The sequence below is a fragment of the Xiphophorus couchianus genome, chromosome 21 (genome assembly GCF_001444195.1).
Source record: "Xiphophorus couchianus chromosome 21, X_couchianus-1.0, whole genome shotgun sequence".
NCBI classification, from domain to species: domain Eukaryota; kingdom Metazoa; phylum Chordata; class Actinopteri; order Cyprinodontiformes; family Poeciliidae; genus Xiphophorus; species Xiphophorus couchianus.
Window position 1 is genome coordinate 23,460,388 of NC_040248.1, and position 142,018 is coordinate 23,602,405.

Consider the following 142,018-nt stretch of genomic DNA (forward strand, 5'->3'; position numbering starts at 1 on the left):
GTTGCAGCTCCGCCCCTTTCTGTTGGCGGCTTTGGGGCTCAGGTTGTCGATGTTATCGAAGGTCTCTGACAGCTGCTGGGCGTCCAGCTCCTCAAACAGCGCTTTCTGTTTGCGGGCGTGGAGCGATGGTGCGCCGGCGCCGGGCGACACCACACTGGCGTCCTTGTAGCGTGCAGGGCGGTTGGCCATTAGGTTGCGCAAGGCGGCGGCGCTGCCCATGGCGATCATCTTGTGGCGGGAATGGATGAGATTGCGCAGCATGCCCACGGCCCCCAGCTCCCACAGCGTCTCCTGGTCGCGGGCATCCCGCGCCGATAGGTTCCACAGCGTGCCGCAGGCGTTGGACACGATGGTCAGGCTGTGCGACTTCAGGTGCTGCAGCAGAGTCGGCAGGCAGCCGTGCTCCCGCAGGATCTGCCTGGAAGACGAGACACAGGGATTCAGCACGCCTCCTGCCACAGTGCCCCGCCTCCTCAGGAGCACCGGGGTTACCTGTGCGCCTCATTGGTGGCGATGAGGCTGGAGACGTTGCGCAGGATCCCTCCGCCGCTCTCGATGATGGCGAGAGTGTTGGTGTGGCTGCGGTGCGTGAGCGTTCCCACCAGGAAGGCCAGAGCGCCGTCCACCGCGCAGATGTCCGCCTTGTTCTCCGTGCAGTGGGCCGACAGGTTCCAGAGCGCGCTCAGTACGGACTTCAGCGTCGACTCCTGCAACACCAGGAAGAGTGATGAGAAGAGGCAGACGGAGCATGCTCAGTAGAGCTCTGGGATCAGGTGAGCATCTGTTTGTACCTTCTGCACTTCAAGAGCACAGCCCATCAGCGCTCGCACGCTGCCGACCTCACGCAACGTCTTCTTGCTGTTGACATCAGCGCGCCACGACAGGTTCCTCAGGACACTGGCTATCACCTGGAACAGCAAGATACTGTCTATCTCTCGGAGCAGCGGGCCCTATCTACCTCCTGGAGCAGCTGAACGTACCTGCTGCAGGTCTTCGCTCTCGGACTTGAGCTGGGCCACCATGGCTCTCATGCAGCCCTTCATGGAGCACAGCGTGGCCTGATAGGAAACGGCAGCACATCATTGGCTGCTCAGGGACAATAAAGGCGGTTCTATTGTGTTCTACGGAGGACCCTGCTGTCACCTTATTGGCCACATCTCCGAAGGTGAGGTTGGTGAGCGCCATGCCAGCGTATCGCCTCAAGGTGACGCTGTAGTGGTCGCTGCTCAGCCCAAACATCTCACAGTCCACCTGCAGCAGCTCCGCCACCGCCTGGAGACCTCCTGCAGGGACACAGAACCGGGTCAGAACCAATTCAGAACCGGGTTTGAACCCGGTCAGAACCAGGTTAGAACCCACCCAGCTCATTCATGGCATGGCGGTGCTCCTCGTCGAAGGACAGCTTCATGAGAACGCAGACGGCTGGGCAGATCTGATGCTCTACAGGAGACGGCACTGCAAAGACATCACACATCAGGACACGACTATGCTACGCAGCCCTATGCTACGCAGCCCTATGCTACGCAGCCCTATGCTACACTGAGCTTTGCTACGCAGCGCTATGCTACGCAGCACTATGCTACACTGAGCTTTGCTACGCAGCGCTATGCTACGCAGCACTATGCTACACTGAGCTTTGCTACACAGCGCTATGCGGTGAGATGCTACGCTACGATATGCTGCAGTGCTCTATGCCAGCGGTGGGCCATCCTGGTCCTCGAGGTCTCTTGTCCTGCAAATCTTAGATGTCTCTCAGGTTCAACACGCTTCAATCAAATAGCTGAATAATTTCCTAGGAACACTCAGGTTCTCCAGAGTCCTTCTACTGACCTCATTATTTGACTCAGGTGTGCTGAAGTAGAGATGTATCTAAAAGTTGCAGGAGATTGGCCCTCCAGGCCTGGAGTTGCCCACCCCTGCTCTATGCACATGACCAGCTGCCTCGCTGTGCTGCACTATGCTACACGGTGCGGCACCTGGTCATGTCACCGGACTCACTGGGGTTGTCCTCCTGGTCGACGCCCCTCTCGTGGCTCTCCTGCCAGCTCCAGCACGCCTCGCAGTAATGGCGGACCTGCTCCAGCAAGTGCAGAACCCGGATCTCGCGTCGCCCTCGCTTGTCGTCTGGCTGGCTGTGGACGATGTTGTGCAGAGCGGCAGACGCCCGCGCTCGTGCCTCCTTGCTTCCGCGAGAGTTACCTAGGCGACCAAACAGGCGTGAACACCGACGGCAGAGTCTGCACAAGGTCGGAGGCTGTGGGTTGCGGTGGTTACCTAGCAACAGGGAGTCCTTGTCGTTGCCGTGCAGCAGCTGGATGAGCAGCGGCAGGCAGCCAGACTGGCGCATGGCGATGCAGGAGTCCTGCGAGCTGGACATGGCCAGCAGCGTGCGCGACATGTCGTCCTTGTCGTGAGTCCCCAGCATGGACAGCAGGCTGTACACCATCTCCACCTGCAGGGGGCGACACAGAGCCTAGTCTCGCTCGGCTCTTCACACACCTGTGCCGTGCACACACATACACTCACCTTTGTTCCAAGGTGGCTGGTGATTCGTCGAGGCACTGAGTAGCTCGTCTCATTAGCAGACTCCTGGTCCAATCGGCTGCTGGAGCTCTGGAAGAGGAAACCAGGAAGTAAACATGGTGGAGGAACAAACAATTAACCAATCAGAGGTTACTAATGTGGTAGTAACCTCTGAATTGCATTCTCACCTGAGCTACAGCCAATCCACCACCATCCCCTGCACTCTGAGCGCCCTCCACCTGCAGAGAGGCCATGTTGGTCAGCTAACAGGTGACTGCTACACAGTTGAGCAAGCAACAGGTGAGCTTACCTGCAGTCGGGTGCCCAGCTTCACGATGTCTTTCTCTATCTGCTGAATACGAGACACACGAGCCTGAAAACACACACACACACACACACACACACACACACACACACACGCACACACACACACACACACACACACACAGAGAGAGCTCATGAGATGAGTCTGAACCAACACTGTCCCACGTCGTCCAGCTGACCTCCAGGTGACCTGTCCTACCTGAGCTCTCCTCTCCATCTCCTGACAGGACCCCAGCTGCTCCTCCATGGCTGAGCGGATCTGGCGAGCCTCGAACTCCAGCTGACGGCGACTCATGTCTGTCTGCAGCGTGAACTGGTACGGACAGACACTCATCACTACTACATCTCCCTGCATGCTCTGTGCTCATCACTACTACATCTCCCTGCATGCTCTGTGCTCATCACTACTACATCTCCCTGCATGCACTGGGTCTGCTTACGTTCTCGGTGAGCGGCAGGCTGTCGATCCTCTTGGTGAGGTTCTGGAGCTGAGCGTAGTACCAGTCCTTCTCTTTCTCCTCCTTCTCCAGCTCAGCCAATAGGAGGGACCTGAGGAGAGCCAGCAGCCAATCACAGGAGAGTCAGAGTACATTACCCTCGGTACCTGACCCAGAACCCACTGTACCTGACCAAGAACCCTCGGTACCTGACCCAGTACCCTCTGTACCTGACCAAGAACCCTCGGTACCTGACCCAGAACCCTTTGTGCTGACCCAGAACCCACTGTACCTGACCAAGAACCCTCGGTACCTGACCCAGAACCCTTTGTGCTGACCCAGAACTCTCGGTACTGACCCACCACCCTCGGGTTCGGTACTAACCGTTGCTGGTCAGGCCATAGCTCTGGTTTCTGTGGGTCCGTTTGCTTCTGCTTTGCCTCAGGTTCTGATCAGACGGGCTCAGTGACCGACTCTGTCCATCCGGATTAAATACTCTGTTCTTAGGCGCCGCCATATTTGTTCTGTTTCTACTTGTGTAGGTTTAACCCTCTCCACCTCAGTTTTCTTCTCTGTCCTGTCCTCGGTCTCACCCGGCTGGACTTCTCCGCCCGTTTCTCCGCCTCAGTTTTCGGTTCTTCGTCTCCTCGTCTTGCCCGCTGTGTGTTTTCCTAGTTAACTGCTTGTTACAAAGATTAGCGGTTGGTTGGAGAAGGTTAGAACGTATTACCTGGTACGGCTAAACACGCGCTGCCATTGGTTGTTGTTTTTTTTGCCACTACCGTATTGACTGTAAAAGTGCCGCCTCTAAAACAGAAAGCTCTCAACAAGGTTCTAACTGTTTTTTTCATTATCTAATATCTAGAAGAATTGGTTTGATTCAGGGTTACAATTCAGTTCATCTGATAACAGGAGCCTTCTGTAAAGAGAGTAGTGTGTAGTAGTCAGTAGTAGTGTGTAGTAGTGTGAAGTAGTCAGTACTTCTCCTTCTCCAGCTCCTCCAGGCAGCGGTCGTGGCCTTCTCTCCCCGCAGTCGGAGCTCCTCTCCTGGGGAAGGCGGCCGGGTTCGGCCCCTGGGCCCCGGGCCCCCCAGATCCCCCGGAGGCTCGCGCCATCGTTCCAGAGGAAGAGGAGGCAGAGCTGGAGGACGACGAAGGAGGTGGAGGAGCCCTGGTTCTGGTCCTGAAGCCGGCCGGGTCCAAACTCATCTCTGAGGGAAGAACCCGGTGAGGGAGCTGTCGGGACCAGAACCAGGCCCGCAGCGGCCCGACCCAGTTCTCCTCACCTTTCAGTCGCTCTATGAGCTCCAGCTGGGAGCCGGACGCCTCCCCGGACTCTTCTTCTATGGTGCCCTGCAGCTGCTTCAGCACTTCCTGTTGGACACAAAGAGCAGCGTTCCTTGACTGGCTGGGAATCCCAGACAGGAAGTGACAGGAAGTGGGGCCGAGGCAGGAGGCGGGGCTAACCACAATCAGCCAGCAGCGCTCAGACAGAACCATCACACACACTGGGATAATAACACACACCCTAACACAGCAGCAAACAGGAAGTCAGAGTTCCCATAGACAGGAAGGACGAAACAACAAGGAGCCAGAGACTAGAACCACAGAGAGATGAACCGGGTCGACCCAGACCAGGTCAGAACCAGGAACCAGACCCAGAGGAACACAGCAAGGAAAAGAAAAGACACAGACAGAGCGCTCACTCTGGCTGATTTTTCTATCCCTTCCAAAGAGCCACACACAAAGAGACATCCCACTCTAAACAAAAAGCTCTTTCTAACAGCGCAGCGCGTGATTGGCCGAAAACAGCTCAGGACTATCCTGGGGTAAGAGAGAGAGAGGGCGAGAGAGAGAGAGAGAGAGACAGAGACCCCCCCCGCCCCCTCCTACCTTCATGTTGGACGCCTCCGTCTCCAGCTTGGTCAGGTGGTTGGAGTTGTCCTGCAGCTCCTGTCTCAGGTTGGAGTTCTCCATCTTCAGCACCTCCACCTGCCTCAGCAGCTGGTCATAGGACGCCGCCGCCATGATGGACGCTCCGCCTCAGACCTAAGCCGCACAGGTCAAAGGTCAACCCACAGCTGTTAGACATTAGTTCAACATCTTCACTTGGAAAAAACTGGCTTTTATTTTGAAGGATTTGCTAACTAGAACCGGTTACCGCGGTAACAAGAGGTTACCGCGGTAACGAGGTAGTTCATGTGTCCTCTGAATGATGCTCTGCAGCGGATCTGGTTCTGGGTCATAACCAGAACCTGCAGCAGAACCGGGTCTCTACAGAAAGTTCTGGATAGTTCTGATTCCTACACACTGACATCAGAACCAGAACCTATCACCGGATCAATACTGATGATGTCACGGCTCTGATCAATAGGAACTGATTCTCCACCCCCCCAGCAGGCGGCCATTTTCCTCCCTCCATCATCTAAACCCCCCCGCCCCGTTTCCATCAGGGAGCATCAATGAATGAATGAATGAATGAATTAGAGCTGCAGACAGACCCCCCCCTCCCTCCCACATCCCCTGGAGAACAATGAACCCCCCAGCAGATGGAGGGATGGAGGACGGAGGATAAAGAAAGAGAAAATGGCAGCTCACCCCATCGCTGTCGCCTCCATCAGCCTCCGTCTCCGACTGGAGCGGGTCAGCTGATCGGCCGGCAGCCAATCAGGAGCCAGCCTGACAGAGGCAGAGAGGGAGGGGGAGCACAGCACCCCCCTCCTCCCAGAATGCTCTGCTGCAGCACTGCAGGCTTGACTGACCGGGTTACACACACAGGACCAGAACCAGCTGAACCAGAACCAGTCCAGAACCTGAACCACTAGAACCAGAACCAGCTGACATCATGTCCAGTGACCTTTGACTAGGCCTGTCACGATAAACGATAAATCAATTAATCGATTAATCGTACGATAAATTAAAACGATGGACGTCATTTCAATTATCGGCATTATCGTCTCTTCCAGCCTTTTTCTCTTTCTGTTGATGACACTGAATGAAAAAAGGTTCAACTCCGGTTCTCTCCACTGACCTCTGACCTCATTTCCTTAATGTAAAGCCCAGCGCAGACGACACGATCTTAGAGCTGTCGGCCGATTGTCGGCCCATTTTCAAAACCTGACAGACCAAACATTAGCCGACAGAAATCCTTGGTCTAACGGTTCCATCGGGTTCGGTCCTGCCGTGTGGTGTCCAACAATGGGCACAAAATAATGGCTACAAGTTCAGTGAACTAATTTTAAAACCAGGCATTAATCAATGCTTTACTACAATCTACCTGCAATGCATGTGGCTAGTGTCAGTGTAAAGTCCTGACTGAATGAAAATCATTAGAACCTGTTTACGTCACGTTAACGAAGAACAGCTGAAAAGTTACCGGGTTTATCAACTGCAGTAGCAATTTAGCTCCAACTCCTCCTCTTGTCATTTCTATATTCTTTGCATGTTGAATAAACATTAATGTTGTTTCCACATATCATCTGGGTTGCCCCGTTTCAGCTGTTTGGGATTCCCTGAAGTAATTTCCCCTCAGAAAGCATAGAGGGAATCCAGGCTTTCTGATTGGCTACCTGTCACATTCAACAGGTGTCTTTAAAGATCCCAGTCGGGGAAAAACCTGATTTAGATCAGAGCAGCAACGACGATCTACCGTAACACACCACACAATCTTAGAAAGACCAACGTTTTAAGATTGTTATAAGGGGAAAAATAGGAGCAAAAAATCATGTAGTGTGAACTATTGCATCAGGTAGTCGATGTGCCCATCTTCTCTATTTAAATCTAATTATTACTGAAGGGCAACATAATATACAGACTTCATAATCTGCACTCTTTTGGTTGAATGCAGTATTTATTTACACTTTGGCTTCATGTTGGTTAGTTTTTATCAAGTACATTTTTTGTTAATGGAGACTGAGAATCCATTTTATTTTTGGTTGTTTTGTTTATTTTGTTTATCAGCTCCAGTGTTAAATATTCTTTTGAAAATAAAGTGTATCTATCTTTGGCAGGAAATCGCATCATTATTATGTCATTTCCATTACATCAGTGTAAAAAGGTCTTCAGACAATATTATCGTTTATCGCAATAATTTTTGAGACAATTAATCGCTCAGCAAAATTTGCCATCGTGACAGGCCTACCTCTGACCTCCAGCCAGTGGGCTTCTTCGTGGGCTGTCCAGTAGGCCGAGCAGATCGGTTCTGATGGGCGACCCGGTAGCAGACCTCCATTAGATTATACAGATTATTAATTAGGTTATTAAATCCTCTCAGCGTTTCCATCAGGAACACAGTTCTGACTTTAATCTCTTCATTTCTATAGAACACAATGATGGCTGATCAACCCAACAGAACCGGAACAGAACCAACCCATGTCCTGATTCAAAACAATCAAGCCCTAATCAGGCCTGTCATGATAACAAATCTTGCTGAGCAATTAATTTTCTCAAAAATTATTGCAATAAATCTTAATATTGTTTGAAGACGTTTTTAAACTGATGTAATGTAATGACATAATAATGCAAGCATCCTGAAAAATAGCTCTACTTTATTTTGAAAAGAACACTAAGCACTGGAACTGGTAAACAAAATAAACTAATCAACCAAAAACCAAAATAAAATGGACTCTCAGTCTCCATTAACAAAAAAAACCTCATGAATTAAAACTAAACAACATAAAACCAAATGGAAATAAAAACTACATTCAACAAAAAGAGGGCAGATTATGAAGTTTGTAAACTATATTGCCTTTCAATAATCATTAGATTTAGACAGAGATATCCGACTACCTGATGCTTTATTCAATCTCAGGAAGTGAGGAAGGGAGGGTCAGCGGAGAGAACCAGTGTCAGCAAAGGCAGGAAGAAACGATAAAGCCGATAAATTAAAAAATGGGGTTGATCATTTTAATTTTTCATGTGATTAATTGATTTGTTAATGGACCTTACCAAGCTCTGCCCACAACCGACCCACGTGACCGCAAGTCTCACAAACACAGCCTGGTTGTTTCTATGTAAACATGACTGATTAGTGAATCATTTCTAGCGGATTTTCACAATATATCAGCTGCTAAATGGACAGAGGAACTAACAAGTTCATGTCATCAACTGGGAGGAGGTTACTGGTTTCTCAGTCACAAGCTGGTTGCAAACCTGAGGCCAGCAGGTGTCAGTCAGTTATGGTAGATCTGAACTTTGACCTCAATATGAGAAGCTACAGTCTGATAGGAGGAACCAAAGAGCTCTGTAAAGGTAAAGGCAAATCTTTTGTTGTTTTAACAAACAAATGGCTTCTACCGCGGTAATTATGTGAAATTAAATTAATTATATCCCGACTTCAGAAGATTTGCCTTTACCTTTACACCTTTTACCTTTACATGAACTTGTTAGTTCCTCTGTCCATTTAGTAGCTGATATATTGTGAAAATCTGCTAGAAATGACGCACTAATCAGTCATGTTTACATAGAAACAACCAGGCTGTGTTTGTGAGACTTGCGGTCACGTGGGTCGGTTGTGGGCGGAGCTTGGTAAGGTCCATCGCCACAGGCCTAACCTGGAACAGACGGCCGCTAAGGACCCAATCAGAACAAAGTTCTGCCCTGAGCTGGGCGGGGCTACTGAGAGGAGGGCGGAGTTAGCATAGTCCAATGAAAACCTCCCAATGGTCGGCCATGTTGCAAATGACAAATATGTCATGCAAAACTGCACCGAATTATTTTCCTGCTGATTTCGATGTAAATGTTTTTCCATGGTAACAGCGTTTCTTAGCATATTGAATATTTATTTTTAAATTGCCATGTTTTTGCTCAGGTCCCTCTTGAAAATGAGATCTAGATCTCAACGGGGTTAAATAAAGGAATATGAAATCAGACTAAACTGTCCTCAGACGGTCCATTCAATGGTCCCGGGTTCGATTCCCAACCGCTTCCTGTCCAACTACTACATAATAAAAGCCTCCACATCCACCGGAAGCACCGTGCTGCAGATTCACGTTACTAATGGGTCACATGACTACTGAGCAGGCAGCTGATTGGCTGATGGCTCATCCCTAGAGGCAACATCAGCTGTACTACGGCAGTACTACAGCAGCTACACAGCAGTACTATAGCAGCTAGGTAACAGTACTACAGCAGTACTATAGCCGTACTACAGAAGTACTACAGCAGTGAAATACATAACAGTACTAGACAAGTACTATATATAACAGTGCTACAACAGTACTACAGCCGTATCTCAACAATTAAATATATAAGAGTTCTAAAGCAGTACTACAGCAGTCCTCTGATACTACACTGCAGCAGTACTACAGTAGTACTACAGCAGTACTACTGTGTAGCTTTAGCTCCTGCTAACACCGCATCGACTCATTCCAGGTTTTTCCCGGAACCAGCGCTCAAAAATCCGCCTCCTCTACTTGCAGGAAACTCCGGATCCTGTCAGCAGGTCCTGGTGGACCGGGACCTGTCCCGGACCGTCCTCGCTTCGGTCCAAACGCCGGTCCGGAACCAAAACAAGAGGCCAGCTAGCAGCTAGGCTAACAGCTCCTACCTTCTCGGTGATCGGGGCTTCAGGCGGCGGACAGACTCAACCAGCCGGGGAACGGGCCGTCAGAGCCGGTTCGGGGAGTTCATGAATCCGGTTCGGACGGGATAAACGGGGTTCAACAAAGTCCCGAAAAATTCTACCGAACCCGCCTGGTTGAGGAGCCGCAGCGGCTGCTGTGCTCCGCCATCTTGTTTCTGTGTGTGAGGGGACGGGGGGGGGGGGGGGGGGGGGGGGGGTTACTATAGCAGTGAGGACCGGCTGCGTCCTGCCGGTCCGCACTGCTGCCGTAGGACCTGTGCGTGTTGCTGACCTTTCTGTGATAAAATGGACCTGGTTCCGACCGGTAGCAGAATCGAACCAGCGTTGCTGTGTGGTGGGATTCATATTCTGAGCAGATTATAATCTGCAGGAACAGAACTACATCCGGCCTCCTTCCCCACACAGACTCAGGTACTCCTCCAGAAATAAACCCTGTTCATTAATAAATGTGACCTCTGACCTCTTGCTGATGATGGCGACAGCTCTTGGGTTCTTCCCAGGATGACATGACCTCTGACCCTGCACCACCTTCTGCTCTCAGGTTCCTTCTACTGCTGTCATTTAGAAATCAGTAGTGGTTCCAACTTATTAAGTAGATACTTTCTGGTTCCTTCCAGAACTTTTTGTTATAATCTTGCTGCGGTTTGGACCAGAACCGGGCCAGCTGCTTGTGCCCTATATGACTCTAGTCTCTGTCAACTTGTTTTGTGTGGAAAAGCATTTTACTCTTAAAGTGAAACCTCATGTCTGAATGAGAGTAAAGGTGAAATAAATAAAATCTGGAGCTTTATTGATAAATTAATATAATAATATGGAGTGAAAATAGTCTCAAAATACCTGTGTGTGTGTAATTCTGGATTTATAATCCATAAGTAACTTTGGATGGTTGTATCTGTGAAACATGATTTGTTAACCCTAAAAAAAATTGTGCGTAACTCAGTTTACTTGTAAATATGTGGTAAAATGCACAAATATAAAAAATTACGAATACAAAATAAAAGTACACACACACACATTTACAATTTCTACAAATGTCACATTTTGTAGATATTTACAAATTCAAATCTCCTACGCCTCAGATTTGTGCATAAGTGGTGCGTTTAAATGCTGGTGGAAAGCTGGGACATCTGATTTTTGCTGGGAGTTTGTTGGAAGCTGAAATAAGTCTCAAAAATCCCCGTGCATCGAAACCGGATCTGTGTGTATCTGGAGACTCGTGCTACTTATTTAATATTTGGGCGCAGGAGAAGGTTTGAATTCCTATTGATCAGATTTGTGAGGTTGAATCTGTGTGTACAAATGTTATATTTGTAGAAATTGTAATTGGTGTGTGCCATTTTAATTTGTATTCGTCATTTCTTCATATCTGTATATATGACAAGTAAACTGAGTTATTTTCTTTTTGCGGTTTACTAATCATGTTTCACAGATGCAACCATCCAAAGTTACACACAAAGATGCTTATGGATTACAAATCCAGTATTACACACGCACAGGTATTTTGAGTCTATTTTCCAGTTACCGAAATGAATGAATAGATGTATTTATGAACCCACTAGCCGTAATTTTTGGGTTTAGTAACATTTCCAGAACCTTTGCGTGTTGGATCAGAACCAGGGACGGGCTGGATCCACCTCAGGAGTTCCGGTAGGAAACCGAAAAGACGAATTCAGTCGTCTGATGCATGAAGTCGCTAAAATGATTTTCATTCGAACAGGAAGATGGGACTTTTACTGTGAAGGGGCTGGCAGGAAATGAGCAGCTTCTTCTCTGCTGAACATTAAAGATGGCGGCGGACGGTTTGCGGTGTTTCCTGCCGTAGCCGCGTTAGGATAGCTCGGTTGTGACGTCATGAACGGCTCGGTACCGGATGCCTCGTGTGAACCGGACCTTCGTGTTTGTGCTGCTGCTCGCCAGCAGCTGCGCGTTCCTGCTGTTCCAGCTCTACTACTACCGGAACTACGTCAGCAAGGTGAGGGGCGGGACTCCCCGCTCAGGTAAGATGTTTCTTGTTAAAGAGAGTCCAGGTTCGGCCTGAAGTGGGTCACTTGATGCAGAACAGCTGGTTCCGGTCCAGTCACGGTCCGATGCTGATCCTGGAAGATTCCGGAGTTCCAGCTGACGGGCCAGTGGTTCCGGTCCAGGTCCTCTGCCTCACCCCCTCTTCTGTTTCAGGAATTTGGACCGATCAGAACAGTACTGTTGGTTCCTGCTGGTGCTGCATGGTAGAGGTGGAGGCATGAACTCCTCCTGTACTCGCTGGCCCACAGGGGGCGCTGTTGGCTGTGGAATAGTGTTTCCATTCATTATGACACAATCGTTGCTAAGCTAGCTGTAGCTGTAAACAGTTGTTTACATGCAGTACCTCGCAAACCACTAGGGGGGGCCGTGGACAAAAGGCAGGTTGAGAACCGACCTGGAAATCCGACCCAAAAGGTACCAGCAGAACCGAAAGGACAGGCTTAGGATGCCTGGGATGGCCTAGTCAAAGCCCAGATCATTTTAATGGAATGCTTTAATTTAACAAGTGAACAACCCAAAGTTCTGACCCGGTGACAGGACTGAACATGGACCCAAACGGGTTGGCAGCAGGAAGTCCTAGCTCTAACTGAGTCAGTCCTGGTTCTGGACTGGTTCTGGTGCAGAACCAGCCGTGGAGCACTGTGAGTGAAGTTCTGGACCCTCAGACGGGTTCGGTTCAGTCAGACTTGAACTGATCATCAACTGGACCCAGACTAATGGTTCTGTGTGTTCTGCAGGAACCGGGCCTCCACCTGCTGGACTCCGCAGGTCATGTGACATCCAGCCAGGTCCAATGGGTGAGTCAGAACTGGCGTCGACCCGGTCCAGCTCCGCCTCAGCCTGACCCGGTTCCTCTGTCTACAGCAGAACCTGAAGAAGTTCTTGGCGCTGGCCCAGTTCTTCCGGCTGCCGCTGTTCCTGGCCGACAGCGCCGCGCTCGCTCTGCTTTCCCAGGATGCTTTGCGGCAGCGGGACCGGGTGAGGCGCGAGCCGCATTGCAGCTTCCTGTGCACCGGCCGGCCAATCACGTCCTTCGCTCTGCCGGCCAGCCAATGGCAGCTCAGCGTGAGTGTGCCGCCTTCAGGGTTCCGGCTTCCTGCTGGAGAACGCGGCTTCCTGTTAACGCCTCCGTCTCTGTGCAGCCTGGCTTCCTATTGGCTGCTGAGCAGAAGGGCTTCCAGCTGCTGGAGGTGAGAGGTCGCGACCCCCGATTGGCCAGCCTGGACACCCTGTCAGGAGAAGAGATCCCGCTGCACTTCCTGTTCCGTCTCCACGGTTACATCATACATGTGGGTCCAGGTGTTGCCGGTTCTGGTTCTGGCAGGTGTCGGTCTGCTGCAGTATCTGTCCTTGTCTGCAGGTGGTGCTGCTGTACGAGCGCAGCGGGGGCTACCTGTGGCACGGCGTCCTGCGTCTCAAGGCCGCCGCCGACCCGACCTTTGCCCCCTTTAGGCTGCTGGACTACGGGCGCCATGCCGGGGCCTACGATAGGTCAGCGCCTCCTGGTGGGGGTCATGTTACTGTGACGTCATCTGGATGTGACATCACGTCTGTGTCGCCCCCTGCAGGCCGGAGCTGCTGCTGACTGTCGTGGACGGCCTGGACGTTCGCGTCCCACGCAACATTTCCCGCTTCCTGGTGCAGCAGCAGGAGGCCCGGTTCCTGGAGTGCCGTTACCATGACGCCCGCAGCTTCCTGCAGGTGGGTTTGTCTGAGGTGAGCCAGGTGCGGAGTCATGTGATCTCTCTCTCTCTCTCTCTCTCCATGTGCAGCTCTACCCAGACGACTCGTCCACGGCGGCGGTGGAGTTCCGGAGGAAAGCGAAGGCGCTGCTGAGGCTAGCGGCGCAGACCCTGGACCGGCTGGACGTCCCGTTCTGGATCAGCAGCGGCACCTGTCTAGGTAACTTTGGTTCCCGCCTCCACTAGAACCACTGGGCTGGCCCGTCACCTTTCCTCTGGCTCTGCCGCCCCCTGCAGGGTGGTTCCGGCAGTGCGGCGTCATCTCCTACAGTCGGGACGTCGACATCGGGATCTTCATCTCTGACTTCCGGCCCCAAATCACGGCGGCGTTCCGAAATGTCGGAATGTCGCTCAAACACCAGTTCGGAAAGGTCCTGGTTCTGTTCTCAGTCGGACCCGGTCGGTTGGATTTAGACTGAAGCGTGGTCTGCTTTTATTTTGAAGGGCAGGTGGAGGACAGTCTGGAGCTGTCCTTCCTGGGCGAGGACGTCAAACTGGACATTTTCTTCTTCTACAGAGACGGAGACGTCGTGTGGAACGGAGGAACGCAGGCGAAGAGCGGCAGGAAGTTCAAGTAAGAGTTCTACTTCCTGTTTGTCTCCATGTCCATCTAACACACAGGTGTCAAACTCCAGACCTGGAGGTCCTGCAGCTTTTAGATGAGCCTCTGCTGCAGCACCTGGACAGAATAACGAGGTCGTTAAGGTTCTGGAGAACTGATCTACACCACGAGGTCATGAAGCCGTTTCATTCCAGGGTTTTGTACCTGTGGCTCATCTAAAACCTGCAGGTCAGCGACTGGAGGACTGGAGTTTGACACCCTGATCTAACAGAACCAGAACCACCTGGTCCAAGATCTCAGATCAGAACAGGTTTGTCTGTAATGTATGTGAAGGTTTAACTACAGCTACCTTAAAATCCTGTGGTTCCGATCCGCTGGTTCTGATCCATAGATTAATCATGTCAGCAGGAGTTCATATTCCTGAAGGCGCCCCCTGGTGGCACAGCTCTCTGCCGTCCGCCATCTTCTTCTCTGGTCTTGTTTGTCTGAATGTGAATAATATTTCTTCTTCTTCTCCAGGTACATCTTCCCTTCATTCTCCCTGTGCTGGGCGGAGCTCCTAGAGGTCAAAGTTCGTGTTCCATGTGAAACGCTGGACTACGTGATGGCGAACTACGGCACCACCTGGAACGTCCCTGTGAAGAGCTGGGACTGGAAGTCGTCGCCTAGCAACGTGATAGAAAATGGGGTGTGGCCTGTAGCGGAGTGGGCGAGGCTTATCCAGGTGTACTGAGCAGCTGCTACTTTTTTACATCCTGTCTGTCAAACAGGTTTAATAAAACTCTGTTGGGGAATCAGCGCCTCCTGCTGCTCATCATTATTATCACAGTCAGGTTCCACCAATCAGGGACCGGCTCCAGCTCTGACCTCATCGGACCTCCTTTCACTCTGAGGTGGGTTGGGCCCAGTTCTCAGAACCTTATGTGTTCCTTTTCCAGATCCCAACGAGTTCAATCAGAAAAGTTCTGGACCTTCAACAGAACCCTTTGATTCTGCCACACTACAAGGGTGGGACTTCCTGAGCAAAGAGGTTCTGGTACCAGTAAGGTACCAGAACCTCTCCTGTGCGAAAGAAACAATTTTAGTTCTGAACCAGGACTCAGAACCTGACTGAGGAAAAAACCTGCAGATCCAGAACCAGGCCCGTTTCATAGAGTGGTGCCGGTTCTGTTATCCAGAAACTGAACAGATTAAAGAACTCCAGAACCATCTGAGGAGCCTGCATGACCCAGTGTGTAGTAACAGAACCAGACAGATACTCAGAACCAGAACTTTATTTTCTGTAGAATCACGTTCTCACAGCAGAACCGGAAGTGTTGTTTCTGTAGGACTTTGGTTCCGGCTGACAGTTCCAGAACCGGAACCCTGTACTAATGTCACCTCTGACGTCACTCCGCCACATCACGCGGCTTTTCCTTGTGGACCACGTGACCTTTGCTGATCAGGTCCGGGATTTCCACGGCCAGCCAAGGCGCGAGCCCGAGCGCCATGAGGTGCGCGAGCCCGAAGCGCGGCACGTTGCGCGCCCACAGCGGGGCGAAGTGTTCGGTCAGGCAGATCTTCCCGCCTCGGAACATCTTGGCGGTCTTCCCGTCCAGCTCCGGAACCGCTACTTCCGGCGCTGTTTCCGGGTACGTCACGGGGATGTCGAACTCCACGCGAAACTCGTAGCGCAGTAGCTCGTGTACGAACCAGCAGGTCCCGGTCCAGCGCGTGCCGTCCGGGTTGGACTCCAGCCGGAACCAGTCGTTGTCGGCGGCCTTGTTCTGTTCTACGAACCGGATCAGAGCCTGGTACTCCTCCTTCAGCCGCTGCGGCCACAGCGCGCGCTCCCGCGGGCCCGCGTGCGTCTTCAGGAGCGGGATCTGCGACACGGCTCTGCGCGTGGCTTCGTCCGCCATGGTGCCACGGTTCGGTTCGGTCCTGCTCCGGCTTGTTTGTGTCGGCTCTACTTCACCCTGACGTGGACCTGCGGCTCCAGAGAAACCGGAAGCTGCTGTAACCTTCGGAGCCCTTTCCGGTCCCTTCAAAGCAAAAGCCCCGGCTGGTTCTGTATGATGCTGACCGGATCAGAACCTCAGAGCTGCGAACCAAGCCGTGATGACGTCACTGACACGTTCAAATGGTGAACATAAAGAACCTGCAGCAGGATCTGGGTTTCGAACCGAACAGAACCTGCTGGGTCCAGTTTTAACCTAACGGAACCGCTTAAATCCAAGTTGTAATTCTGAAATGGTTCTGTTTGAAAGGAGCAGAACCGACCAAGCATCCAGTTCCAGTAGGGTCGTTCAGAAACACAACCTCCTCCTTAGACAAAAAGTTTTCTAAATGGGCTGAACAGGGGCTTACATTTCTTCATCAGTTGATTGACAGGAACAATCTTATGTCATTTGAAGAGTTATGTAGGAATTTCCATCTCCAGAAAAATGATTTCTTTAGATATTTACAGTTGCGCTCTTTTTTTGTCAGGGACTGGGAAAGAGTACTAAATCCCACACCAATAGAAAACCTCCTAATCCATTACCAGAAAGAGGGAGGAGATAAAAAATTGATAACAAAGTTATATAGTGTATTTCTGTCAATTAACCTTAACGAACCACTTGGACAAAACAAAGATGGGAGGCAGAGAGGCCAGAATAATTTCTGACGAAACATGGGAGGAAGTTTGGACTGAGGCACATGGAGTCACAAACTCAAATACGTGGCGGGAATATAAATGGAAAATTATTAGCAGATATTTCAGGACCCCAGATGTAGTTTCCAAGATGGATCCTAAAGTACCAAGCTTGTGTTGGAGAAACTGTGGCTCAGCGGTCACCAATCATACACACATTTTTTGGTCATGCCCCAAACTTCAAAACTTTTGGGATGAGGTGTACAGGGCTATAAACCAATGACTTATGGGTTCAAAAAGTAAGCAAATTGTATAAAATGGAACAGATGACCTACCATTAAGACTTCAAAAAACCACTTTTAGTCTGCGCTGGGGGCCAGCAGAAGCTCTGTTGATGTAAATAAGCCTAACAAGTTTGTCTCTTGGCATGTGGTGTTTAGCTATCCTGCCCAAAATGTATCTTTATTTTAATGTTGTATGGTGAGGAGTCTACAAATGTGATGCTGAGGTTGTAAGATATCATGCCGAGATGTTTATTTTATGGAAAACTTCATATTGTCAACACTTGTGTTATGTACCATTGATGTATTATTGCTCTGAAAAAATAATAAAAATGTAAGTTCTAAAAAAAAGAAAAAACAAACAACCTCCGACCCAGGCTGGGCTCTACCTTTCAGAACCACTGTGGTTCTGGACCTCTGACCCGGTCCAGCTTTTCTATTGGCTTGCGAAGTCCAAAATTATTCATACTCCCAGAAGCTTTAGATGGTTTCATGTTTCTTCTGACCAGCAATAATAAAGAACCGGGTCCAAACTGCCGGTTCTGATTCATCTTGAGATTGAGTCACATACCCCTGACTCCAGCAGGTCTGGGTACTGAACCAGGTCCAAAAGAACTCAGGTCACCAGGTCAAAGTGCTTTCTGGTTTGAGACTTTCATTTGGACCCACTTCAAGGTTCTGAGTTCCCACTGAATGTGGGTCGGATGTTCTGATTCTGCCGGGTCTACAGTTCTGGACTGACGTTCGCTGTGGTGGTTCTGATCCGGATCATCCACATCATTTAACAGAAAGGAGTCTCAGGCTCCGCCCCCTCTGAGCCTCCAATCAGCAGGACAACCAATCAGACAGCAGCAAACCAAACAGGAAGTGACAAAACAGGCAGGTTTCATGTGGAACATTAAAAAACGTTTAATATGAAGGATCAAAAAGGAAGCATCCAACCTTTCACAATAAAATCACTATTGTTTGTGTCATGTGACCCTGGGAAGGCCCCGCCCTCCTGTTGGCGCCCAGCCTACAGCTGACAGAGCATTCTGGGAAATGAAGTCACCATAAAAAAGTTTTTACGGACTTTCAAATTAAAAGTTTGACCAAAGAAACTTTATTGAAGAAACAGACGTGAACACTGATGATGTCATCCTGCAGCTATTTATACATAATTTGAAAATGAAGGGGAAGTCAGACTGTCAAAATAAGAGCGCTCAGTTCCGTGTGATCACCTGCGGTACCGCCCCCTCTCCTTGTCCCTCTCTCTCTCCCTGTCCCTCGCCCGCTCTCGCTCGCGGTCGCGGCGCGGCCCGCCGCGCTCTCGCTCTCGCTGCCTCTCGCGCTCTCGCCGGCTGCTCACCACCGCCTGTGTGCGCCGCAGGAAGTCGTCCACTCGCATGTCGTAGTCGTGCTGCAAGACAGGAAACAGGAAGTCAGACCCAGAAGGTTTCCGATCACTTTAGAACCGGATCAGGACTCACCGGGCTGGACGCGAAGGCGCGGTGCTGCGGCAAGCGCTGCTTGTCTCTGAAGCGAGGGGGCGGAGCCTCGTGCGGCGGCAGGGAGGGGTGGTGGTGGTGGAAGGCCTGGTGGGGGGGCGGCGGCGGGTGGCTGTGGTGGTAGTAGGGCGGGTGGTGGGGGGGCTGCTGCTCCACGCCGGGGTACGCCGCCTGTCCACACAAACAGGAAGGGTCAGCAGGTTGGAGGAGGGGCTTAGCACCGGTTCCCTCAGCGGGTGGGCTCATGGGAACCAGCAACCATTCAGAACGCTCTAGCTTAACTCCTCTCTGAATGGTCGAATCTAAACCAGTAAAACTTTGGATCAGAACAGAGAACGGCCCTGGCCCCGCCTCCAGGTGCACCGGCCAGGTGAGGTAACTCAGTAAGCTAGCATGCCTGATCCAATCAGAACCAAGAACCATACCAGAGTCTGCCAGGGAGCCGGGGGCCCCACGTTGTGGTGGTAGTCCCTCATGTAGTCGTAGGACTGAAACAGGTGAACACAGGTAGACGTCACACAGGCGAGTGTACCGACATCGCGCCGCAGAGGCCACGCCCCCAGACTCACCCCGTTCAGGAAGACGTCTCGCCTGACGCTGGAGAATCTCCTACAAGAAGAAACATCATGTCTTACTTTCTACCTGAAACTGAGGCCCCGCCCACTGCCAGGTGAGTCTCACCTGTCCACCGGCTGGCTCCGTAGGTCCGGGATGAACCCTGGTGATGAGTAACAGTTAATGACAGGTAAACGTTACCCCGCAAAGCCAACAGGTGAAGAGGCTGAGCTATTTAGTTAGCAAGCTAAACAAGCATGCTAGCAGGCATGTGAACAGGTGATCTGCACCTGGCCGCTGGTTGAAGTCGGGCGGGCCGTCGGCTCGCGGTCGCTTCCTGCCGTGAAGGTCATACTCTTCAGGTCGACGCCTACGTGAACAAGTCCACAATTAAGACACACACACGCGGACAAAACCACACACACACACACTCAGCCTCACACACATCGAGGCAGGTACAGTATTCCCTGAGCGTCGTCTGCAGGCGCCTGACCAGAGAGGCGGGGTCAGAGCAGCCAGGTGCTGCTGCTGTCGTCACGGTGATGAACCCTGGTACGTTACCTGCTGCCGCTCTGATCCTGTCACCATGGCGACAGTTACCTGGTCCACAGACCTGCGCTCAGGTTAGCGTCCTCCCAGCGGCGGTCCTGCGGGTCGGGTCGGTTCTGACCCTGGCTCTAGTCACACTCTCACTCACACAGGAAGGAAACAGAAGAAGCCTCTGGAGGGCGACATACCGCTGCTGGAGCCGTTAGGGAAAACTAACAAACAGTTCCTCATCACGTCCATTACAGACCCTCTTATTTTGAAAGGGTGATGGTGATGATGATGGTGCAGTCCTGTTAATCAACACCAAAAGCCCCGCCCCTTAGAGCCCAAGCCCCGCCCCCTCCATACCTACAGTCCTGAACACAAGCAACCAATCGGGGCGTTCCGGTGTCCGTCGGCTCCTCCCACCGGCGCCAGATCAGTCCATCAGCCCCCCTGGCCCCTACAGTCTGCCCCAGCAGGGGGACGAGGGGGGGACAACACTGTCCTTCAGGTGGGGGGGGGCCCTGCTGTCAGTCCAAAAGTCCTTTGTTTCTGTGATTTACCTCACAGAAAGCCAGGAAGCCCCGCCCCCAGCCACGCCCACCTGCTCAAAGCCAGAAACAGTTCCACCCCCCACCCCCATCAGTCCATCGTCCTTTTATTCTGAAAGGTCAGCCACAGTCCGACTACCCGCCAAACAACTTCCTGCAAAGACAAAATTTCATCATGAGAGAAATTCCATCTTGCGTCGCTCTGCCGCCGCCATCATCAGCAGGCGGCGCTCCAATCACACATCAACTCCTCAATCTGGTGACCTCATCACGCCGCCGGGGAACTACTTCCTGCCTGACTCAAAGCTTCAACCAGAACGGCGCAACAACAGAGCGGCGCCGTGTCCGTGGTCCGGCAGCAGATGGCGCCACGATGCGGCGGCAGAACAGGAAGCGGGGGGAGGAGCTCGGTGATTGGCTAACCTTCCCGGCTCGCGCTGCGGCGGGCGGCCACGCGGCCGCAGCTCTGACGGCGTCTGGCCCTTCTGACGCACGCGCCGCGCCACGTGGTGCACGTCCACGCTCTCGTCCAATGGGAACAGGGCGCACAGCTGGGCGCCCACCTTCGGCTGGATCTCCTGTAACAGAGCGCACGGTTGGAGAGGAACCGGGACCAGAGCCGGGACCAGAACCGGGACCAGAGCCGGGACCGGGACGGGCTCACCTGGCCGTCCCGTCCGATCTTCACAGGTTTGTTGTCGTTCCAGGGGTTGAACAGGTGAGCCGTCTTGATGAAGGGCAGCTCCCTCCTGCAACACAGGGCTGTCAGAACCAGGTCCGACCAGAACCGGGTCGTCCAGATTCCGGAAGCAGCTGACCTGCAGAGCCAGTCGATCTTGAAGACTCCGCCCAGCATCTTGGCGTTCATCCCAGCAGGGAGAACCCAGTGGATCGGAGAACCGTCATGATGCGACTCTGACGACAGGCGAGCGAAACCTGCAGGAAACAGGAAGTCAGAGACATGGAAATAGGAAGTCATAGCGATGAGGAGGAATCAGGAAACAGATGAAGGTACCTTGGAACTTGCCGCTCTCCCTGACGGAGAAGACGAGGATGACGCTGCGCGCCGACTGGAAGGCGGCGTTCAGTTTCTTCTCATTGACCGGCAGCGTGGACCAGACGCCCTGAAGGCAAGACGCGGTCGCCATGGAGACAGAGCACAGTAATCAACATTAGTGCATGTCGGCGCCGGCGCCGAAGGCAGAGGAAGCCGTGGACCGACCTTGGCCTTGGCCAGGGAAACGTTCTCGTGGTTGTTGCTCTTGATGAGGAAGAAGCGGGCTTCCCGCAGGATGTAGCGTAGCTTGCTGGTGGGATCTGCAACGACAGAGGCGTGTTCAGTCAGCGGGCCAGGTTGGTACCGCCGGGTCGGGAAGGTTCTTACTCTCCATTCCTTTCCGAACAGCTCGAACCGACGACGACAGCTTCTCTCGCTTCTTCTCCGACCCTTTCAGAATAAAAACACAGCACTGATTTCAGAATAAAAGCACAGCACAGATTTCAACGGCGGGGTGAATGGCGGTTGTTGCCATGGTTACCTGAAGCTTCGGAGGCGGATCCTGAGCGTCCCGACTCTCCATCCGAGAAACTGACGGAGGAGGCGGAGCGAGAGTCGCCGGCCTCGCTGCGCGTGTCGTAGTCGTTGCCGTCGCCATGGCGCTCATCGTATTCATCCTCCTCCTCATCTTCATCCTCCTTCTCTCCCTCTTCTTCCTCCTCTTCCTCCTCCATGCCCTCTTCCCCCTCCTCCTCCTGATTATCTTCCTCCTCTTCCTCCTCCTCATCGTCGCCATGCGAGGCGGCGGGGGAGGAGCTTCCCGACGCCGGCTCTGAGCTGTACTCTGCCTCCTCGTCTGATTGGTTGTCTTCGCCGTGAGGGGAGGGGCTCACTCGCCTCTCGTCGCGCCGCAGCTTCTAAACACAAACAGGAAGTGAGCGGTGGCGTGAGTGTCAGGCGGCCCGCTCAGGGCGAGGGGCGTTACCCGGCTCAGAGCCTCCACGCCACGCTGCGGCTCCCGGCGCCGGCCGTCCTCCGCGCCGCGGCTCCGCGGGCCCTCTCGGGCTGGGCGCCGCCCCTTTCGCTCCTCGTAGTACTCGTGATGGTAGGCGGCGGTGTGGCGGCGCGGACTGGACGCCTTCTTGGAGCTCAGCGCCCGTTTCCCAGAAGACCTGGAGGGGGCGTGGCCTGACGAGGGGCGGAGCCTCTTCACATCCTGGCTTTCCGATCGCTCGCGCTTCCTCTTCACTCCTGAGAGGGAGAGGACAGGCTGATGACGTCATAGCCGCTGCTGTGACATCATTGCTTACAGTGGCTGAACCGATCCCAGAACCAGAACACAGTCCAGGCTCTGAGGGAGACGGTTCCGTACCTTTCTTGTCGCTGACTTCACGCTCTGTCTCCGGATTGTAGAGCTCGTCATCCTGATCCGGCGCTTCGGTCAGAAGATCCTCCAGAACGTTCAGTTCCCCGTCTGAAACAGAACCGAGTTGCTGAGGACGTCCAAGAAACGCAGAGGGACAGAGACGGGGGGACAGCGGCCCCTACAGGACATTCTGGGTCAGTTTTTTTCCCCTGGTGGCGGTTCTGGTAGGGGACTGGAACCAACCAGAGGCCAGCTCACGTGTGTGTACAGATGCGTTAGCTGCTATTGCTAACAGCCACTCGGCTTTACCTGACAGTGCGTTGCTGAGTAAAGGTAGAGAGAAACAAGCGGTGCTAAGGTTGGTTCCTACCTCAGAATGAAATGTTTCTGGTTTTAAACTGTTTGCAGTTCAGCCTGAAACTTTTCAGGATTTTATTTATAACTGAACATTTTCGAAATGGAATCAAAAACCTTAAACCAAAGAATGACTTTTCATCATATTATTATATTCTAATTTGATTTTACTGTTGAATCAAATGACTTTCAGTCCATTCATCCAACTCATTGCTCTGGTTTGGGGGATATATTTGGATTAGTTATTTTGAAGTGAACTTGATGAATATTATCTGATCATTGATCTGGAATTATGATCCTAAATAAAACTGGCAGCGTCCAAAATGAAGCCTGACTGGAATCTTTTTGCCTTGAAAAACCAAATTAAAACTACAAAAATAATCAACCACTGCTTGGGCTGCCACCTTATCGTGGTGGAGGGGTTTGAGGGCCCCAATGATCCTAGGAGCTATGCTGTCTGGGGCTTCATGCCCCTGGTAGGGTCATCCAAAGCGGACAGGTCTTAGGCGAGGAATCAGACAAAGCGCAGCCCGAAGTCCCCAATGATGAGTAAAAACATTGGACTTGGCGTTCCCTCGCCCGGACGAGGGTCACCGGGGCCCCACTCTGGAGCCAGGCCTGGAGGGGGGGTACGATGGCGAGCGTCTGGTGGCCCGGTCGGGCTCAGCCTGAAAAGGAAACATGGGTCCCCCACCTATGAGAGGCCAAAGGGGTCGGGTGCAGTGTGTGATTGGTGGCGGCCGAGGGAGGGGGCCCTGGTGGTCCGATCCTCGGCTGCAGAAGCTGGCTATTGGGACGTGGAGTGTCACCTCTCTGGTGGGGAAGGAGCCGGAGCTAGTGTGTGAGGTTGAGAGGTTCCGGCTAGAAATAGTCGGTCTCACCTCGACGCATGGCTCTGGTTCTGGAACCAGTCTCCTTGAGAGGGGCTGGACATACTTCCACTCTGGAGCTGCCCAAGGTGAGAGGCGTCAGGCAGGAGTGGACATACTTGTTGCTCCCATCTTGGCGCCTGTACGTTGGGGTTTACCCCAGTGAAAGAGAAGGTAGCCTCCCTCCGCCTACGGGTGGGGGGACGGGTTCTGACTGTCATTTGTGCTTACGGGCCGAAGCACAAATGAACCGATCCCAGATCGGGACCGGTTCAGCATATTCACCCTTTTTGTAGTCCTTAGAGGGGGTACTGGAGAGTGCCCCTCCTGGGGACTCCCTTGTTCTGCTGGGGGACTTCAACGCTCATGTGGGCAATGACAGTGAGACCTGGAGGGGCATGGTTAGGAGGAACGGCCCCCCGATCTGAACTCGAGCGGTGTTCTGTTGCTGGACTTCTGTGCTCGCCATGGATTGTCCATAACGAACACCATGTTCAGACATAAGGGTGTTCATATGTGCACTTGGCACCAGGACACCCTAGGCCGCAGTTCGATGATCGACTTTGTCATTGGATCTGCGGCCGTATGTCTTGGACACTCGGGTGAAGAGAGGTGCGGAGCTGTCCACTGACCACTACCTGGTGGTGAGTTGGCTCCGGTGGTGGGGGAGGAAGCCGGTCAGACCTGGCAGGCCCAAACGTGTGGTGAGGGTCTGCTGGGAACGTCTGGCAGAAGCTTTAACTCCCATCTCCGGCAAAACTTCGAACACGTTACAGGGGAGGTGGGGGACATGAAGTCTGAGTGGACCATGCTTCGTGCCTCCATTGTCGAGGCGGCCGATCAGAGCTGTGGCCACAAGGTTGCATGTCGCGGCAGCCACCCTCGAACCCGTTGGTGGACACTTTCGGTGAGGGATGCCGTCAGGCTGAAGAAGGAGTCCTATCAGGCCTTTTTGGCCTGTGGGACTCCGGAAGCAGCTGATGGGTACTGGCAGGCGAAGCAGCATGCAGCCCAGGTGGTTACTGAGGCAAAAACTCGGGCATGGGAGGAGTTTGGAGAGGCCATGGAGAAAGACTTCCGTACGGCTTCGAGGCGATTCTGGTCCACCATCCGGCGTCTCGAGGGGGGGAAGCAGTACGGCACCAACACTGTTTATAGTGGGGATGGTGTGCTGCTGACCTCTACTCGGGACGTTGTGGGCCGGTGGGCAGAATACTTCAGAGACCTCCTCAATCCCACCAACATGTCTTCCACTGAGGAAGCTGAGCCTGGGGACTCTGGGTTGGGCTCTCCAATCTCTGGGGACAAGGTCGCCGAGGTGGTTAAAAAGCTCCTCGGTGGCAAGGCCCCGGGGGTGGATGAGATCCGCCCGGAGTTCCTTAAGGCTCTGGATGTTGTAGGGTTGTGTTGGCTGACGCAACTCTGCAATATTGCATGGACATAGGGGGCAGTTCCCCTGGATTGGCAGACTGGGGTGGTGGTCCCCCTGTTCAAAAAGGGGGACCGGAGGGTGTGCTCCAATTATAGAGGGGTCACACTCTTAAGCCTCCCTGGCAAGGTCTATTCAGGGGTCCTGGAGAGGAGGGTCAGTCGGATAGTCGAACCTCAGATTCAGGAAGAGCAGGGTGGTTCTGGATCTGGTCGTGGAACACTGCCCCAAGTGGAGGAATTCAAGTATCTCAGGATCTTGTTCACGAATGAGGGAAGAAGGGAGCAGGAGATCAACAGGCGGATTGGCGCAGCGTCTGCCGTTAAGCGGGCGCTGTACCGGTCCGTCGTGGTGAAAAGAGAGCTGAGCCAAAAAGCGAAGCTCTCAATTTACCGGTCGATCTACGTTCCCACCCTCATCTATGATCATGAGCTTTGGGTCATGACCGAAAGAACGACATCGCGGATACAAGCGGCTGAAATGGGTTTTCTATTTGGGTGGCTGGGCTCTCCCTTAGAGATAGGGTGAGAAGCTCAGTCAGCCGGGAGGGACTCAGAGTAGAGCCGCTGCTCCTTCACATCGAGAGGAGCCAGTTGAGGGGCATCTGGTCAGGATGCCTCCCTGGTGAGGTGTTCTGTGCACGACCCACCGGGAGGAGGCCCCGGGGAAGACTCGGACCCGCTGGAGGGACTATGTCTCTCAGGTGGCCTGGGAACGCCTTGGGATTCCCCTGGAGGATCTGGAACAAGAGGCTGGGGAGGGAAGTCTGGGCCTCCCTTCTGAAACTGCTAGCCCCGCGACCCGACTCCAGATAGGTGGAAAAAGATAGATGGATGGATAGATGGATTGAAAATAATCAGATTAAAGACAGAAAAACTATTTTTAGTGAACCGGACCTCACTCGAAGCCTTTCTGAGGGACGGTGAAGACACGTCCAGACAGGGACATGTCTCCAGCAATATTTCCTAAACCTTTTTTCCTTCATGTTCCTGCATCTATACGGACTTTTCAAAATAAAATGTAAATGACGAGTCCTCTCAGTGACTGGCGGGTTGGACACCACGTTGAGTCAGGAATATCAGAGGTCTGGAAAATCACACAATCAAGCAAAGAATCTGGATAACGGACACATCGCTGTTCTGCTAACCGACACCGCTACAACGGCAACATAAGGCCCTCGTTTCACAGCCAGCAAAATGGTTTCATTAAAAATATATGAAGATCGTTGGTTAACTTAGACTTAGACTGACTTTATTATCATTTTGCATGCACAGGGTGTCAGGACAATATTTTGAGGTTCTAATGTTATGAGGTTACTCCAGAATAAAAATATAAATATAAAATATAAAGTGCAGGAATGACAGTAAATAGAAGTTATTTAGCTCTGTACATGTGTAAGGTATGAAGTAGAGACCAGATTTTAAGTGCAGTCCAGTTAAGAGTTCAGCAGTCTGATGGCAAGTGGGAAAAAGCTGTTTCGGAACCTGGTGGACCTGCACCGGATGCTGCGGAACCTCTTTCCAGAGGGCAGCAGGGAGAACAGTCCATGGTGGGGGTGTGAGGGGTCACTGATGATGTTTCGGCCTCGGGACACGCAGCGCTGGGATGAAATGTCCTGAATGGAGGGAAGGGGGGCCCCGATGATCCTCTCAGCTGTCCGCACCACTCTCCTCACGTTCTTCCAGTCGGAGGCGCTGCAGCCTCCACACCACACAGAGAGGCAGCTGGTCAGAATGCTCTCTATGGTGCTTCTGTAGAACGTCTTGAGGATGGGCGGGGGCAGGGGCAGGGAGGAACCTGCGCTGCACTTCGGTGTGTTTCGGTTCAGTTAGCACCAAAATACATCGACTTTCTGACAAATCATCAGTGGAGCAGGTGCTTAACTTAGCGAACCAATCACAGCGGCCGTTGAGGTGATCGCTTATTAATGATCAAAACATGAAAATTCAAAAACAGAAAACTAACGGACTGAATGTTCTGGGGTTTTGTGCACTTTTTGCCTGAAATGTTTATGTTCCTGATGTAATCTGTGCTCTGTGTGCTCATGCAGCTGTTGCCATGGCAGCAGGTCTGCATGTGATGTTAGCATGTAATGCTGGTTAAAACAGAGAAACCAGACTGTTGATAGATCTGTATCCAGAGAAAATACAGACTTTACACATCCAAACATCTCAGCTTTAATTTAAGTCACATTAAATAGAAATTGGATCATAAATATGGGGCCATTTTTGGCTTCCTGCTCATCCTGCACTGAACCGTCTGGACACGACTCCATGCACAGTAAAGGCTCCTGCAGGTTTATGTCACTAGCTGCAGCGGCTAACCGGCCAATATAGTAACATATGATCCCTCTGCTCCACAACAGCCCCCAAAAATCCCACTGAACATCTTTTCATGTGACCTGCAGAATCACAGCTGAGGCAGAAAAACATATGAAGATGAATTAAAACCTGTCTTATTGTATAATTTTACTGTAAAGAAATATGTTTGCTATATTAAAGACGCATCATATCTCAACCACACCAATAAAAATACAAAGTTTCACTGACAAGGATTCATTTGGCTTCAGTTATTCTGCTTTTAATACCATTTTGATTTTTATGGAATCTATTGTTTCTGAGCATTTCATAAGATCGGGTGATAAAAGGAAACTGTATTATTGTGATAATTCTTCACAGAAAATATTACTGAATTTTTTAACTATTTTCAACTGTAGGCAACCACTGAGCAAATATAGGCCATAAAATAAAATATGACTGAAAAATTCATTTTTTAGTAATTTCATCACTAACAGACATTATATGGATTCATTAGACGACTGATGTTTTAACATATTTATATCTTTCAGTATGTTTAATGCCTGATAAAAAGTTATTTTCAAAAAGTATTAATGTGAAAGCCTCACCAGGACGTATATCCTAACTTATTGAATGGCATTCATATTTAAATTTTGGCCTTAGAAAAATGAAGAGGCCTTCCAGCAGCTGCATAGCGCCCCCTGTCTTCCCCACCACCTTCCTGCACAGCCTTGTTCAAAGTCCTGCTGCTCAGAAGCTTTGCCGCGTTTATGAAAGTTCATTTCTGTTGTTCTTTAGTTTGTCCAGCAGATGAACTATAATTAATTAAAAACTGACCCACAACGTTCAGCAAAGAGCGAATGAACAATCAGCAGATTATAATCCGATTACAGCGGAGCCTACTGGCTGATATTGAGGAAAGTATAGATCACCACCGATTTGATCACTGATTCTTTTAGAGTCGGTCCTGCATGTTTTATTCTCTCCCTGGTTTTAGTAACAACTTTTCCAGCATGTCAGTGTTCTTCTTAATGAGCCATCATTGGATGCAGCAGCGTTAAACCAGGGAGAGACTGAAACATGCAGGATGCCGGTGTTATGCTGAGAACATGCCTGCCGAGTAGGCCTGTCGCGATAAACGATAAATCGATTAATCGTACGATAAATTAAAACTATCAACCTCATTTTAATTATCGGCATTATCGTCTCTTCCGGCCTTTTTCTCTTTCTGTTGATGACACTGAATGAAAAAAGGTTCAACTCCGGTTCTCTCCACTGACCTCTGACCTCATTTCCTTAATGTAAAGCCCAGCGCAGACGACACGATCTTAGAGCTGTCGGCCGATTGTCGGCCCATTTTCAAAACCTGACAGACCAAACATTAGCCGACAGAAATCCTTGGTCTAACGGTTCGATCGGGTTCGTTCCTGCCCTGTGGTGTCCAACAATGGGCACAAAATAATGGCTACAAGTTCAGTGAACTAATTTTAAAACCAGGCATTAATCAATGCTTTACTACAATCTACCTGCAATGCATGTGGCTAGTGTCAGCGTAAAGTCCTGACTGAATGAAAATCATTAGAACCTATTTACGTCACGTTAACGAAGAACAGCTGAAAAGTTACCGGGTTTATAAACTGCGGTAGCAATTTAGCTCCAATTCCTCCTCTTGTCATTTCTATATTCTTTGCATGTTGAATAAACATTAATGTTGTTTCCACGTATCATCTCCAAAGTCCGCTGGACTTCTGGTTGCGCTGTGTCAGCTGTTTGGGATTCCTAGGCCTGTCACGATAGCAAATTTTGCTGAGCGATTAATTGTCTCAAAAAATTATTGCGATAAACGATAATATTGTCTGAAGACCTTTTTACACTGATGTAATGGAAATGACATAATAATGATGCGATTTCCTGCCAAAGATAGATACACTTTATTTTCAAAAGAATATTTAACACTGGAGCTGATAAACAAAATAAACAAAACAACCAAAAATAAAATGGATTCTCAGTCTCCATTAACAATAAATATACTTGAATAAAAACTAAACAACATAAAGCCAAAGTGGAAATAAATACTGCATTCAACCAAAAGAGTGCAGATTATGAAGTCTGTATATTATGTTGCCCTTCAGTAATAATTAGATTTAAATAGAGAAGATGGGCACATCGACTACCTGATGCAATAGTTCACACTACAGGATTTTTTGCTCCTATTTTTCCCCTTATAACAATCTTAAAACGTTGGTCTTTCTAAGATTGTGTGGTGTGTTACGGTAGATCGTCGTTGCTGCTCTGATCTAAATCAGGTTTTTCCCCCGACTGGGATCTTAACGCAGCCTGTTGAGTGTGACAGGTAACCAATCAGAAAGCCAGGATTCTCCTCCATGTTCTCTGATGGGAAATTACGGAGGGGAATCCCAAACAGCTGACACGGCGCAACCGGAAGTCCAGCGGACATTGGAGATGATGTGTGGAAACAACATTAATGTTTATTCAACATGCAAAGAATATAGAAATGACAAGAGGAGGAGTTGGAGCTAAATTGCTACCGCAGTTGATAAACCCGGTAACTTTTCAGCTGTTCTTCGTTAACGTGACGTAAACAGGTTCTAATGATTTTCATTCAGTCAGGACTTTACGCTGACACTAGCCACATGCATTGCAGGTAGATTGTAGTAAAGCATTGATTAATGCCTGGTTTTAAAATTAGTTCACTGAACTTGTAGCCATTATTTTGTGCCCATTGTTGGACACCACACGGCAGGACCGAACCCGATCGAACCGTTATACCAAGGATTTCTGTCGGCTAATGTGTGGTCTGTCAGGTTTTGAAAATGGGCCGACAATCGGCCGACAGCTCTAAGATCGTGTCGTCTGCGCTGGGCTTTACATTAAGGAAATGAGGTCAGAGGTCAGTGGAGAGAACCGGAGTTGAGCCTTTTTTCATTCAGTGTCATCAACAGAAAGAGAAAAAGGCTGGAAGAGACGATAATGCCGATAATTGAAATGACGTCCATCGTTTTAATTTATCGTACGATTAATCGATTTATCGTTTATCGTGACAGGCCTAGGGATTCCCTTCCGTAATTTCCCCTCAGAAAACACGAAGGAGAATCCGCGCTTTCTGATTGGCTGCCTGTCACATTCAACAGGCTGAGTTAAGATCCCAGTGGGGAAAACCCCTGATTTAGATCAGAACGGCAACGACGATCTACCGTAACACACCACACAATCTTAGAAAGACCAACATTTTAAGGTTGTCTTAATTGGAAAAGTAGCAGCAAAATATCATGTAGTGTGAATTATTGCATCATGTAGTCGATGTGCCCATCTTCTCTATTTAAATCTAATTATTACTGAAGGCAGTAGCGGCTGGTGCTAAAAAAACTGAGGGGGGCGCACACAAACAAACAAATGAAAAACAAACAAAACAAATCTTAAAAAATAGCACTATTTGAACATGAATTTTGCCCTCCTTTCCTTCTGCCCTGCAAATTTCTCAATTACATTCTTGTTAAAGTCAGTCATCTCTGTGACTAGTCTTTTCTCCATTGACAACATGGCCAATGCATTCAGCCTGTCCTGAGTCATTGAGTTTCTCAGAAAAGTCTTGATTCTTTTCAGAGTTGAAAAGCACCTTTCAGCTATGCTAAGTTTCCCCCAAAAACTTAGCTTCATTGCATTGTCTAGGTGGCTGCGGCTGTTTTCGTGCCGTTTGCATTTTTCTGAAAGATGTTTTAAGTCTCTTACCCCAGTTGTTGTCCACATTTCCTCCGTGCCAGAACTTTGAAATAGCAAACACGGAAAGCAGTAAAATGCATTGCTTAATGCAAACGTGAATCGACCTAACGAACTGCAGCTGCGCTAATGAGTCGAATCGGGGATTGTCCAATCACACAATGTTTTAAAAACAATTAGCCAGTACTGACGCTCTACCAGTAATGACACAACAAAATGGGTGTGTCCGGGACGCAGAGCGCTGCGCCCTGTGGAAAACCTTAAACAACCAATTAAAAGTCAGCCTCAGATCACCTGCTTGCCAAAGGTTGATGCGCCTACATACACACTCATTAGGACGGCGCCCTGCACATGGGAAGTGTGCACAATGTGAGCAATTAGAATTATGTATTTACTATTTTAATAAATTCTAACATGTCTATTGGACACACAGTATGAATAAATACATTTCTAAGTATTTTGCAGTTCAGAATAGAAATCATTTATTATCTAAACAATTTAAAGGGGGCGGCGCCCAAGCGCCCCCTACTGGCCAGCCGCCACTGACTGAAGGGCAACATAATATACAGACTTCATAATCTGCACTCTTTTGGTTGAATGCAGTATTTATTTACACTTTGGCTTTATGTTGTTTAGTTTTTATCAAGTACATTTTTTGTTAATGAGAATCCATTTTATTTTTGTTTTTGTTTGTTTTGTTTATTTTGTTTATCAGCTCCAGTGTTAAATATTCTTTTGAAAATAAAGTGTATCTATCTTTGGCAGGAAATCACATCATTATTACGTCATTTCCATTAAATCAGTGTTAAAATGTCTTCAGACAATATTATCGTTTATCGCAATAATTTTTGAGACAATTAATCGCTCAGCAAAATTTGCTATCGTGACAGGCCTACTGCCGAGAATTGCATGCCTTGTCGCGGGAGCGCGCATCGCTCTAAACTCTCCATATTGATGAGAAAACGGACTGAAATCTGACCGAACAGGAAACTTTTGAAGATATTCGTAACATTATCACGTTTCTTAACCATGGAAGCCATAAAACGGTGGGTTTTATTTCGCAGATTAATTATCTAAAAAAAAATATGTCTACATAATCACATTTGTTCCCATAACTGCTGGTATAAGTTTTATATCAATAGGATAATATTTGAGGAAAATAGGGAGGGCACGCAGATATCGGCAGGAACAAAATCCATATTGCCAAAAAATGCATCCCCTGCTAACATGGAGACATAAAGAGTTAAGAATGAAATAACTTTTTCTACATAATCACATTTGTTCCCTTAACTACTGATATTAGTTTTATATCAATAGGATAATATTTGGGGAAAATAGAGGGGGCATGCATATTTTGGCAGGCTAATAATAGGCTTTGCCGTAAAATGCATCCCCTGCTAAAATGGAGAAATAAAGAGTTAAGAGGGATTTTACCTTTTCTACGTAATGACACTTGTTCTCTGAGCTACTTCTGTAAGTTTCATATCAGCAGGACAATAGACAGGGGATACAAATATTGGCAGGCTCAGAAATTAAAATCATCCCCCCTACATTAATAGACTAGACAGTAAAGGATGACATAAAATATTCTACATAATGGGATTCTGTTTTGTAATGCTTTAAGCTATTATGGTGTTAAAAGAAAAATCGGGGAATTTCAAACCATCTGCGGAGAACATTTTCATCAGACACTGAAAAACGTTTGACTCATGTGTCTCAATAAAGCTGTAAAAACCGTATTTATTTCAATTAATCTGCAAAATAAAACCCACCGTTTTATGGCTTCCATGGTTAAGAAACGTGATAATGTTACGAATATCTTCAAAAGTTTCCTGTTCGGTCATATTTCAGTCCGTTTTCTCACCAATATGGAGAGTTTAGAGCGATGCGCGCTCCCGCGACAGGGGATGCAATTCTCGGCAGGCAGCTTGCTATGTTAGCTACATAACACCGGCCCTCAGGGGCCCAGTTTGGGCTCCACTGGCTTAGACACGTTCAGAATCTGTAAATAACTCAAAATACCCAACTAGACGTGTTCATGGCTTTGAGGTGGCCAGTCACATTTACCAATCAGCACCACTCTTCTCATTAGGATGAACAAAGAAAAAATAGTTGTTTTCACGTTTATATTAGCTTCTAATATAAAAACATTAGAAGCTAATGTTTTTATTTCAAGTTGCATTATATATTAAGTTGTGTTATCGCGGGGCAATTTCAGGTTAGGTTGTCCGTGAGTGTTTGCCAAGTGATCCTCAGCCTGAAGAAGTTAGATAAACACTACTTAGAGAGAGAATCACTTCTAGAAACGGATCATTTTCTACAGATGCACTGAAGCAGTCAGGAACAAAGACGCCGCCGTGTTGCTAATGCTAATAGCGTCCATTAGCTGCTAGCACCGTTAGCTCCGCTGCTGGTCAGTGATTCTCCTGTGTGCACCGACAGGTATACATATCAGGTAGATATAGTGTGAATTTCGCGGGTGTTTGGTCAATATTGATAAATAAATACGTCACCGTGATGCTAACGCTAACAGCTAATGGCCTACCTTTGTCCTCGCGCCGGTCGGCCGCCATGACGCGCTCAGTGACGTTCTCCTGTCTCAAGGGCAGAAAACTGAGATGGACTGACTGGTTTTACTGGAAATAACACAAACCCCCTAAAAACCACCAAGAAGACCAGTTAGACCATCTGGAGGAGTCAAATAGCCAACTGCGTCTGCGGCTGGCGCTGCTGCTTCTTGTTATGGAGATAATGGCGTAAAGAACGACATGGCGAATTACCGCCACCTACAGGTGAGGAGGATCAGGACAAGCAAGTCTTACAAACAAAACTTTCTTCCAGTGGTTCTTAACCTGGGTTCGGTCGAACCCCAGGGGTTCCATAAGTCGGCCTCAGGGGTTCGGCGGAGGTAAACACACACCTGTGTAAAGTCGTGATGACCCGCCCCGCTTGGCCATCACTGGCTGCAGAGGATCATGTTACTTTGCTCGGCCAATCAGGGCTGCGGGGCATTTAGTGCGCGCAGTATCAGCGGCTGTCGTAGTTGTACGTCGCGTGGTTTCTTTCTTAATATTTTAATCCATACTAAATATGTAGAGCAAAAAAAGAAGAAAGCGAACAGACTTTGCTCTGAAGATGCACCTGCCAAGGTGAAGCCACGCCTCTCTGAAGCCACGCCTCTCTGAAGCCACGCCTCTCTGAACTGGTCTCCCAAAAACAGCAGCAGGAGTCTCACTGATTTGCAGGTATGTCATTTGTGCAAAACTTTATTCTGGCCCCAAAAAAGTATTTTGTGGATTCAAAATGACAAAAAACAAATTAAATTTAAAATAAAAAAAAATTAAGTTATTAAAAAAATTTGTCTTGGACACTCGGGTGAAGAGAGGTGCGGAGCTGTCCACTGACCACTACCTGGTGGTGAGTTGGCTCCGGTGGCGGGGGCGAAAGCCGGTCAGACCTGGCAGGCCCAAACGTGTTGTGAGGGTCTGCTGGGAACGTCTGGCGGAATCCCCTGTGAGACGGAGGTTTAACTCCCATCTCCGGCAAAACTTCGAACACGTCCCGGGGGAGGTGGGGGACATGGAGTCTGAGTGGACCGTGTTCCGTGCCTCCATTGTCGAGGCGGCCGATCGGAGCTGTGGCCGCAAGGTTGTCGGTGCCTGTCGCGGCGGCAACCCTCGAACCCGTTGGTAGACACCTTCGGTGAGGGATGCCGTCAGGCTGAAGAAGGAGTCCTATCGGGCCTTTTTGGCCTGTGGGACTCCGGAAGCAGCTGATGGGTACCGGCGGGCGAAGCGGCATGCGGCTCGGGCGGTTGCTGAGGCAAAAACTCGGGCGTGGGAGGAGTTTGGAGAGGCCATGGAGAAAGACTTCCGCACGGCTTCGAGGCGATTCTGGTCCGCCATCCGGCGTCTCAGGGGGGGGAAGCGGTGCAGCACAAACACTGTTTATAGTGGGGATGGTGTGCTGCTGACCTCTACTCGGGACGTTGTGGGTCGGTGGGCAGAGTACTTCGAAGACCTCCTCAATCCCACCAACATGCCTTCCACTGAGGAAGCGGAGCCTGGGGACTCTGGGTTGGGCTCTCCAATCTCTGGGGACAAGGTCGCCGAGGTGGTTAAAAAGCTCCTCGGTGGCAAGGCCCCGGGGGTGGATGAGATCCGCCCGGAGTTCCTTAAGGCTCTGGATGTTGTAGGGTTGTGTTGGTTGACGCGACTCTGCAATATCGCATGGACATCGGGGGCAGTTCCCCTGGATTGGCAGACTGGGGTGGTGGTCCCCCTGTTCAAAAAGGGGGACCGGAGGGTGTGCTCCAATTATAGAGGGGTCACACTCTTAAGCCTCCCTGGCAAGGTCTATTCAGGGGTCCTGGAGAGGAGGGTCCGTCGGATAGTCGAACCTCGGATTCAGGAAGAGCAGTGTGGTTTTCGTCCTGGTCGTGGAACACTGGACCAGCTCTACACCCTCGGCAGGGTCCTGGAGGGTGCATGGGAGTTCGCCCAACCAGTCTACATGTGTTTTGTGGACTTGGAGAAGGCGTTCGACCGTGTCCCTCGGGGAGCCCTGTGGGGGGTTCTCCGGGAGTATGGGGTACCGGGCCCTTTGATACGGGCTGTCAGGTCCCTGTATGACCGGTGTCAGAGTCTGGTCCGCGTTGCCGGCAGTAAGTCGGGCTCGTTTCCGGTGGGAGTTGGACTCCGCCAGGGCTGCCCTTTGTCACCGATTCTGTTCATCACTTTCATGGACAGAATTTCTAGACCAGCCAAGGTGTTGAGGGGATCCGATTTGGTGGCCTTAGGATCTCATCTCTGCTTTTCGCAGACGATGTGGTCCTTTTGGCTTCATCGGATCGTGATCTGCAGCTCTCGCTGGAGCGGTTCGCAGCCGAGTGTGAAGCGGCCGGGATGGGGATCAGTGCCTCCAAATCCGAGGCCATGGTCTTGAGCCGGAAAAGGGTAGAGTGCCTTCTCCGGGTCAGGGGGGGTGTCCTGCCCCAAGTGGAGGAGTTTAAGTATCTCGGGATCTTGTTCACGAATGGGGGAAGAAGGGAGCGGGAGATCGACAGGCGGATTGGCGCAGCGTCTGCTGTCAAGCGGGCGCTGTACCGGTCCGTCGTGGTGAAGAGAGAGCTGAGCCAAAAAACGAAGCTCTCGATTTACCGGTCGATCTATGTTCCCACCCTCATCTATGGTCATGAGCTTTGGGTCATGACCGAAAGAACGAGATCGCGGATACAAGCGGCCGAAATGGGTTTTCTCCGTAGGGTGGCTGGGCTCTCCCTTAGAGAGAGAAGCTCAGTCATCCGGGAGGGACTCAGAGTAGAGCCGCTGCTCCTTCACATCGAGAGGAGCCAGTTGAGGTGGCTTGGGCATCTGGTCAGGATGCCTCCTGGACGCCTCCCTGGTGAGGTGTTCCGGGCACGTCCCCCCGGGAGGAGGCCCCGGGGAAGACCCAGGACACGCTGGAGGGACTATGTCTCTCGGCTGGCCTGGGAACGCCTCGGGATTCCCCCGGAGGAGCTGGAAGAAGTGGCTGGGGAGAGGGAAGTCTGGGCCTCCCTTCTGAAGCTGCTACCCCCGCGACCCGACCTCGGATAAGCGGAGGAAGATGGATGGATGGATGGAAAAAATTTTAATTCTTTGAAAAAATCCAAATTTATTTTTAATTAGTTAAATAGTAAAAAAATATTTTGGGGCTGAAATTCTTTTATGGGGCCAAAATATTTTTGGGGGGCCAGAATAAAGTAACACTGTAACTTGCTGTGAGTTCATGGTTTTGTTCTTTGAGCAAAGTGACGTTCATGCACAGCTCATTTTGTGCACCAGCAAAAAAACATATACTGTACCTATGTCTTGAATTTGGAAAAAAAAAAAGTATTTATCACTAAAGAAGGGTTCGGTGAATGCGCATATGAAACTGGTGGGTTCGGTACCACAAAAAAGGTTAAGAACCACTGCTTTATTCTCTTTATCAGCCCAGTTACTAATTAAACATGTCTTTACATATCAAATAAGTATCCTTTAATATTCAGAATCTATGTTATAACTGGCTCGTGTTTTAGCATCCACCTTTTAGCTTTTCTGATCCGCTCCCTTTAATTAATGTCACATCTCCACCAGTTGTGCTAATTCAGTGGTTCCCAAAGATTTTCTTCTAGGCCCCCTATGGATTACAAGAAAACCCCCCCAAAGAAGAAAAAAAAATTCAACTGGGCACACAGTTGATTTTTGTGTGCCCAAAAAGCCTTCGAATAAATACTGATTAGGAATATATTCTTTCTCTGGTTCTTTGGGTTTTTGAAACAGTTTTTCTTCACTCCTTGTTAAAGAAAAAAATCCACAACACTGTCTTTTTCCCAGTGGGTGACTGGAGTTTAAACTGAGTGGGGGGGCAGGGCTCGGACATGCAGGATTAAATAAAACTTTATATTTGATAGGTAAACATCCAGCAGGTAGCTAAGAGTTTGGGCATGGAGACAAGAGAACATGTAATAATTAATTGTGAAAAATATAGAGTAATCAGAGAACAATTCAAACAACAAATTAGGAAATATCATGTGGAGACAGTGACAACATGACACTGTCTCCATAGTGTCCTGACAAGATAAATAAAGCTGTTATTAAATTTTTAAACAAAACAGGATTATACTTTAGATTAAAGAAAGGAAAATACTCTGTTCCATACTCCAGCACAGTAGATGGCGATAAAGAATCTTAATCTGCCATTGAAAAAACACAAAGAACAAGAAGAAGGCCTTGCTTGATGTGTATTTTTTTATTTTATTTTATTTTTATTAAAGAACAAAGTACAGCAAGTATACAGAGAACAGCATACCACATAAACAGTAGTAACAGCAGCCAGGGGTTACTACATAAATTAAACTTAGATAATATTTTAAACGTTTTTTGAATGAGAGTAACTGAAAGTAGTTCAGTGGGTTTAAAAATCATAAAGCAAGGAACTTTTCTATCCAATTTACATACTGAATAAAAAACCTCCTCTCCTTGGGCCAGGGGCGCTGCCAGGAATCTTGGGCCCCAGGAAAAAATTTAAATTGGGCCCCTCAACGCAGCTGCTGTTACATTTTCTTGAGTTTATCTGACTCATCAAAAGAGTCACAATTTTAAAGTCTTGCTTTCTTTGGTCCAGTACTGATAACTAACACAATATTTACTGCTCATGAATTTTACATCCAACAGTCCACATACAGTTAGCAGTAGGTTGCTTAAATGTTTTCTATTAGTTTTAGATACTGACATGTTTCTCCCCACCAGCAACAGTTAGAGGCAACATGTAAAATATACATGAAGCATCCAGACTTCTAAAAAATGCTGTTGTTGCATTTTATTCAAGCTGCAGTTTATAACTTTAATAAAAAATATGTTTTCTCCATATTTGTTAAAACTGTCATCATGTCAGATAATCTGTGAAAACAATCAATCTCCTCCACCTGATCTACTATTACTGGTTAAAGTAATGCAACGTTCTGACCAAAACAGCCAATCAGAACCAGGAGGAGGGTCTTAGCGCTGTCAATCATCCTCATTCACTCGCTGCTAAATATGCTAATGGTGGAAAAACAACTTACCGGAAAAATGTTTATCTGCTGTCAGTGGTAGCTATGCTAACTAGACTAAGCATTCACAATAGGCTATGCTAGCTGCAGCATAGGGATGAGCAGCAACACATGAGATTGTGATTGACAGCGCTAAAACTCTCCTGACTCTGATTGGTTGTTTCCAGAGAGAACTGGGAGAAAGCAGAGGAAATAGATTTTTCACAGATTATCTCTCATACCGTACTGTCACAACATAATGACAGTTTTAACAAATATGTAAAAAAAAAAAAAGTTTTATAAAAGTGACATAGTGCAGCTTTAATTTGACTAGGAGAGGAGAGAGGACGGGTCAGGAGGTCAGAGCTGCTGCTGACAGAGACAAGTTCAATGTATGTATATGTTGGTAATTTCTTTCCTTAATTCATTAAATGTTAGTGAAATGGAGGCCAACAGTCTGTAGCTAAGCTAACTATGCTAAATGGTTGATAATCTCACAGTCTACCCACCTCTCTGGGGAAAAGTGGGTGACAAATTAACACTTTTACCTTTTTCTCTCTCTGTCTCTCTAATTTTTGAAAACCTGATTTTATTATTTTTCTTAGCAGCATAATAACAGCCACAGTCGTTCTTGTTTCTTGTTTTCCATTGTTTGCTGCTGAACATCGTCACCTCAAGCCTCCAAGCAGGAAGGAACCATTTCCTGCAGATCCGGGGGTTTCAGGGCAAATGTGTGATTTTTGGTCTGGGAGGGGGAACATTTCATTATTATTGTTAAAAACTATTTTAGAAAACACAATATAGTTAATTTTGTAATTGACAGGGCCCAATTTTGTTTTTAATTTCTATGAACAAAAAGACATTTTTTACACAGTTACACATTTGAGGGTCAAAATTGCTTGAATTTGGTTTTACAAGAAAAAAAACGCACATAGAAAAAAAATCAAAACCAAAAAATACAAAGAGTGCAAGTTTCAGAGAGGCATCGTATAAAAAAATAGAAGAAAGAAAAATCTGAATATATAAATTTTATGACCTAGGACAGCACATCTTCCTTATGCATACAGTGCCATCTAACAAGTACCAGAAAAATGTTTTTGGTCCTGTATGAGTGTGTTTTTAAAGGAGAGCCCCCTGGTGGTCAGGGGCCCTTGTCTTAACTCTCCCCCCCTTTACGGTGCCCCTGCCTTGGGCTGCCAGCGTGTCCCAGTGATCCTAGGAGCCTTTGGTATGGCCACCCAAGGCAGACAGGTATTAGGTGAGGAACCAGACAAAGTGCAGCCTGAAGATCCCTTATGACGAGCAATACCAGTGGATCTAGTGTGTTCCCTGTGTAGGAGATCCAGAGCCGTGCTCATGGATTCTTTGAAAACAAAGTATTGCTAAGGAAGTGGATGCCATGTGGTGACAATGCTATTGGGGAGCCAGTTTATCAGGTTGTGGTGCCTTTGAAATGGCCTGACTTGGTTTTTGCAGGTATCCCATGATGAGTCCAGACACATGGGAGTTAGGAAAACCTACAACTGCACTTTGAGAAATTTCTTTTGGCTGCAGCTGAAAAAAGATGTTGCTTCTTATATTAAAACCTGTCACACCTGTCAGGTGACTGGTAAACCCAATCGAATCATAAACCGACCACCACTGTATCCTATGCTAACTATTGGTAAACCGTTTGAGCATTTAATGATTGATTGTATGGGTCCTCTTCCCCCTTCACGTTCAGGTGCATTTGGTCATACTGTGCGTGGTCCGTTAACAGTTTTGCGAGTTGAGTGGAAGGATGCTGAACCACCACACAATCTGTTGCATTATGTTAATGGGTTTAAGCAGAGACTCTTTACTGCTACACAGTTGGCAAAAGAGAAACTATCATCTGCACAGGAAAAAATTATGTTTGTATGATAAGAAAGCTGAACATGTTTTTCTTTCAGGTGACCAAGTACTGGCCTTATTTCTTGTTGTGACCTCACCATTTCAAGCCAAGTTTTCTGGCCCACACACAGTTTTGAAATGGCTGTCAGACCAAAACTATCTCACTGCGACTCCAGAGAGAGGGAAGAAACAGCAAACAGTTCATGCCAACCTCTTAAAACCTTACCGTGTTTGTGCTGACACTGTATTGGTGGATGAAATTCACCCTGTGTGCATTGGTGTTACAACTGACTTTCGCTGTGGCAGCTAAAGGAGGAGCAGCTCATCCTGCTCTCTCTCATCCTTACTGATAACTTTGCCTGAGTTATTTTTAAAGTGACAGTTTTATAGTTATATTTACATTTTCGACATCATAACTGGATTACTATAAACCTAAGGACAGGGGGATTTTCTTACTTTTATTTTTACCTTACTTTTCTTCATCTCCAAGTTGAACCAGGACAAAATGCCTCTGGCCGACCCCAAGGACATTAGCAGTATTATACACCGACTTCAGTCTATAGAAAGTGAGATCAAACTGCTGGAGGTGAACTTTGAGATCAACACTAACTGTGGAAATCAGACAACTCTTCCTCAAATCAACGGAGAGGTTGTACGCCTCGCATCAAGCAGCCCACCCTGGAACGCTCTGGGTGCCAAGCCGAAGCAAAAGTCTCACACCGCAGATCCGATGAGGCGACTGACAGGGAGAACCCCTCACCTGGACGAATCAGCGTGGCCGGCTCTGAGCCGAAACCCACCTTCAACCTCAACACCTGCTCCACCAAAGAAAAACAAACAAGCAGCTGCAACCAAAACGGTTCCACCGACCGCGCTCCCAAGGACAGAGCGACCAGCCCGGGCCTCAAAACATTCTGACTCTGTGGGAATCCCACTGAAAAACAGATTTTCTGTACTCCAGCCTGAGCCTCTGAGTGAAACCTCACTTTCAAACACCAACAATGAGGCAAGACCAACACATCCACCCCCTAAAGACAAAACAGCTACCAGGAAAACGAAAGGTATGCTAAAAGTGCTTATTGTTGGAGATGAGGCAGTAAATGGAATCAGTCACGTTTGCAATCCCAAGAAAACGAGAGTGATTTCTTTTCCTGGTGACACTGTATCTGATTTAACACAAAAAGTTATCTCTCTAACCGCTGATCAGCCAGATATTGAGTCTTTAGTTGTGCATGTTGGAGCCAACGATGTGGCAAAGCAGAAATCTGAGATTCTGAAAAAGGACTTTAATATTCTTCTGAACACTATGGGAAAGTTAAAAATGAAGTTATTTCTCAGTGGTCCAATTCCATCACCTGAATGGGGAGACGATAAACACTCCAGGCTGGACATGATAAACAAATGGCTGATTAAAAGCTGCTCTGCCAGCTCAGTGACCTTCATCCATAACCTCTGGATCTATTGGCAGAGCTTTCACCTCTTTGGAAGAAGCGGACGCAATCTTAATAAACATGGGATAAAGCTACTCACTGCAAATCTTTTTCATTTTATCAACAAGGACAGCAATGTGGGGCGTGCCGTGGTGGCGTAGTGGTTAGCGCGACCCATATTTGGAGGCCTTGAGTCCTCGACGCGGCCGTCGCGGGTTCTACTCCCGGACCCGACGATATTTGCCGCATGTCATCCCTCATCTCCTTCCCAGTTTCCTGTCAGCCTACTATCATATAAGGGACACTAGAGCCCACAAAAAGACCCCCTGCAGGGGTAAAAAAGAAACAAAAAAAAAAAACAAGGACAGCAACGTGATCATCGCTTCAAAAGAACAGGCTCAAGGATTTCTGACTAGGAACGAACCGTCGGCTTATCAGGAACAAACAGTTTCAAAAGCAGCTGATACATCGACTAGAGACGGAGCGACTGGTTCCCTTCCTTCTTCTCCCCTCCCTCTCTGCTCACCCACTCATTCACAGGATTCACAAGATACACATGGAGAAATGTCTTCTGGACCGGAGTTTCTTAAATTTACAGATGGAATGAATCAACAGGTTTTACTTGGGACGTCTCTCCTTAGCGCTCACGTAGCAGACCTCACTTCATTTAAGCCACCTGACTCTACCGTCCCAGAGGATCCATCACTCTGCGTTTCTGAGGTCTGAGGCCGGAGTCCAGACTTTATCTTTACACCCTTCTTGCTCCAGAATGTGTCTGGCCCCTCGGCACTGCAGAACAGGACATTACCTGTCCGGATCACTACAAGAAAATTTACAAGAAACAGAAACATAAAATACAGCTGTTTTAATTCAAACCTCAGACTGAAGAACTCTTGGCCTCCAAGTCACTTAAACTCTTTTAAATCCCAGATCTCTCTGTGCTAAAGCTCTATTAATTAATGATTTCATCACTGAGCATAATATCCATGTTATGTTTCTGACAGAAACATGGTTGAATGATAATAATGAACTGATCGTACTAATTGAATCTGCGCCTCCTAACTACAATTTCTTCAGTGAGAATAGAAAACATAAAAAAGTTGGAGGCGTGGCTTCAATATTTAAGAATATCATAAATTGTAGTAAAATCTCTTTGGGTCACTTCACCTCTTTTGAGTATCTTGGAATTGAGGTTAAAGGTCACAAACGAACTTTGACAGTAACTCTATACAAAACTCCAACTTTTGTGGAAAATTTCTTTACTGACTTGAATGAACTTCTATCTCTTATATGTATTGATTATGATTGTTTATTAATTGTTGGTGATTTCAACATTCATGTTGACAACCCCCAAGACAGAGGGGCAAAAAAGCTTGCTTGTCATGATGGGTTAAAGGTTTCTAGCCCACATGCAGAACACAAGACAGGAGAGTAAGAATCAGTTTAAATGATTTATTTAGGTACACAATTATCAGAGTGTGGGAAGGTGGTCTGGTCCAGGGAATCAACTGTAACGGGCAGCAGTGGTTCATTGGTGGTGGCTGGATCTGAATCTTGGAGGGTTACTGAGTATGTCCAGGGTCTCGGTCTCTTAGTGGGTCCAGGAACAACGGAGGAGTGCGGCGGAGAACGGACAGGTAGGCTCGGGTGCAACGGAGACACAGCGGAGTGGTTCGACCGCCAGCCGTGGGGTCCAGGAGATACTTGCAAAACAACGGAGAGGTGAGTCTGGGAACTCGGGCAACCAGTGGGTATCTTCCACGGCGTCACGAGGGAGGTTCTGAAACCAGGAAAGCTGCCAGGCTCTGGTCCACGGGTCCAGAGTGTCAAAGGGATCTCCTGAAGGCAACAGAGGAACACAAAGAGAATCACTAGAAGGCTCAAGGCAACGAGGAACACAGAGACAGGGCTCAAGGGGGCTCAGAGGTACCGTGACTGGCAAACACTCAGGCGACGCTGGACTGGCGATCAACTCCTTAAGTATGCTCCGCTGATGAGGGTAATAGATGACAGCTGTGGCTGATGACACCACCGCACTCCAACCGGAACCTGTCGCCATCTGGTGGTAAGAGGTGGACAGGAAAACCCCACCAAGAGAACCAGAGAACTCCGGAACATAACAGTATCCCCCCTCAACGGTCGCCACCTGGCGGCCTAGAAGAGCTGGACGGCAACGAGGAGCGATAGTCGGAGATGAGGGAACGATCTAAGATGAACGACCCAGGGATCCAGGAACGCTCCTCCGGACCGTAGCCCTCCCAATCGACGAGGTACTGCCAGCCGCGACCTCGCCGACGGGAGTCCACGATCCGGCGGACGGTGTAGGCAGGATGACCATCAATGTCACGGGGGGGTGGAGGAGGTTCGGCCGGAGGGCAGAGCGTACTGGTCTGGACGGGCTTAATCTGAGACACGTGAAAGGTGGGATGGACGCGGAGGGAGGCGGGCAGACGGAGACGAACAGCAGATGGACTGATTACAGCTTCGATGGGGAACGGACCAATATAGCGGGGAGAGAGTTTCTTGGAAATGGATTTGAGGGGGATGTCGCGTGAAGAGAGCCATACCTGTTGACCAGGGGTGTATAATAGTGCGGACCTCCGCTTACGGTCAGCCTGACGCTTATTACGTTCTGCTGTTTGGTTGAGGTTATGGATGATGGTGTTCCAAATCTTATGGCAATGGCGAATGTGGTGACGGACGGACGTGACGGAAATATCCTCTTCCTCTGAGGGTAGCAGAGGGGGTTGATAACCAATGGATGCTTCAAACGGGGACATACCGGTAGCTGCTGAAACGTGGCTTTTGTGAGCGTACTCCACCCAAGGAAGGAATCGGAACCAGTCGGAGGGGTTGGTGGAGGTGAAGCAGCGGAGGGTGGTTTCAAGGTCCTGATTGAGCCGTTCAGTTTGACCGTTGGTCTGGGGATGAAAACCGGACGTGAGAGAAACAGATGCATTGAGAGTAGAACAGAAACTTTTCCAAACCTGGGAAATGAACTGGGGACCTCGGTCTGAAAGGATCTCTCGTGGGATGCCATGGAGCTGGAAAACGTGCTTGACCAGGAGTTTTGCGGTTTGGAAAGCTGTGGGTAATTTACGGAGGGGAACGAAATGGCAGGCCTTGGAGAAACGGTCGACGATGGAGAGGATGGTGGTCATGCCCTTGGAAGGAGGTAAGCCGGTAACAAAATCTACGGCTATGTGGGACCATGGTCGTTTGGGAACGGGGAGAGGTTGCAGGAAACCAGACGGAGGTTGATGAGATGTTTTATTTCTGGAGCAGGTGGTGCAGGCTTGGACGTATTCACTGACATCTTTATGAACAGATGGCCACCAAAACTTGCGGTTGACTAGTGCGATTGTGCGGCTGATTCCGGGATGTGCTGAGAACTTGGAGGCATGGATCCAGCGAAGAAAACGGGCTCGGACTGAGACGGGGACGAAGAGCTTCTTGGGTGGACAGGAGGCGGGTGTTGGTTCAGCTATCTGAGCTTGTTTAATGATGTCTTCGATCTCCCAGGTAACGGTGGCGACTGTACAGCTGGGGGGAAGAATGGTGGCCGGAATCTTCTCGGAATCATCGGGTGAGTAAAGGCGGGAAAGTGCGTCAGGCTTAACGTTGCGAGACCCTGGACGATATGAGACGGAGAGGTTGAACCGGGAGAAGAACAGTGACCAGCGTGATTGACGTGGGTTGAGCCTCCGGGCAGACTGAATGTAGGACAAGTTCTTATGATTGGTCCAGACCAGAACTGGGTGCTCTGCTCCCTCCAGCCAATGTCTCCATTCCTCCAAGGCCAACTTAATGGCCAACAGCTCTCGGTCTCCCACATCATAGTTCCTCTCTGGAGGGGATAATCTGCGTGAATAGAAGGCACAAGGGTGAGTCTTATTGTCACGAGAGGAGATCTGGGATAAAACTGCACCGACTCCGGTGTCTGAGGCGTCAACTTCAACGATGAACTGTTTCGATGGATCTGGCTGAACAAGGATGGGTGCGTTGGCGAAGAGGGCCTTGAGGCGTGAGAACGCCACTTCTGCCTCCGGAGTCCAACTAAACGAGATCTTAGACGAGGTTAGAGCAGTTAGCGGTAAAGCTGTCTGACTATAGTTCCTGATAAAGCGGCGGTAAAAATTAGCAAAACCAAGGAAACGCTGGAGCTGTTTGCGGGTTTCAGGTGTAGGCCATTCCAGGACTGCTCGGATCTTTTCCTCGGTTGGCTGCACCTGCACGTCCCCTAATATGAACCCCAGGAAAGAAACTGACGACTTGTGGAACTCACATTTTTCAGCCTTGACGAATAGTTTGTTCTCGAGTAACCTTTGCAGGACCATGCGGACGTGGCGTTTGTGTTCCTCTAATGTCTGTGAATAAATGAGAATGTCATCCAGGTATACAAACACAAAGATGTTCAAAAAATCTCTCAAGACGTCATTAACCAGGGCTTGGAAGAAGGCGGGTGCATTAGATAAACCAAAGGGCATAACGCAGTACTCGAAATGGCCAATAGGGGTCTTAAACGCAGTCTTCCACTCATCGCCTTGCCGTATACGCAGAAGATGATAGGCGTTTCTTAAGTCGAGTTTGGAGAAAACTGTAGCGCCCTGCACAGGTTCGAAGGCCGATGATAATAATGGCAGGGGGTATTTATTTTTAATTGTGATATTGTTTAACCCTCTATAGTCTATGCAGGGTCTCAGGGAACCATCTTTCTTCCCCACAAAGAAAAACCCAGCTCCCAAGGGAGATGATGATGGGCGGATTATACCGGCTGCCACGGATTCCTTAATATATTTTTCCATAGTTTCTCTTTCGGGACGTGATATATTATATAGGCGGCTGGTGGGCAATGGAGCACCAGGCAGGAGGTCTATCGAACAGTCATAAGGACGGTGAGGAGGGAGAGAAAGAGCCTTGGACTTACTGAACACTGGGGCGAGATCGTGGTATTCGGCGGGGATAGCGGAGAGATCAGCTGGATCCGCCTCCTGTGGCTCTGCCGGTGACGGACCTGGGGGAACGGCTGAGCGGAGACAAGATGAATGGCACGAGATGGACCAGGATTCAATGTTTCTTTCGGACCAGTTTATTTGTGGATTGTGAAGTTGTAACCAATGAAAACCTAAAATTATGGGGGAGCTAGCTGACGGAAAAACAAAAAATGAAATAAACTCACTGTGGTTACCAGAAATGATGAGGTGGAGAGGCTTGGTTTTATGTGTGATTTGTGGCAGCGTCTTCCCATCAAGGGCGGTGACTCGCAGCGGAATGGGTAGTCGTTCAGTCTCTAATTCCATTTGTTTAACCAAGGATTCATGGATCAGGTTCTGCTCGCAACCCGAGTCGACAAGGGCGGAAAAAGGATAAGACTGGGTTTGAACCATGATAGTAGCGGGCAACAGTAAGCGAGGAGAGTCTATTTTATGGGGATGGTCCGCCAACCTCCTCGCCTCTACTGGCGGACCGGGAGGTTTAAACGGACCGGGCATTTGGCGAGGAAATGACCTGGAGAACCACAATAAATACACAGGCGGGCAGAGATGCGCCGCTGGCGTTCCTCCGGTGTCAGGCGAGTTCGTCCCACTTGCATGGGTTCTGACTCCTGCGAAACTCGTGGTGGAGAAAACGCCGAAGCGGGAGCGGAGCCACCGAGGTGTTTAAACGGTTGGCTCCTACGACCCCGATCTATAGTGCGGGACCGGATCCTGTGATCAAGTCGGATGGTCTGGCTAATTAGTTCTTCTAGTGTCCTTGGTTCTTCACAAGTAGCCAACTCATCCTTAATATTATCATTTAGCGCGTTATAAAAAGCGCTCTTAAGTGCGGCTGGGTTCCAGCCCGTAGCTGCAGCCTTAATGCGGAAATCGACGGAGAAATCCGCCACAGTTCTACGTCCCTGTTTAATATTCCATAGCTCTCTGGAATTAAACGACTTGTCAGCGTCTTGACTAAACACTTGTCTGAACTCCTTTATGAACACATCGAAAGAACAACCATAGTTTGCAGGATCCGGGAAACGAGCTTCGGCCCATAATAAAGCTCGGCCCGACAGCAAGGACAGGACGTATGCGATCTTGGAACTATCGTGAAAAAAACTTCTCGGGGAGTGATTGAAGGTGATTGAGCATTGCAGGAGAAAACCATTGCATTTGCTCAGCTCACCTGTGAATCGTTCGGGCATGGGTGGACGGACTTCCGAAAACGTGGGTTGGATCACTGGAACGGGATCAGGAGCTGGAGCGGGATCTGGATCTGGAGGAGAAGTCTGAGGGGTGGAACCTCGAAGATAGCGGGTTAATTCAGACAACTGTTGGTTTGTTTCGGTTTGGATTCTGCTTAGCTCTCTTAAGGCATGTTCATGGGTTTGTAATAATGATTGTTGTTCTGATAATGCTCTCCGGATTGCATCTGCTGGGCTGATTTGTTGGCCTGAGTGTTCTGTCATGATGGGTTAAAGGTTTCTAGCCCACATGCAGAACACAAGACAGGAGAGTAAGAATCAGTTTAAATGATTTATTTAGGTACACAATTATCAGAGTGTGGGAAGGTGGTCTGGTCCAGGGAATCAACTGTAACGGGCAGCAGTGGTTCATTGGTGGTGGCTGGATCTGAATCTTGGAGGGTTACTGAGTATGTCCAGGGTCTCGGTCTCTTAGTGGGTCCAGGAACAACGGAGGAGTGCGGCGGAGAACGGACATAGGCTCGGGTGCAACGGAGACACAGCGGAGTGGTTCGACCGCCAGCCGTGGGATCCAGGAGATACTTGCAAAACAACGGAGAGGTGAGTCTGGGAACTCGGGCAACCAGTGGGTATCTTCCACGGCGTCACGAGGGAGGTTCTGAAACCAGGAAAGCTGCCAGGCTCTGGTCCACGGGTCCAGAGTGTCAAAGGGATCTCCTGAAGGCAACAGAGGAGCACAAAGAGAATCACTGGAAGGCTCAAGGCAACGAGGAACACAGAGACAGGGCTCAAGGGGGCTCAGAGGTACCGTGACTGGCAAACACTCAGGCGACGCTGGACTGGCGGTCAACTCCTTAAGTATGCTCCGCTGATGAGGGTAATAGATGACAGCTGTGGCTGATGACACCACCGCACTCCAACCGGAACCTGTCGCCATCTGGTGGTAAGAGGTGGACAGGAAAACCCCACCAAGAGAACCAGAGAACCCCGGAACATAACATCGCTAATATTTTAGAGACTTTTGGTCAAACACAACATGTCAAACAAGCAACACACACTCAAGGACACACACTGGACCTGGTTATCGGTAAGGGTGTGAATATTTCCAATGTCTCTGTAACTGATGTCGCCTGTTGCATCACTTCCTGTTATCTTTGAAAGTTCTTTATCTTTTAACCCACTTGGACAAACAGCAACCATCACAAAACGTTCTCTCACTGAAAACGCAGCAGAAACTTTTAATCAAATCTACTCTTCTTCCTCACCCTTAAGCTGTAATGATGTAGATAAGTTGGTAAATGATTTTCAGTCTAAAGTCTCAGATATTATTGATTCCATTAAAATGAAGGTTGTGTCTGGTAAAAAGAAATCTCCATGGAGAAATACACAAACAGTTAGATCTGCAAGACAACTCTGCCGTAGAGCAAAACGAAAATGGCGTAAAACTCAACTCCACGTTCATTGTGACATCTATAAAGAAAGTCTACGTAACTATCATTTAACACTAAAACATGCAAGAGAGGCTTTCTTTGCAGATGTCATAAACAAAAACATTAACAATGCTCCAGCTTTATTTACAACAGTTGACAGAATCACAAACCCTCCTGTGATGTTACCGCCTGAATTCCAATGTTTTGCCGCCTGCAACCAGTTTTCCAGCTTCTTTTCAGAGAAAATTCATAAAATCAGAGGATTAATCTGAACATCCACTATAAAGTCAGTACCAATGCTGAGCCCAAACAAAACAAATACAGGAAAAATGACCCAAATTCAACTACTTAATTATAAAACCCTACAGGAAATTATAAGTCAATAAGCTCCAGTTCCTGCTGCCTGGATGTCCTAGATCTATAACTCTAGAACATTTCTTTAAGAAAGTCCTGCCTGTTATTGCTGCTGATCTGATCCAGATAGTAACTCATCGCTCTCATCAGGCGTTTTCCCCCAGGCTTTGAAAACAGCAGTAATCAAACCACTTATAAAAAAGAACAATCTGGACAAATCACTAATGCAGAATTACAGGCCGACCTCTGACCTCTGACCTCCCATTCATCAGCAAAGTTATTGAAAAAGCTGTTTAAACAATTAACTAGCTTCCTAACTATAACCAACCTCTTTGACTCCTTCCAGTCTGGTTTTCATGCTCACCACAGCACAGAGACTGGCCTAGTCAAAGTGTTCAATGACATCCATATAAATACGGACTGTGCCAGAACCACAGTGCTGGTTCTGTCGGACCTCAGTGTTGACCATGACATATTACTGAATCGACTGGAGAGGTGGGTCGGACTCTCTGGTCCAGTGCTTAACTGGTTTGAATCCTACATAAAGAACAGGGATTTCTTTGTTTCAATTGGAAACTTTTCATCAAAGAGGTCAAAGGTCACATGTGGGGTACCCCAAGGTTCAATCCTAGGACCCCTTTTATTCAATATTTATATGCTCCCACTAGCTCAGGTTATAACAGGAAATAATATTAGCTACCATAACTATGCAGATGACACACAGCTCTACATTACGATGTCACCAGGTGACCTTTGACCCCATCCAATCACTGAACAGATGCTTAGAGCAGATAAATGTGTGGATGTGCCAAAACTTTCTCCAGCTGAACAGAAACAAAACTGAAGTTATTATTTTTGGACCTAAAGAGGAACAATCTAGAGTTATAGATCTAGAGTTATAGATCTATAGCTATAGATCTACAGTTATACATCTAGAGCTACAGATCTAGAGTTATAGATCTAGAGTTATAGATCTAGAGCTATAGATCTAGAGATATAGATATAGAGTTATAGATCTAGAGTCATAGATCTAGAGTTATAGATCTAGAGTTATAGATCTAGAGTCAATGCACAGCTTCAGTTATTACAACTAAAACCAGCGATCAGCCCGAAACCTGGGAGTAGTGATGGACTCTGACCTGAACCTCCAGAGCCACATAAAGACAGTTACAAAGTCGGCCTTCTATCACCTGAAGAACATTTCCAGGATTAAAGGACTAATGTCTCAGCCAGATCTAGAGAAACTCATCCATGCCTTCATCTTCAGTCGTATTGATTATTGCAACAGCGTCTTCACAGGTCTGTCCAACAAATCAATCAAACAGCTGCAGCTGATCCAGATGCTGCTGCTGGCGTTCTGACTAAAACCAGGAAGATAGAGCACATAACACCAGTTTTAAAGTCCCTCCACTGGCTCCCTGTAGCTCAAAGAATAGACTTTAAAATACTGTTGTTAGTTTATAAATCACTGAACAGCTTAGCACCACAATACATTAAAGATCTGCTGTTATTGTATCAACCTTCCAGACCTCTCAGGTTCTGGTTCTGGTTCTGCTCTGCATCCCCAGAACCAGAACCAAACGAGGAGAAGCAGCTTTCAGCATCTATGCACCACAAATTTGAAACAAACTTCCAGAAAACTGTAAAACAGCTGAAACACTGACTTCTTTTAAATCTCGACTAAAAACCCACCTGTTTAGGATTGTATTTGAAATGTAATCAATTACAAATTTATTGATGGAACTTGACTTAATGCTTTGTTTTGATTATTGATTCTATATTGAAATTGCACAAACATCCGTGAGGGACGACGGAGTCCCAGCTCAGTGAAAGAGGTGAACAGAACCTGGTGCCAGAAGCCATTAAAATGCTGTTTACATTGTTTTAAACTGTGTGATTGTGACTGGGAATAAAAATAGCAACATGTATGTTGTTCCATATAACACAGTAGGAGTGTAACAGGTAAACCTTTATGGATGCAAACTCCACTAAAACCCACCTGTTAAGAGCGGAAATACTCTTTATAGAGTTGTTTTTCGCCAAGGAAATCTGGCGCCATAGAAGGTCGATTTGACCTGGCTCCCGGTTCCCTTTGCATGCGAAGCCGAAGTGAAACGGCAAGAATGTTTGGGAAACGATCTGTTTGGATAGATACGAATAATAATTGGCTTGGTTTGCACCTTTGAAATGGAGCAGATGTTGGAGTTTAATAGGTCTAAACATTCCCAAAGAAACTCCAATACACACTCATTTGAAAGCTGATAGAGTTCGTGCTTAAGGACACACGTCAAACATGGCAGTAATGCTATTGGTCAAAACTCACCAACTTACACCAATGAAAATGAGATTCTATAAAACTGACTGACTCTAAGAATACAGTGAGATTTTGGGGAGAATTTTGAGAATTGACTTTATACTGTAAGCTGATCTGTGGAACAGTGTAATAAATCTCCACCCGCCGTGGCCTGCAGTTGAAGAACTCGTCTCTGAGTATTATTTCTCATCTATAAATATAATTAAGACCTTTCCTGATCCAACAAAATGTAATCTATTACAAATTTATTGATGTAACTTGACTTAATGTCGTGTTTTGATTATTGATTCTATGTTTCATTGTGTTTCTGTGTTTGATATGATGTAAAGCTCTTTGAAATGCCTTGCTGCTGAAATGTGCTATACAAATAAAATTTGATTTTTGATGTGATTTGGTTTGGTGAAACAGTGACCTCTGCTGGAGGTGAATGGAATGGCGATGGGTTGCCTGCTCCAGATTCAGCCATGCTAACTGGTCGACTAAAGAATTCGGAAGTACTGAAAAACCTGGACACTGTGCTGAGTTATTTACCTGAGACTCAATGCTTTGAGTTGAATCAGTTGATAAAATCTCACTCTGATTTATCCTGCACACACCTGATCGAACATGATAATGAGGCTTTTGAAGACATGAAGAAGATGCTATGCAATTCTCCTGTCTTGATGGCTCCTGATATGAATAAGCCTTTTAAGCTCCATGTTGATGGTGCAGGAGGAGTCCTTTTGCAAATGGATGACTTTTCAATTGAAAGACCTACAGTATGTTAATACACAGGTTGCCCAGGGTTCTGGTGGGACCCTGTCTTGAAGAGGGGGGGTGTTGCGGCCCAAGGCCTTTCCTCTGGCTCTCTAACATCCCTGTTTTAGAGATCCTAATTGGTGCTGATTGAAAATTGAGGCAGCTGGCCAGTGTCTCTAGAATGACATCAGGTCCAGCATAAGATGCAATATTCTTCCTCATTAGCCCAGCCCATTCTTTCTGTTTCTCTGACACTCTCTCCCTTTTCTCCCTCTCCTCTCCAACCAGTTATGATTTTTGTTAAATAAATCCCATTTTAAGTTGTCCCATACATTGCTTCCCTTTCATTTTTTATGGTTCTAGAGCCAGACCATAACACTTCAAATCTAGAGTTGCCCATGTTGAGAGGTGCTGGGCAGGAGTGGGCATACTTATTGCCCCCAATCTCGGTGCCTGAACGAGAGGGTAGCCTCCTTCCGCCTACGAGTGGGGGGACAGGTTCTGACTGATTGTGCTTATGCGCCGAACAATAGTTCAGATTACCCAACCTTTTGGGAACGGCCCCCCCAATCTGAACTCGAGCGGTGTTCTGTTGTTGGACTTATGTGCTCACAATGGATTGTCCATAACGAACACCATGTTCAAGCATAAGGGTGTCTGTATGTGCACTTGGCACCAGGACACCCTAGATCGGCGGTTTTCAAAGTGTGAGGCGCGCCTCCCCTAGGGGGCGCCAGAGCACTTTAGGGGAGGCGCTGTGCGAGGGAAAAAATAAACCGGAATGCAACAGTAATGTTGCCAATGTGTTGCCATGTTGCCAATTTAGTTAAGATCATAAATAAAATGAGTTACACATGATTCAGGACCGTGATAGAAAAAGAAAGGGTGCGCATAGCGTGCGTAATAGTTTTTTCCTTTGTATGCCTCCGCTCTTTCATACAGCAGCTCTTTTAGCTCCAAATAAATTGTTTAGATGAGCCACAAAAAGAGCTCCACCATTTTGCAACTGTTTAGGTTTTTGATTTATTTTTTAATTTCAAGGAAATGTGCAACATTTACAGATGTGTTCCAGAGATCTGATCAAAATGTTTTTGTTAAGATGTGAAAACACTGTTGGTATCTCAAACATTAAACTCAGAATCTCAGATGTAACATTTGTTGGAGAAAACGGTTGAAAAATGAGTTTGGGGTTCTTATCATTAGAAAAATGAAAAAAGGGCGTATTTGCTATACAAAGGCCCTGATAAAATAATTAAAATGGGAGGAAATGTTTTAAAATGTTCATGTGTTAAATTTCATTCAGATAAAGTGTCATTTTAAAAGATGAGATGGTTCTAAAATAAAAGCAATTAGTTTTGTAGTGGCATTTGTTTGTGTGTGTGTTGATTATGGGGGGGGGGGGGGGGGGCAGCAGGCATTGTGCTCCTTGGAGGGGGGCTCACCCTTTCATACTTTGAAAACCCCTGGTCTAGATCACAGTTTGATGATCGACTTTGTCGTCGTTTCATCGGATCTGCGGCCGTATGTCTTGGACAATCGGGTGAAGAGAGGTGCGGAGCTGTCCACTGACCACTACCTGGTGGTGAGTTGGCTCCGGTGGTGGGGTAGGAAGCCGGTCAGACCTGGCAGGTCCAAACATGTTGTGAGGGTCTGCTGGGAACGTCTGGCAGAATCCCCTGTGAGACGGAGCTTTAACTCCCATCTCCGGCAAAACTTCGAACACGTCCCGGGGGAGGTGGGGGACATGGAGTCTGAGTGGACCGTGTTCAGTTCCTCCATTGTGGAGGCGGCTGACCGGATCCGTGGTCTGTGGGACTCCGGAAGCAGCTGATGGGCACCGGCAGCAGGGGCGCAACTACATATTTTCTGAGGTGTATGCGAACATGTCATCGGCGCCAACACCCCCCCTTGCCCCAACGACATAAACTTGTACAACTCATTTTTAATTAAAGTATCAATAATAATAAATGTACATATATGTGAATAAATTGCTGCCTACAGGGCAATTAAAAAACAATGAAACAAAAAACTGCAATATTGCATCATTTAATATATTTGAGCCAAAGAGCCTCGTCTGTTATCCTGTCTAGAACCTCCTGTGTCTGCAGGTCTGAGGCTCTTTGTTAGCATGTTTTCTATCATTCTTATAGCTTGATGGGAAACCTGGTCCAAACTGGCAACCCACATTAATAAAATGGTGAAATAATATTGACCACAAAACACTGAATTATAAAAGATATCAACATTTTTCTACACAATCCTAACAAACGTTTTTAATGTTCTCTTCACAATATTTATTGATTTACTATTAATCTATTTGTATGATTTGTTCTATAAATTACAATCTATATTATTTTTTGGTCTCAGGAAATGACTGAGGGATGAAGAGACTGATGTTCTGGTTCTTTAGGTTCTGACGGGTCTGCGGTTCCTCTCCTGATCCATTCTGTCTGATATCAAACAACCCACTGAATATCGATACACACTTTTATTGCTCCTATTAAACTTCACTGTGATTGTTTAGCCTGTTTCTTCCCACCACCGTCTGTGTTTTTGCCAGAGGTTTTACTTTAAGGACGGCAGGTGGATGAGATTCGTCCTGGGTTTCTTAAGGCTCTGGATGTTGTAGGGTTGTGTTGCTAACATGACTCTGCAGTATTGCATGGACATCAGGGGCAGTTCCCCTGGATTGGCAGACCGGGGTGGTGGTCCCCTGTTCAAAAAAGGGGACCGTAGGGTGTGCTCCACTAGAGAGGAGTTACACTCTTAAGCTCCCTGCTTTTTGCAGACGATGTGGTCCTTCTGGCTTCATCAGGTCGTGATCTGCAGCTCTCACTGGAGCGGTTAGCAGCCGAGTGTGAAGCGGCCGGGATGGGGATCAGTGCCTCCAAATCCATGGCCATCATGGTCTTGAGCTGGAAAAGGGTAGAGTGCCTTCTCTGGGTCAGGGGGGGGTCCTGCCCCAAGTGGAGGAGTTCAAGTATCTCGGGATCTTGTTCACGAATGAGGGAAGAAGGGAGCAGGAGATCAACAGGCGGATTGGCGCAGCGTCTGCCGTGAAGCGGCGCTGTACCGGTCCGTCGTGGTGAAGAGAGAGCTGAGCCAAAAAGCGAAGCTCTCGATTTACCGGTCGATCTACGTTCCCACCCTCATCTATGGTCATGAGCTTTGGGTCATGATCGAAAGAACGAGATCACGACCAAAATGGGTTTTCTATGTAGGGTGTCTGGTCTCTCTCTTAGAGTTAGGGTGAGGAGCTATCTATCCAACGATAGATCTAGGTAGGTAAATACTTTTATTTGCGCATATCAGAAATCTTTGGTTGCAATTCTGAAACTTTTGAGAAAACAACACTGGGTTTCCTACCTGGCCATCTGGACATTTGCTGGTCTCTTCATCCTGATGTTTTGGTCCTCTCTAGGTGGAGGAATCCCTAATTTTCAGCAATGCCTACAAGGCTGTCCTGCTTCAGCTGCACTCTGCTGGTCATACTGGAACAGGGAATTAGGAGAACACCAATTTTTAATTTCATAACATAACACATATTACATATAATTCAATATAAAACTAAATACAAGACACATACACACCAATTAACACCAAAGAAAAGACATAAATTATGTGAATATTCTCCTTCAGACTGTAATCTGCCAGCTTGGTTTTTCCTTTTGCATCTGGAAGAAAATATATATTTAAGAGTTACATTATCTCCCCTCATCCACAGTACTGATTATATGCTTGGTAAATAAATAACCTGTATGCAGTCACTTGATGTGTTGTTCAGATTAACGTGGACCTAATGACACAATGGTGCCACGGTCCGGTGTGTTTTCCCACTTCAGCTTCAATGCTAGTTAAAACACACACCAAGGCATAACAGCTTTTAACACGTTTCCTCCAGATACAGTTGGTAGTTTGCAACGCTTAATGCAACTCTACAAAGGTGCGCTGATTAAGGGTAATAATTTAAAAAATATTTTTTTAAGCAAAACATTTTGATCACAATTTTATTATTATTATTATTATTTTTTAGTTGAGATTAATTTTTCTTCATTTAATAATTGTGAAACGAATTTACCTCCATACGTTTAAGGCACTTTATAAGGTAGGAAATTAAAATGAAGACTCAATAATACCAACAAACAACTCATATGTAGAATAAAAATGAATTTATATTTAAAGTTAAATATGACCAAGACATTTAACATTTTTTTCTTCTCAATTTTCCAGGGCTAGCAGAGAAAGCCCTGCTGACAGCCCACCGCTGTGCAAAGCTCACAAACGTTTCTGGTGCAATACCAATCCGCGCCAGAAGATGGCAGTAGTGGCACATAAGAGAGACGCCTTAAGCAGAAGAAGCTCATTGTGAGCCTTAACTGATGAAGTCAATGAAGTCAAGTCTAAAGTCATTAAATTTGGGACTGCAGATTTAAACTGTAACGGTTCCCTCCATGGTTCTGACCCGTTCAGAGCAGCCATTCTTATCGAAACGTAGTCTTTTCGTTAGACCCTGCAAAGAGATCAAGTGTAAATCTTTCCCAGCATCCTGCTCTGACCTCTGACCTCTGTGCTGTGGTTGCAGACGGCAGCGATCCTGTGCAGCCTGACACGGTAAAGTAAAGGAGCCAAAGCAGCAAGTGAAGGCGGCGTTCCTGAATGACGGCAGCTCTCCTGTTTGCAGGTGGGACGGGACGTCCTGCTGGTGGCGCTCTTCCTCACTGGGAACCTGTCCTTCCTCATCGCCCTGCTGGCTGGAATAGGACAGGCGGTGCATTCCTAGCATCTGGGTCTGCTCAGCTCTCACTCTCAGGGCTCCTTCTGTTCATCACGTTCAGCGGTGATGCAGAGATTATAGTCCGTTCTGATCCAGCTGAGGATAAGTTACATGTTTGTTCTAAAGCGGAGAAACTTCAGCGCATTAAAGTCTGAGTTAGAACCAGCTGTTTGTTTATGCAGCCAAATATCCCAAAATAAAGAAAAACAACCCAAAATCACGTTTGGTTCACTTTCCACGTCAAACAAATCCTCGATTCTGATGTTTTTAAGACCATCGACTAGTCGTGGTTCTGATCCAGGTTCTGGTTCTGATCCAGGTTCCTCTAGAACCTCTTGAGGCGATGGAGCAACAATTCATCATAAATGAAGAACATTCCAGGGAATTTCATCCGACAGTGTCTTCAGTCAGAAGCTCCCTTGAGACGCTGAAACACAGACCTCTACTTTCATTTTGCTCTGGGATCAATAATGATAGATAACAGAACTGATTGATCAGGTTTCAAAATCTTTATTAGAAAAAACAAAAAACGTCACTGGTGATGTCACTGATGACGTCACTGGTGATGTCACTCTGACAGCCAGAGTTTGAAGGTTCGGTCGTAGGAGCAGGTGGCGATCAGCTTGCCATCAGGTGACACGTCCACGCCCATCACCTGGAAACACACAACCAATCAGGACGCAGAGCTCAGATGGCTCAATCAAAGCCCGGGGCGGTCCTACCTTCCCCTCATGTCCTGCTAGCGTCTTCAGGGGCATCCAGCCTGGGTGGCTCCAAATCTTCGCCGTGTTGTCGTAAGCTCCGGTCAACAGGAAGTGACCGTCAGTGGCTGCAGAGGAAGTGAGGTTAAAAACACAGGAAGTGATGTCTGAGACACAGGAAGTGAGCTCAAACTGAAGAGACTGAAGAGCTTTAGTTTTTTTTACGTTGGAATCGGACGGCAGACAGCAGGTTCTGGTGGGCGGGGACTGTGTACAGGCACTTCCTGTTGCGCAGCTCCCACACCTTACAGGTGTTGTCTCCACTTCCTGTGGCCAGGTGATGGCTGCAGGAACAACCAGGAAAAGATGATCAACTGACTGATCGCTACTCTGATTGGCTGGATTTCTGCCAACTGTCGTGTGATTGGCTGACCCGTTAGGACTGAAGTGAACGCTGTAGATCTCCTTCAGGTGTCCCTCCAGGAAAACCACGCAGCGCCCCGTCCTCAGGTCCCACACCCTGCCGAAGGCATCGAGCCCTCTGATTGGACGAGAAACAGGCAGAACTAATGGCTGACAGAGAAGCTGATCAATAATCAGACTTATTGACGATCACAGAGGAACTTCATAAACTGAAAATGGCGTCAGAACAGAAATCTAATTAGAGAGAGAGGAACGTCACAGTACTACAGAGTACTACACAGTACCACACAGTACCACACAGTACCACAGAGTGCTACACAGTACCACACAGTACCACACAGTACCACAGAGTACTACACAGTACCACAGAGTGCCACACAGTACCACACAGTACCACAGAGTGCTACACAGTACCACAGAGTACCACAGAGTACTACACAGTACCACAGAGTACTACACAGTACCACACAGTACCACACAGTACCACAGAGTACTACACAGTACCACACAGTACCACAGAGTACTACACAGTACCACAGAGTACCACACAGTACCACACAGTACCACAGAGTACTACACAGTACCACAGAGTACCACACAGTACCACACAGTACCACAGAGTACTACACAGTACCACACAGTACCACAGAGTACCACAGAGTACTACACAGTACCACAAAGTACTACACAGTACCACAGAGTGCCACAGAGTACCACACAGTACCACAGAGTACTACACAGTACTACACAGTACCACAGAGTACTACACAGTACCACAGAGTACCACACAGTACCACACAGTACCACAGAGTACCACACAGTACTACACAGTACCACAGAGTACTACACAGTACCACACAGTACCACACAGTACCACAGAGTACTACACAGTACTACACAGTACCACAGAGTACCACACAGTACCACACAGTACCACAGAGTGCTACACAGTACCACACAGTACTACACAGTACCACACAGTACTACACAGTACCACACAGTACTACACAGTACCACAGAGTACTACACAGAGTTCCACAGAGTACCACACAGTACCACACAGTATCACACAGTACCACACAGTACCACACAGTACCACACAGTACCACAGAGTACCACACAGTACCACACAGTACCACAGAGTGCTACACAGTACCACACAGTACCACAGAGTGCTACACAGTACCACAGAGTGCTACACAGTACCACAGAGTACCACAGAGTACTACACAGTACCACACAGTACCACAGAGTGCCACACAGTACCACAGAGTACCACAGAGTACTACACAGTACCACAGAGTGCTACACAGTACCACAGAGTACCACACAGTACCACAGAGTACCACAGAGTACTACACAGTACCACACAGTACCACACAGTACCACAGAGTACTACACAGTACTACACAGTACCACAGAGTACTACACAGTACCACAGAGTACCACACAGTACCACACAGTACCACAGAGTACCACACAGTACTACACAGTACCACAGAGTACTACACAGTACCACACAGTACCACACAGTACCACAGAGTACTACACAGTACTACACAGTACCACACAGTACCACACAGTACCACACAGTACTACACAGTACCACACAGTACTACACAGTACCACACAGTACCACACAGTACTACACAGTACCACACAGTACCACAGAGTACCACACAGTACTACACAGTACCACAGAGTACTACACAGTACCACACAGTACCACACAGTACCACAGAGTACCACACAGTACCACACAGTACCACAGAGTGCTACACAGTACCACAGAGTACCACACAGTACCACAGAGTACCACAGAGTACTACACAGTACCACACAGTACCACAGAGTACTACACAGTACCACAGAGTGCCACACAGTACCACACAGTACCACAGAGTACTACACAGTACCACACAGTACAACACAGTACCACACAGTACCACAGAGTACTACACAGTACCACACAGTACCACAGAGTACTACACAGTACCACAGAGTACCACACAGTACCACACAGTACCACAGAGTACTACACAGTACTACACAGTACCACAGAGTACTACACAGTACCACAGAGTACCACAGAGTACCACACAGTACCACACAGTACCACAGAGTACTACACAGTACCACAGAGTACTACACAGTACCACACAGTACCACAGAGTGCTACACAGTACCACAGAGTGCTACACAGTACCACAGAGTACCACAGAGTACTACACAGTACCACACAGTACCACACAGTACCACAGAGTACTACACAGTACCACAGAGTACCACAGAGTACCACACAGTACCACAGAGTGCCACACAGTACCACACAGTACTACACAGTACCACACAGTACCACACAGTACTACACAGTACCACACAGTACCACACAGTACTACACAGTACCACACAGTACCACAGAGTGCTACACAGTACCACACAGTACTACACAGTACCACACAGTACCACACAGTACCACACAGTACCACAGAGTACCACACAGTACCACACAGTACCACAGAGTGCCACACAGTACCACACAGTACTACACAGTACCACACAGTACCACACAGTACTACACAGTACCACACAGTACCACAGAGTGCTACACAGTACTACACAGTACCACAGAGTACCACACAGTACCACAGAGTACTACACAGTACCACACAGTACTACACAGTACCACAGAGTACCACACAGTACCACACAGTACCACAGAGTGCTACACAGTACCACAGAGTGCTACACAGTACCACACAGTACTACACAGTACCACACAGTACCACACAGTACTACACAGTACCACACAGTACCACACAGTACTACACAGTACCACACAGTACCACAGAGTACCACACAGTACTACACAGTACTACACAGTACCACACAGTACCACAGAGTGCTACACAGTACTACACAGTACCACAGAGTACCACACAGTACCACAGAGTACTACACAGTACCACACAGTACCACACAGTACCACACAGTACTACACAGTACTACACAGTACCACACAGTACCACAGAGTGCTACACAGTACTACACAGTACCACAGAGTACCACACAGTACCACACAGTACCACAGAGTGCTACACAGTACCACACAGTACTACACAGTACCACACAGTACTACACAGTACCACACAGTACCACAGAGTGCTACACAGTACCACACAGTACCACACAGTACCACACAGTACTACACAGTACCACACAGTACTACACAGTACCACAGAGTGCTACACAGTACCACACAGTACTACACAGTACCACACAGTACCACAGAGTACCACACAGTACCACACAGTACTACACAGTACCACACAGTACCACACAGTACCACAGAGTACTACACAGTACCACACAGTACTTACACAGTACCACAGAGTACCACACAGTACCCCACAGTACTACACAGTACCACACAGTACCACACAGTACCACAGAGTACTAAACAGTACCACACAGTACTACACAGACCACAGAGTACTACACAGTACCACACAGTACACACAGTACCACAGAGTGCTACACAGTACACACAGTACCACAGAGTACCTAAACAGTACCACAGAGTGCTACACAGACCCACAGAGTGCTCACAGTACCACACAGTACTACACAGTACCACAGAGTACTACACAGTACCACACAGTACTACACAGTACCCACAGTACCACAGAGTACCACACAGTACCACACAGTACTACACAGTACCACACAGTACCACCAGTACTACACAGTACCACACAGTACTACACAGTACCCACACAGTACTACACAGTTACCACACAGTACCACAGAGTACTACCACCAGTACACCAGTACCACAGAGTACTACACAGTACCACAGAGTACCACAGAGTACTACACAGTACCACACAGTACCACACAGTACCACAGAGTACCACACAGTACTACACAGTACCACACAGTACTACACAGTACCACACAGTACCACACAGTACACACAGTACCACACAGTACCACACAGTACTTACACAGTACCAACAGAGTACCACACAGTACCCACACAGTACTACACAGTACCACACAGTACCCACAGAGTACTACACAGTACCACACAGTACTACACAGTACCACAGAGTACTACACAGTACCACACAGTACTACACAGTACCACAGAGTGCTACACAGTACCACACAGTACCACAGAGTGCTACACAGTACTACACAGTACCACAGAGTACCACACAGTACCACAGAGTACTACACAGTACCACACAGTACTACACCAGTACCACACAGTAATACACAGTACCACACAGTACCACAGAGTGCTACACAGTACCAGAGTGCTACACAGTACCACACAGTACTACACAGTACCACAGAGTACTACAGAGTACTACACCGTACCAAACAGTACCACACAGTACCACAGAGTACACACAGTACTACACAGTACCACAGAGTACCACACAGTACCACATAGTGCTACACAGTACCACAGAGTGCTACACAGTACCACACAGTACTACACAGTACCACACAGTTACCCACAGAGTGCTACACAGTACCACCACAGTACTACACAGTACCACACAGTACTACACAGTACCACAGAGTGCTACACAGTACCACAGAGTGCTACACAGTACCACACAGTACTACACAGTACCACACAGTACCACAGAGTGCTACACAGTACCACACAGTACTACACAGTACCACACAGTACCACAGAGTGCTACACAGTACCACACAGTACTACACAGTACCACACAGTACCACACAGTACTACACAGTACCACACAGTACCACACAGTACCACAGAGTACCACACAGTACCACACAGTACTACACAGTACCACACAGTACCACAGAGTACTACACAGTACCACACAGTACTACACAGTACCACACAGTACTACACAGTACCACACAGTATCACAGGAGTACTACACAGTACCACACAGTACCACAGAGTGCTACACAGTACCACAGAGTACCACAGAGTACTACACAGTACCACACAGTACCACACAGTACCACAGAGTACTACACAGTACTACACAGTACCACAGAGTACCACACAGTACCACATAGTGCTACACAGTACCACAGAGTACCACACAGTACCACACAGTACCACACAGTACCACACAGTACCACAGAGTACTACACAGTACCACACAGTACCACACAGTACCACACAGTACTACACAGTACTACACAGTACCACACAGTACCACAGAGTGCTACACAGTACTACACAGTACCACAGAGTACCACACAGTACCACACAGTACCACAGAGTGCTACACAGTACCACACAGTACTACACAGTACCACACAGTACTACACAGTACCACACAGTACCACAGAGTGCTACACAGTACCACACAGTACCACACAGTACCACACAGTACTACACAGTACCACACAGTACTACACAGTACCACAGAGTGCTACACAGTACCACACAGTACTACACAGTACCACACAGTACCACAGAGTACCACACAGTACCACACAGTACTACACAGTACCACACAGTACCACACAGTACCACAGAGTACTACACAGTACCACACAGTACTACACAGTACCACAGAGTACCACACAGTACCACACAGTACTACACAGTACCACACAGTACCACACAGTACCACAGAGTACTACACAGTACCACACAGTACTACACAGTACCACAGAGTACTACACAGTACCACACAGTACTACACAGTACCACAGAGTGCTACACAGTACTACACAGTACCACAGAGTACCACACAGTACCACAGAGTGCTACACAGTACCACAGAGTGCTACACAGTACCACACAGTACTACACAGTACCACAGAGTGCTACACAGTACCACACAGTACTACACAGTACCACACAGTACCACAGAGTACCACACAGTACCACACAGTACTACACAGTACCACACAGTACCACAGAGTACTACACAGTACCACACAGTACTACACAGTACCACACAGTACTACACAGTACCACACAGTATCACAGAGTACTACACAGTACCACACAGTACCACAGAGTGCTACACAGTACCACAGAGTACCACAGAGTACTACACAGTACCACACAGTACCACACAGTACCACAGAGTACCACACAGTACTACACAGTACCACACAGTACTACACAGTACCACACAGTACCACACAGTACTACACAGTACCACACAGTACCACACAGTACTACACAGTACCACAGAGTACCACACAGTACCACACAGTACTACACAGTACCACACAGTACCACAGAGTACTACACAGTACCACACAGTACTACACAGTACCACAGAGTGCTACACAGTACCACACAGTACCACAGAGTGCTACACAGTACTACACAGTACCACAGAGTACCACACAGTACCACAGAGTACTACACAGTACCACACAGTACTACACAGTACCACACAGTACTACACAGTACCACACAGTACCACAGAGTGCTACACAGTACCAGAGTGCTACACAGTACCACACAGTACTACACAGTACCACAGAGTACTACAGAGTACTACACAGTACCACACAGTACCACACAGTACCACAGAGTACTACACAGTACTACACAGTACCACAGAGTACCACACAGTACCACATAGTGCTACACAGTACCACAGAGTGCTACACAGTACCACACAGTACTACACAGTACCACACAGTACCACAGAGTGCTACACAGTACCACACAGTACTACACAGTACCACACAGTACTACACAGTACCACAGAGTGCTACACAGTACCACAGAGTGCTACACAGTACCACACAGTACTACACAGTACCACACAGTACCACAGAGTGCTACACAGTACCACACAGTACCACACAGTACCACAGAGTACCACACAGTACCACACAGTACTACACAGTACCACACAGTACCACAGAGTACTACACAGTACCACACAGTACTACACAGTACCACACAGTACTACACAGTACCACACAGTATCACAGAGTACTACACAGTACCACACAGTACCACAGAGTGCTACACAGTACCACAGAGTACCACAGAGTACTACACAGTACCACACAGTACCACACAGTACCACAGAGTACTACACAGTACTACACAGTACCACAGAGTACCACACAGTACCACATAGTGCTACACAGTACCACAGAGTGCTACACAGTACCACACAGTACCACACAGTACCACACAGTACCACAGAGTGCTACACAGTACCACACAGTACCACAGAGTGCTACACAGTACTACACAGTACCACAGAGTACCACACAGTACCACAGAGTACTACACAGTACCACACAGTACTACACAGTACCACACAGTACTACACAGTACCACACAGTACCACAGAGTGCTACACAGTACCAGAGTGCTACACAGTACCACACAGTACTACACAGTACCACAGAGTACTACAGAGTACTACACAGTACCACACAGTACCACACAGTACCACAGAGTACTACACAGTACTACACAGTACCACAGAGTACCACACAGTACCACATAGTGCTACACAGTACCACAGAGTGCTACACAGTACCACACAGTACTACACAGTACCACACAGTACCACAGAGTGCTACACAGTACCACACAGTACTACACAGTACCACAGAGTGCTACACAGTACCACAGAGTGCTACACAGTACCACACAGTACTACACAGTACCACACAGTACCACAGAGTGCTACACAGTACCACACAGTACTACACAGTACCACACAGTACCACAGAGTGCTACACAGTACCACACAGTACTACACAGTACCACACAGTACCACACAGTACTACACAGTACCACACAGTACCACACAGTACCACAGAGTACCACACAGTACCACACAGTACTACACAGTACCACACAGTACCACAGAGTACTACACAGTACCACACAGTACTACACAGTACCACACAGTACTACACAGTACCACACAGTATCACAGAGTACTACACAGTACCACACAGTACCACAGAGTGCTACACAGTACCACAGAGTACCACAGAGTACTACACAGTACCACACAGTACCACACAGTACCACAGAGTACTACACAGTACTACACAGTACCACAGAGTACCACACAGTACCACATAGTGCTACACAGTACCACAGAGTGCTACACAGTACCACACAGTACCACACAGTACCACACAGTACCACAGAGTGCTACACAGTACCACAGAGTGCTACACAGTACCACACAGTACTACACAGTACCACACAGTACCACAGAGTGCTACACAGTACCACAGAGTGCTACACAGTACCACACAGTACTACACAGTACCACACAGTACCACACAGTACTACACAGTACCACAGAGTGCTACACAGTACCACAGAGTGCTACACAGTACCACACAGTACTACACAGTACCACACAGTACCACAGAGTGCTACACAGTACCACACAGTACTACACAGTACCACACAGTACCACACAGTACCACAGAGTGCTACACAGTACCACACAGTACTACACAGTACCACACAGTACCACACAGTACTACACAGTACCACACAGTACCACACAGTACCACAGAGTACCACACAGTACCACAGAGTACTACACAGTACTACACAGTACCACACAGTACTACACAGTACCACACAGTACCACAGAGTGCTACACAGTACCACAGAGTGCTACACAGTACCACACAGTACTACACAGTACCACACAGTACCACACAGTACTACACAGTACCACAGAGTGCTACACAGTACCACAGAGTGCTACACAGTACCACACAGTACTACACAGTACCACACAGTACCACAGAGTGCTACACAGTACCACACAGTACTACACAGTACCACACAGTACCACACAGTACTACACAGTACCACACAGTACCACAGAGTGCTACACAGTACTACACAGTACCACAGAGTACCACACAGTACCACAGAGTACTACACAGTACCACACAGTACTACACAGTACCACACAGTACTACACAGTACCACACAGTACCACAGAGTGCTACACAGTACCAGAGTGCTACACAGTACCACACAGTACTACACAGTACCACACAGTACCACACAGTACTACACAGTACCACACAGTACCACAGAGTACCACACAATACTACACAGTACCACACAGTACCACAGAGTGCTACACAGTACTACACAGTACCACAGAGTACCACACAGTACCACAGAGTGCTACACAGTACCACACAGTACTACACAGTACCACACAGTACCACAGAGTGCTACACAGTACTACACAGTACCACAGAGTACCACACAGTACCACAGAGTACTACACAGTACCACACAGTACTACACAGTACCACACAGTACTACACAGTACCACACAGTACCACAGAGTGCTACACAGTACCAGAGTGCTACACAGTACCACACAGTACTACACAGTACCACACAGTACCACACAGTACTACACAGTACCACACAGTACCACAGAGTACCACACAATACTACACAGTACCACACAGTACCACAGAGTGCTACACAGTACTACACAGTACCACAGAGTACCACACAGTACCACAGAGTGCTACACAGTACCACACAGTACTACACAGTACCACACAGTACCACAGAGTGCTACACAGTACCACACAGTACCACACAGTACTACACAGTACCACAGAGTACCACACAGTACTACACAGTACCACACAGTACCACAGAGTGCTACACAGTACCACACAGTACTACACAGTACCACACAGTACCACACAGTACTACACAGTACCACACAGTACCACAGAGTGCTACACAGTACTACACAGTACCACAGAGTACCACACAGTACCACAGAGTACTACACAGTACCACACAGTACTACACAGTACCACACAGTACTACACAGTACCACACAGTACCACAGAGTGCTACACAGTACCAGAGTGCTACACAGTACCACACAGTACTACACAGTACCACACAGTACCACACAGTACTACACAGTACCACACAGTACCACAGAGTACCACACAATACTACACAGTACCACACAGTACCACAGAGTGCTACACAGTACTACACAGTACCACAGAGTACCACACAGTACCACAGAGTGCTACACAGTACCACACAGTACTACACAGTACCACACAGTACCACAGAGTGCTACACAGTACCACACAGTACCACACAGTACTACACAGTACCACACAGTACTACACAGTACCACACAGTACCACACAGTACTACACAGTACCACACAGTACCACACAGTACTACACAGTACCACAGAGTACCACACAGTACCACACAGTACTACACAGTACCACACAGTACCACAGAGTACTACACAGTACCACACAGTACTACACAGTACCACAGAGTACTACACAGTACCACACAGTACTACACAGTACCACAGAGTGCTACACAGTACCACACAGTACCACAGAGTGCTACACAGTACTACACAGTACCACAGAGTACCACACAGTACCACAGAGTACTACACAGTACCACACAGTACTACACAGTACCACACAGTACCACAGAGTGCTACACAGTACCAGAGTGCTACACAGTACCACACAGTACTACACAGTACCACAGAGTACCACAGAGTACTACACAGTACCACACAGTACCACACAGTACCACAGAGTACTACACAGTACTACACAGTACCACAGAGTACCACACAGTACCACATAGTGCTACACAGTACCACAGAGTGCTACACAGTACCACACAGTACTACACAGTACCACACAGTATCACAGAGTACTACACAGTACCACAGAGTATCACAGAGTACTACACAGTACCACAGAGTACTACACAGTACCACACAGTACTACACAGTACCACAGAGTACTACACAGTACCACACAGTACCACAGAGTACTACACAGTACCACACAGTATCACAGAGTACTATACAGTACCACACAGTACCACACAGTACCACACAGTACCACAGAGTACCACACAGTACCACAGAGTGCCACACAGTACCACACAGTACCACACAGTACCACAGAGTACTACACAGTACCACAGAGTACCACACAGTACCACAGTACCACACAGTACTACACAGTACCACACAGTACCACAGAGTACTACACAGTACTACACAGTACCACAGAGTACTACACAGTACCACACAGTACCACAGAGTACTACACAGTACTACACAGTACCACAGAGTACTACACAGTACCACAGAGTACCACACAGTACCACACAGTACCACAGAGTACCACACAGTACCACACAGTACTACACAGTACCACACAGTACCACAGAGTGCTACACAGTACCACACAGTACCACAGAGTACCACACAGTACCACAGAGTGCTACACAGTACCACAGAGTACTACACAGTACCACACAGTACCACACAGTACCACACAGTACCACAGAGTGCTACACAGTACCACAGAGTACCACAGAGTACTACACAGTACCACACAGTACCACACAGTACCACAGAGTACTACACAGTACTACACAGTACCACAGAGTACCACACAGTACCACACAGTACTACACAGTACCACAGAGTACCACAGAGTGCTACACAGTACCACAGAGTACCACAGAGTACTACACAGTACCACACAGTACCACACAGTACCACACAGTACCACAGAGTGCTACACAGTACCACAGAGTACCACAGAGTACTACACAGTACCACACAGTACCACACAGTACTACACAGTACCACACAGTACCACACAGTACCACACAGTACCACAGAGTACCACACAGTACTACACAGTACTACACAGTACCACACAGTACCACAGAGTGCTACACAGTACTACACAGTACCACAGAGTACCACACAGTACCACAGAGTACTACACAGTACCACACAGTACTACACAGTACTACACAGTACCACACAGTGCTACACAGTACTACACAGTACCACAGAGTACCACACAGTACCACACAGTACCACAGAGTGCTACACAGTACCACAGAGTGCTACACAGTACCACACAGTACTACACAGTACCACACAGTACAACAGAGTGCTACACAGTACTACACAGTACCACACAGTACCACAGAGTGCTACACAGTACTACACAGTACCACACAGTACCACAGAGTGCTACACAGTACCACAGAGTACCACACAGTACTACACAGTACCACAGAGTGCTACACAGTACCACACAGTACTACACAGTACCACACAGTACCACAGAGTACCACACAGTACCACACAGTACCACACAGTACTACACAGTACCACACAGTACCACACAGTACCACAGAGTACTACACAGTACCACACAGTACTACACAGTACCACACAGTACCACACAGTACTACACAGTACCACACAGCACTACACAGTACTACACAGTACCACACAGTACTACACAGTACCACACAGTACTACACAGTACCACACAGTGCTACACAGTACCACAGAGTGCTACACAGTACCACACAGTACTACACAGTACCACACAGTACTACACAGTACCACACAGTATCACAGAGTACTACACAGTACCACAGAGTATCACAGAGTACTACACAGTACCACACAGTACTACACAGTACCACACAGTACTACACAGTACCACACAGTACCACAGAGTACTACACAGTACCACACAGTATCACAGAGTACTACACAGTACCACACAGTACTACACAGTACCACACAGTATCACACAGTACTACACAGTACCACACAGTACCACAGAGTACTACACAGTACCACAGAGTACTACACAGAGTTCCACAGAGTACTACACAGTACCACAGAGTACCACAGAGTACTACACAGTACCACAGAGTACTACACAGTACCACACAGTATCACAGAGTACTACACAGTACCACAGAGTACTACACAGAGTTCCACAGAGTACCACACAGTACCACAGAGTGCTACACAGTACCACACAGTACCACACAGTACTACACAGTACCACACAGTACTACAGAGTGCTACACAGTACCACAGAGTACCACACAGTACCACACAGTACTACACAGTACCACACAGTACCACAGAGTACTACACAGTACCACACAGTACCACAGAGTGCTACACAGTACCACAGAGTGCTACACAGTACCACACAGTACTACACAGTACCACACAGTACCACAGAGTGCTACACAGTACTACACAGTACCACAGAGTACCACACAGTACCACAGAGTACTACACAGTACCACACAGTACTACACAGTACCACACAGTACCACACAGTACCACAGAGTGCTACACAGTACCACACAGTACCACACAGTACCACACAGTACTACACAGTACCACACAGTACTACAGAGTGCTACACAGTACCACAGAGTACCACACAGTACCACACAGTACTACACAGTACCACACAGTACCACACAGTACTACACAGTACCACACAGTACCACAGAGTGCTACACAGTACCACAGAGTGCTACACAGTACCACACAGTACTACACAGTACCACACAGTACCACAGAGTGCTACACAGTACTACACAGTACCACAGAGTACCACACAGTACCACAGAGTACTACACAGTACCACACAGTACTACACAGTACCACACAGTACCACACAGTACCACACAGTGCTACACAGTACCACACAGTACTACACAGTACCACACAGTACCACACAGTACCACACAGTGCTACACAGTACCACACAGTACTACACAGTACCACACAGTACCACACAGTACCACACAGTACCACAGAGTGCTACACAGTACCACAGAGTGCTACACAGTACCACACAGTACTACACAGTACCACACAGTACCACAGAGTGCTACACAGTACTACACAGTACCACAGAGTACCACACAGTACCACAGAGTACTACACAGTACCACACAGTACTACACAGTACCACACAGTACCACACAGTACCACACAGTACTACACAGTACCACACAGTACCACACAGTACCACACAGTGCTACACAGTACCACACAGTACTACACAGTACCACACAGTACCACACAGTACCACACAGTGCTACACAGTACCACACAGTACTACACAGTACCACACAGTACCACACAGTACCACACAGTACTACACAGTACCACAGAGTACCACACAGTACCACACAGTACTACACAGTACCACACAGTACTACACAGTACCACACAGTACTACACAGTACCACACAGTACCACACAGTACTACACAGTACCACAGAGTACTACACAGTACCACACAGTACTACACAGTACCACACAGTGCTACACAGTACCACACAGTACTACACAGTACCACAGAGTGCTACACAGTACTACACAGTACCACAGAGTACCACACAGTACCACAGAGTGCTACACAGTACCACACAGTACTACACAGTACCACACAGTACCACACAGTACCACAGAGTACCACACAGTACTACACAGTACCACACAGTACCACACAGTACCACACAGTACTACACAGTACCACACAGTACCACACAGTACTACACAGTACCACACAGTACCACACAGTACCACACAGTACCACAGAGTGCTACACAGTACCACACAGTACTACACAGTACCACACAGTACCACACAGTACCACAGAGTACCACACAGTACTACACAGTACTACACAGTACCACACAGTACCACAGAGTGCTACACAGTACTACACAGTACCACAGAGTACCACACAGTACCACACAGTACCACACAGTACTACACAGTACCACACAGTACCACAGAGTGCTACACAGTACTACACAGTACCACAGAGTACCACACAGTACCACACAGTACCACAGAGTGCTACACAGTACCACAGAGTGCTACACAGTACCACACAGTACTACACAGTACCACACAGTACCACAGAGTGCTACACAGTACTACACAGTACCACACAGTACCACAGAGTGCTACACAGTACTACACAGTACCACACAGTACCACAGAGTGCTACACAGTACCACACAGTACCACACAGTACTACACAGTACCACACAGTACTACACAGTACCACAGAGTGCTACACAGTACCACACAGTACTACACAGTACCACACAGTACCACAGAGTACCACACAGTACCACACAGTACTACACAGTACCACACAGTACCACAGAGTACTACACAGTACCACACAGTACCACAGAGTGCTACACAGTACCACACAGTACTACACAGTACCACAGAGTGCTACACAGTACCACACAGTACTACACAGTACCACACAGTACCACAGAGTACCACACAGTACCACACAGTACTACACAGTACCACACAGTACCACACAGTACCACAGAGTACTACACAGTACCACACAGTACTACACAGTACCACAGAGTACCACACAGTACCACACAGTACTACACAGTACCACACAGTACCACACAGTACTACACAGTACCACACAGTACTACACAGTACCACACAGTACTACACAGTACCACACAGTGCTACACAGTACCACAGAGTGCTACACAGTACCACACAGTACTACACAGTACCACACAGTATCACAGAGTACTACACAGTACCACAGAGTATCACAGAATACTACACAGTACCACAGAGTACCACACAGTACCACAGAGTGCTACACAGTACCACAGAGTGCTACACAGTACCACACAGTACTACACAGTACCACACAGTACCACAGAGTACTACACAGTACCACAGAGTACTACACAGTACCACACAGTATCACAGAGTACTACACAGTACCACAGAGTACTACACAGAGTTCCACAGAGTACCACACAGTACCACACAGTATCACACAGTACCACACAGTACCACACAGTACTACACAGTACCACACAGTACCACAGAGTACTACACAGTACCACAGAGTACTACACAGAGTTCCACAGAGTACTACACAGAGTTCCACAGAGTACTACACAGTACCACACAGTACTACACAGTACCACACAGTATCACACAGTACTACACAGTACCACACAGTACCACAGAGTACTACACAGTACCACAGAGTACTACACAGAGTTCCACAGAGTACTACACAGTACCACAGAGTACCACACAGTACCACACAGTACCACAGAGTGCTACACAGTACCACAGAGTACTACACAGTACCACAGAGTACTACACAGTACCACACAGTATCACAGAGTACTACACAGTACCACAGAGTACTACACAGAGTTCCACAGAGTACCACACAGTACCACACAGTATCACACAGTACCACACAGTACCACACAGTACCACAGAGTACTACACAGTACCACAGAGTACTACACAGAGTTCCACAGAGTACCACACAGTACCACACAGTATCACACAGTACCACACAGTACTACACAGTACCACACAGTACCACACAGTACTACACAGTACCACACAGTACCACAGAGTACTACACAGTACCACAGAGTACTACCCAGAGTACCACAGAGTACTACAGACCCTGTAGCAGCCAAGGAGCCGTCAGGATGGAAGCTGATGTCATGAACTCCTTTGCTGTGACCTTCCTGGTGCAGAATTTCCTCCTGCAGCTGCAGATCCCAGAGACGCCAGGAGCGGTCGTAGCTGCACAGAGTACTACAGGTTACTACAGAGTACTACAGGTTACTACAGAGTACTACAGGTTACTACAGAGTACTACAGGTTACCACAGAGTACTACAGGTTATTACAGGTTACAGAGTACTACAGACTACTACAGAGTACTACAGGTTACTACAGAGTACTACATGCTACTACGCAGTGCTCTGGTCCTGGTTCTGGTCCCGGTTCTCTCACCAGGTGGTTCCCAGGAATCTTCCGGACGGATGCCAGGAAACTCTGGAAACCCGATCACCGTGACCCTCGATGTCCGCCACTGGCTCGTCACTATGGCGACCACAGAAACACGTTGTCATTGGTCGTTTCCGTAGCAACCAGCCCTCCTCCTGACTCCGCCCACCTCTCCAGGTTCCACAGCTTCACCGTCCCGTCGGCGGCGCAGGACGCCAGGCTGACGTCGGACCGGTCCAGAGAGACGCCGGCCTGCGGGCGGAACGCCACGGCACCCACGTTGGTGTTGTGTCCTTCAGCCAATCACAGCGAGGCCGGGGAGGGGCATAAAGAAACCCGGTCAGCATATTTAACTGGACTCGGATATAAACAGAAGCAGGAAGCTCCGCCCACCTCTCAGGGTCCGGATCAGGGCGCAGTCCGGGACCGACCACAGCTTGCACAGGCCGCTCCTGGAGGCGTTAGCACGCTAGCATTAGCTCGCTAACAATAGCCTCAGAACAACAACAGCGGTCAGGGGGCGGAGCTCTTACCAGGACGCCGTGGCGAGCATCTTGGAGTCCGGACTGAAGTGGCAGAAGCTGATTGGCCGATCGTCTCCAATCTGACTGCAGAAGTTGTTCAGATTCTGAAGAGGAAGAGGAAGAGGAAGGGTTCAACTGAGACCAGCTGCTGAGTCTCCAGTTGCACACTGGATTTAACTGGATTTACTGGGACAGAAGGAACCAGTTCAGGAACCAGATTTTGATGATATAAACTAAAAATATTTAACTGGATTTCAAATGTATTAAACTGGTTTAAACACAGATTCATTTACATGAACTGGACTGGATTTGAATGATTTAAACTGGTTTCTTATACCAGTGGAATTAAATTGGACTGAACTGGTTCCAGAACTGGGTTTATAAAATGAAGAACTGAACCAATTAATATCAAGTTAAAACAAACTGGTTCAACTGGGTTGAACTGGTCCCTGTATAAACATCAGGCCTCCCTCGGTTCTGCTCGCCCTGTTTCAGACAAGTCCCACGTTTACGCTCTGGACCCGGTCCGTGACCCGTGGTACCGACTCACCCTCAGCGACTTGTGCAACTCCTGCTGGCGGATCGTCTTCGTCGCCTCGGCAACCTCCTTCAAAGCGCGTGCGGCTTCCAGACGCCTCATCGCCCTGACGGACCAATCACAGGAAGACTTAGTGGATCTCAGCCAATGAGAGGCTGCTTAGGGTCCGGACCCGGAGCAGCCACGGAGCCGATTGGTCAGGTGATGACTCACCGTGGTAGAGAATATCTAGCCAACCAGAGGCGAGCTTCCTTCAGGGAGGCGGGGCCTTCATGGTACCAAGTCTGCAGACACTGTGATTGGTGGAGAGAAACAAAGATTTACATTTCACACAGGAGATGCTTCACTCGGACGAGAATTCATTTAACTGAGTTTGAACCGATTGATCGGCTTGGAGTACATAGTATTACTCAGTACTACCCAGTACTACTCAGTACTACTCAGTACTACCCAGTACAGGGTTTCCCCCAGTGAATTATAGTCCTGGCGGCCCGCCATGCTTTACTAGCCCCACCGCCAGGCTAAGCATTTCTTGTTTATGTTTTTAGGAAAGTAATAATTGAAAAAAAAAAAATCTCTATATTTTTAAAGCTGGATTGTGAGTCTCTGTTGCTCTGAGCTTTTCACTGGAGTAGCAGATTTATTGCCACAAGGTAAGTTTATAGAAGATAAACATATCTTCAATACTTTATAGTTTATGCACCGATCACACAGCTGGAGCCTCAGCAAGTTGCCTCAACAAGTTGCCTCAGCACGTTGCCTTGCGCTGCAGCAGCTGGATGTCTAAGTTGACCTCAGCGCAGATCGCGCTCCTCCTTCCACTCAAACTGGACCCAGGCTGACCATATGGATATTTCCATCAACCCAGTGTGGGTAGTTGTTTTTCTTTGGAGAACTCTACATCTAGGTAAAAGTTTAAAATGAACCGCATTAGCTCTGGTTGTGCAGCTCTATGTGAACCACAGGAACAACTTGCTGGGTTTTCAGAGGAGCGCTGAGCGAGTGATGAGAATGATTTATATTTGTGGACAAAGAATTTTGTGAGGCGTTTCCATCTCAACTCGCTGCCCAGCGTGTGGCGCTGTCTTCCTGTAAAGTTCATGTTTGTGTTCCGATTGGTCGGAGCGTTAGCGGCTAATGAACCGGCGCTAACTCTCCTCGTAGTCACGCATCACTCCGGTTTTATATTATTTTATTATTATTTTTCCGATAACACGAAGCATCAAACCGTATCAAATGCTTTGTCCATTTAGTCAGAGAGTTAATGCGTCCGGCCGCAGGAAGATCAGAGAATCTCGTCCCTCAAACTGGAGCAACCAAAACAGTTTCTGTGTCTCTTATTAAAACTCAGAAATGTTAGAGCTGCTAAAGCTACATTAGCATTAAATTAAATCTCAGTTTGTTGCTCATCTCTGCTCAGTGCAGCAGATTGAACTCATCCTGCAGGGCCGGTCCAAGGCTGCATGAGGCCTGGGGCAGAATCTGACCTAGGGGCCCCTCTTGCTGCTAAAACCATCAGCACCTCTAACAGCTTCTGGGTTCAATTTAATCTGGGAGACAGAGAGTAGATTAACTGGCCAACCTAAAAACAATCAGTTATAATTGCAGTTTATTCATTTGTATTTGTGAACAAACAGATCAAACTCACAGCATCAGATTGTTGCTATGGTAACAAAACAATCTAACTATGAAGATTGTTGTTTGAACTTTTACAAAGTAAACTTGCCAGCTCCTTAAAATCTGACATTTAAATGTTAAACAATTTTAAATATTTTTAATTTATGCTGAAACCATTAAATCAAATTTAGCAGCTTTGATAATCTCAATAAATAAATATCACATTTATATATCTGTGTTAAAATATCAGCATTTCTGGCCCTTGAAGCCCTGGGGGCCCGATGGAGCCGCTGACTTCATTTAGATTAAACAGAAGTGTAAATAATTCCATCCATCCATCCATCTTCTTCCGTTTATCCGAGGTCGGGTCGCGGGGGTAGCAGCTTCAGAAGGGAGGCCCAGACTTCCCTCTCCCCAGCCACTTCTTCCAGCTCCTCCGGGGGAATCCCGAGGCGTTCCCAGGCCAGCCGAGAGATATAGTCCCTCCAGCGTGTCCTGGGTCTTCCCCGGGGCCTCCTCCCGGTGGGACGTGCCCGGAACACCTCACCAGGGAGGCGTCCAGGACGCATCCTGACCAGATGCCCAAGCCACCTCAACTGGCTCCTCTCGATGTGAAGGAGCAGCGGCTCTACTCTGAGTCCCTCCCGGATGACTGAGCTTCTCACCCTATCTCTAAGGGAGAGCCCAGCCACCCTACGGAGAAAACCCATTTCGGCCGCTTGTATCCGCGATCTCGTTCTTTCGGTCATGACCCAAAGCTCATGACCATAGATGAGGGTGGGAACGTAGATCGACCGGTAAATCGAGAGCTTCGCTTTTTGGCTCAGCTCTCTCTTCACCACGACGGACCGGTACAGCGCCCGCTTGACAGCAGACGCTGCGCCAATCCGCCTGTCGATCTCCCGCTCCCTTATCCCTCATTCGTGAACAAGATCCCGAGATACTTGAACTCCTCCACCTGGGGCAGGACACCCCCCCTGACCCGGAGAAGGCACTCTACCCTTTTCTGGCTCAAGACCATGATGGCCTCGGATTTGGAGGCACTGATCCCCATCCCGGCCGCTTCACACTCGGCTGCTAACCGCTCCAGCGAGAGCTGCAGATCACGACCTGATGAAGCCAACAGGACCACATCGTCTGCAAAAAGCAGAGATGAGATCCTAAGGCCACCAAATCGGATCCCCTCAACACCTTGGCTGTTCTAGAGATTCTGTCCATGAAAGTAATGAACAGAATCGGTGACCAACTCTCACCGGAAACGAGCCCGACTTACTGCCGGCAATGCGGACCAGACTCTGACACCGGTCATACAGGGACCTGACAGCCCGTATCAAAGGGCCCGGTACCCCATACTCCCGGAGAACCCCCCACAGGGCTCCCCGAGGGACACGGTCGAACGCCTTCTCCAAGTCCACAAAACACATGTAGACTGGTTGGGCGAACTCCCATGCACCCTCCAGGACCCTGCAGGGTGTAGAGCTGGTCCAGTGTTCCACGACCAGGACGAAAACCACACTGCTCTTCCTGGATCCGAGGTTCGACTATCTGACTGACCCTCCTCTCCAGGACCCCTGAATAGACCTTGCCAGGGAGGCTTAAGAGTGTGACACCTCTTTAATTGGAGCACACCCTCCGGTCCCCCTTTTTGAACAGGGGGACCACCACCCCGGTCTGCCAATCCAGGGGAACTGCCCCCGATGTCAATGCAATATTGCAGAGCCGCATCAGCCAACACAACCCTACAACATCCAGAGCCTTAAGGAACTCCGGGCGGATCTCATCCACCCCCGGAGCCCTGCCACCAAGGAGCTTTTTAACCACCTCGGCAACCTCGTCCCCAGAGATTGGAGAGCCCAACCCAGAGTCCCCAGGCTCAGCTTCCTCAATGGAAGGCATGTTGGTGGGATTGAGGAGGTCTTCAATGTATTCTGCCCACCGGCCCACAACGTCCCGAGTAGAGGTCAGCAGCACACCATCCCCACCATAAACAGTGTTGGTGCCGTACTGCTTCCCCCCCTCGAGACGCCGGATGATGGACCAGAATCGCTTCGAAGCCGTACGGAAGTCTTTCTCCATGGCCTCTCCAAACTCCTCCCACGCCCGAGTTTTTGCCTCAGCAACCACCCGAGCCGCATGCCGCTTCGCCTGCTGGTACCCATCAGCTGCTTCTGGAGTCCCACAGGTCAAAAAGGCCCGGTAGGACTCTTTCTTCAGCCTGACGGCAACCCTCACCGAAGGTGTCCACCAACGGGTACAAGGGTTGCCGCCGCGACAGGCACAGACAACCTTGCGGCCACAGCTCTGACCGGCCGCCTCGACAATGGAGGAACGGAACACAGTCCACTCAGACTCCATGTCCCCCACCTTCCCCGGGACGTGTTCAAAGTTTTGCCAGAGATGGGAGTTAAAGCTCCATCTCACAGGGGATTCCGCCAGACGTTCCCAGCAGACCCTCACAACACGTTTGGGCCGCCAGGTCTGACCGGCTTCCTCCCCCACCACCGGAGCCAACTCACCACCAGGTAGTGGTCAGTGGACAGCTCCGCACCTCTCTTCACCCGAGTGTCCAAGACATACGGCCGCAGATCCGATGAAACGACGACAAAGTCGATTATCAAACTGCGGCCTAGGGTGTCCTGGTGCCAAGTGCACATATGAACACCCTTATGCCTGAACATGGTGTTCGATATGGACAATCCATGACGAGCACAGAAGTCCAACAACAGAACACCATTCGAGGTCAGATAGGGGGGCCGTTCCTCCCAACCACACCCCTCCAGGTCTCACTGTCATTGCCCACATGAGCGTTGAAGTCCCCCAGTAGAACAAGGGAGTCCCCAGGAGGAGCACTCTCCAGTACCCCCTCTAAGGACTCCAAAAAGGGTGGGTAATCTGAACTGTCGTTCGGCCCGTAAGTACAAACTACAGTCATGACCCGTCCCCCCACCCGTAGGCGGAGGGAGGCTACCCTCTTGTTCCCCGGAGTAAACCTCAACGTACAGGCGCCGAGATGGGGAGCAACAAGTATGCCCACTCCTGCCCGACGCCTCTCACCTTGGGCAACTCCAGAGTGGAAGTATGTCCAGCCCCTCTCAAGGAGGCTGGTTCCAGAACCAGAGCCGTGCGTCGAGGTGAGACCGACTATTTCTAGCCGGAAGCTCTCGACCTCACACACTAGCTCCGGCTCCTTCCCCACCAGAGAGGTGACATTCCACGTCCCAAGAGCTTCTGCAACCGAGGATCGGACCGCCAGGGTCCCCTCCCTCTGCCGCCACCCATCACACAGTGCACCCGACCCCTTTGGCCCCTCTCACAGGTGGTGGGCCCATGGGAGGGGGGACCCATGTTTCCTCTTCGGGCTGAGCCCGGCCGGGCTCCATGGGTTAAAGCCCGGCCACCAGACGCTCGCCATCGTGCCCCCCCTCCAGGCCTGGCTCCAGAGTGGGGCCCCGGTGACCTGCGTCCGGGCGAGGGAACGCCAAGTCCAATGTTTTTATCCATCATTGGGGTCTTCAAATAATTGATATTTATATTTTAATTGTATTTTTGATTTGTTGTTTTTCAGTCTGGTTGTTGGTTTAAATATCGTTTCACTGGAGATGTTTTTCAGTAACATTGAATTACCCAGGAATATTTTTGCATTTCCTGTCTACTTAGCATCTTTAATACAAAAACCCAGTGGACCTCCTCGGCCCGCCGGGCTGAGCAGGTTCTCTGGGGAACCGGCAGTACCTCGTCCCGTGACCTCTTGGCTCTCTCTTCGTCCTTCCTGGATCTCTTCAGGGCGTCCGGACCGACGACAGACAGAACGCTGCGCAGCCTGGAGAGAAAAACGATCAGGAAGGAGCCGATCGGTTGGCCGACCCAGGACAGTAAGGAGCTTCCTGATTGGCCGTCAACAGGCCCCGCCCACCTCTCTCGGCGGTCGGCCGGCCCCTCTCCGAACAGCGTGATTGGCTCTCCCAGCGCTCGCAGGCCGGCCTTCACCTCGGCGTCGTCGGTGGAGACGGTGATCTGTCGCGCTCGGCGGCGCCGCTCGAACTCGGCCAGCGCCTCCAGCTGGCGCTCGCTGACCCGCTCCTCCATCTCCATGGTCTCTCCTGCGGGGAATCATGGGAAACGGAGTCATCGGGGAGTGCTGCCATCTAGTGGTCAACACTAGATGGCAGCAGCACTACCTGCCTGTAGAACTCACCTGATGAGATGTTGATATTTCCTGCTCTGATGCCCGCCTTCAGCGCATCACTTCCTGCGGCAGCGCCGCTGGCCGTCTCCATGGTGATGCGCTGCCGCTCCTTCTCCTCCAGGCTGCCATAGAACACGCGGCTCTTCTTCACGGCCGGAGCCGAGTCTTCCTCGTCCAACATTCTGGCTCTGCAGGGAGAGAAGAAGAAGTCCTAAGATGGCGGAGTGCAGCCTCTGGTCTGCATTCAGGGATTGTTCAGCCGAGATTGAATCCAATATGAGCTCCAGCCCCGTTTTAAAGCGTTTATTACTTAGTTTAGCATCCATTTCTAACACCCTACAGGGCAGCTGGTGTGTAGCTCCAGCTAACGTTCCAGGTGAGAGGCGGGGTCACCTGGAGGTCGCCAGTCTGTCGCAGGGCAACACAGAGACAGACAGGACACACAATCATGCACACACACACACTTAGGGAGAATTTAGAGAAACCAATTAACCTGACAGTCATGTTATTGGACTGTGGGAGGAAACCAGAGAACCCTGAGAGAACCCAGCATGCACAGGGAGAACCTGCAGAAAGACTGTGCAGCCAGAGTTTAACATTCTTTTGAAAATATTTCATCCTTCATTTTTAATTTTTTGCCGTCTGGGAGTTTATCTACAGAGGTCAGCATGTCAGACCACGACTACAACCGGTCGGCTCTTCAAGAGGCTTGAGACGAAGATATTATTGAAGACACTGAGTTGGTCGGAGCCTCGTCTGATCCTTCTGCTAAAGAACAGAAGGTGAACTGGGATCACACACCTACTGAGAACTAAAGCACGAAGAAAATGAAGCTACAGGAGCCTGAACACAGCGAACGGAGAACTTAACACAAAGATGGACAATCAGACTGAAATATTGAAAAGCCTTAAAAAACGTTAATCCTGTCGCCATTGAGGTAAATAAGAAACCATATCAGAGCTTCAAGCTTCGCAAGAAAGAAACGCAGCGCTGAGGATCCTGTGAAGACCAGGCTGGGACCTGGAGGGAGACCGGACCGGACCGCCCGAGAAAGATGGACTAACCCTTCGGGGATCCATTGGGATCCTCACTGGGACCATTCCTGTCTCCGTGGATCGGCTGCGTGACTCGGTCCACACCGTTCACAGATTGGGGAACAAAGCTGGAGCCTCTTCGGCCAACAACCGACCCAGAGCCTCATCATTCAGTTCGGGATGCGAACCCTGCGGGATGAGGTCTGGAGGAAATCCAAAGAGGCTAAAGGTTGTAAAGAAATGCACATCAGCTTCAAGGAGGACTTTTCTAGGGAGGACAGGCTCCCAGGGCCAAACTGTGGCCCCTGGTTCAGGGAGCCAGGGTCCCAGGGCCAAACTGTGGCCCCTGGTTCAGGGAGCCAGGGTCCCAGGGCCAAACTGTGGCCCCTGGTTCAGGGAGCCAGGGTCCCAGGGCCAAACTGTGGCCCCTGGTTCAGGGAGCCAGGGTCCCAGGGCCAAACTGTGGCCCCTGGTTCAGGGAGCCAGGATCCCAGGGCAAACTGTGGCCCCTGGTTCAGGGAGCCAGGATCCCAGGGCCAAACTGTGGCCCCTGGTTCAGGGAGCCAGGATCCCAGGGCAAACTGTGGCCCCTGGTTCAGGGAGCCAGGATCCCAGGGCCAAACTGTGGCCCCTGGTTCAGGGAGCCAGGATCCCAGGGCCAAACTGTGGCCCCTGGTTCAGGGAGCCAGGGTCCCAGGGCCAAACTGTGGCCCCTGGTTCAGGGAGCAGAGAGAGGCAAACAGCAGACCTGAAGGAAGGTTTCGCCCTGATCGATAATCGAAGAGTGGACCCTGACTAATTACACCGCCATGTTCCTTTACTCCCACTGATGGTATATAATTGTTTTATTTGTTTAAAGGGCCATCGCACTATTAAACTTATAACTGTTACTGGCTGTTATCTCATTCCTGTTGGAGCAAATCAGTGAATCAAATGGCCACTGGGTAACTAATAGTGGAGATTGATGGAAATAAGATCATTTTGGTCTATATGGATATAATGATAAAGCCATGAATAGTATATTTTTTACTGACCTCGGAGTGAAGATAAAACAATGGAAAATAAAATATTCCACTGATCAGGTTATCTTAGGAGGAGATTTTAATGTAACTCCAGATGGATCCATTGATCGCCTGCCCTCTAGGGGGCAGCACCATATTTATGATGGTATTTTTGTAAATTTAATCTCTACTACAAATTTGACAGACTGCTGGAGAATTAGAAATCCTAATATCAGACAATACTCCTGGTTCAACCCTTCTGGAAACGGCCAGAGCTCTGGGCTGGATTACTGGTTAATCCCTCATAATCTGGTCAATAATATTTCAAGTTGTGAAATCTCAGCAGCTCCTCTAACAGATCATTGTTCAGTTACCTTGTTTCTCTTTCTGAATAAATCTAAACCACCTTCAAACGTAGCTTGGAAGTTTAATAGTAATCTGCTGAATAATAAACTTTCTGTCCAGAAGTCCTGGACCTCAGTGAGGATATTTCAGGAATAGATCTGTCTCCTTTAAATACGTTTCAATTTAATGTTAGGACAACAATAAAGAGGCAAACTTGCTTCAAAGCTGAGGAGACAGAACAATCCCAACTTATTAATTCTCTCTGTTTAAAATCAGTTTTATCATCTGAAAGCTGAGTCAGCCTGATGTTTGAAATCTGAACTAGATCAAGTTTTTCTAGATGAATCAAACGAGGCCTTCATTGGCTCCAGGACGGTGAAAAGAAATCTTCATATTTTTTTAATCTTGAGAAGCAGAGACAGTCCAAAAAGATTCAGAAACTAATTATTAATGGCAGCATCACTGAAGACCTGGATTTAATACATGTAGCAATGAGACATTTTTATAGTGATCTTTATTGTTCCCAGTCTTTTTCTGATGAAATTCAGGAACCTGTTGAAAAAATGAACCTTGATTTTAAAGCCTTTTGGAAGACGACTTAAGAATGGAAGAGCTGGACGAAGCAACACGACAAACGTGACGGATTAGATGCTGAATTTATACTTTCTGTTGGAAAGATTTATGAAAACTATCAGTTGAGGCCCTGCAGGATGAATTTCAGACAATAATCTCTCCCACCATCAAACGTCTGATTACTCTTTTCCCCAAAACAAAGACCCTTTATCACTGGACAGTTAGAGACCCGTCACTCTGATGTACAGATTATAAACTGTGGATTATGACCATTATTAATGAATGCCAGTCAGTTCTTAAGTTTCTCTGTGAAGAGGAATCAGGCAGGGCTGCCCAATTTCACCACAATTATTTACATTAACAACTCAAATGCTTACCTTACTCATTATGAAAAATTCTCATTTGCATGGTATTAAGACTTTTGATAAGGTATTCAAGATAACTACAATACAACTATTTTTCTAAGAGATAAAACTCTGGTAGACGTCGCATTAAAATCCATTTTCATGTTTTCCAGAACTTCTGGTCTCTCAGTATTAATATGAATTCTGCTGATCCATTAGAGTCTGAAGTTAAATATCTGGGATATTGATCTGAAAAACTCTGTAAGGAGGAAAACATTGGAAGATGCTTGGAGGCGTGAAGACGTCGTTGAGATCTGATGAGTTTGGACCGGAGCTGAAGGAAAATCCAGACTGATTCTTTCTGCTTTCATATCCGACAGAAATATTAAGAAAGCCAATTCAATAATCTTTAATTCATCTGGTGGAACAAAACTCACCATTTACAACAATCTCAAGTTATTAAAGATTATTAAAGGGTGGAATTAGAGCTTCAGATGTCGAGGCCCTGATTGGTTCATTTACAGTAAATATATCTTTAGACCTACTTGTCTCAATGCGGTTTCATATCCATAGGGACATATTTAATAAACTTGGTGGCCTGGATTTCTTGCTTAAATGTGATTTTGAATTAACCAAAATTAATATTTCACTGTCTAATTTTCACAAACAAGTTTTGCATTTTTGGAAAATGATATTTACCCACAATTTTACCCCACATGGATCCTTATTGTGGAATAACAGATCAATATTGGTTCATAGAAAATCTATTTTTAAAACTGACTGGTAGAAAGTTATTTTATTGTCTCTGACTTAATGGACAGTTATGGTATTTTGTTAAATGATAGAAAATCTGCCGATAAATTTGATCTGATCTGTTCTGGTCATGAATATGTAAATCTATTCCAGCTCATAAAAAAACACCGTCAGGTTTTCTAGTGTTACTGGAACTAGAACTTAATAATGTTCATAATGTTGTACATGTATCTGCATTAAAACCTAAATTGTTTAATGATTACAGTAACAACAATAAGCAGATTAAAGAGACTCACTTCAAAATCTCTCAGTTTTTACTCAGTTTCAGATTTTTTATACAACAGATTTAAATTGGATCCATCATGTTGAGCCTTTGAATCTTTTTCTGTCCCTTAAACTGTGGAGAGACATTAGAGCTGGTTTGGTAATCAGTCGACAGGTAATCTGAAAGCAGGTGGATCGCTCAGATCTGGTGCAGAAGTACGTTTAATATTGATCTTGTTTAGAATGATTTCTGATTCCTCCACTGATTGTTGCAGGCAACATGTTTCTAGAGAATGGCGTACGGAACGCCGCTGAGCGGTTTCACTTCAGAGAAGGTAAAAGCCGTTTCTTATTATTATCTGGCTACTTAAGGTGCTTCTCTAACTTGATCTTTTTATGTTAAGGTTGGCATGCTACTGTTTCAGGTTAGTTTTTCTTTTAGAGAGTTATTATTGATCAAAAGCATTTTCTTTTTTTGGTTTTGTTTAGGGAAGGGGAGTTTTTATTGTCTAGCCCAAAGGAGCTCTGCCGTCTCTGGGCCCCAAACTGCTTTATTTCAGATTGAAGAGACTAGATTAGGAGACGAGGAGTTTTTCTTTTCTTTGCTGCATCACCAGAGATTTTTGTGCATTTTTGTTGGGGAACACTTAGGTGTATTTAGTTATATTTGAGTTTTCCTTCTTCTTCCTCCCCCAAGCAGTCTAATTTTATTTAATTGGGTTTTAACTATTTTTTTTTTCAGCTATAAGGTTCCCAGGGCCAGCATAGACTTCTAGTGTGGTCATTTTTGTATAATAAAATAAATTGTGACTACTTTCGTCCATTTGTGAATCAAATAAAATGTATCTAATTTGCAAGCAGTGCCTGTTAATTTTTACAAACTTATCTGTGTGATGGTCTGGTAAAGAGGGTCTAAGGTTCTCCAAGCTGAAGCCAAGGTCCCATTAAGAAAAATAAAGCGGCGACCAGACGATCCCTGGTCGGAACCAGAGGCTGGATCTGCAGTTCTGACCTGTAACTCGGAACCAGTCTTCTGAAAGCAGGGGTTGGGGTCAAGGTTCGGGTTTTAGTCCTTTTCTGATTCTTTTTACCCATGAGCGGTTTCACTGTGCGCCAACATTCGCGAGATTACGGTACCATGTTAACGAGCTTCTTTGTGAATGAACTAGGGTGACCATATTGTACTTTGGGAAAACCCGGATAACGTGCAGCGGGGCGGGGGGCTGGCCGCACTTACGCGGCTCAGTGATCACGTGACACGCAGCGCCGTGCGCAGCGCCCTACAATGAACTGTAAGCCATGTAATGTGTTTTGAGGCAGTTGACCAAAATCCCGGACGATTTTGAAATTCCCCCCGGACATCTTTTTAGGTCTGAAAAGTAGGACATGTCCGGGAAAAAGAGGACGTCTGGTCACCCTAATAAAACAACATTTCAGTCTGGGACGAGGAAAATCAGACCCAGTAGAACCAGTTACGGATTATTATTGGGGCACTATCTGTGTTTTCGAATGTTATTTGGTACATATATATAAAAAAACCACCACCAGGTGCTACTAACGCAAAACCTGAATCTCCTGAGTTTACGGAAATTTAGTTTCAACGCGGTGAGCTCCGCCACAGGGCGCATGCGCACCCAGCTGGCGGGTTTCCGTTATTCTGCCGACAGAGCGCTCATTTTGGTTATTGTTTAGTCTATTTAAGAGTTGAACTCACCGCTAAAGAAGAACGCAGCTGAAGCGTCTCTGAAATCTTGATCCGGATGTAGAATCAGCTTCCGGGTCAGAACTACGTCTTCCGGTGTGTGTATCTGCTGAAAGCCGCAATTCTACCGCCGCGAAAGCAGCTTGTCTGTCAGGTAGTGACCAGGTGACGGCAGCGCGCGGAGGCCCTCAGTCTGCAGGTAAACTCCACGACCCTCTGGGGTCACCTGGAAACTAGTTTAACCAGTTAAACCAGCGGTAGAGTCCGCGGTGCTTTCAGCGAACTGGACTCTGTAGGAGATCGGAGCTAAGGTGCCCGCAGCTTTGCCTGATCAGAACACCGCAAGCAAATCAGTTGCAGGTGGTACTGAAAGTTGTTGGTTCCGATTGGACTGCAGGTTGTCTGTAGATCCCGTCCGGGTCTGTTTAGAGATTAAACAGCGGACGGATCCGAACGGATCTGATGTTTGTAGTTTAAACCGACACAGAACCGGTTTATAGCTCAGATTCCGGTTCCGATCTGAAAAGCTGCAGCTTCAACCAGTTGATCACTTGTGGGTTGTGTAGACATCCCGGTTCCGTCGGTCCGGATCCTCATGATCTCACTAGAATAGCAGCAGGTCTGTGACCAGAAGGGGGCGCTAGACGCTTCTTCTTCTTCTTCTTCTTTCGTTTTTTATTGGCGGCTGGCATCCAACTTAAGGTGCATTTACCGCCACCTACCAGACTGGAGTGTGGTCATCAGAGATCTCAGAGGGAATTAAATCCACCTCAATGATGTGTAGGATGTGCAAATTCACATCCTAACACACTCATTAATACCTGAATTAATGCATGAGCATGCACTGGCATACACACAAATACTTGTTCATATCCTAAATACGACTCATTAACCCAGTGTTATTTAAGAACCTAAATAAGAGATTTCTAACATAACTTGATTTATTATCTAATAGACTAATCATAGACAGTCCTATATTCTTTCTACTTAGTAACGACTTTAAAATCTGGCGTTCCTCTGAGTATTTATCACATTCTAACAAGACATGCTCCACTGTTTCCACCTGATTGCAATAATTACAAGCCCCATTCTCATGCTTTCCTATTTTAAAGAGCAAACTATTAAGTCCAGACTGTCCAATTCTAAGTCGAGACATAACTACTTCCTCTTTCCGCCTTCCACTCATATAATTACTATCTCCCACACTCTTTTGAAATGTATATAGTTGTCTTCCATTATCATGGTTATCCCATAGCTCCTGCCAAATCTTAATAATTTCTTTTTGAATAATAGATTTACCCTCATTTTTACTCAAAGGAATATTCAGATGAACAATATCTGATTTCAAGGCCTGCTTAGCTAGAATATCTACTTCCTCATTTCCTTCTATACCTACATGAGCAGGAATCCAGACAAATTGAACCAAGCATTTATTGTTATAAAGATGAACTAATAATTGATATATTCTTAATATCAAATCTAATCTGCTAGATTTACCACATTTAATACTTAATAATGCTGCTTGACTATCTGATGCTATGATAAATGTACTTACTTCCCTAGTATCATTACCAAGCAACCATTCTAAGGCCAATATGATGGCTGATAATTCAACTGTAAAAACAGCTAAATGGTCAGCTGTTCTCCTCTTAATCAAGACTTTATGGTGTGGGATATTCACTGCTGCCCCAGTTCTACCACTATTTGGATCTTTAGATCCATCTGTATATATAATTATGTTGTCTTTATATCTTTCAAAATATCTATTAACTACAACCCATTCTGGAGTCTTTCCCTTTTTAAGAATTTCATTTAATTGAAGATCAACTTCTGGAGTTAGAAATAACCATGGAGGAATTTCAGATTGAGGAACTGTAGCACTATACTGGAGCATAGTTAAACCAAGCTGTTTTGCCTTTATTTCCCCAATCCATCCAAAACTATTACAATTTAATTTATGATGTTCCCAACATTCCTTCAGCACCATCTTAGTTGGATGATCACACTTATGTCCTTGTAGGTTCACCCAGTACATGTACATTAATTTCAACCTTCTTAATCTTAAAGGAAGCTCACCAGTTTCCACTTGTAAAGCAGCTAAAGACGATGTTCTGAAAGCTCCACAACAAATCCTCAATGCTTGTGTTTGCTCACTATCAAGTTTTCTCAAATGACTGTCAGCAGCTGCCATATATGCTATACCCCCATAATCCATAATAGATCTCATGAGCGCCTGATAAACTCCCAACAGTGCACTTCTTGAAGCTCCCCATTCCTGTCCTGAGAGACATCTTAATAAATTATTCACTTTTTTACATTTATTTTGAACTGATTCTATTTGATGTTTCCAAGTTAAGCTTTCATCAAAGATGACACCTAAAAACTTCACTGTTTTCACTTGTTCAAGTTTATGTTTATAAAGATTCAACTTAACTTCCTTATGTCTTCTATAAAAGCAAATTACTTGAGTCTTTGCGATTGACATCCTAAAACCCCATTTATTAGCCCAACCTTCCACTTTCAAAATGGCAGCCTGCATCTTTTTCTGTAAATAAACCAGATTATGTCCCCGCCGTATAGAGCACCATCATCTGCAAATAAAGATTTGCCTATACTACTATCTATCTCATCAAAAATGTCATTAATCATAATATTAAAGAGAATTGGGCTACACACACTACCTTGGGGGGTACCATTCTCAACAGCATATCTAGAAGAGAAATTCACCCCTACCCGAACTTCTATTTCTCTACCAAACAAAAAATCCAAAATCCAATTATAAATCTTACCTCCTATACCAATTTTCCCTAATTTAATCAATAATCCTTCTTTCCATAACATATCATATGCCTTCTCAATGTCAAAGAACACAGCTATCACTAACTCTTTATTCGCTTGAGCTTTTCTTACTTCTGACTCTAGACACAGAACTGCATCCATCGTATTTCTCCCTTTACGAAAACAACTCTGGAATGGACAAAATTTATTTTTACTCTCAATAAAATAATAAAGCCTATCTGTAACAATCTTCTCCATTATTTTCCCTAATTGATATGTAAGAGCTATAGGTCTATAATTTGATGGGTCTGTTGCATTTTTACCAGGTTTTAAGATGGGAATTATAACTGACTGTTTCCATTCTACCGGAATTCTCCCAGTCATCCAAATCAGATTAAACAATTTTAATATAACAGTAAGAGATGAATATGTAAAATGTTTGAGCATTACATAACACACTCCATCCTTCCCCGGAGTTGATTGCTTAGCATTATTAATAACTTTTTCTAACTCATACATAGAAAAAGGCATATCTAAATCCTGGTTTGAGACTTCTCTCCTAGTAGTAACTTCTGGATTTCCATCCAATAAATCTAATTTATTACTTTTCATTTCTTCAGATAAATTTTCTGAACTATTCACCTTAATTAACGTTACTGCTAATAATTCAGCTTTTTCTTTATTACTAACCGCTATTTTCCCATTTAATTCTAAAACCGGTAAGGAAAAACTCTTTTTAACACCATTCATTTTTTTAATAACTCTCCATACCTCTGACAGTTTGGTCTCTCTTCCAATGGAATTACAGTATTGCCTCCAACAAGCCTTCTTAGCTTCTCTAATAGTCTTCCTAACTATAGCTTGTGCTTTCTTATATTGAATTAGTGCCTCAAAGGTATGACATCTTCTTACCAATTTAAAAGCTTTATTTCTTCCCCTTATAGCAATACTACATTGCTCATTCCACCATGGAGTAGACTTTTTATTTCCTCTTCCCTTTGATTTAGGAATTGAACTTTCAGCTGCATTAATAATGACAGACTTAATCTTTGAATAACACATCTCCACATCACAAAACAAATTCTCATCCAGATTATTAAATTGACTATCAACTAAATTTTTAAATAACTCCCAATTAGCGTTACTTAACTTCCATCTTGGAATCTGTCCTTCCTCTTCTTTTATCACTTCAGAACCAACTGAAATTAGAATAGGAAAATGATCACTGCCCATTGGAGAATCAATCACCGCCCAAGAAGTAATTCCAGCTAATGTATTTGAAACCAATGTTAGGTCTAAAACACTCTTTAAATTCCTACAACAATCATATCTAGTAGTGCTGCCATCATTAAGACAAACCAGAGAATGTAACTCAAGAAATTCTTCAACAGTCAATTAGTCAACAGTCATTTACATCTGTATTAAGACTCCCCCATAAAATATTATGAGAATTGAAATCACCACACCATACAGTCTTACCTACGTTTTGATCATTTACTTCATTGAGATTCTGAACGGACAACTTCTTGTTAGCATTATAAAAATTTATCACCGACATTTGGTCATTTTCTATCCAAATCTTAATAACTATTGATTCATAATTTTCCCCTATTGATTCCACTTTATATCTTATACTGTCTAGTACAAAAGTTGCTACTCCCCCTCCTTGTCTTTCTTTTCTATCATTCCTAATTGATGTATACCCAGAAATTTTGAAATCCAGATGAGGCTTAAGCCAGGTTTCTTGAATGCAAATCAGGTGAGGTTTAACTGTCAAATCTGAAATATATTTCTTAAACTCTAGACCATTACTAATAAGACTTCTTGCATTCCACTGGAAAATAATTAACATAACGAAGAGGGGCCGCCACTGCATGATTGAGGTTGAGAAGATTGTGTGTCATTTAATTTTTTCTTTATTGATTCCCAATTAACATTTTTACAATCAAGATACTTTTGGGCTGCCTTCACTATTATTTGAATTTTTTCCGTTTTCCTTTGTGTTTGAGCAGTGCAGTTAACAACTTCTACCATGAACAATACAAAATCCTCCTTTGTCATGAGTAAAGTGTCACCTTTAATCTTAGAGCATTCTGAACAATTAGATCCTTCTTTTCCTCCTCCAGACACTTTCTTTGGGTATAATATTGATCGAACAGGAACTTTTTTCATTGCTTCCGCATAAGTAATGCCAGTAATAACTTTGATTTTCTGAACTTCCTCAGCTCTTTTACTAGCTATGCATCCCCTAAATCCTGAACTATGCCCACCTCCACAATTACAACATTTCAGCGGAGCCCCTTCCTCACATTTCCCATACTCATGATCCCCAGCACATCTCCCACATTTCTGTTTCCCCTTACACACTGCCGCGACATGTCCAAATTTCTGGCATTTAAAGCACCTCAGCGGCGGAGGAATAAATGGTCGGATATCATAGCTCATATATCCCACAAACACTTTATCTGGCAGACTGTTCTCTTCAAATTTTAACATGATAGAAAAACTATCACTCCTCTCTCCATTTTTATTTCTTTTCAGTCGTTTGGCTTCCACCACTTTCCCTCCTGAAACATTAGACTTGATCTCATCAACTGGTACATCAGGTGGAATCCCCGAAATGACTCCGCATACATACTTCTTGTCATCCAAATGTCTTCCTCTCACATTCTCACCAAGGATTCTTTTTATATTCAGCGCCCTTTCTTTTTGTTTAATATCATTACAGATAATCAGTAACGATCCATCTCTTAATATTTTAACAAATTTCACCTTTCCAACCAGTGAATTGATTTCTTTTGTCAGCTTTATCGGATTCCACTTACCAAAGGACACACCCTCTTTGACAAACTTCAGAACTATTTTAAATTCTGACATCGTAACAGTTTCTCCTTCAGCCTCGGAAACAGATGATTCTATTTGTTGTCTTGATTTTTTCCGTTTATGCTTAGCTTTTTGAATATGCCAAGGTCCTTCATTATCCACATCATCAGCACCCTCTTCCATTTCCGCAAAATCACTACCTGATACATTTCCCTCTGACATCCTTCCAACCATTCACAGTCTGATCGTGCCTCTTCCGCCTCAAGAGAGAGGTTCCGGTCCGCTAGACGCTTCAGTATTTCTGTTCTCATTTAAAACGCAGCGAAGCCTGATTGTTTTGTTGTGGTGAAAATGCAGCTGCATTAATTATTTCCTGGTTTATTAAATTAAGACCACGCCCACAGAGCACCTGCCTCAGCTGTGACCAGTTAATCTGGAACACCTCTTGATCCTGACCAACTCGTTAGGGCCATCTAGTGGATGATCTGCAGAAACCTAACCTGGCCTTCCAGGTGTTTCACATGACATCATTGGGTCGTCAGGGTTCATTCAGGACAAACGTATTGATCGTTTATTGGTGTCTGATCAAACTGTTCTGTTCAGGAGCTGACTGGAGTGAAGATGCTGCGGAGGAAACCGACCCGATTGGAGCTGAAGATCGACGACACCGAGGAATTCGAGAGCGTTAAAAAGGAGCTGGAGGTTCAGTCAACCCCTTATCTGTTCCGACCCGTCTGGTTCCGACCCGGTCATCATGTCTGTTCTGTCTTCAGGCCAGGAAACGACAGAGAGAGGAAGCTGGGCCAGGAGCTGGAGTGGGCGGGGCTTCTGTCGTTGGTGTTGATATGATTGGGGGCGGAGCCTCTGCATCCTCCACTGCTGCTTCGAGGGCGGAGCTTATCAACGAGCGAATCGGCTACAAGCCCCACCCCAAGCCGGCGACGCTGCCGACCTTATTTGGAAGTTTACAGTTTTAATAAAGTTTGGACAGATTGAAGAGGCTGTTGGTGTATTTGTTAACAGATAAATTTAGCCAATAGGAAGCCAGCAGCTTTTATTTCACTGAAAGACACTGCAGTAAAATAGACCAATCAGAGACGGCGCTGTAGACACCTGCAACACCATCCAGGAAGTGCGATAACTCGGCCTGCCGCTGCATCCAAGTACACCTCGCTGCAGCAAACAGGAAGGGGCGGGACGGACCGCTGTCGTCTTCTTCTTCTTTTTGTTTTATGGCGGTTGGCAAACAACTTTCAGGTGCATTACCGCCACCTTCTGGACTGGAGTATGAACCAGATGTCTAATCCCTATAATCTCCCTATTAGACCTGTTTTTCTAAGAAACCTAAACACGGAATTAAAAACCACATCTCCAGATGATTTTTGTAGCAGATCTCTTAATATTTAATTTAACTTTATTCCTATTTAACTCTTCTACTAATTCCTTTCTTTCTAGATTATATTTATTACATTCCATAAAAATATGTATAACTGTTTCCAACTTTCCACAAAAATTACATAACCCCGTACTATGTTTATTTATTATTTTCAAAGTACTATTTAACCCTACATGTCCAAATCTTAACCTAGATATATCTTCCTCTTGTTTATTCCTATTTTCCTTTCTACACTCCCCCACTTTTTTTTGAATACTATAATAAAACCTTGCCTTCTTTTCACCCTCCCATTGTTCCTGCCACTTCTTCTTGTAATATATTTTACTTATACTCCTTATCTCATTTTTACTATACTTAACTTCCAATTCAATTTCACTTCTCTTACTCGCATTCTTTGCAAATGTATCTGCTAATTCATTTCCAACTATTCCGGTATGAGCCGGAATCCAAATAAATTTAACAGTAGATCCATTTATTCCCATTTTATGTATTGATTTATTTATATCTATCAGAATGTCTTGTCTTGCTTCCGACTCTTGTTCCATAATACTTTTTAATGCACTACTCGAATCAGAACAAATTAACACTTTCTTTTCACTTAATTCTTCACTCCATTTTAACGCCATTGAAATAGCCAGTAACTCTCCTGTGTATACATTCAAACTATCCGTTAATCTTTTATTTTCCATGATGTTTAAATCTGGAATTATAAATGCTATCCCTACTCTATCATTTACCATTTTTGATGCATCTGTGTATATTTGTAAGTATTCTCCATATACCCTTCTTATGTATCTTTCCACCTCTCCTTCTACTATTTGTCTTCCTTCTTCCAACAATGTTAAATCAACTTTCATCTCTTTTTGTATCCAAGGCGGATTACATGAAAAATCCACCACCGGGCTAATTAAACATTGATTTAATCCTATTTCCTTTATTTCTTTATTTATTATCCATCCAAAACTATTTACATTTACATTCTTAACACTTTCTTGGCATGGTTGTAATATATTATTTATAGGATGACTTTTTTTATGCCCTTTTACGTTTGCCCAAAACCCTACTCCTAATTGTTTCCTTCTTAACTCCAATGGCATTTCCCCCATTTCTACCTGTAGTGCTGACACTGGTGTTGTCTTCATTGCCCCACAGCAAATTCTTAACGCTTGATACTGTATTTTATCTATTTCTTTTAATAAGTTACTTGAGGCAGAATTATATACCACACATCCATAATCTATTATCGATCTAATAAGTCCAATATATAATATTTTCAAAGTTTTCCTACCTGCTCCCCATTCTTTACCTCTTAAACACCTCATGATATTTAATATTTTTTTACTTCTCTCTATTATTTTACTAATATGTATTTTCCATGTAAGCTTTTTATCAAACCATAAACCTAAATATTTGAATTTATCTACCCTTTCTACTTCTTTATCATACATTTTTAATTTTATCTTAGTGCCTACCTTTCTATTGGTAAAGTTAACAAATTTAGATTTTGAACTTGAAATTCGAAATCCCCATTCTAGCGCCCAATCTTCTACTTTACCTAACGCTTCTTGCATTTTATCATTTATAAATTTTATATTTCTTCCCCGTTTCCAAATAAGACCATCATCCGCAAATAAAGTCATTCCAAACTTACCTTCGATTTTACTAAAAATATCATTAATCATAATTATAAATAACATTGGACTTATAATACTACCTTGAGGAGTGCCATTTTCAGTTAAATATTTTGAACTTACTTCATTTCCTATTTTAACTCTTATATTTCTATCAGTTAAAAAATCTTTAATCCAATTATAAATTTTACCTCTTAGCCCTATTTGTCTAATTTTAATCAGTAAACCTTCCTTCCATAACATGTCATATGCCTTCTCAATATCCAAGAACACTGCCATTAAAACCTCTTTATTCACCTGTGCTTTTCTGATTTCATGTTCAAGCTGTACCATAGGATCTGTTGTACTTCTTCCTTTCCTGAAGCCATATTGATATTTTATTTTTTCTCTCGATTCTAAGAAGTAAATTAATCTATTATTCACCATTTTCTCCATTACTTTCCCGACACAAGATGTTATCGCTATTGGCCTGTAACTTTCAGTTAACTGAAGATCCTTACCTGGTTTACATATAGGAATAATAATTGATTCCTTCCATTTCTCTGGCAAAGTTCCTTCTTCCCATATTTTATTATATAATTTTAGTAAAACTAATTTGCTCCTTTCATTCAAGTTTTTAAGCATAACATAAGTTATTTGGTCCTCCCCTGGTGTTGAATTTTTTGTATTCTTTAATGCTTTTTTTAACTCTGTCATTGAAAACTTCATATTTATAGTATCATTATCAACTATTTCCTCATTTATCCTTTCATTATATTTTCTCATCGTTAATTCTCTTCCTTCTTTCTCTTCTTTACTAAGATTTTCATTACTATGCACTTTAGCTAAAACTTTTACTAATAATTCTACCTTATCTTTATCTTCTATAATCATATTTCCATTATTTTTCAGTATTGAGAAATTATATTCCTTTGACTTTCCTGACATTTTCTTAATTGTATTCCATACTCTATCTAATGCCGTAGTTTTTCCTAATGATTCACAATATTTACTCCAATAAAACTTTTTCGCATTTCTAATCTTCCTCCTGACTTCTGCTTGTTTCCTCTTATAACTAATTAGGTTTTGGAAACTAACATCTTTTTTAAGTGTTTTAAAAGCCTTATTCCTTGCTTTAATTGCCATTGTACATTCTATATTCCACCAGGGGACTATTCTTTTCTTTTTAATCCCTTTACCTTTTGGGATTGCTTCTTTTGCTACTTCAATAATACTCTTACAAAGTTCTAAATTTAATTCGTTTATTGATTTATTTATATCTATATTTATCAATCTATTCTCACTCATATCTTTATATTTCCTCCAATCAGCGTCTTTAAACCTCCATCTTCCCTGAGTATTTACCTGTTCTTTTTCCATATCTAACTTAACTTCAATAAATATTGGATAATGATCACTACCTATTGTACTATTTTTATTTATTTTCCATTTACAACTATCTGCCATACCTTGTGATACTAGAGTGAGATCAATGGCAGATTCCTTACCACTAATCATATCCAACCGAGTTCCTTCCCCATTATTTAATACTACCAATTCTTTTTCCTCAATTATTCCTTCTAAAATTCCCCCATTATAATCATCTTTCCCCCCCTCTAAAGTGCTGTGTGCATTAAAATCCCCACACCATATTAGCTTCTCTCCCCTGTGTTTAATTATATTTTCTAACTTTGCTTTATCTATTTTCTTACAAGGATTATAATAATTTATAATTTCTATACTTCCATTTTTTGTCCACACTTTCATTCCATTAATCTCTAATTCCGTGTCCAATTGTATCTTAATAAATTTCATCTTTTCTTTTATACATATAGCACATCCTCCTCCATTTCCATTTCCTCTGTCTCTTCTTATAGTTGAATACCCACTAATACTAAACTGTAATGTTTGTTTTAACCAAGTTTCTTGAATGCAGATTACATCTGGTTTCTCCTTTAATCTATTAATAAAACCTTTAAACTCTTGACCATTAGCAATTAGACTTCTAGCATTCCATTGTAATATTAAAATTATATGACTATTTGATTTGCTTCATTTTCACCTGATCCCTCTCCTTGTCTGAGTTCATCCTGAATTCTTTCCCATGATAGGTCTGTAACATTAAAGAATCTTACTGCTGCTTTCACTATGATTTTAATTTTTTCAGTTTTAGTCCTCGCTTGTTCTGAACAATTTATAATGTAGGCTAAGAACGGGATCAGTTTTTCTAGTGTGACAGTATTTTGATCTTTATCTATCGTCTTCTTTTCTAATTTAGCTCTTTGACTTACCCCTGCACTTTTCACCTCCTTTACTGCTTCTGCATATGACATTCTCTTCTCTGTTTTTATTTTTTGAATTTCTGCTGCTTCTTTCCTCACCATACACCCTGCATATGCTGCAGTATGATCTCCTCCACAGTTGCAACATCTTATCGGCTTCTCTCCACATTCCCCATAAGAATGTTCTCCTCCACACCTACCACATCTTTGCTTCCCATTACATATTTTTGCTGTATGTCCATATCTCTGACATTTGTAGCATCTCATCGGTGGAGGAATATAATTCCTAACACTGAAACTCAGGTAAGCAATCATTATTTTATCTGGGTTTTCTTTTCCTTTAAACTCCAATAGCACAGAAGTGCTATCCACTCTTTCTCCATTTCTAAAAGCCTGCAGTCGTCTGATATTTGTCACTTCTCCTCCTTTAATGATTTTCTTTAACTCATCCAAGTTTTCTCCTAATGGAATCCCTGATATTACCCCTTTTATTCCTCTCTCTTCTCCCATTATTTTCCTCTCCGTTATTTCTCTTTTACAAATCGACTGTATTTTTAACGCTTTGTTCTTTTGTTCAGCATTTTTACAGATAATCAACAGGCTTCCATCTCTTAACACTTTAGCTAATTCCACATCTCCAATTACTTTCTTTAACCCAATAGATAGAGTGATTGGACTCACTCCTGTCAAATCCTGTCCAGCTCTGAACTTCAAAATTACCTTGAACTCCTCCATCATTACTTTCTTTCGTGTCTCGACGTTTTCCTCCTCATCTTCGAGAGATCTTTTTCCTGTATTTATCCCTTTCTTGCCCTTAACTTTTCCTCCTCCACCTTTCTTATTTTCTACCACCGACCAACTTGATTCCATTCCTTCATCCTCTGAGCACCCTCCACTACTACTAGCCATCTTAGTTCACCCACAGTCCAGATTATGCCTCTAAATCGCTTTTCCACTTCTTAGCTTCTCGTGACCGAACCACGCTCCGTCAGAGTTGCTAGCCCACAGCTGATTCGGCACTGCCTCTGCTCCTTTGCAGCCCAGCGTCCAGCTTTTCACGGACCGCTGTCAGTCTCAGACCTTATTTATAAATGGGACCATTGCACTCCGGAAGTGAAGGGGGCGCTATTTCCTATATTATCCGCGGCCTCCCGTTTTTAATTTCTTTTTAAATCTGTGATATATCTTCATATTTAGGAAGGATTTTTACTCACAGCATGAATTTGAACTTCTCCCTTTTATTTACTTCAGTGCAGCTCAGTTTTTAACAGATTCTGTAGTTTTCTGTCTACTTCTAAATCTGCTCCTTAGTCGCATCTTTTCGGACCTTTATACTGCCTCTACTGGCGTGGGGTGGTAACACAACTAATATAATTACATTACTAAATTAGAATACCACAAAGTCTTTATTATTTATTATTAATTCTAGCATTGCATACAATACATGCTGAGAGTGGAACTCCTTCCTAATGATGAATATACATCACAGATTTCAAAAGAAAATAAAAACAGGAGGCCGCGGATAATATAGGAAATAGCGCCTCCTTCACTTCCGGAGTGCAATGGTTTTATTTCCAAATAAGGTCTGAGAATGACAGTGGTCCGTCCCGCCCCTTCTTGTTTGCTGCAGCCAGGTCCTCCTCTCTGAAGCACGTTCATGATGGAGGGTCAGAGTTTGCAGTGCGTCTCCACTTCCTGCTTTAGCCCCGCCCCCCTAAGTCCCATTTCCACCCTTCTGCTAAACTTGGACTGCGGTGAAGCGCATTACCCAAAATTCATCGCTGCATGTGACATTTTCAGTTAAAAGGCAAAATTATGGCAATGTTTTTATGTTTTCTTTCTAGAAAATTCAAATAGTTCAACAAGGCACACATTATTAAGAAGGTTTGAGCAGAAAGAAGAAGAAATAAGAGAGAATAGTCACAAACGGAGGAAAGTAAAGTTACAAATGCAAGAGGAATTTCAAATCTTAAATTGAACTTTTAACATTTTAGTAGAAAGATTGGGCTTTTGTGATGCAACATTTAAGCACAACCTCAAATTAAATGATTTTACTTTAAAAATGGAGGGATTTTTAAAAAGCAGTTTTTGTGGATAAAAACTTAGCCAGAAGATTAAATCGTTAATATCGTAATTTAAGGAGGAGGCCCCGGGGAAGACCCAGGACACGCTGGAGGGACTATGTCTCTCGGCTGGCCTGGGAACGCCTCGGGATTCCCCCGGAGGAGCTGGAAGAAGAGGCTGGGGAGAGGGAAGTCTGGGCCTCCCTTCTGAAACTGCTAGCCCCGTGACCCGACCTCGGATAAGCGGAGGAAGATGGATGGATGGATGGAATATCGTAATTTAACTCTACATCCTGTTAGACCAAATTTTATGATGTTAAAACATAAAGATGGAATAGATTTCTCATGCAATACCCACTTCTGAAAATCTTTCTAAAAATATTCATGAAGTTGCAAATAAGTCTCAAAATCTCAGTCACAAATATCTGACAGGATATTTATTTTATTGTCAGAAAGTCACTACAAGGACAAACTTCATATATCATTTTGAAATAATGTTTTTGTGGGAGTGGAATAGAAAGCTATTTGGTTCTTATTTTGTTTTGAGATATTGTGACTTTCACACAAATATTTTTTAGAGGGGAAGAAAAGTTCCTCATGAAGCCACTCAGAACCAAACAGCTGAAAATGTTTCAACATTCAATTTAACAGCAATTCCTCCTGCTATAATTCAGCTAATTAAAGATGTTACATTTTAATCTGTATTTTTGATGACAGATCATCATATTTAAAAAATCTGCCATCTTGGAAATACAGTAGTGTTCACTGTGCAAAAAAAAAAAAAAAAACAGCTTTCAAGTGTAAAGTATCGAAATAATCTGAACATGTGATGACATCGAATTTTACTCTGAACCCAACTAGTCAGAGCAAAATATCTGAACAGCCAAATATCTGCAGGGGGCGTGGCCTACCGCGACAGGGCCTTCTTGGGGGCGTGGCCTGATGGGTTCTGCTCCGAGTTCTGCAGCCGGTTCCGGTTTGCTGGAGCAGAGGAGTTTCTTTGCTGCTCTCAAACTAGCAGATGTTTCATTGTTGTCTTCAGGGTTAGTATTGTTTATTACTATTATTTTATAATTACTCTACAGCATTTATGGTTTCATGTTGCTGAGCCATACACACAGGAGGTCAAAGGTCAGAGCTCATTAGCGTCCACTCCTTCATCTTCATTAAACCAGACGAGCTTATGAAGTCTTACGATTTATTTTCATTATAAATGATACAAATGTTTTATAACAAGTTTATAAAGGAAACGATTAGTGCTGAAAACAACAAAACATTGGAGTTCATTTACTGTGACAGTAGGTGGCGCTCAGTTCTCACAAAGCCCAGAAAATGATGCCGACCAATCAGGAGTCATGATTCGTTACCATGACGACTAAGCGATGCCATTCAGAGGGAAAGTTTAGTGGAAGGCAGACTGGGCGGGGCCTGAGGCGACTGACAGCTGGCTGTCGAAAATAAAAACAAATTAAAAAATAAATAAAGGAGAAAAAAAGAGCTTTAACATGGAAACTTCTGTCACCATGGATACAGTCCGGGAGGAGTTCTGGGGGCGGGGCTTAGTGGCATTTCTTCACATTGTGTCTATAAAAAATGGCTGAATCGTTTATTTAGGCACCGTTTATTTACGGCTTGTTGGCCGTTTCTATGGCGACAGCACTTGAAAACCCATGTACCATCTGATAGGAAGAGGCTGCAGACCGCGCCTCACTTCCTCTTGATGGCTGCTAGGTAACACAGGCCCCACCCCCTGTGGGCGTGGCAGCGTCTCACTTCCTCTTGATGGCCCCCAGGTCTCTTTGCAGCTCGGAGAACTTGGGCCGGTCCTCCGGGCTGTACTGCCAGCAGCGCTGCATCACTTTGTACACGTCGTCAGGGCAACGCTGAGGACACGACATCCTGTAGCCTGGGAACCAAAAAACATCTCCATGGTTACTGCTAATCCTTTGATGGCGGTGACAGGCGGCGGCGCCCGCTTACCTTTCTCCACCTGCTCCCTGGCCTGCTGATTGGTCATCCCTGGGTACGGACACACCCCCAGGCTGAAGGTCTCCCACAGCAGGATGCCGTAGCTCCACACGTCGCTCTCTGAGCTGTAGCGACCTGCGGAGGACAGCCGGTCAGCAGCCAGTCACTGATGGGCTTCGGGTGTGGGCGTGGCCAGGTGTTACCGTAGTTCAGGGCCTCGGGTGCCGTCCACTTGATGGGAATCTGCTTGAGTCCAGAAGAAGAATAAACGCCGTCATCTTCCTGCCGGCTCATCCCGAAGTCGCTGATCTTCAACACGTTGCTTTCTCCGACCAGACAGTTCCTGGCGGCCAGGTCCCTGGGGGTCAAAGGTCACGGTCACACCGCGCTCCATCGTGCCTGCCGCTCACCTGAGTGACCGTACTCACCTGTGGATGCAGTTTTTACTCTCCAGGTATGCCATGCCGGCAGCAGCGTCCACGGCGAAGCGAACCAGCTGCTTCGTCTTCAGCTCGTCTTTCTTCTTCCTCAGGAAGGACAGGAAGTCCCCGCCTGGTGGAGAAGGAACCCCGTGGTTACAGCCAATAGAAAGCCAGCAGCAGATGGCCAGCCAATAGGAAGTGGAGGCTCCACCCACCTGGAACCAGCTCCATGACGATGTAGATGGGTTGCCTCTGAGTGCAGACGCCGATCAGCTTCACGATGTTGGGATGGTTGTACTGCTTAAGGATCCTGCAGCCAATCAGGTGAGAGCTTTAACGGTTTTCTTCTTCTACGTTTGGTGGTTTGAACCGACCTGAGAGCTCACCTGGCCTCGGACAGGAAGCGGATCTTCAACTCTGGAGGTAAATCCTCTTTACACGTTTTGACGGCAACAGGCACTTTGTCTCGCTGCAGCGTTCCTTTGAAGACCTCGCCAAAGTTACCCTGGCAACAGGCAATGGCATTATGGGACACGGGAGCAGACAGGTGCATCTAGGTTATGGCATGAGGTGACGGATGGTGGGTGGAAACAGGAAGTGAGGTCACCTTTCCTAGTAGCTCTCCCAGCACGACGTCTTCATGGTTCAGGATCCACTTCTTGTCCTGAAGAGGAAACCAGACTTTCAAGATGGCGGCTCGTTGAAGCAGCTGATGTTCGTTCACATTGGTTCTTCATCGCTGCCCAAAGCCCCAGACGTGTAACCCACAGATCATGCATTGAACTCGGTCTGAAGCCGGAGCGCGGACCAATCACACGCTGGCGCAGCTGGATCTCTAAAGTTTACGAGCCTCCTTTCACTCAAACTGGGTGTAGGCTCACCTGCATGGGTATTTATATCAACCACCTGAATTCTTCAAGTTTAAAACTCACTGTGTTAGCTCTGCTCACGCAGCTCAATGTGAGCCGCTAATATAGGAGCGCGTTGAGCGAGCGCTGGCAATAATTTATCTTTGTGAACAAAGAATTATGTGCAGCATTTCCATCTCAACACGCTGCCAGCGCCCGGTTCTGTCTGTGCTGATAAAGTTTATGGTTGTGGTCCTGGTTGGCCGAAGTGTTGGTGGTTCAGTAGTTCAGCCTGCAGTCTCAGTCACACATCACACTGGTTTTATTTTATTTCTGTCAGCATTACTTTTTTAGTATTTTTTAGCTGCAATCTAATACTGAGTTTAATTTTTGAGTTTTAGCTGTTTGCTCATAAATACATCTCAGTAAACTACAATTATCACTTATTGCTCAGACAATTAAAACACGCCCCTCTCCCAGATTTCACTAAATCCATGGTGAAAAGCTGGTAGAGGTGCTGATGGTTTTAGCAGCAAGAGGGGCCCCTAGGTCAGATTCTGCCCCAGGCCTCATGCAGCCTTGGACCGGCCCTGCAGGATGAGTTCAATCTGCTGCACTGAGCAGAGATGAGCAACAAACTGAGATTTAATTTAATGCTAATGTGGTTTTAGCAGCTCTAACATTTCTGTCTGTTGAGTTTTTAATAAGAGTCACAGAAACTGCCAGAGCTTTACAGAGTTTTTCAGATCTCCTCGCGCATTAACTCTCTACGTGGACAAAGCATTTGATACGGTTTGATGCTTCGTGTAACTGAAAAAATAATACTGAAAATAATAACATAATATAAAACCAGTGTGAAGCTCCTCACCGGCTGAACCTGCATGATGAGGTTAGCGCTGGTTGTTAACCGCCAACGGTCCGACCAACCGGAGCACAGACATGAACTTTACAGAGAAGACAGCGCCACACGCTGGGCAGCGAGTTGAGATGGAAACCATCCATCCATTTCCTAACACCCCACTTGTCTCTAGTGGGGTCTGGAGGTGCTGCTGCCTCTTGAAATGTAAACGCCTCACATAATCCTCTGTTCACAAATAAAAATCATCCTCACTGCTCCCTCAGCGCTCCTCTGAAAACCCAACAAGTTGTTCCTGCGGCTCACATAGAGCTGCACAACCAGAGCTAATGCGGTGGGGTTTAAACGCAAATATCCAGAACGGTCAGCCTGTGCGAGTTTGAGTGCGATTCACGCTGAGGTCCTGAAGAGATCAAGCAGTCGCAGGAACAGAAAATGCTCCAGATTTCAGGAATAAATCTGTGCCTGGTATTTACCCAGTAATATTTGACATTTCCTGTCAACTTAACATCTTTTAATACAAACCCATGATGGACGGCGTCGGCGCCGCGCCCGCCAGACTCAGCAGGTTTATTGCCGATCGTTACAGAGCCGGACCCGACCTTTCTGATTTATGTCTGAAATGTTTCCAAACACAGCAAGACAGTCGATGTGGGCGGGGCTAACGGTCAGTCGGGTCGGGTCGGTGATTTGATTGGCTTGGTGTCAGTAAAATTCGGCCCATTTATCACACGCCCATTCAGGTGTGTGATGGCGGGTTACCTTGACGACCGGGTTGAGCAGGACGACCCCAGACTTCTTGGTGATGACCTGCTTGGAGGAGAAGTGATGCTCGATGAGCTGAGGGATGGTGGGGAAGCCCGTCCCTTCAAACCGGTACTGACTCTACCAGAGAGAGAGAGAGGAGCCGGCGGTGGGTTCGGTGACCTCTGACCCCACCTGCTCCGGTGGGCCTGAGTGTGAGAATACGTACATCGGCGAACTGGATGATGAAGTGCCGCCTCTGGTCGTCGGAGAACACCGACAGGACGTACTCGCCCGGCTTCCCGTGGCTCTCCCTCACCAGGAAGTCCCCCTGTTGCCGTAGCAACTCCTGAGCCTCGGTGCGGGGGATGGCTCCATGGTACCACTCCTGCTCCGCCAGGGGGCGCTCCGACGTGGGAATCACATCAAAGAACTGCTGCTCAAACCAGAAGGCCATAAAAAGACGTGACCAGCGAGACCAAAGGACAGAGAGAGAAACGCTGTGGAAGGACGACCCACCGAAGTGGAGGAGCCCAGCATGGCTTTGGGCGAGCGCATCATGCCGGCCAGCGAGTGGCGCAGCGTGTCGAAGCGGGAGCTCTTCTCCTTCTTGTCCTGCAGGGCACAGGGGTCAGAGGTCAGGAGGAGAGCCGGCTGCCATCGCTCTGAAACGCCACCTTCACCCACCGTCGACGACACTGAGCGCGTGTCGTCCTCATACTGCAGCGCTGGCGGCGGAGAGGCGACCGCGGCGGCCATCTTGGCGTCCAGCAAGGCCTTCTGGGAGAGGAGGCAGGCCTCTGAGCTGCGCAGCGATTGGACGGCCTGACGCAGCTCCAGCAGGGACAGCTTCTGGCTCAGCAGCAGGACGCAACTGCAGGTGAGACAGACAGGTGAGGCCTGGCTCCGCCTCCTCCCCCCAGCCAGGTGAGGCCTGGCTCCGCCCCCTTCACTCACTCGCTCTTCCTGTTGGCGTTCTGCTGGCCGGTCTGGATTCGGGCCTCCAGGTCGTCTGCCAGCGTCTCTTTCTCCTGCAGGTTCTTCTGGGTCAGCGCCAACTCTTCTGTCTTCCACGATAACCTGGACAGGAGCAGAGCGAGCTTTTACTCTGGAAGGTCACAGGAAGTGCTTTAATGCAGTAGGCGCTCACGTGTTCTGCAAGCTGTCTGCGGTCAGCGTGTTCCACAGGATCTCGTTGGCCGGGATGTTTTCCGTCTCGTCCAATAGGGACGCGTCGAACTCCACGTTCGCCTCCGGTGGCACCGGCGACCTGATCGCGGGACAATGGGCGGTTACTACGGCGACCGGGCATCGCCACGGTCACTGCCAGGTGGGGCCGGACTCACCTGTAGGCGTCGATGAAGTGTTGGTACTCGGCCAGCGGGTCGATCTGCTGGACGGACGCCGAGATCTCCCGATGGACGCCGACGACTTCCTCCGTCAGCAGACTGCTGATCTCACAGTATTCCTCCAGGATACTTTTACTAGAGTACACAGAGGTACCCGACAGTACTACGGGGTACTACAGAGGTACCTCACAGTACTACAGAGTAGGGTTGGGTGAGTTTTTCTATTTACAATGGTTAAACTGGTTTTATCAACCATCTAGTATAAATTCAGAATTAGTTTTCGGCATCTAATTCAGTGTGTGTGTGCTTTATCCCAGCGGTCCCCAACGGGTTTTGGGGGTGTCACATGAGGCATGTTGTCTCCGCTAAGCCCAGTTCACATGGCCCAATTTTAAATGAATCCTAACCGGTCATCCTGCCTGCGTTACGTAGAACGTCGGACCGCTCCGATCTAAAATCGGGCATATTCAACATTGTCTTGGTCCGATTGTCGCAGCCTGTGGGGTTTTCACTGACTGGGAGCGAAACGCAGGATGCTGAATGTGGCAGGTAGAGTCCGGTGGACATCAGAGGTGATGTGTGGAAACAGCATGAATGTTTATTCAGCATTTCGTACCAGGAATATCAACAGAAATGATGATGAGAGGAACTGGAGCGAAACTGGTACCGCAGTTGATAAGCCCAGTAACTTTTCAGCTATCCATCATTAAAGTGACATAAATAGGTTATAAAGGTAAGGCTGTTTGTTCAATCAGAGCTTGACGCCGACACTAGCTCTCTTAAAATGAGCCACAAACTATCACTGCTGCTTCTACATCATCATCCTGTTTGATTATTCTAAATTCATGTTTGGTCTGTTGGGGTTTTACTGGATTTTCTCCTGGAATCGGTTCTGTGGTGTGTTGCTGCTGGACTCACGGACCGACCGAACCTGTTGGACTTTTATCGGCTCTGTGGTCACAGAGGTTTGGAAAATCGGCCCACAATCCTTAAATGGTGTGAACCAGACCTAAAACTCACAAGCTCCTCTCCTCTCGTCTCTCCACTGCCCTAACGCTCTCTGACTCTGGTCGCTATGGTAACGTTTACATATCCCTTCAAAATAAGATACAGATGCACCACAAAAACGAACATTTTACTTTGGTGAAAACTTGAACTCAGGATAACGACTAATGGAGCCCTGAGCTTGTTTCTCTGCAACCAGACGGTCCATCTGGGAGAGATGAGAGACAATGAGACCGGAAGTGTTGCTGATGCTCCGGGTTCTTGGTCTCTAGTGGAGAAGCAGCTTGAAGCTTCATTGCCTCATTAACATCCGGTCACCATATCATGCAGAGCTTGGACTGTGGGAATCACCTGCTGGGATAAATCCCTCCTCCTGTCTCTTCTCTGGGCCTTTTCCCTTCACAAAGAAACTTTCCAAACAATCTGATCCGTTTCTGACTCATTTTGCTGCTTGTGGCTCCATGTTGGCGGCAAGACGGAACCGAGAGAGTCCGGTTAAAGGATTTTCAAAATAAAAGATCCTCCAGACTCACATAATACATAAAACGAAAATATTCAATTATTTCTTGTGCAGAAACTCTTGTGTACCAACCGGGCCACGGACCGGTACCGGTACCGGTCCGGTCCGGGGTTTGGGGAGGACTGGTTTATCCGACACCCTTTGAATGCATCACTAGCCCCTCCCAGTCTGAACGTCCTGCCCGCGCTGCAGAGGAAACAAGATGGCGGCCGGCTGAATTCCAGGTGAAAGACGCAAGCTGAAGAGGAACCAGATGACCTGGGTCAATAATCCGGTTTGGATTTTATACGCAGGAAAACAAAACGAGGTCATTTAGGAATCGTGTCACAAAAGGTTGCGAGCCGTTTATTGCCGCGCTGCAGCGACTGAACTATATCGCCGAGATGTTATTCACTAAGAGCCATGCAAAGGCAAAACTGTTCAACAATAACTCAAAAACATTCATCCTTTTTCTACGTTACACGCAGACTGGTTGGCATAGCAACTGACACCATAAAACACTCAGACATTTCCCACACAAAGAACAGAACATTCAGTCCGTCACAGTTTCATGTGGTGGGTTAGCTCCCGCTGCTATTAGCTAGCCCGAAACTGGCGGTGCTAGATTAGCTAATTGAAACACCTGCTGGTGTTTAGGTCGATAGTTTTTATATTGTAACTGAACCGAAACGCAGCATATCTACGGCATTGTGACGGTTGTAAAGTCAAGTTAGCATAACTGAACTACTTTCCTCTCCCTCACTACTTTTCTCTTAATTCAAACTTTTGTCATAGCGTTCGTTGACTGTTACTAGCAAAGCACTTCATCATTTTTGTTTTTATACATCACCATGTTGATAGTTTGCCAGCTTTTTGCCCTCCAGCAGGGCGATGAGGAAGTCATGCTGAAAAGCTCTTATAGTTTAAAATGGCATCGGAGATTATTTAAACATATTGTGAAATGTATCGTGTATCATGAAATACCAAAAAATATTGGGATATTAGATGTTCCTCATATCGCCCAGCCCTCTCTGTGGGTGGGGTCATGTGACTCACAGTGCCAGCGTCATGTCCTCCTGCATCCTCTGCAGCGCATCGAGCAGCGCTGGTGCCGCCCGCTGGCGATGGTTCTCCTGCTGCGTTCGGGCGCCGCACACCGCCAACACGTAGTTATTGTGGAGGTTATGGAGCTTCGCTGTAGCTTTGTCGTAACGTTCGCGAGCCCGCTCTGCTTCCCGGCCTGTGATTGGTGGGAGAGTAAGGGACATGATGGTCGGTGCAACAGGAAGCGCGGTCAGCAGCAGGCGCGGCCAAACCAGGACCGACCTTTGGATAACGCCTCTCGGTACTTCTCTTTGGCGTTGTTGGCGTCGCGGCTCAGCTGACGGTAGGAGGCCTTCAGCTTCTCCAGGTCATTTTTGGTTACCTAGCAACAACAGATAGGCTTGTCTCTGCGGTCGTGAGCCGAGCCGTCCCCGACCGAATCCCGGGTTACCTTGTGGTTGTGGCTCTCCAGCTGCTGATGAAGACTCTGGTAGCTCTTCTTCACCTGTTGCTTGTCCCTAATCAGCGTGGCGAGGCGGTGCAGCGGGCCGGAGTTCAGGTCGTCGGCGTGACTCCTCATGATGTGACCCAACGCCTCCGTCTGACGGATCACCTGAGACCACGACTGACAGAGCCACCGGACTAAGAGGGGCTGGCCCACAAGCCCCGCCCTCTGGGCAACAGGTGAGCAGCTTACCTTGCTGACTGTGCTCACGTAGTCAGCGGCTTCCTGCTTCTCTGTTTGCTGAGTCATGCTGAGCAGCAGGGCGGCATACTCCTTATCGCTCTTCACCCGCAGCGTCATGAAGCGCTTCACCGTCTCCAGCAGCTAGAGGGCGTCAGAGCACACAGGTTCAGCTACAGCTGCCGGGTCAGAACCCGTCTGCTCCCCACCAACTCCTGATGCCAAAAGTCAGGTGAGACACAGACGTGTAGCGACCCGTTCCCCAACGCCACACATGGCTGACTGTGGTACTTGTCGGGGGCGCGCGGCACCAGTCAGCTCGTGTCTGGACCGGACCGGACCGGTCGGGCTGTGTCAGGTCCAATAGCGCGGCGCCGGTCGGGTCATGTGACACAGATGCCACACAGGACTGAAGGAATGTCAACACTTCTGGTTGTTTTGTCACAGTGTTGCAACTGGAAATATATTGATCGTAGTGGTCTGCCGATCGATCGGCTGATTTCCATGGAAAAGAATTTGATTGGCAATCACTGAACACCGTCTCGTCGCTGATCACTTGTACCTCAAACTTAGCGGCACCAGAGAGTTGCCGTCTCTCTGGTGCATCATCACTGGAAAGCTTCCCTGCCCTCACCAACATGGCGGACCCACACAGGAACAGCTGAGATGCTTCTTCCCACAATGCTCTGCTACGTAGCATGTGGAAATGCTCTTCAACAGTTCTGCCTGTTCAAAGCTTTAAATTCACTTGTGTTTATTTCCATTTCAGAGTTTTAATGTTCATATAAAATTAAGTTTATTTCACACATGAAGCAGCAGACTGTGTTTATTTGTTTTATAAATTATTTTTAAAAATAGGTAAATCATTTTGTCCTTTGCACAACAGAGGTTGCTAAAGCACCAGACAGCTAGCCATGCTATGATTAAATCAATTTTGCATTTGTCTTTGAATGTTAACTTTAATATTTCTTTATTTTTAATGTTCAGTATTTTTGTACTTCATTTAGAGCAGGGGTCTCAAACTCCAGTCCTCAGGGGCCGCAGACCTACAGTTTTTAGATGAGCCACAGGTACAAACCACTGGAATGAAATGGCTTAATGACCTCCTCCTTGTGTAGATCAGTTCTCCAGAGTCTTGCTAATGACCTAATTATTCTGTTCAGCTGTGGGGCAGCAGAGGCCTGCGGCCCTCGAGGCCTGGAGTTTGAGACCCCTGATTTAGAGCATCACTGGTTGCAGTACCAGCTTTGGCCTGCAGGTGTACATGTTACTGCTTACGATTAAAGAAAAACATTTGCAGCCAATCCATGTGATCAATATCACATGGATATTGATCACATGGAGTAAAATACATGACCGGATCAATGATAGATATGGATTGTTGTGATTGCTAAATATCAGCAGGATCAGTTTTATCTCCACCTGCAGAGAATCGGTAAAACAAACGGTTCCTGATGGATCATCGAGTCCAAATCAGTTCAGGACCCGACCGGTTTCTACTGCTGGTTCTGGTCGGGTCCGATCTGTAGACACCCGACCTCTCGGCCCAGTTCATCAGAACAGGCTGTGGCCAGTGGGGATCCCGACCAGAACCGACCTCATCTTACCTTCAGCTCCCAGTCCTGCAGCTTCAGCAATCCCTCGTGGGAGTTGATGAGATCCCGACCAAATCCCATCCCGGATCAGCGGTTCCGTCTCTAGAAGTGCAGCACAGAAAAACCCGAGGGCATCGTCCTGTGGAGAGAGGGACGGGTCAGAACCAGAACCACTGGGTCCAGTGGATGATGCCCTCATGGTTCATGGTTCTGATCATGGGATCTGGAGCCCAACTATAGTGACCCACACTTCCCAAGCCTCCCACTGGGTCTGCTCCAGTCCCACTGGTGAGCGGATCGGGTCTCACCTCCCAGTGGGACCCGACCCGCTCACCAAAGAAAAGTCCGTCCCGACCGGGCGTCTGTCCCCCACCGACTCCTTTCGGTGTGGAGGAGCAGCGGCCCCCACTGAGGGCCAAGCTTGTGTCTCTGAGAGCCCAGGGCCCCTAAGGGGAAACTCCTTCCAGCCGGTTGCTTCGGTGACCTCGTTCTTTCGGTGGCCTTAATGGGGGCTGACTGACGGTAAATCGAGAGCTTCGCCTTCTGACTCAGCTCTCTCTCTCAGAGCACCGCGGTGGTGAATCGGTCCAGAGATATCTGAAGGTTCTGGTCTGATGAACCCAACAGAACCACTGCAAACTGCAGAGCCCGGATCCTGAGGTCACCAGAACAGATCAACACCTGCCCTGTTCAGGAAGGTACTGAACAGAACTAGAGTCCAACTTTCACCAGCAACGAGGACCAAGTTCTGGCGCTGGTTTTTCTGGATCCCCTTGGCCCGTGTTAAGGGGCCTGGTACCCGGCCCTCCTGACCCCCGAGGGCATTCCTGAGGAGGACTTGAACTTGGCCTCACCTGCTGCCTCTCTCCAGCTTTTGCTAAAACAAACTGAGACCCGGTTCGATGAAGAGGCTCGGTGTCGTCTCCAGGATGGGTCAGAACCCGTCCTCCTGGGATGGAGCTGATCAACCATCACTGGGTCCAGGCTGGACTTCCAGGCCACCAGCTGGAGGGACGCCGAGGCTACGCTAGTCTTAGCCTTAGCTCCTGAGCCCCATTCAAACTAATGGAGGAAGAGCTATCATGCTACTGCTAGGAGATAGCTGCCACTGCTCCAGTTGAGGTCCGTCACCTTTGAACTCACAACACGCTCAGAACTTGAATAAGTCGGGTCCATTCTTGCAGAACTTGTCCCGGCTGCTGTCCTTGATTCGGTCCCGAGAAGTCCGCAGAACGCGGAGCGAGCAGCCGGAGAAGGAATGGCAGTCCGGGACCTCCACAGCTCGGGAGTGGGATCGCTGTTTTCCCGGAGCTTTCTGTTACGTTTACTGACCTGAAAACTGGATAATGCGGCGGCAGAGTCTCCGTCTGGTCACCGTGCTTCCCTCTGGTCCTCCCCGGGACTCATGTCGTCCTCTGCACCGGGTTTTTCTGCTCCGTTGCCGTGTTTTTGCTCTGCTGTCCGGGATGCAGAGCTGAAAGCTAACGGCTAACAGGGAGGGGCTTCCGCCGGAAACGGAAAACCGGGAAGAAGTGGGAGAGGGGGACGGGATGGGGTGGGAGGAGCCAGTAAGAGGAAAAAACAGTCACGTGACGAAAACAACAAGAGACAAGAAGAAAGAGGACATATGGTTCATTCCGCCATGTTTTATTCCCAAACCAGAAACAATCCTCACAGAACCGAGAAGTCAGAACCTCCGGCTCCTCCTGGTTAACAAACACTCTGAAGTCCGGAACAACAAAGAACACCAAACACTAAACCATAGATAAAGATATAAACATTACCTGCATAAACTCTAAACAGAAATAAAATCCATCGAAACATCTAAACAGGAAGCAGTTAAACCAGGACAGTTTAATAAGTTTAATCTTTATAAGACGACCACAGGGGGCGGTATGGAGCGCAGCATGATGGGCTTCAAAGAAAGCCGCTTAACTGGAAAACGATGTCTTCATCTTCATCACCATCATCACTAAAATCTAATTGATGGCTGTAAATTAGTTTTATTACTGCGAGTTTTATTATTGATTAAAGTTTCAATAAAGAAAAACAGACCAGATCAAACTAGGGGGGAGGGTTGTTAATGGAACCAGTGAGACCAGTAAGCCCCCGCCCTGGGCGGAGCTCTGAGCTGGAAATGAGAGGAATGAAGGAACAGTCAAAGTTTCTGTCCAACTGGTTCCAGAAACATGAGGCGTTCACTGTCCTCCGTTTTTTTTGTTACTGCTCTGGGGTCACATGACCTCCAAACAGGAAACACATTTCGCTCGGCACAGAGGAAAACATTTATGAACAATAAATCAAAGTCAATCATTCAATTCAGAATAAAATAAAAACAATTCATTTTGAAATAATTTTGACTCTAAAATATATAAAAGTATCAAATTGAATAAACTACTAAAATATATTAACTGATAAAAAAAAATGCCAACAGAAAGAAATACCAGAAGAAATGAAAGATTTAGAAAAATTACAAGAGAAAAGAGAAAATTCTAAAATAAGAAACAAAATACTTGAATAAATATAAAATAAATCTACCAACATTGAGAGGAAATCAAACTAGAATATTTGGTTATAACATATTTAAAATCAATACAAAAAACATTTCATACAAAACAACAAATGAACAAAATCCCAAGAAAAACAATTAATTTCAATAATTGCAAATATTTACAGCTCTCTTTCACTTAGATTTTATAAGATTTTTATTCTCTGTTTCTATAACTTTATATTTTAATGTTCCTGCTTTTACTCCTTGGTGATGATATTTGTGTTGTTCTTCCAGAAAATGTCTGATTTCAGAAATGTGCTCATTAATGCCTGGTTCTGAACCTGGTTGCATAGCAACAACAGGGTAAAAGTTCATTCATTCTGTCTCTGAGCTCCACCAGGTCCGATACCAGAACCCGACCAGAACCCCTCAGTGTAAATTACCTTGAGAAATCATGAGATTTGGTGACATAAAAACAGGCTTTAATTCTGAAAAATGATCAAATGTTACACGTCATAGAAACGGATCAGAACCAGAGTGACTGGTCCAGTGGGCCGTCCGGCGCCGGCCAGCTGGGCTCAGCTGATGGACGGAACCAAGTGAGGCAAAGATTAGAGTTGAGTTTTTATTCTCCTCAATCTGTTTCCTCCCTAAAGGCCAGTTAATCAGGTTCAGTCTGACACACATAAACATGGTAATGTAAGCTGCAGCCTGTGTGTGTAAGCAGATAAGAGGCTAACAGGAAAAGACAGAATCCATAACAAAAGCAAACCTGAAATATTCATGAAATACAAATAGGACACATTAACCAAATCCTAGTTTATTAAAGCTGGATTTATAAACAGCAATAAAATATAACATATTTTTCACTAATAAAAAACTGCATTAAATTCTTTAAACAGAAATCTGAAACCAAAGGAAATCTGCTTTTAGATATTCAGACATTAAGAGGTCAAACCTCCCAGAGGAGGCGGCGGCGGCGGCCCTGTGGGCGAGCTACATAGAGAATGAACAGAGAGAGAGAGGGAGGGAGTGCTGGCAGGTAGAACAGGTTTGGGCGAGGCGGTCAAGAGACTCAGCAGAGAGAGAGAGAGACGAGTCAGATTTATTGTTTCGGTCAAATAAAACTTTATTTTTTCTCCAGACACAAAGTACCTGAATCTGTTTCAGACAGAAGAAGAAGAAGAAGAACCTGCCAGAAGAGTAGGACTGTTTTTAGAGAGACAGAAGAAGACAAAGGTGGACACACCTGAGGACAGGTGAGTCGTCTCAAACTAGAAAACAAACCTGAAACTGGAAAACCTTACAGACTGTTCATGTATTAATAGATCGATAGATAGATAGATAGATAGATAGATAGATATTGGCAGGTTGCCTCTGAACTGATGATTTGGGTCGGATGTTCTGGTTTCCTCCTGGTTTGCTACGGTTCTGACCCGTTCCTCCTGACAGAACCGGGTCAGTAAAAATACGAGGACATGTTTTTATTTGGTGTATGTAAACTTGTGGTTCCTACTGTCGCTCAGATATTTACATGAGGAGAAATTATTATCAAATTAGTTGTTAGCTTTTAAAACGAAGGTCGTGTTTTGTGACGGATCCTGATCGTCAGAACCTGGTGTCAGCAGCGTTCTGATGGATCATCAGATGTTTTGGATATGAATGTGCTGTCAGGTTTGGACTAGGCCGCAGCGTCTCAACGCCTCCTGTAGGAGAAACCACCACTTGATGATGCTGGTTTCTAAAACTGTGCTGCAGCTGATTTAAAGTCCCTGCTGCAGCAATCTGCTGCTGGCCGTTCTTTACGCTGCTGCAGGTTCTTGGTGTTGGACAGAGAAAGAGAAGCGAGGATTCAGAGACGGAATCGGCTCCAGATCTCATTTCTTTGGATTTCATCTACCACTGCTTTAATCTGTAAATGTTTTAGTTTGTTTAGTTTGGTTTAGTTTTGTGTAACCTGGTTGTTGCTGAGGCAGATTTTTGCCTCAGAGGGTTTTACCATCTTAAAACAGATTTAAATGAATTAAACTCGCTCTGTTCAGATTATTAAACTTTTAGTTCAGATTATTAAACTCGTTAAGGTTTGACTCGCAGAGCTAATCGATTGTTTCTCCTGGAAGCATAAACTTGACCTGATTGGTTATAATGTGGAGGAAGTGACATCATAGATGTTTGTTATGTATTAATGAAACTTTATTCACATCAATCTCTCTTTCTCTCTAGATTGGCTGTTCCTCCTCCCCCCCCTCCGACCCCTCCTGTGACATCATCAATATGTCATCAAAAATCAACATTTCTTTGGAGAACCCGTACGGTCAGGTGACCATCCCTCGGGCTAAGCTCCGCCCCTCAGATGATGCAACAGTGATAGCCAATCCGGTGGCTCTGAACAGCGAGAACCCATACGCCCAGAAGGGTTCGGCCCCGCCCCCCTACACGGTGACGGAGGAAGAGGAGGAGGAAGAGGCGGGGCGGTGCCCAGCGTGCTGCTACCGCTGTCGCAGGAGGAAGTGATGTCACCGTGGAAAGAGGACTGTGATTGGCTCATTAGCAGATATTCTACTTCAGGGCTGACCAGACGTTGATACATCTGCAAAACCAGAACCAGAACCAGAACCAACGGAACCAGAACCGGGCCGCAGATCCGAAGCTTAGAGACTTCAGAGGAAACGGTTCAAACTGACTTTGGACCATCGATCCTGGTTCTGGAGGACAGGACAGAACCTGGACAGAACCCGGACAGAACCAGGACAGAACCAGGACAGAACCCGCCCATGAACAGCTTCAGGACATCAAAGATTGTTAAAACTCTGAGAAACAAGAGATTTAAATGTTTGGTTTTTATATTTTTTAGATTTATTTAGATTTTTAATTCCTTCAAAAAGACAAGATGGCTGCCTTTCTGCCGTTGCCATGACAACTCCACCTGAAGACAGAAGACTTTGTCTTACAGCTTTAAATCATTTTCACATATAAAATATAAATCAGATCCCGTTTAATGGTTTTATATTTGATCAAAGTTCAGAAAAACATTTAGAATTTTATTTTAAACAAAAAGATTTTGATCAGATTTTGTTCCATCAGCAGGAAAACGAACCCAATCATGTTCACGTCCAGAACCAAGCAGAGATCATGGCTGTGAAACAAAGGGATTTTATAAATGGTAGATCATTATTTTGTTGTTTTATTTCTGGATTCAGGAAAAATGTTTCTCCATAAAGTATTTCTGTTTTCACCACCATCATTTTTAATATGAAGGATTTTTCAAAGTCTATGTGAAGCAGAATGATGTCGCAGCGACTTGTAGATGACGAACAAAATAAAAACATTATTTGCTTTGCTTTTTATGTCCCGTTTATGTCTAAAAATATAAACAGGAAACTCCTTCAGCCCAGCAGGGGGCGCCGTTTGCCCCATTCCGGATGCAGCCGCAGTGGCTCTGTGGGTAAAGCAGTCGTCTTGTGACCAGAAGGTTGTGGGTTCGATTCCACACAATACTCTGTATGTGAATGGGTGAATGTGACTGAATGAATGTGAGTTATTATATGTGGTTATAAATACAGTATTAATTATTTAGTTCAGTTGGCTTACAGTCCTGTAGAAACTGGAACCGGATTAGTAATCTGAAGTAACCAAGAACGAGTACTTTCAAAATAAAACAGGAAATCAGGCTTAAATACACTAGAAATCCAGAAAACAAATCAAGCCAACGATCAGAGACACAAACAACCAGAACAGAACGAGACAACAAGAGATGGTTCTGATGGTTCTGATGGCCTGAACTGGACTGGATGTGTTTCTGCTTTCAGCCTACTCCATGCTGCCAGACAGGTTCTCTCTCAGACCGGTTCTGGTTCTGCAGATTTGATGGGAAAAGAGAAACTGAACCAAAATCAGTGGTTAGTGATAATTATTATTGCTGGCTTTATTCAGGGTGTACAAACTTTCTGATTGGTTTTAATTCATTTAATCATCTAGTTTTTTATTTCCTCTGATTAACTTTAGCTTTTTATTTAATGTCTGAAACACAAAGAAACTCGTCAGTCTGCTGCGATGGTTCTGGACCAGTAAGAGGTCCAAACCCATTAATGCTCTGACTGGGAAAGTGACCACTGAACCCAGCAGGTCCTGACCCGGTAACCAGTACGGTCCTCATCGTCTCCATGACGACAGTGGTCTGTGCGGAGGGCGGAGCCGATACCAGAAACCTGAACCCGGCTCCACTTTCTATTGGCTGATCTGGTTCCAGGAGCTGGTATTGATCAGCAGGTGATTATCAGGATCATTAGTTTTGCGCTTCTATATTGATCTGAACCTCTCTCAGGTTATTATTATTGTTATTATTGACGAGTATTGATTGTAGTACAACAGGCTGAAGTCGATCTTGTTCAGGTGAGGATTTTGTTTCAGGTCAGCTTTCACCTGGTTGGTGAATTATTGATGAGGCGAGTCTCTCTCTCTGGGAGACGATCAAAGCCAACAGAAGACGAGTAAACAGGAGGCGGGAAGACGTCGAGACCAAATAAAGCAAACAAGAAGAGAAACACAGAAACAAAACAGAAGAGCAGATAAACATGGAACGATGAAGACTGAGGAAGAAGAGGAGGAATACAACAAACCCAGGTGAGTTTCTATCTGACCAATCAGAACATAGGGGGGAAAATCATTTCATCCAATCGAAAACATTAAGAGAAACTTTTTATTTTGGTTAAGAAAAACCCCAAACCGATTATAATCATGGTAAAAAGACATTTTTATATCCAGCATGCTGATCCCAGTCTGTTCCCAGTCTGTTCCAGTAACATTGTCTGTACAAACCAGATGGCGTTACCCTAAATCAAGCTGGAAAAAAACCCTTCTCACCACAAACGTATTTCATGTCGTAGCAGCAAGAAGTCCTTCATCCAATCACAGGACAACGTGAGCAATGAGGTCATCGCTCCAGAAGAACCAATCGGATCAGGATGGATCCAAACCAAATGGATCTGAAGACACCAGCTGGAGGCGGAGCTGCCCATCATCAGAACCGGCCGGTTCTGGGAGCAGAACCTCGTCCACGCTGCAGTCTCAGACGCTACGAACAGAAAATTCACATAAAACAGAAAAACTAAAGGCAGAAATCTAAATTTAAATTCATGAACACTCAGTCTGCTCAGCATTAGATCAGCATCCTGATGCTGTTTCTAACAAAAACAGTTCAAAACTGTGAAGCTGCAATCATTTAATCACTAAAATGTTTTAAGTGACAATAGAAAGAATAAGGGGGATTGCTGCAATATTTCATGATTCACTAAACGATAAAAAGGGTTTTCTGGGAAAATTTGACTCTACTCTGCTAAAAGGTCATTAATGAGCTCTGACAGATTCTATAGAAAACCCCTAAATATGTACATTTTCTGACTAATGACCTTCTATCTGTTATATTCACTGATTATTTCTATTTGTGGGAGATTTTAATGACAGAGAGGCAGAAAGCTGAGATGTTCTTAAAACCTTTGGTCCGACTCAGGATGTTGAATCATCAGTCAGGCTGTGAATGTTTCCAGAGTCTCTGACGTCTGATCATTTATCCGCCGAGCACCGCAGAACGTTTAATACTTCTGCTCTTCCTCCTGGCCTTCCAGCTGTTACCATGGAGATGAGCATGTGAAGCCACTCGAAGCTTCACATGTTATGGATTCCATTGCTCCCATTAAAGGTGGCGTCTGGTTGGAGGAAATCCCAAGCAGAGGATTCCTGGAGCCGGTCAGACTGAGATTCAGAACCAGAACGCTGCAGCTGGAGTTCTGACTAGAACCAAGAAGATAGAGACACCACCCGGTTCTATACCTCCCGGTTCTACACCACCCGGTTCTACACCACCCGGTTCTGTGTGATTTCTACTTTATAAATCACTGGACGGATTAAAGATCTGCTGCTGGATCAACCTGCTGGTTCTGGTTCTGCATCAGAAGCAGAACCAAACATGGAGAAGCTGCATTCAGCTTCTATGCGCCACAAACCTGGAACAAACTTCCAGGAAAGTGAAAAACAGCCGAAACCCTGATCTCCTTTAATCCATAAATGAATCATTCATAAACATTTTGAAATTGTTGTCGATTTATTTTCAAGATTCATGTTGTAAAACTTTCTGCTGAAACGTTTTAATAAATCTGATCCTGACAGGGAAGATGATTCATGAAGATGAAGAGGAGGATGATGATCCCCTGCCCCCCCCTCCCTGCTCCTCTGTTGCCATGGAGACGGCGATGTCGGGCAGGAGGCCGGACCTGGCGTGCATCGTGTGTTTCGGCAGCTACGACTTGCTGACGCGGTTGCCACGGCGACTCCACTGTGGCCACGCCTTCTGCCAGGCGTGTCTGAAGAGACTCGACACGGTGATCAACGAGCAGGTGAGGTCAAGAGGTCAGCAGGAGGGCTGTTTCCTAACCCTGACAGGGTCCAGGTTCTGGTTCTGGTTTCGGTCCGGAGCTCGGGTTCTGAAGTGCTGAATCTTCACTGACGTCATGAGTTCTGTTGGGAACCTGACCGGGTCAAAGGTCACTAGAGGACCGGTCTGATCTTCCTCACAGGACGTGTCATCAGCAGTCGGGTCGACCCTAAAGGCGCTCCTCTTCCTCCTCCTCCTCCTCAGGCGTGGATCCCGTGTCCCCAGTGTCGGCAGAACACGCCGCGGCCGCGCGGTGGCGCCGCCGGTCTGGACCTGGACCTGGCGTCCTTCCTGGCGGTGAAGGCCCAGCAGACCTTCGTCTCCTGCTCCTCTTCCTCGCGAAGCTCTGCCCCCAGGGGCGGAGCTTCATCTGGCGATGGGAAGCTTTGGCTTGGGAAGGAAGTTCCCGATGACGGCTGGCGGCACGGCGGCCTGGCGGAGCCGCGATTCCATCGCTACGGCGACTGCTGCCTGGCGCCGTCCTGCTGGCACTGCTGCTGGTTCTGCTGCCCCGGGCGAGGCTGACAGACCGGACCGGAACCGACCCGGCTCTGGATGAGGCCCGGTACTGATGTGCATCCTAGATTTCCTGGTTCCGGGTTAGTTCTGTGTCAGAACCGGGTCGGCTCTGGGTCGCCGTGAACAATAATCAGAGCTTTGAAATGTTTCGTGTTCAGAAACATCAAATAAAAGCTTTAATGTTTTGGGTCTTTGATCTCATTGATCTCATCTGCAGCTTGTTTCATAAATCCTTTGTTACCATGGAGACGAAAAAGCAGATCTGATCAGAACCTGATTCACTGTAAGGTCCAGTTGACACGTCAGAACTACCCCAGATCAAATACCAGATCAGCTGCAAGTCCTGGTGCCCCATCACTAGTTCAGGACCCAGACTGGAACAAAGATTGGAACCAAACTGGACCCAGATTGGACCCAGACTGGAACCAAACTGGACCCAGACTGGAACTAAACTGCCTCTGTGAGCAAACATAAAAGGTTTTTCTGGTAAAGATTCAAATCCGAAGCTGCTCAAAGTATAAATTTATTCTTTACACATAATTTACAAAAATAAACAAACTGACAGTTTATGGCTCTCAGCCAATCAGGACCTCACTGATGATGTCACAGTGCTTTCTACCAACCAGAAGTTCAACCTTTGGCCACAGGCAGCAGTGTGGAGCAGACAGAGCTTAGGCACAAAGCACGTGTCTTCTGTCCGTCCTGCATAAAGCTCTGCCCTCACAGTCCCCAGCCAATAAAAATACGCTACGGCCTCTGGCCAATCAGAGGCTGCCGAGGGGTTCCCCCATCCTGATTCGCTGTCCTGGCTGCAGGTCAAAGGTGAAATCTGCCGGCGCCTCAAACAGCAGGACGATGGTGGAGCCCAGGTTGAACTCGCCCACAGGCTCGCCTTTACACAAGGCCACACCCCCTTCGCTGGCCTTCACCTGGTCGCTCGTGGCAACGTAGCTGCGGTCCTGGAACGACCCTTTGCTGTAGCGAGGAGCGTTGGTCCGCAGCTCCTGAGGAAGAAAAGAGACCGGGTCAGACCAGGGCCTCACGTCTAAAGCAGCACAAAAAATGTGCAGCGCCACATTTTACGCACAAATCAGCATGTAGAAAAATGAACTTTGGTCAAAGTTTGCATAAATATATGCCCACTTTTTCTCTGGTGTGAAAATATGCATATAACCAGGGTCATTTCTTCCACTTCTGTTAGATTCACTTTTATTAATTTAAAGATTTATTTTAAAATAAAACCCTTTCCTTAATTTCTTCAGCACAAAACTAAACCAAACAAACACCATTCAGTGTGTCAGTCATTATCTGGTTGTAGGGTCACATGACCAGCCGGACGTCGGCGTCTTACATGGCTGCTGCTCACCAGCTTAGGTAGGAGATGCCGTCCAACAACGTTCTACTGATTACACGGTTTGACAAGTGGGAACTGGTGAGTGTTCTTGTTTTGCGCTAAAGTTAGCGCAGCTCTTGCAGGCGGCCATTACTGCGAGTCACATCTGCAAAACCAGACGGGTCCAATGAGCAGGAATCTGTCACAGAAATAGTCATATTTCTTACCCGATTTCTATAAAATATTAAATTAAAGCTGAGAAAACTGCTGATGTTTTGATACGTAGGCTAACGCTAACTCAGGTTCCCTCCCTGGATACAGAGAACGCTAAGAAGAGTTAACTAACTGACCAGACCAAACAGGACCAAACTGGACTGGACCAGACCGGTCCGAAGCAAAGTTGTCAGTCGGATCAGGGTTCGCTTTTTTTAGTCCGATTAGCATTCACACCTGAAACGGACCGGCCCTGGAATTGGATTAAAGCGGATTAAACTGGGCTGGAGTGAACGCACATTTAAGATCCGAGGCACGGATAAAGTTCTGGACTCAGCTGTTTGCTGTGATTCTGGTTCTGATCCGACATTTTTTCCTCGTTTTGCCGTTTTACCCCTCAATCTTCTGAACTAAACATAGCGCTGCTCGTAGCGTTCTGATTGGCCGTTGCTTGCCAAGAGCCCGCCTCCAGTAGGAACTGGTTCTTCCCTCTGAGCCTTCAGTGGGACCCATCTGGGTTCCGGTGGACCCGGACTCATCTGGCCAGCCAGACCTCCGGCAGGAACTCACCTGGTCGAAGTAGACCCTGATGGAGCCCACGTTGGTGGCGCCCACCGCCGTGAGGGAGAAGAAGCCGTGCCGCCATTGGCCGCTCAGCACCACGCGCTCGTTGAGGCAGAACAGCTCCTTGACCCAACGCGCCACGCCCGGGTTCACCGACATCAGCGAGCCTGGCGGTGATATGGAGCGGTGAGCGCCGGCACGGTGACGACCCGCTCGTCGCCCTGCAAACACTCACCCGGGAAGTGGCGACGCAGCTCCACCCTCCAGTCGGCCGGCGAGTGAAAGCAGTGGTAGTCGCCCGGCGCCAGGTAAACAACCACGTGGAACAGGGCGCGGTCCGGAGACGACAGCAGCCGGTCCTGGAAGGACGCCGGGTCTGAAACGGAACCGCACAGGTCAGTACCCAAACTGGAACCGGAGTTCTGGTGGGTCGGCGCCGCTCACCCGGGCTCGGCCTGCTGGGCGGTCCCAGGAAGTTCTCCAGGCTGTAGGTCACGCCCTTCACCTGCTCCACTTGCGAGTTCTGGACCTGCCCAAAATGGAGGATCCTGCCATCAGCCGGTGATGTCTGCAAACAGAGCCAGAACCCAGTGACCCAACAGAACTAGTACCAGCTGGTGACCCGACAGTACCAGAACCAAAGAGTTCTGCTGGTTCTTCCCTCCGCACTGAGGAGGTTCAGATGAATACCCAAATCAATCTGCCCGTCCCGTCAGAGAGTGGATGTAAGGCTCTGGTTCTGGTTCCGGTGGGAGGAGCTTACCAGGCATGAAGCGGCACAGACGGGTCGGACCGCGGGTTTGAGGCGGCGGCGGAAGAACTCGCCCAGGTTCTTATAGTGATGCAGGTCCTCCACTGCTGCCTCCTAGTGGACAAACAGGGGAACAACACTGTCAGAGGAGCCGATACCACTCTGGTTCTGGTTCTGGTTCTTGTCCAGACCTGCATGTTGACCCCGAATGTCCAGATGTAGAGGGAGTAGATGGGTTTGCGGAGCCAGGTAGGTAGGTCCAGTCCATTGAGCCGGCCCCAGGCCCGGGACATGAAGCGGGTCGGGAAGGTCCGGTAAAGCGCCACCTGCGGGTCCAAACAAAAACTACAGCATCACTGGGCGCTGGGCCGGTTCCAGTTCCCTCGGGTCGCAGAGCAGCAGGAAGAAACACAACAGGGTGTACATATATGGTCGCTCTCCTCCCCTTTTCTCATCATCCAATCAGAAGCCCTGTCAGAGCCGCTCTTACCCGATTGGCCAGCGGCCGCAGGGCATTGACAGACAGGAAGAAGCCGAGGAAAGCAATTGGCCGGCGGTGCCAGTGGGCGGGGCGACAGACACCACTACTGAGCGCGCTCAGACGGTGACGCAGAGCCAAACGAGGCACCCGGAGCCTGACAGGAAGGGGCGGAGCATAAAGAAAAGGGGCGGAGACACGATGGTCAGCTGACAGGAAGACAACAATCTGAAAACTAAACCAGTCATAAACAGGCTTCAATGAGAGGCGGCGAGCACGAGGAGGCGGAGCATCAGGAGGATCAAAGGTCAGCACAGGAGGAGCCAGATGTTAGGCAGCTAGCTAACTAGCCCCCACCTCCAGGTCCAGCTCGGTTCTGGTTCCGGCCGGACCAGCTGAGGGACTCTGAATCAGGGACCCATCCAGAACCAGTAGAACCGGGCCAGTGGCTGGATAACTGGGTCAGCAGGCTTCCAGTGGATCAGATGCCATCTCCATGGCAACCTGTAATCTGCGCTAATCTGGCTTCATCTCCTGATAATCTCTCTCTCTCTCTCTCTCTCTCTCTCTCTCTGTCTGTCTGTCTGTCTGTCTGTCTGTCTGTCTGTCTGTCTGTCTGTCTGTCTGTCTGTCTCTCTCTGTCTCTGTCTCTGTCTCTCTCTCTCTCTCTCTCTCTCTCTCTCTCTCTCTCTCTCTCTGTCTGTCTGTCTGTCTGTCTGTCTGTCTGTCTGTCTGTCTGTCTGTCTGTCTGTCTCTCTCTCTCTGTCTCTGTCTCTCTGTCTCTCTCTGTCTCTGTCTCTCTGTCTCTCTGTCTCTCTGTCTCTGTCTCTCTGTCCAGAACCGCTGACGGCTCTCCCAGACTGATCGTAATGGTTCTGCTCTCAGAACGGATCTGGTTCCTGATCGGATCAGTAGGTTTCTGGAGTAAAGAAATGATTACAGGTTCTGGTTGTGGTGCCTGAGCCAGGTTCTACGGTAGCCGGAGCGGACCTCAGCGTGCAGCTGGATTGGATCAGAGGCAGGCAGCAGCTACAGGTCAGAGGTCAGGCCGGGGCCGGTTCTGAAGGGTTCCTCTCTCCCACCTGAAAGGTCCAGCAGCTACGCTCCTTCCGCCCCCTCCCCTGCCGCCGCCCTCGCCCCGCCACCGCCTCACCTGCCGCAGCGGGCCGCGGTCGGGCCGCGCAGGCCTGCAGAACCTCACCATGAGCGTGCGGGTCGGGCCGGCGCCGGGAGCTGAGTGGGCCGGCGGCACATGGCGAGTGAGGCTGAGCCGCAGAGGCAGCAGAGGAAGAGGAGAAGGAGGAGGCGGCTGGGGTTAAGGCGGCTAGTCTCCGCCCACTCTGCCACGCCGCGGATATTAATAGCACACGGGTCAGAGTCCGTGGTGTGATGGAAAAATCCGGATCGATGGCCACGATTGGTCCTTCGTACTGCTGAGTCATCGCTCTGCTAATCAATACGCTGATCAACAATCAGCTGGGAGCTGACCAATCACAGCCTGCTGCTGTAATGCATGGTTACTGATTGACCAATCACAGCAGGCTATCTGACCAATCAGGAGGCAGGCTGGCTGTAAGGAGAGGTAGCAGGACTGTGTGACATCACCTTCACCTTTCACCCAGAGAACCAATCAGAGTGAGGTCATCCACCTGAGTGATGTCACTGACTTGGCTCCACGGGATTGGTTAACCCTGCCCTGTTACATAAGCAGTTCTGCACATGCTCAGAAAGAAAGCCAGCTGCTGATTGGTCGGTTCTGAGGAGGAACACCTGCAGGTTCACCTGCAGTCCGAAACATGATCGGGTCCACTGCCGGAGCAGGAAGTGATGGTGGGGTTACCATGGTAACGGCTCCAGTGTCTGAATTGAGTGTTTACAAACACATGCCTCTGCTGCTGTGGCTTTAATGTTGCCACGGTAACTTGTGTCTCAGATCTCTGAATAAACCGGACCCAGCTTCAGAACTAGGTCAGAACCAATCCAACTGTGCAAGACAAAATGAAAAGGGGAAGTGACATCAAAAACGGTTGAGACCTTCTGGCAGGGGTTTTACCTCCCCCACCATTAGACCACGCCCTCTTTACATTTAGGAGGCATAAACTTCACCCACTTTGCTATAGGTCTCAGTGGGACCATGCAGCTGAACTAGCTCCACCTCATAATGGACCTTACCAAGCTCCGCCCACAACCGACCCACGTGACCGCAAGTCTCACAAACACAGCCTGGTTGTTTCTATGTAAACATGACTGATTAGTGAATCATTTCTAGCGGATTTTCACAATATATCAGCTGCTAAATGGACAGAGGAACTAACAAGTTCATGTCATCAACTGGGAGGAGGTTACTGGTTTCTCAGTCACAAGCTGGTTGCAAACCTGAGGCCAGCAGGTGTCAGTCAGTTATGGTAGATCTGAACTTTGACCTCAATATGAGAAGCTACAGTCTGATAGGAGGAACCAAAGAGCTCTGTAAAGGTAAAGGCAAATCTTCTGAAGTTGGGATATAATTCATTTAATTTCACATAATTATCACGGTAGAAGCCATTTGTTTGTTAAAATTTTATGAAATATATTTGTTCTATTTGATGTTTGTTGTGAATGACGTAAACTCACAAACTAACGAGGTAATTAGTCCAACGTTTAGAAACTACAGCGGCTGTAATGAGCCACAGCAAAGGGAAACAAAGGTAAAATAACCTGAACAGGTGATCAACTCAAAACCATTCCTACCTTTTTACTCTCTCTCTCTCTGTAGTTTAAGCACACCTGTTACCATGGCAACCGCCTGCTCCCCGCAAGACGAGCAAAGATACGTTAGAAACATAACATTCAGTTTGTTACGATATCAAGTTTCCAGGCTTGATATTTATTTCTCGATTATTAATCAGCGCTTCCCTGAACACAGCGATGGTTGACTGACTAGCTGTACTTGGTGCTAACGTGGCTAACAGGAGTAACAGTTTAGTCCAAAGCCTTTTCTGCTAAAATAAAACCTTTAGTGTATGTCAGATACAGACACATTGCATATTGATCAGTTTAGCTAACGTCAGACTGTGTAGCAGACAGGCTACAAGGTGTAGAGGTTGTATCAGTTCTGCCATTATGCTGTACTTAGCTAACGGGAAGCTAAGTGTGTTTGTGAGACGGCCACGCACGTGACCACGTAGAATGGGCATCAGCCAATGAAAAGCGGCCCCTGTGGTAAGGTCCATGTGTGTCTTACCTGAGTAGGCGTGGCTAAATGGGGTGCAGCCTCTTCATCCAGTTGGCCTCGCCTTTTGTACTGATGGTAACCAAGGTAACAGCCTCCCGTAACGATGAGCAGGGTAAACGGCCGGGGTCGGGGCAGTGGGCGGAGACCTGCAGAGGCAGAGGAAGCTGATTGGCTGACAGATCTGATGTCATCATCATTTACCTCCTGCAGGGACTCACCGCTGCTCAGGCTGCGGCTCTGGCTGCAGCGTGGCGACGGCGCCCTGAAACACATACAGCGCATTAACTGTTACAGGCCCAGCCTTTCCCTGGGGAGGGGGGTAGAGAGCAGCGGGTAGGAGCGAGAAGAAGAAGAAGAGCGGACTTGTTACCAGCAAACGAGCCGAAATAGACACCAGCCTGTTCTGGACTTACTTAGGGAACATAACATTCACCATCACATCACCCCAAACTGACCCCAAACGATGGTCACATGGTGCTAAAATACAGTTTTATTACCCCTAAAACCAGTAGCGGCTGGTGCTAAAAAAACTGAGGGGGGCGCACACAAACAAACAAATGAAAAACAAACAAAACAAATCTTAAAAAATAGCACTATTTGAACATGAATTTTGCCCTCCTTTCCTTCTGCCCTGCAAATTTCTCAATTACATGCTTGTTAAAGTCAGTCATCTCTGTGACTAGTCTTTTCTCCATTGACAACATGGCCAATGCATTCAGCCTGTCCTGAGTCATTGAGTTTCTCAGAAAAGTCTTGATTCTTTTCAGAGTTGAAAAGCACCTTTCAGCTATGCTAAGTTTCCCCCAAAAACTTAGCTTCATTGCATTGTCTAGGTGGCTGCGGCTGTTTTCGTGCCGTTTGCATTTTTCTGAAAGATGTTTTAAGTTTCTTACCCCAGTTGTTGTCCACATTTCCTCCGTGCCAGAACTTTGAAATAGCAAACACGGAAAGCAGTAAAATGCATTGCTTAATGCAAACGTGAATCGACCTAACGAACTGCAGCTGCGCTAATGAGTCGAATCGGGGATTGTCCAATCACACAATGTTTTAAAACAATTAGCCAGTACTGACGCTCTACCAGTAATGACACAACAAAATGGGTGTGTCCGGGACGCAGAGCGCTGCGCCCTGTGGAAAACCTTAAACAACCAATTAAAAGTCAGCCTCAGATCACCTGCTTGCCAAAAGTTGATGCGCCTACATACACTCTCATTAGGACGGCGCCCTGCACATGGGAAGTGTGCACAATGTGAGCAATTAGAATTATGTATTTACTATTTTAATAAATTCTAACATGTCTATTGGACACACAGTATGAATAAATACATTTCTAAGTATTTTGCAGTTCAGAATAGAAATCATTTATTATCTAAACAATTTAAAGGGGGCGGCGCACAAGCGCCCCCTACTGGCCAGCCGCCACTGTTGCCACTCATCCCGTAAAATACGGAGTCGTGCCATATTTGGCCGTTAAATGTGCATCCCATTAAATGATTGATTCAAAGTTAATCATTTGAATTTCTCTCTTAGACCCACTTCCTCCATTATTATTTATAATAATAATGATATTTATATAAGTATCGTATTGAACCGATGCTTAACTGTCCGATAGAAACGCCTATCATAAACACATCAACACTAAGTTTAACAATAATGACCAAAATAAAACACAGGCTATATTAAGGTCAGCTAAATTCTCGACTCGGGAGCTAAAGGACCCCAGAACGCTACGGACCGACGCTGAACGTCACGGTTGCCTAGAGACGGACACTGCGCAGCCGCAGTGAGCTGCAATCAAGCCGCGTCTTTTTAAAACATCCTGGACTCGATTCACTGTCCTTAGGAGCAAAAACGCTTTTAAAACTACAGACGTGAGTTAAAAGACGCGCTGAACAATTATAAATTATATATATATATATATATATATATATATATATCTTTAACCAGCTAAAAGAGGCCAGACTTGTATCATCAGCATCTTTATTCAGATGACAACTTACAATGCAAAATATTATGCTTAGCAAGTTTTTGCAATGGGCAATTTTAAGTGTCAATGCAGTACTTAATTTAGAATTATTTTTATGTTTATGAATGAAATTGTGTACAGCATTGGCTTTATTTATTTGAAGAGTATTTTGTAGTTCAGTACAAAATGTTGTATAAGTGCAAAATATTTGGATAAGTAATGGGTCAGTCTGATCCTGGTTCTTCACCTTGTTAATTTCTCTTATTGGTCTGTTTTGAAGTTTGATTAGTGACTGTTGTGTTGTTTTGTAATTCATTTCCAAATCTCTCTGGAGTCACTTAAATAAGGTCAAACTAAAGAACAGTGCAGGATGTTTGGGTCAAGCTGGTTCTGTGTGAACAGAAAGGTGTTTGGTACTGAAACTATGATTGACTCACTTCATGAACTGTGAACTGAAATATTAAAACCCGACTCATCATGTCCACTTTTCCATAGATGGACATTCATTCTTGTAAAAATAAAAGGCCAACAGCTGCATAACATTCAGATTAAATAAGGGTAATACAATTTCTAAGTATGATTTTTAAATAAAGTTCAGGTTAAGGACTCATTTTCACTAGTCATTAATCTGACCTTCTACCTTGATAATAAACTGGTTTTAGGTTTATTAATCCTATGAATTTAGTAAAATGTTCTTCAAATGAACTGCATCGTTTTGAGTAGATTTTATTACAATTTCCGGGCAGCAGACCCCACTAGGACTGAGTGACTCCACATCTGCTTGTGTCTCATTAATGTTAGCAGATGTTAGCAGCTATGATGTAATCTAGAGATTCTGTTTCAAACTGAGTTTATGCAACTCTGGAAAAAATGTAAAGTTTCTCTCATTTTACTCTTTATAAGTATATGTTTGAGTAAAATCAACATTGTTTTTTTATTATATGAATTACTGACAACATGTCTCTTAATTTTGTTTGTGAATGTATGTAAATAAGCAGTTAGATTTAGAATATCTTCTCATGGGTCTTAGCCCTGCTGGGGGCTCAGCCCCCCTAAAGGTCAGACCCTAGAATCGCCCCTGGCCTGCTTAAAGAGCTCAGGTGTTCCAGCTGAATTTACCTGCAGCATTTTCTCGATGCTCCGCTCAACAACCTCGCTGTGGACACCGCCATCATCTTCGTAGGATGTGACGTCAGCAGATGTTGCGTCAGACTTCTTCTTCTTCCTCTGAAGAGGGTTGCGCAGGCGCAGTGCTGTTCCCTAGCGGTACCGGAGATTTTTAGATAAAGGAAAGACGAAAATATGACAGATTACTGTAGTAAGGAAATTTCTAGGTGTCATATTTTACATTAGAACGGGATTTACCAGAAAGTCCACGCTCTCGTCTTTTCAGGAAGTCTTAATTTTTGTGCCCTGCTTTCAGCCATCCTCTTATATCAGCAATGAAGAATTATAAATACACACTACGTGTTGGAAAACTGTGTTTTGGTGACTGACTTTTATTTCTGTCAGGCGGAAGTGACAAAAGTTAGAAAAAGACCGATTCTCTTGGCGTTTAAAATAACACAAAACAGCGTAAAAAGACCTCGTTTATTTAATTATTTTTACAATTTTGTAAACAATAGCAGCCGATTAAACTAAATGATTAACTGAGTTGTTTTTACCGAGAAATCGATCAGAAGCGCCGTGAAAATGGTCAGATCCGCCTCTCTGGCTGCAATGCGCGCTCCCGACACAAGGGGGCAGATTTTCACAGGGGAACAGAATTTCGCACAAGACCTGATCGGTTCTGTTCCTACGAAGTCAGCCCAGTCTGGTTGGACAATACGATTCAACCAGAACCTTTTAGTACCCCCACAACAGTTCTGACAGAACTTCAGTACATCAGAACCACCTGACACCGAGTGAAAATCAGAACCAGAGTTCAAATGATTAAACGGACTAGAAGCCGCTGGGAAGCTTGATAAACCAGCTGGAATAAAACCCAATCTGGTTCCGAACCCGTTCGGGTTCCAGCTTCACTTGCAGAAACATCATATGGACACCAGAAAAAATCCTCAGCAGGCCTTCAGGACCGCTGACCCAGAACATCAGAATCACAGTTAGAACTGCAGGTAGTCGACTTCAGAGCCCCTCCTGGACCCTCTCAGAGGTCATTGGCTCATGTGACCCCTGGGTCACATGACCTCTGGGTCGTGTGATGTTAAGCTGGATTTGGCTTCCTGTGGCTGAAGATTCTGGAGTCCTTCGAAGTCCTGATGGAGAAGCTGGACTGAGCCTCCATGGACCTGCCTGTTCTGTAAGATGGACCAATCACAGCCTGAGCTGCTGGCAGACGATTGGACAGCCAGAAAATGTTTCAGACAAGAAATTACTTTATTTGTCCAAAAATACAGTTTTCATCAGAAATAAACATCACAGTTCACAACACTCCAGAGTACTACAGAGTACTACAGGGTACTGCAGAGACTGGCAGTCCACAGGTGTATCTGTAGAGGGTGGAGCCTCCCGGAGGGGGTGTTGCCTGATCCAAGGCTCAGCCTCTGCAGACATGTCTCCATTCACCTCCTCACACCGTCACCATTGGTGTGTCCATTTAGTCAGCTGTCAGGAAATGATGTCATACGTCCAGGCCCTGCTGAGTCAGGAAGTCATCGAGTTCGCTCAGGCGCTCCACCAGCATCACGTCCAGGTCGCTGCCGTCATCCAGCCCGCCGCCGTGAACGTGTCGCCGCACTGCGGCTCGTTTTCTGGGCACCAAAGAAACAGGAAGACCCAGCCCTGGAGGAAACAGGAAGCAGATCAGCGTCTGATGCTGATGAAGAACCAGAGGTGCTGGGTTCATGGCGGACCTTGGGGTTTCTTCCTCTTCCTGGGCTGAGTGAAGTCAGGGAAGAGGAGGAGCCGGCGACGCTTCTGCTGGCCAATCAGGAGCAGCGCTCCATCTTTCTCCCGAGGCTCCTCAAATATGGTTTCCAGGCTCCTGCAGGAAACACACAAAGCATGCTGGGAAGCTGAGTTGAAGGCACGCTGTCACCTATGGGTTGTAACCCTAAATGATGTTAGCAACAGTCATCAGCCAATCAGGATCTAATGGCAGACTGCCCTGATTGTCAGCACCGACTACAGAAAGCAACACCAGAAGAGATCCTGTCGGACCTCTGAGGTCCGGTACCGGTACCTACCTGATGTTGGGTGGGGCCTCGTAGTTCTTGTTGGTGTAGATCTCCTCCAGGGTGAACTCCTTCTTCTTCAACCTGAGGAACACAGGAAGTATCATCGTCATCATCAACCAGAACCGCCCTGAACTGCTCCTGAGGTCGGGTTCTGACAGGTTCACCAGAACCTTCCACAACCAGATCTATTGGCAGCGTTTCTCTGCTCTGATTGGATAGAAACCAGGAAATTCTCCAGCTGTGGGAGACAGAGTGGATGGAGACGCTGGTTAAATCCAGAAGGTTCTGAGGATTCAACCCGGTCAGAACCATCATCACTCTAGAGGAAAATTTGGAAAAATCCTCAAAATTAAACTGGGATTGTGGAAAAACTGGAACACAGGTCAGATATTCAGGAAGTCCAGCTTCCTGAATGTTGGTACCGATGGCCTGATGGGATGTGGAGGTCCAAACCGGACTGATGTGCGAAAGTTACAAAGATCTTCATAATGACAGTTCTCCTCTAAGGCCCGTTGACACGGCGCCACTCTTCAGCTGAACCATAACCTATTTGTTGCGGTCCAGCCGCTCGTTAAGAAGTGACCTTTCCCCTTTCGGCTCGTTTTGAAACCAGGTGTCAGATTGGAGCGGTGCTGTGACGCCCAGCAGATGAGCCAAGTACTGAGAGCGCTCAAGCACAGAGCCTACGGCTTATTCTGTGCTTCAACAGCCGAATAACAGAAACAATGGCGGACAGCGTAACGTCTGGGAAAGGAAATGTAGCAGACGGGTTACTGTTAAAATACTAGCGCCACCCAGTGATCTGGCAGGACAACTGCAGCTGACTGAAAGTGTCTTGGCGACGCAGTGTAAACGGGAAACGTTTCCCCACCAACATCAGAAACACCAGCACTTTCCAGGCAGCAGAATGGCCAAACATAACTAGATGACTTCATCATTAAACTGATTATTTCTGAGGTTTCTACGGGATTCCCAAAACCCATCGGACTAATTTCTGCTGAATGCTGGAGAAACTTTGTCTGTTTTCTTACCGTTTCGCTTTGGGCAGTCCCATTGGTGTGAGAGGGGTCTCCCGCGGCGACGCACGCCGTATTCTGATCTGCGACACTCGTTTACTGAGCTGGGTCACAAGAACCATCATCATTATTATCGTCATCATCATCATCATTACCGTTATCAACATCATCATCACCTTCACATTTGTGCTGTGAAACTCTGAGAGCGCTGCTGATTGGTCAGCAGGGAGGGCAGCAGACAGCCCATTGGCTGAACATAAATTTAGGGGCAAGGCTCGTCGCCTTGGCAACCACAGGCTCCAGGTACTGTGATTGGACCACAGCTTGTGATGACCCTGGAGAGAACCTGTACAGCTGAAACAGAGATGGGTTCACCTATTAGCGCGTGCGCACACACACACACACACACACACACACACACACACACACACACACACAGTGTGTTTCAGGTAATCTGTTACCTGGTTGTCGGTCTTCTTATGTAGCTGAGGATGAAACATAAGTTAGTTAGTAAATAAATGGATTATTCATGTAACTTATTAATCAGCTGATTGGTAATAAATCAGGTGAAACAGGAGGAACCAATGAGTCCATCACCATGGTAACAGACTCTGGACGCAGACATAAGGAAAACCTGGAGCACGCCGTCTCCAACGGCAACGTCCGGATTAACCAAACAGCCAGCTACATAGCCAGACCGACCTTGTGCTGGCAGTGACCCCTAGAGGGAGGATGACGAACTGCTACCGTTCAGGCCTGAGCAATCGATCCATGATAAAGCTTTCACGGAGCAGCGGCTGCTGCCTTGCAGCGAGGGAGTCCTGGGTTCAGATCCCACAGACCCCTCCCTCATCCCCACGGCCCCGCCCCCTACCTGTGGTCGCTGTCCAAACTGGGCGGTGCTGTCCAGTCCCTCAGAGAACGCAGAGGACTCCAATAGGCTCCGCCCTTCACCCAGTCTAACACCGTCTCCATGGCAACGGCAGACAGGTGTAGCACTGGGGTGGGGTTCTGCAGCCATGGCTGTGGGTGGGTCCGTTTGGAGGACAGGTGCGTGATGATGTCACAAAACATCCACCGTCCAGGCAGCACAGCGAGGGCTTGTGATTGGCCACAGGTCTGGCCAATCTCGGCCGCCTGCAGAGGAAGCAGTGCATGCTGGGAGCTAGGACAGAAGCAGAGCACGTCAGAATCGCGTCACCTGGGTGCGCCGCACACCTTCAGCGACCCGGACTCACCTGTAGCCGTTCTTCTTCACCAGCACGCTGAAGCCCTGCTCTGATTGGCTGACCCTTCGTCTGCGTTTCCTCTGGTTGAAGTCATGGAGGACGAGAGGCTCTGTCTCTGCTTCCTCAGGTCCTCCTCTTCCTCTGACAGAGACCACCATCTGACCCACAAACCTCTCCTCTTCCTCCTCCTCCTCATTCCCTGGAGGAAGAAAGCCTTCATGGCTTCTCCTCCTCTTCCTCCTCCTCACCTCCTCTCCTTCACTGCCCCTCCTACTCTGCTCTGATTGGCTGAAGCTGCAGGAAGGAGTTGGGTTGATACGGTCTGATGAAGCGGAGGGTGACCACGAAGAGGAAGTGATGACATGAGGCAACGATGCAGGTGAGCAAGAGAAGGAGTTGCAGGTGATACTAGGAGGACCTGGTGAGGAAGAAAGCAGGTGAGGTTAGGTGACTAAGGCAGATGATGAAGGGGGAGGAGCCTCTGGACACCTGGTAGAAGGCTCCTCACCCTCCTCAGCAGGCTCTCCCCCAGTGTATTACAGGCCTGGCGGGCTGCCAGGCTCTACGTGCCCCCCCGCCAGGCTACGCTTTGTGTGTGTGTTTTTTAATAAGCCAGACTGCAAGCGTCTCTTCTGCAGTGAGCATTTTACTGGCAGGGCAGAATTCGTCATGAAAGAAAGAAGGGTTTATAGCAGGGGGGCCCAAAGTCGGTCCTCGAGGGCCGGCATCCTGCATGTTTTAGTTCTGACCTGATGACCTAATCAACCCATCGGTGAAAAAATGACGACCTCCATGGGTGAAAAATATAATAGAACATGAAGGAATAATTTGATAATTTGAAGGAATTATCAGAAATAGCAATATTTTAGTTTATTAAAAAAATACAACATATTTAGGCCGACATGTTCAACTAATCCCGGATTCCTTTCAAAAACAAAAAAAACCAAGTTTCTGTAAAACACCAGATTACAGGTAAACGAGGAATTCAGAGCGAAGCAGTTCTACTTTATACAGACCAGAGGTGAATGAGTTACATGTGAAAAGGAAGGATTTAAAGGCATGATGGATCCATTTTAAATCATATTTTGTGCTACAATTGTGATAATAATAAGTGACAATAACTCATTATCTACTCATGACCTTTTTTCAGGTCTCTGATTGGCTATGAGCCAACCAGTGTGGACCAGAGCCAATCAGAACCTACCAGAGCCAATCGGGGCCAACCAGAGCTAACTAAAGCCAATAGGGGCCAATCACAGCCAATCAAGGCCAACCGTAACCAACTAGTGCCAAACAGAACCTACCAGAGCAAACAAGAACCAATCAGGGCCCTACAAACACCTTTAACATCTCCAGGTGTATTCAGTCCTTTGGTCAGCAGTCTTATAAATGTGTGATTTGCATCAGTAAAATGCTCTCAATAACTTCATTATATTATTTTTTCTATTTTATCGACACACATACAAGGGTGAACAACCCAACAACACAGGCAGTTTTAGAGTTTAAACATCATTAATCTGCATTTATCGTAACGGTAGAAGAACTTTATTACGATAAACAAGAAACCCTAACCGCCAGCGCCCCATTAACCTCTTCAGTCGCAGGAAATGGACCCACCTCCTCTTCCTCCGTCCTTCCTCCTCTTCCTCCTCTTCCTCTCCAGAGAGTCCATACGGCGGCCGAGAGACGACAAAGCTCCTCGTAGGAGGCGCCGCACCTCCATGCGGTGAGCCGCCAGGAGGCGGGGCAAGAGGGAGGCGCAGGAGCAGCAGGGAGGGGCCGGGGGGGCGGGTCCTCCTGCAGGTGAATAGCTGGAGTTAACACCTTTACCGGTGGACGCACAAACCAACAAAGAAGAGACAAAACCACCTGCAGGAGCCTCGTCTGCATCGACCAATGGGAGATCAGTGGGCAGGGCTTCTGCTGTCGGGCCACGCCCCCTGCGGTGGGTCTCTGTCAGCGGGCGAGAGAGCATATCAAAGCCTGGAGAGAGAGAAAGGCAGAGGTGAACTGAGAAAAAACCTGCAGCATCTTTGATTATTGATCAGTTTCCAATCAGAGGAAACTCTTTGAGAACCTGACGTTCTGGGCCGGTTCTGGACAATGAAGGACAGAAAGAATAAAACATGATCAGATATCAGACTCAGCCAATCAGAGGCCAAGAGAAACATTGCAGTTTGATTGGTCTAAAGACAGAAAAAACAGCAGGACGGTCCAGAACCAGAACCCTTCTGGACTGGTTCTGGATCCAAGTGTCCCAACCTGCAGGACACCTGGACCCAGAACCAGCAGGGTGGAGCCGTCTCCATGGAAACCAGGCTGGTTTGACCTGAAGGCCCTGACGGGGGTCGGGGATGGTTGCCATCAGGAAGGTCGCAGAACCTGTAGGGCGGGTTCCGGTCATGTGATCAGATTTAGGACAGCAACGTGACCCGACACCTGGTTTGATTTAAGGGGAGGAGTGTCCAGGTGTGTCCTCTCCTCGGCTGCAGAAAGAACCAGCCTAATCCAGATATTTCCCAGCAGAACCAGCAGGTTCTGGATCTGGTCGGGACTGTTTACCCTGATGCAGGTAGCAGATGCTAGCTCCAGTTAGCATACTGGGCGGCGTGTGGAGCTCTGAAAACGGGACGGACCGGGACATTTAGCGGCAGGTTACCTTCCCGGGGTCCGCTAGCTGCTCCTCGGGCTCATTTCGGCGGCTTCCCGGCCCACTGGAGCCGGATTATCCGCACCGATCGGGGATGCACTTTTTGGGACCGGCGCAACGCTAGCGGAAGTTTTTCTAACATATTTCCGCCGGGAGTTTCAAAATAATAACACTCAACAACTCAAGAGGGGAAGACTGTCAAAATAAAAGCCACAATAAACCAGATAAAAAGTTTGAACCGGACTGAACTTGGTTAATGGTTCGGTTGGGAGATTTAGACCAAAACCAAATTCACCTCCAATTCCTGTCGTCATGTTGCGGAGAGCTGGTTTCCAGATGTCCCATCAACAGGAAGCGGTTAGTAAAACCCACATGAACTCAACCTACCGAACCTACCGAACCTCACCGAACCTTGTTGAACCAGGCAGCCTAACATGCAGGTAGAAGCTCAGAGTTCAATTGGCTTTTAATACAATCTATTGTTATTATTAGATGTTGGAAACAGACTCGGCCAGAGGCCGTTGCCATGGTAATTCAGTCACGTGGTTGGAGCTTTCCGGGTATTTATATTAACATTTGCACGTGGGGACAGAGAAAAATAAGTCATACTTTAAAAAGTATTCTAACTTAGTGGAGTATGCAGCATAGACATGATAATGCAGACCGTTGCTGCGATACGTCACAGTATCCGCCATATTGAATGTGGCTTAAAATCTGCCAGTAAAATATTACAAATGGACCGAAGTTTATAAAGCGTAGTTGTACACAGTATTTTAAGGTAGTGCCCATCATTGACACATTCTGCAACACACACTAATATATTTGGGAATATATATTTGGGAAAAGAAAGTACTAAAGGCAACATTTCTAACTTTTTGATGTCTCAAGACAGCTTTACAGGCACCCCATAATATTACAGGGAAACTTCTCCATTGTCATTATCCTGTATATATGTCTGAATTTCTTGCTTTAACCTTTCTTTAATTTTACCCTTGGATATGCTAGAGTTAAGTCTCCATAGAAACGGTGTTTTTGTTTTGTAACATTACTTTTATATAAAGTAGATGTTAATGGTCCGAGAGATCCATCAGCCACAGAGACGTGCGGTCAGGAGAGGCAGGTGAGACAGAGCTTCCCTTGTCTTCATGGAAAAATAATATATAATGATAAAATAATTTATATTGCTATTTTCACCCTGTGGTTTGTACTATAAAGTATTTGTTTTTCATTTAGCTTTGCCAATTCTGATTATTTTTTTTCTTCAAAATCGCTGAATTTTTGCATTTTCCCATATAAATGCTTGGAAGCGCAGCAGGTGAAGCAGCAGCAGGTGAAGCAGCAGCAGCTGAGCTGAGCCTCCTGCCTGTATGTCACAAATAAAATGATTAAAAAACATTTAATGTATGAATTGATTTTCCATAATTTAGCTTATTTATATAATGTTCAGTTTGTTGTCACCAACTGTGTGGAGGCCAAGTTAATGTACAAAATATTCAGTTACTGTTAAAACTTATTTGTTTAATTAGTAATTTAATAAATGCATTTGGTGAGGTTTAGGTTTCGTTATTATATTGCATGTACCTAATTTCATAACGGTTTATTGTGAATAAGTGTTTAATTTTAAGTTTGTATGCTTTATAACTTAATTGGCCATTTTGCAATTTATGTAAATGAGGTGTGCCGCTGGAGCCTTAACAAGGTTAGAGGAGAGCAGAGAGAAGGAAAGGTGCTGCAAGTAAAAATCGACAGAGCCACACGGTTTTGTGGGGGTTATTTAGGAATTTGGTTGCTCTTGTAAAGGATGGCACAAAAAACAGTGGAATAAATTTTTGTTTTACATCTTTACATTGGAGCACTGTGGAAATTTTTATTTTCCTCTTCAAACACACGAGTAAAATCAGCTAAATTAACCTTGTGGCATCACAAACTGTGTGTGTAACCTGTTTCTGTGCTGAGCAGCGATCAGAAACCAGAGAACAGACTCGAGGTGAGGCAGGCAGTTCTCTGGCCTCATGGCAGGGGGCGCTCATGACCCATACATTGTGACTCCACAACTGCAGAGTAAGAGACAGAAACAGCGAGCTAGCCATGGAGCTAGCCATGGAGCTAGCCATGGAGCTAGCCATGGAGCTAGCCATGGAGCTAGCCATGGAGCTAGCCATGGAGCTAGCCATGGAGCTAGCCATGGAGCTAGCCATGGAGCTAGCCATGGAGTAAAGTGCAGCAATATATTTATAGTTTTCTCCTCTTACCACAGCAATCACTTATTAATAATCGCAAAATAAACATTAAGCCTAAAGCCATACTACTAATAATGTAATAATAGTAATAATAATGTTCTGCTCTTTGTGTGGGAAATATCTCAGTGTTTTTTTTGTTTTGTTGTTGTCAGTTGCTATGGCAACGAGTATGCGCGTAGTTGCTCTGATGCTGAGAGCGAGAAAGACGTGATTTGAGTTTCACTTTGACGGTTTTTCCCTTTGCTGTGGAGCACGAAGTGAAGAATATCTACAGTACATGTCCAAGTTTGATTGAGTTAAAGTTATTCTACGGCGGCAGTGCGGCTATGGATGTAAAGGAATAGTCTTTAGCGTTGTCCGCATGCGCGAAATGTCCTTATGTAAACAATAACATGCAGAGGGTCTATATTTGTACATCTGATTATGATTAAGTCAGAGCCTCACCAGCTATGACCTCACCATACGTCACTGATCAGCCTGATATGACATTTTTCTACTCGACCTAAATACTTGTTATACATAAAAAAAGTCATCAATTCTCGAATATGAGCTGCTGAGTAAAATGTATAGTCCCCAGCTCTTTAACCATCTTCCTAATCTTCCTATCTATGCTGCAGTTAACAGTGGATTGTTTAGAGGTATCTTCAGAAGGATTTAATCTTACATTGAAATCTCCACCACAGACTACTATACCGTGTGATTTAATTATCATCATGTCGAAAATATGTTTATAAAATGTCCACTCTGAACCTGGCAGGACATCCTCGTTTATAAAAGTAATTTCTTGTCCCTCAAGTCTGCCCACTGCTGTATTATATCTACCTTCTATGTCCTTATATTCATGGATCGTCTCAAATGTGACCCTCTGGGATATTAAGGTTGCCACCCCCCTTGTACGACCTGATTTATGTGATGCACTAAATACCTGATTAAAGCCCATTCTTTTATCCCTTGTGTGTGTGAGACTGAAGCAATACAGTTGACTCTGACTCTGGAAGCAGAGCGGGAGGTAGCTGGGCTTGGGGTCCGAGTGGACCCCGCTGAGGCGAAAACTAAACAGGAGCTCTTACATCGCAAACAACGCAGAAAAAATTGTACTTCTACATCCTCTGTTACTAGCTGTAACACAGAGGAAGCTAACCTGCTGCTGTTCTTTGGTTCATAT

General features: G+C 46.9%; 10 protein-coding genes and 2 long non-coding RNA genes across 19 annotated transcripts in view; 5 read left to right on the plus strand and 7 right to left on the minus strand.

Moving 5' to 3' along the window:
- apc (APC regulator of WNT signaling pathway) overlaps positions 1-11,461 on the minus strand; it is a 17,563-nt gene extending 6,102 nt beyond the window's left edge. Inside the window, exons 1-17 of one of the 3 annotated variants that reach the window (XM_028005393.1) lie at positions 9,831-11,461; positions 5,177-5,332; positions 4,570-4,657; positions 4,266-4,494; positions 3,288-3,396; positions 3,047-3,160; positions 2,834-2,896; positions 2,712-2,762; positions 2,527-2,613; positions 2,275-2,452; positions 1,999-2,199; positions 1,360-1,455; positions 1,144-1,283; positions 981-1,058; positions 792-908; positions 493-707; positions 1-418 (exon numbers count right to left, since the gene is read on the minus strand). The exon at positions 1-418 is cut by the window's left edge and continues 2,400 nt beyond it. In XM_028005393.1, the coding sequence (XP_027861194.1) occupies positions 1-418; positions 493-707; positions 792-908; positions 981-1,058; positions 1,144-1,283; positions 1,360-1,455; positions 1,999-2,199; positions 2,275-2,452; positions 2,527-2,613; positions 2,712-2,762; positions 2,834-2,896; positions 3,047-3,160; positions 3,288-3,396; positions 4,266-4,494; positions 4,570-4,657; positions 5,177-5,311 (2,319 nt within the window). In that variant the 5' untranslated portion in view covers positions 5,312-5,332; positions 9,831-11,461. Of the gene's footprint in view, positions 419-492; positions 708-791; positions 909-980; positions 1,059-1,143; positions 1,284-1,359; positions 1,456-1,998; positions 2,200-2,274; positions 2,453-2,526; positions 2,614-2,711; positions 2,763-2,833; positions 2,897-3,046; positions 3,161-3,287; positions 3,397-4,265; positions 4,495-4,569; positions 4,658-5,176; positions 5,333-5,881; positions 6,235-7,424; positions 7,771-9,830 lie in introns of those variants that run through there. The other 2 variants (XM_028005395.1, XM_028005394.1) reach the window with 2 other exon arrangements.
- Positions 11,462-11,598: 137 nt separating this feature from the next.
- On the plus strand, positions 11,599-14,986 carry fktn (fukutin). Of its 2 annotated transcripts, none has more exons than XM_028005413.1 (10): positions 11,599-11,838; positions 12,626-12,685; positions 12,756-12,953; positions 13,031-13,177; positions 13,249-13,379; positions 13,457-13,589; positions 13,661-13,790; positions 13,868-14,001; positions 14,080-14,204; positions 14,712-14,986. In XM_028005413.1, the coding sequence occupies exons 1-10, from the start codon at positions 11,737-11,739 to the stop codon at positions 14,923-14,925; spliced, it is 1,374 nt and encodes a 457-aa protein (XP_027861214.1). In that variant the 5' UTR covers positions 11,599-11,736; the 3' UTR covers positions 14,926-14,986. The 2 variants fall into 2 exon arrangements, with proteins under 2 accessions (XP_027861214.1, XP_027861213.1); XM_028005412.1 differs by having other exon boundaries at positions 11,601-11,838; positions 12,753-12,953.
- A 464-nt stretch (positions 14,987-15,450) lies between these two features.
- ufc1 (ubiquitin-fold modifier conjugating enzyme 1) lies at positions 15,451-17,062 on the minus strand. The gene has a single exon (XM_028005425.1). The coding sequence runs from the start codon at positions 16,091-16,093 to the stop codon at positions 15,581-15,583; it is 513 nt and encodes a 170-aa protein (XP_027861226.1). The 5' UTR covers positions 16,094-17,062; the 3' UTR covers positions 15,451-15,580.
- A 909-nt stretch (positions 17,063-17,971) lies between these two features.
- ythdc1 (YTH N6-methyladenosine RNA binding protein C1) lies at positions 17,972-34,133 on the minus strand. 2 transcript variants are annotated; one of them, XM_028005400.1, is made up of 16 exons: positions 33,807-34,133; positions 22,581-22,682; positions 22,194-22,459; positions 21,750-22,122; positions 21,596-21,658; positions 21,434-21,528; positions 21,227-21,335; positions 21,030-21,147; positions 20,876-20,960; positions 20,635-20,789; positions 19,420-19,499; positions 19,256-19,292; positions 19,144-19,183; positions 19,000-19,062; positions 18,557-18,745; positions 17,972-18,486 (listed from the first exon to the last, which is right to left on the minus strand). In XM_028005400.1, exons 1-16 carry the CDS (start codon positions 33,832-33,834, stop codon positions 18,304-18,306), a joined length of 1,986 nt encoding a protein of 661 aa, XP_027861201.1. In that variant the 5' UTR covers positions 33,835-34,133; the 3' UTR covers positions 17,972-18,303. The 2 variants fall into 2 exon arrangements, with proteins under 2 accessions (XP_027861201.1, XP_027861200.1); XM_028005399.1 differs by having other exon boundaries at positions 21,750-22,125; positions 33,807-34,130.
- Positions 34,134-57,548: 23,415 nt separating this feature from the next.
- LOC114136977 (uncharacterized) lies at positions 57,549-58,129 on the plus strand. The gene is made up of 2 exons (XR_003593897.1): positions 57,549-57,749; positions 57,820-58,129. It is a non-coding gene; the product is annotated as an uncharacterized LOC114136977 (long non-coding RNA).
- A 277-nt stretch (positions 58,130-58,406) lies between these two features.
- Positions 58,407-88,765, minus strand: prpf4 (pre-mRNA splicing tri-snRNP complex factor PRPF4). The gene is made up of 15 exons (XM_028005408.1): positions 88,629-88,765; positions 82,610-82,788; positions 82,328-82,514; positions 82,147-82,234; positions 77,011-77,090; positions 76,810-76,903; positions 76,269-76,363; positions 76,129-76,187; positions 75,905-76,028; positions 75,742-75,831; positions 75,407-75,529; positions 59,047-59,154; positions 58,839-58,957; positions 58,635-58,741; positions 58,407-58,567 (listed from the first exon to the last, which is right to left on the minus strand). The coding sequence occupies exons 2-15, from the start codon at positions 82,779-82,781 to the stop codon at positions 58,481-58,483; spliced, it is 1,533 nt and encodes a 510-aa protein (XP_027861209.1). The 5' UTR covers positions 82,782-82,788; positions 88,629-88,765; the 3' UTR covers positions 58,407-58,480.
- Positions 88,679-95,214, plus strand: cdc26 (cell division cycle 26 homolog). The gene is made up of 3 exons (XM_028005428.1): positions 88,679-88,815; positions 94,821-94,919; positions 94,991-95,214. The coding sequence occupies exons 2-3, from the start codon at positions 94,839-94,841 to the stop codon at positions 95,192-95,194; spliced, it is 285 nt and encodes a 94-aa protein (XP_027861229.1). The 5' UTR covers positions 88,679-88,815; positions 94,821-94,838; the 3' UTR covers positions 95,195-95,214.
- A 7,535-nt stretch (positions 95,215-102,749) lies between these two features.
- On the minus strand, positions 102,750-114,386 carry fer (fer (fps/fes related) tyrosine kinase). Its single transcript, XM_028005398.1, has 21 exons — positions 114,368-114,386; positions 113,916-114,085; positions 112,596-112,722; positions 111,001-111,132; positions 110,755-110,928; positions 110,586-110,685; positions 110,316-110,499; positions 107,753-107,890; positions 107,557-107,676; positions 107,364-107,486; positions 107,094-107,280; positions 106,926-107,021; positions 106,636-106,842; positions 106,425-106,547; positions 104,566-104,622; positions 104,345-104,463; positions 104,174-104,268; positions 103,965-104,088; positions 103,740-103,894; positions 103,549-103,671; positions 102,750-103,474 (listed from the first exon to the last, which is right to left on the minus strand). The coding sequence occupies exons 3-21, from the start codon at positions 112,662-112,664 to the stop codon at positions 103,338-103,340; spliced, it is 2,463 nt and encodes an 820-aa protein (XP_027861199.1). The 5' UTR covers positions 112,665-112,722; positions 113,916-114,085; positions 114,368-114,386; the 3' UTR covers positions 102,750-103,337.
- Positions 114,387-116,097: 1,711 nt separating this feature from the next.
- LOC114136978 (uncharacterized) lies at positions 116,098-118,415 on the plus strand. The gene is made up of 2 exons (XR_003593898.1): positions 116,098-116,333; positions 117,298-118,415. It is a non-coding gene; the product is annotated as an uncharacterized LOC114136978 (long non-coding RNA).
- A 940-nt stretch (positions 118,416-119,355) lies between these two features.
- On the plus strand, positions 119,356-122,355 carry rnf224 (ring finger protein 224). Its single transcript, XM_028005422.1, has 3 exons — positions 119,356-119,697; positions 121,240-121,466; positions 121,709-122,355. Exons 2-3 carry the CDS (start codon positions 121,245-121,247, stop codon positions 122,027-122,029), a joined length of 543 nt encoding a protein of 180 aa, XP_027861223.1. The 5' UTR covers positions 119,356-119,697; positions 121,240-121,244; the 3' UTR covers positions 122,030-122,355.
- A 175-nt stretch (positions 122,356-122,530) lies between these two features.
- On the minus strand, positions 122,531-131,735 carry pisd (phosphatidylserine decarboxylase). Of its 3 annotated transcripts, XM_028005417.1 has the most exons (9): positions 131,662-131,735; positions 128,795-128,838; positions 128,586-128,722; positions 125,076-125,210; positions 124,897-124,998; positions 124,578-124,701; positions 124,369-124,509; positions 124,140-124,300; positions 122,531-123,027 (listed from the first exon to the last, which is right to left on the minus strand). In XM_028005417.1, the coding sequence occupies exons 1-9, from the start codon at positions 131,715-131,717 to the stop codon at positions 122,788-122,790; spliced, it is 1,140 nt and encodes a 379-aa protein (XP_027861218.1). In that variant the 5' UTR covers positions 131,718-131,735; the 3' UTR covers positions 122,531-122,787. The 3 variants fall into 3 exon arrangements, with proteins under 3 accessions (XP_027861218.1, XP_027861217.1, XP_027861219.1); XM_028005416.1 differs by having other exon boundaries at positions 128,586-128,838; positions 131,662-131,732; XM_028005418.1 differs by lacking the exons at positions 128,586-128,722; positions 128,795-128,838; positions 131,662-131,735 and adding exons at positions 125,375-125,519; positions 126,564-126,676.
- Positions 131,736-132,897: 1,162 nt separating this feature from the next.
- On the minus strand, positions 132,898-139,113 carry LOC114136961 (uncharacterized). 2 transcript variants are annotated; one of them, XM_028005406.1, is made up of 11 exons: positions 138,909-139,113; positions 137,833-137,946; positions 137,581-137,760; positions 135,973-136,381; positions 135,609-135,899; positions 135,196-135,219; positions 134,911-135,088; positions 134,750-134,838; positions 133,728-133,799; positions 133,395-133,525; positions 132,898-133,323 (listed from the first exon to the last, which is right to left on the minus strand). In XM_028005406.1, exons 1-11 carry the CDS (start codon positions 138,925-138,927, stop codon positions 133,163-133,165), a joined length of 1,668 nt encoding a protein of 555 aa, XP_027861207.1. In that variant the 5' UTR covers positions 138,928-139,113; the 3' UTR covers positions 132,898-133,162. The 2 variants fall into 2 exon arrangements, with proteins under 2 accessions (XP_027861207.1, XP_027861208.1); XM_028005407.1 differs by lacking the exon at positions 138,909-139,113 and adding an exon at positions 138,623-138,764.
- Positions 139,114-142,018: the final 2,905 nt, after the last annotated feature.

Coding starts and splice junctions, on each gene's coding strand:
- ythdc1 (XM_028005399.1), bottom strand. CDS start 33,834: ATGGCGGCCGACCGGCGCGAGGACAAAG. Junction 21,148..21,226: donor GGAGAGCGGCAAGTTCCAAG/GTACCTTCATCT, acceptor TGTTTCCTGCAG/GTTTCGCTCGCCTGTCGTCA. Junction 20,790..20,875: donor AGATCGGACGGGACGGCCAG/GTGAGCCCGTCC, acceptor GCTCTGTTACAG/GAGATCCAGCCGAAGGTGGG.
- cdc26 (XM_028005428.1), top strand. CDS start 94,839: ATGCTGCGGAGGAAACCGACCCGATTGGAGCTGAAGATCGACGACACC. Junction 94,920..94,990: donor GCGTTAAAAAGGAGCTGGAG/GTTCAGTCAACC, acceptor TTCTGTCTTCAG/GCCAGGAAACGACAGAGAGA.
- LOC114136961 (XM_028005406.1), bottom strand. Junction 134,839..134,910: donor TTCACAGCACAAATGTGAAG/GTGATGATGATG, acceptor CTTGTGACCCAG/CTCAGTAAACGAGTGTCGCA. Junction 133,526..133,727: donor GAGGCCCCACCCAACATCAG/GTAGGTACCGGT, acceptor TGTTTCCTGCAG/GAGCCTGGAAACCATATTTG.
- pisd (XM_028005416.1), bottom strand. CDS start 131,717: ATGATGGCGGTGTCCACAGCGAGGTTGTTGAGCGGAGCATCGAGAAAA. Junction 124,510..124,577: donor GCCCAGCAGGCCGAGCCCGG/GTGAGCGGCGCC, acceptor GTTCCGTTTCAG/ACCCGGCGTCCTTCCAGGAC. Junction 123,028..124,139: donor TCAGGGTCTACTTCGACCAG/GTGAGTTCCTGC, acceptor TTTCTTCCTCAG/GAGCTGCGGACCAACGCTCC.
- prpf4 (XM_028005408.1), bottom strand. CDS start 82,781: ATGTTGGACGAGGAAGACTCGGCTCCGGCCGTGAAGAAGAGCCGCGTG. Junction 82,235..82,327: donor CCGGCCGACCGCCGAGAGAG/GTGGGCGGGGCC, acceptor TTTTCTCTCCAG/GCTGCGCAGCGTTCTGTCTG. Junction 58,568..58,634: donor TAGCAGGACATGAGGGGAAG/GTAGGACCGCCC, acceptor GTGTGTTTCCAG/GTGATGGGCGTGGACGTGTC.
- fer (XM_028005398.1), bottom strand. CDS start 112,664: ATGGGATTTGGTCGGGATCTCATCAACTCCCACGAGGGATTGCTGAAG. Junction 110,929..111,000: donor ACGTGAGCACAGTCAGCAAG/GTAAGCTGCTCA, acceptor TGGCTCTGTCAG/TCGTGGTCTCAGGTGATCCG. Junction 107,891..110,315: donor GAGGACATGACGCTGGCACT/GTGAGTCACATG, acceptor TGTGTACTCTAG/TAAAAGTATCCTGGAGGAAT.
- fktn (XM_028005412.1), top strand. CDS start 11,737: ATGCCTCGTGTGAACCGGACCTTCGTGTTTGTGCTGCTGCTCGCCAGC. Junction 13,380..13,456: donor CATGCCGGGGCCTACGATAG/GTCAGCGCCTCC, acceptor CGCCCCCTGCAG/GCCGGAGCTGCTGCTGACTG. Junction 13,590..13,660: donor ACGCCCGCAGCTTCCTGCAG/GTGGGTTTGTCT, acceptor CTCCATGTGCAG/CTCTACCCAGACGACTCGTC.
- rnf224 (XM_028005422.1), top strand. CDS start 121,245: ATGATTCATGAAGATGAAGAGGAGGATGATGATCCCCTGCCCCCCCCT. Junction 121,467..121,708: donor ACACGGTGATCAACGAGCAG/GTGAGGTCAAGA, acceptor CCTCCTCCTCAG/GCGTGGATCCCGTGTCCCCA.
- ufc1 (XM_028005425.1), bottom strand. CDS start 16,093: ATGGCGGACGAAGCCACGCGCAGAGCCGTGTCGCAGATCCCGCTCCTG.